This window comes from Rhipicephalus microplus, chromosome 5 (assembly GCF_043290135.1).
Source record: "Rhipicephalus microplus isolate Deutch F79 chromosome 5, USDA_Rmic, whole genome shotgun sequence".
NCBI lineage: Eukaryota > Metazoa > Arthropoda > Arachnida > Ixodida > Ixodidae > Rhipicephalus > Rhipicephalus microplus.
In genome coordinates, this window is record NC_134704.1 from 155,336,533 (window position 1) to 155,480,711 (window position 144,179).

The 144,179-nt window shown below is 44.3% G+C and overlaps 1 long non-coding RNA gene across 1 annotated transcript; it reads left to right on the plus strand.

The window, feature by feature from the left end:
* Positions 1-3,897: 3,897 nt before the first annotated feature.
* Positions 3,898-114,596, plus strand: LOC142817984 (uncharacterized). Its single transcript, XR_012895460.1, has 4 exons — positions 3,898-3,969; positions 6,547-6,624; positions 86,379-86,586; positions 114,418-114,596. It is a non-coding gene; the product is annotated as an uncharacterized LOC142817984 (long non-coding RNA).
* Positions 114,597-144,179: the final 29,583 nt, after the last annotated feature.

Here is a 144,179-nt window from a genome sequence, read left to right on the forward strand (position 1 = left end):
CTTTGTCACCTCCGTGACCTGACGGGGACAAAAGTTCCTGTGAAAGGACAAAAGGGTTTGACAAATATGCGTGGCTGGTTAGCGACATAAAAAACGTGAAAATTATGTCACGCATGTCGTCAAACCCTTCCCTCAAGACACGTGCGGCACATACATTCATACCACAGGCCGTGGTATGCGCAATGTGCTTCAGGTGTTTGATAATTTACATCTACCTGGGGACATTGAGAACACGCATTCGTAATTTAAATGCGAGGCTCTTAAAAAAAACTGACACCTGCAGCGTTCACCCGACAAACGTAAATTATAAATATCAGGATGTCAGCAGCGATCGAACCCAAACATTCGGCGTGACAATCAATTCATTGATATGTTGGGTTTAGCGTCCCAAAACCACCATATTATTATGAGAGACGCCATTGTGGAGGGCTCCGGAAATTTAGACCACCGGAGCCCTCCATTCGAAGGATTTGGAATGTCCTTCAAATGTGCTATTAGACTGATTTAGTATAGTGTGCGCATGCTGAACTTCGGAAACGTGCTGCGCGCTGCGTACACTACGTTCGGGCTGTCTACGACAGCGTTAGTTTATCGTGTGAAACATTCGAAACGTGGACGGCACCAGAGTGTCAAGAGGCTGACCTTTAATATTCGTTCATGCCATTGCCCCGCCACGGTGGTCTAGTGGCTAAGGTACTCGGCTGCTGACCCGCAGGTCGCGGGTTCAAATCCCGGCAGCGGCGGCTGCATTTCCGATGGAGGCGGAAGTGTCGTAGGCCCGTATTATCAGATTTGGATGCACGTTAAAGAACCCCAGGTGGTCAAAATTTCCGGAGTCCTCCACTACGGCGTGTCTCATAATCATATGGTGGTTTTGGGACGTTAAACGCCGCAAATCAATCATCATCCTTCATGCCATTTAGTGATAAGAGAAGCGATAAGCTGTAATAACAGATATTGGTCGACGTAGTACACATGCAAGGGTGTCAACGCAACAGGCAAGTGGAGCTTTTTTGACGACGATTAGTGGTTTGGGGTGTAGGGTCTAGGGGAACTAGCAGCACGAGGGACACAGAGATGACGAAGACGAAGCCTTACTTCATGGTTAACATTTATTGTTTCCGACAGATATATTGCAATACAAAAACAAAAAAAGATAAGAGCAGGGATTGCTAAACGCCAAGTAAAAAATACCGTCATGGGCACCAGTGCCTTCACGTGCCATTCTTTACGTTACGTGAAAGCTGCGTTCACAATGATGAGAGTGCCAACTGGTTAATCTGTGTGTGATAAAATTCACCTGAGAGCTTGGCGGAACACGGACGTGTTTGCACGTGCGCTGCGATGCACGGCGAGAACTTTCCTTGTATTTTCTGGTCATTTACATTCTTCTGCAGGCGTTCGTTGAGACATCTGCCGATTGAACAGACGTGGCCGATCTTGTGTGCAAAGGAATCTCACACACGATGCGCCGTACACCATCAAGATATCCGTCGCAGTGCTTTAAGTAATTATCGGCTTCCTGCATCTTTAAAACTTGCGCTATCCGCCTGACCTACGCTGTGCTGCAACGCACCTATTCACCGGTAGGCTTCATGTTACTTAAGCAGCAAATCAGAAGCAATGTCAAAATTAACACAAACTGCGCTTACTGCCACAACCACCATACTGCTGTCGGTCGCGGCCATCTCGTGTGTGTCTTAGAAGTGTGGCAGCTTGGGCTAGTGTGTATGACATGACGATAGTTATAGCACGAGAACACAACGACGACACAGAGACTATCCATCTGTCCTTCTTGTCTCTTGATCGTCGTTCTGTTCTCGCGCTATAACTATCGTCACATTCGTGTCGTTTGGTCTCGGCAGGTCGAGATCTCTTGACATTGCCGCTGGTAACCTAGGCAGCGGCCAAAACGTGTGCAACGTAAGCGGCAATGTCTAGCGTGCACACCCGTGCGTGCGCAAACGCTCGCATCTCTCTTAAATTTAGCGGATGCGCACTGTTGCTCCCTCTCTCGCATTGCGTGTGTTAAAGGCCATTGCGCATACTAAACTAAAATTCTGTTTTACTAGACCATCGATCGTAACTGCTAATAGCGCTTTCGATTACCAAAAGTGCACGATAAATTTGCGTATCAAAGTAACTTTCACCTATTTATCTATCTATCTATCTATCTATCTATCTATCTATCTATCTATCTATCTAACCTGACGACAGCAGGTTTGCTTGAGAAGACAGTATGTTGGGACACGCACTACTCAAGAGTCACCACATGAATACACACATTCAGATATCGCCGTTGTTATTGAACCATATGCCCTTCGTGAAAATGAACGCCCTCCTACAGGAAACATAATTTGTGATGATTATTGTAGAGTTGTAAAAGAGCATGTTACAGCTAGGATGGCACGAACAATAATAGAACGGAGGTTATCGGCTCATTGGTAAGCGCACTGAGCCACTTTCATTGATTATGCCGGCGGGAAAGAACAGTGAGTTCTGGTAGGAAGACAAGGAGAAGAGCAATGAATGTACTCACACCTACCCCCCTCCTGCCCTTGTCCCCACCAAGCTTATTTAGGGGTGTGTCACTTCGCCTTTTACGACATATTATTTTGATCTATATTTAGCAATTTAACAGATGAGCTATTCTGTTGGGTTTTAGTATAAAATATATTGTAAAAAGCGAATGGTGACAAGGTTTTGAAACACGGCGCTGGAATGAGGGATTTATTTTGCTTTCAGGTTAAGCTGTGTTGAAACTAAAGCTGGAACATCCTAATGTGGTACATAGCGCAGCAAACTTCCCAAAAGATGGCCCATGACTTACATACGTAACCGTTTCTTGATCTTACGTCTTTATTCATTTTCTGAAGACTCCAATGATGCCTAATATACCTATGTTGTGTGTCTCACTCTTCGTGATAACAGTTCGGATGCCATGTCTCCCTACAGTTCCCAGCCGGAGACTTATATGGTTAGCATGAGTGATTTTGGGTGGGGTGCAAGAAATTGCGGATGTGAAGGCAGGGGAATAATTAGTCAGAAGCTGCCACCAGGTAACAGCATCCTCTCGGTTGAGTGTTTATTGTGGTGGTGGGAAGTACATACGGCTTTGAAGGTAACGCTGTAGCGTTTCAGTGTAGCTTAGTGCTCATGTTGCCGGAAGAGCTTTCTTGAAGGCGATGACTCAGAGTCCCTCTGATTTTTATTCCATAAGTTGTTCAACATGATTGCTGTATCACGTAGCCTTGTTCCAGAAGAAACTTTCTTTACTTCATATTCATACATTTCTGCGCAGGTTACAAATGTTATACAATAAAATGGTCGAAGAACTAAGGGTTTGCCCGACGTAGCCCACCCAGATTTGATTGATTGATGTGTAGGGTTTAACGTACCAAAACCACCATATGATTATGACAGACGCCGTACTAGAGGGCTCCGGAAATTTCGACCACCTGGGTTTCTTTAACGTGCACCCAAATCTAAGCACACGGGACTACAAAATTTCAACCTCCATTGGAAATGCAGCCGCCGCAGTCGGGATTCGATCCCGCCAGCTGCGGGTCAGCAGCCGAGTACCTTAGCCACTAGACCACCATGGCGGGGTAGCCCACCCAGATTTACAGCATGCTTTCATTTATGTGTGTACCTCTGCCAGTTTCCTCCACAAACACACATACACATGCAAACACACAAACATACACCGTGCACACACACACACACACACACACACACACACACACACAAGACATTTATTGCCACTGCTATATTATTGCTTATAGCCCGCATAGTGTAGTGCGTGGGATTGTACAGCTGAGTAGTGAATACAGCATTGTGTCTGATATCTGCAGCAACACCTGTGCACTTTGTGGAGACAGGTGTACGAGCTCAAGACGTAACAAAAATGGGACATCCTTAAGCTTCGCCCTGGAGAAATGAACCCGATAGCGATATCTTCTCCCTATAGTGCGTACTTCATTCACTTTTTTCATCCTCTTTATTGTATGACGTTACTCGAGAAGTTTAAATTGGGGCTTACTATAATGTAGCCGATAAAGTTGAAAGAGACTCGTGTCGGTGAAGCTTTAAAGTATGTCTTCATTCTGCGAAACGGGTAGCGTACTTTAAACCACGAGCAATTATGCGCGTGAAATCTTTTCAAACTTGCTATGCACCCTCTGCGTGGCCTTAAGGGAACAAGTGCACTAACGTGTGTGCATCTTGCTGTGGGTGACTTGCTTTTAACCATGAAGTTTTTACGATAATCACATGTACAAACACCCGATGACAGTGTACGCTTGTACCACGCATTATTACTGATATCTTACATGCTGAATTGCGAGGCTAGTGTACATGCCACGTGTATTTGGAAAGGAGGAGTTACTTTCACTGCATCTTCAGGCAGAGAAAGCTATTTTCACTTAATTTGGAAGCAGATGCATGGCTGTGTAGCAGAACACCTACTTGACACGCAGACGACCCTGATTCGATCTCCACTTTGATCCAAACCGAAATTCTTTGTTTATTTTCTTTCCATCTTACTGGGTTTTTCGGTCAAACACATAATTGTTGGCTGACAACCAATCACGCCGGAACTTCGGCAAAACTAGCTATTTAACATTCTCGCGGCAAAACACAGTTTTGTCAATTTCAAGGCAACTATTCGCGTACCAGTAGCCATTTTTCTTTCAGTTCCAGAGCAGATCTCTTTATGTAGCAATGGCCGCCTATCAAGGTTTTAAAAAAATTTTGAACTCCGCGTCATAGAGTTTATCACGAGTGCTTTTGTTGAATTTTAAAACAGGTTTTTATTGGTGAAATGTAAAGCAAAAAAACGTTACTAAATACGTGCTTTATTTTGCGGTTTTTGTTTATTCACCGTCATATGCTTCATTTTCTTTCACTTCTGGTATTTTTCAGTGAGGTGTAAGACAATCAACGCTGTCATATCACTTCCGGCTTGATTATCATTCACACTAAATTTCAGCTGCATGATGGAGCAAACTTGTTACATTATCTGCAGAAAAGCACTAATAAAATGGAATTTTAGCATAAAGAAGACTATATATTGGCACATTATAAGTTCTTTAGACTTGATAATACTGTTAGTGCTCGTTTTACTGCTTCCCTTGCAGCCTTTTGTGACGTGCTTTGAAAAATCACAGCAGCATGAGCATAAAAAAATGTATGAACCAAAAAATTACGACTGCAACAATTTTGCTCTTTCAGGTCCTATTTTATTCTTTTTCTATTACACAATTTTCGCAGCGTTGGAATGTAGCTTGAGAACAAAACACCAAGCAATGAGCACGAGCGCTGCTTTCGAATAGACCGCCTTCTTCAGGTGAAACATTGAGCTTCTTGATTATTTACGGCATTTCGAAAAACAAAGTGAGTGTTGGAACAAATTCTGAGGCCAGGAAGTTCACCTTATTACCTAAATAATTGTTAAACCCGATGAAGGATGACTCTTTTCTTTTCGAGACATTTTCGTTCGTGTTCTTTACAGTCATACCCTCTGCTGTAGGCCATTGCAAACTTACACATGCCGCTCTAATCAGGATTAACTACTGCCAAGTGCGTCTAAGTTTCTTTTTGTTTATTATATTGGCTTGAATACATGAAAACACAGGCTGCGTTAGGACCACCATGCCTAATTTAAGAAGTACATGCTGAGTTTAACCGTAATCAAGAAAAACAAATAGAAAAATAATCAAAATCCCATTTGCACACAAATCAATGGAAGAGTACAGGGTGTCTCTGGCGTACAGGAGAAGATAGAAAGGCCTCGTTCAATCGTGTAGTATCGTTGATCTCCGAGAAGTTGGAGTTGCGCCGCCTGATGGGAGGCTTGCATGACGTCAGGGCACGGCCTCTTGTACTCTTGCTGTGGCGCGCGTATGCATAACATGCACTTGCTTCGTATGCCGTAGAGCGGCCAGCGTTAACTTTTTTGCTTGTCTCACGCTTAAAACAAACGACCAAAGCAGCATTGATTATCTTCCTGATTAAACAATGAAAAACTAAACTTTTGTTTTCAGCGAAATCGCAAACGGTGCTAGCGCTCGATGTTTCTTATGATGCCATATTGCTTACCTCGAGCATGGGTTCAAATTTTGGCTACGACAGCTGCATTCCGACGGGGGTGAACAGCAAGCCGATGCATGCGTTTACATGCAAGAGCACGTCCAAAAATGCGAGGGTACCAGAAATACTTACGAGCGTGCTTCGCAATCATGTCACACTTTCGATGTGTACGCGACAGGATAATAGCATTTGAACTTTCAATTTTCACGGGCGATTCCTTTAAAAATGTACAATTGTTTCGCTTCATCAAATGCTGTTCGTATTAGGCGCATCTGAGTAACTGCTGCATGCTAACGTTTTTTTCTTTGCCGCGAGCAAGTGATTTTTACCGAGGGTCACAAAACATTATGAATCCGTTTGCTCTCGAATAACACTGCTGGTATTGCATTACATTTTTTATGTCTAGTTTTTCATTCAACACAGTATTTAGCTTTGTGTTTTTTCTCATTATTTCAGTGCTCAATTGAAGCAACTGTGACTGCTACGAGATAGTGTCTTCGTGCAACATCGTATAGCAAATGGGCTGTCATGCTCGTGAGTACTAGTTTAGATAGCCACCTCATAAATAAATTCTTCTACAGTTTTCTGCACCTCAGCAGCATCAACCTGTATGTCGGCATGGCGTACGCGTACTAATCGTTGCTTAATTGAGGCAAGAGATCTTTCATTATCATGTGCGCAACGAAGCTGAGTGAGCCATTGAAACAGTTCATTCCGACATCCTGGCGTTTGTTTTGCAAGTGGTTGCTATTCCCAGTGCTCCCGCATAAAGTGAAAGTTACACCATATGACGTGGTGGTAGATAAAGTCAGCGCTTCGAGTAAATGAAAATATTTCGCTACATAATTCCTGGCGACTGTTGAGAAGAAATTTGTACATGAGATCTAAGTACACTGATGTCTCCGAATTTCGAAAACCATTGTGTGGGTTGCAGCATTACTTAAATTTTTCAAACCATTAAAACAGATGGCGTATGACCAACATATTCTTCTAAAGTCTCATGAATTTAAAAGCGAAATTCCGTCAAATGACCTACATTATTTGGGGAGGCAGACATAACTTGCATAATAGAATCTGGCTGATTGCAATGCTGTAAGTAAATGCAAAACATCCTAATTTAATTGACTTACTGCAACTGTGTTAGTCAATTGAACAATCATAATCTATTATACTCTGTGTGTGTGTTTGTGTGTTTGTGTCCATAAGTTGCTGAAACTTGTTAACGATGACTATCTGCATGCGTTTGATATTTTTCTTATGTACATTAAAACATTATTAAGTTAAGTTTGAACGTTCAACTAGCTTCTGTCTTTCCGTCCAGCCAGTTTTTGGTAGTATTGCAACCTTTACACTTCCAAATAAAGGTTCAAATATAATTGAATACTCGTACTTCACATAGCTCTGCTATATATGGTTTTTCCTGAGTAATGTAATGCATAACTGTGCTATGCGTTGTCTTTTCCCTTTCCTATGCGCATCCTACTCCCGCTAATACATCGGTCCTCCTCAGCCTCAATTTCTTCTCCGGTCCCCTTGATGTATATGAGTCTGTTATAGAGAACTACGATATTCTTGTTTTTATCTGCTTTACGCCGAGCGACATGACGATGAAGAGAAGAAACGACACCATATTGCAACCGGGGCTCCTAGCAGCTCTCCACTCAGAACGTCACTTGTTAGAAAACGAGTTGCAAGGCTAGACAAGCGCAACCCCGAAAGAAGTAGATGAGCATTCCTGCTTTCTGCTAAGTTTATATTGGGGCATAAACCGAAGTTATTTTCGGCACAGTTGGACCCCTATTGAGCGTTTAAGTGCTGCGACTAAATTTAATGATATCATCAAGATTTCTCAACCAATAGGGAAGCTTACGGAGGATGAAAAAATATGGAATTTCTATTTTATCACTGTAAAAAGCGTTAAATATAATTTCAAAAAAGAAGGGAATCCGAGAGAGAAAGACTGCCTATCTCATTGAGCTCGTTAATAAGGGCGCATTAGACATACCAAACATTCTGTTGAAATAAGAAAAAAATCGATGTAGACAGAACAGAAATATCCAACACAATTTCACGCGATTTGCGAATATAAAAACGACAAACCGGTAATTTCGACACAAGGAAAAATAGCCATCCTCGGGAAGAGGTCTGAAAATCTAATGCTTTTTTTTTTCTCATGAACGTGCCCGATCCAGGGCGGGTAGTAATAAGATCTTTAGCGGAACAATGAGAAGTGAAGCCGGTGTTGAGATAGCAATTTCGATCAATTTAAGCGTGTCTTATGATTGGACAGCGCACCAGTTTCTTCGATTTTGCGTGGGTTGGATGTGCTGAGGCACCAGCTTCGTGGAACACGGAGGCATCATTTCTACTGAGTCTCGATGACCACAAATATTATCGTGGTGAAGTGAAAACTGTTCGGTGACGATACTTGATTTTCTTTGACTGCATTCAAGCTTACGCTAAGGTTTGTCTTTTAGCGTCCCATTTCCCAAGTAATCAGCAAGAACACTTGACTGAATCTGTCGAAATAAATTCGTTCTCTCTATCTAGCCTTATAAAGCAACTACTAATAGTGTATTCAAGAAAAAAGTGGCAGATTGTATGCGTCTATTTTGAGTCTATCCTAATACGTCATCTGTAGACGAAAAAATTACCTTTCGTACCAAAATTACTGTACAACAATTAAACTTACAAAATAACGCCCGCTATGCTTCCTTGATAATGTTTCGTAAAAAATGACCAGTCTCTACTGATCAATTACTGTTTTTTCGTTGCTATGTACCTAATAACGAGAAGGTCACAGGAAATGTCAAGGTCACAATTTTATTGGCATACTAACTACTTTTTAAGTAACTAAATATCCATATGCTACCATAATTTGTAGGAGATGTCGTATAACAGAATAAATACCACATCAAGAGATACGAACAAACTTTAGGCATTATTTCATTTACTGCACCATATATTGCACTATGTGTAAATAGTAGTGAAATCTGTACTCTAACGAGAGTCCTTCTTTAAGTAGAGCTTACTTTTCGACCTCAGAATAATACAGCAGTCAGCGTTCATCATATGCATCCAACTGTTACCAAAAAAAGAACGTAAAATTACCTCTTTTTGCTTGGTTCAATTCTTAAAAAAGTGTGCTTTGATGCCTTTGATGTAGAAATGAGTATAGCTCTGAAAAGTAAAACATGCCTTCGCCGAAGTGGTTGAAAGTTTCTTACTCAATGATATATATTTTCTATTGTTGTTTAGTAGCTACAGCACCCTTCGACATTACTGGACCTATGTTGTCACCTGGTGGCACATTGTATCCATCTTCAGAGCCAACGACTCGCGACCAGAATGAATTTTCCGGAGGCATCGCCTCGTAGGAACTAAAGCAAAGCACGCTTCGCATCACCCATGAGGCAGAGGGTTTCCCAAACAGTGGAACTGGTTTTCTATATATTGTTTGGTAAACTCATACTCCACTGCCGCGAAGGAGATATGATTTAGGGGTTAGCGTACGTCTGTAGATTCGCTTGGTACTCGGTGTTGTGTTCATGACCAGCACCCTGCTTGCGCTGGTGGATCGCTTCGGCCGCATTTCGGTAAGGCTTTGGTGTGCTCATCGCCGCTGGTCGGGTCGTTATATGCTCAACGTAATAACCGCTGGTCATTAAAGGTGACTAACTGGATTCCCAGAGAAAGCAAGCGAGTTAGGGTGAGACATAAAGCTTGAACTTTGAACTTTATTATTGATTGATTTGATTTGCGGGGTTTAACGTCCCAAAACCACCATATGATTATGAGAGACGCCGTAGTGGAGGGCTCCGGAAATTTAGACCACCTGGGGTTCTTTAACGTGCACCCAAGTCTGAACACACGGGCCTACAACACTTCCGCCTCCATCGGAAATGCAGCCGCCGCAGCCGGGAGTCGAACCCGCGACCTGCGGGTCAGCAGCCGAGTACCTTAGTCACTAGACCACCGCGGCGGGGCTTTGAACTTTATTATGAATTAACAACATGCATAAAGAAAATATGTTAGCAACATCTGTATCCTTAGTAGAATGCTAGTATGGATCATGCAATTATAACATACATAAATTCGAGGCAGGAGACAAAGTTGCTCAATGAACGACAAACATATCACTTATACACAGATACCAAACATATTGAAGAAGAAAAATCCAACTTATACACTACACTTTAAATACGTTTTTAATTTGCATATTTAACATAATACATCTAATATTTCTGTGCATCTGGTAATTGCATTCCTGGTCAGCATACAAATATTAGTTTAGGATCATGTCACTTTGCATCATTTTACGAAACTTATCAGTAGTCTAATAGAGCTCTTTGTAAAGACGTTTGAGCATTAATGTAAAAGCATCATGTTGTTTCAATTCCACTGGTAGATTATTCCGCTTGACGTTGCAACACTATAAAGTCGTCTTCTGCCATAAACAGTTTAAATGCGAAGCATTTCTGAACAAACTTCGGTGACTTAGAGCGTATCTATCTATCTATCTATCTATCTATCTATCTATCTATCTATCTATCTATCTATCTATCTATCTATCTATCTATCTATCTATCTATCTATCTATCTGTCTATCTATCTATCTATCTATCTATTTACCTATCTATCTATCTATATATTTATCTATCTATATATTTATCTATCTATCCGTTTACGACCTTCAGCTCTCCCGGCCGCTTCAATAATGATATCGATACCAAACTTGGTATGCCATTACATGACTGTATGACGAGTATGAGACACTAGTCATACATGAAAATTATGACATGCATGTCATGAATGTCATTATTTACATTTAATGGTCTTGCTGCTGTTGCGGTTGTTTCGTTCACATGACATGTTGTAAAACAAGTATGGTATGACGTGACTGCGTGGAAAACACAAGTGACAGACCCTAACATATTGTTACGAATGTGATGGGTTTATTTACACTGGAAAGTGTCAGCGCTCTACCGTCACTGCCGAATCACCGTCGCTTGAGAGCGTCCAATCTTTTCTTCCTCGCTCTTTCAGTCCGCGTTATATTTCCTTCCGGGCCAGACGAAGCTCACCGAGCGAGTAGAAGTGATCGGTTGTTGTAGGGCTTCAATCGGGCAATGTGCACAATTTGCGTCTTGCGCGAGTGCGGGTTCTGAGCTGTCACTTTCGCAATTGCATAAGTGATGTCACTTAGGCAGTGAGTAATGTCGAATGGTCCTGAGTACTTGGAAACTTCTGGCAAAGTCCCTTCTTTCGAACAGGCGTCCACAGCCAGACCAAGTCACCTGTAGCAAACGTCACAGGTGGGTGTTTTGCGTCGTAACGGTCTTTCGCGCGAGCGTGGGCGGAAAGAGTTCGGAGCCGAGCAAGTCGACGAGCTTCTTCGGCGCGACACAAAGTCTGTGCGACACTGGCATTTTCGTTCGTCGAAAAAGTAAGTATGGTGCCAAGGAAACTTTGGGGATGACGAGCATAGAGAAGAAAAAAAGGCACATAACCCGTGACTTCGTGTTTCGCGGTATTAAAGGCTTATGTAACAAAAGGTAATACGGCATCCCTGTTCTTGTGATCCGCTACGACGTACATTTAAAGCATGTTGATGATGGTACGATTGGTGCGCTCAGTGAGGCCGTTAGTCTGAGGGTGGTATGGCGTGGAATGGCGATACTGACACCCACAAAGCCGTAGCAACTTTTCGACAATGTCAGCGGTAAACTGTCGGCCGCGATCACTTATCACCACACGAGGGGCCCCGTGACGAAGTATGATCGAGTGTAGAAGAAACCATGACGCATCAGATGATGTGGCTGAAGCAACCACCATCGTTTCAGTATACCGCGTTAGGTAATCTACGCACACAATAATCCAGCGGCGGCCGGTGGAACACTTGGGGAAAGGGCCCAGTAAATCTACGCCAACTTTTTCGAATGGTGATGTCGGTGGCTTAACCGGCTGCAGTGGGCCGGCCAATGGTGTGGTAGGTTGTTTGTGGCGTTGGCAGACATCACAACTTGCGACGTAGTGCTTGGTGGCCTTCCAGAGTCGAGACCAGTAAAAACGTTGTCGGATACGGTGAAGCGTTCGGGCAAATCCAAGGTGCCCAGACGTGATGTCATCGTGCATGACTTGGAATACCGCAAGACGCAGGCATTCTGGCACGACGAGGAGTAGTGTGGAAGCATGGCTGGACTAATTGTTGCGATATAGTAGGGCGTCATGAATCACGAATAGCGTGGCGCGTTTAGAGCTACGAGCCACATCAATCATTGGTTTCAGCGAAGGTTCACGCTGTTGCTCGTGACAGAAGACGTCAAAATTTGGGAATTTGGATGAGATTGCGGCCAGGTAGTTGTCGAAATCATCATCATCAGCATCCACAGTCGGAGATGGAAGACAAGATAAGCAGTCGGCATCTGCGTGACATCAACCGCTCTTGCAGGACACAGAATAATTATATTCTTGAAGCAGTAATGCCCAGCGAGCCAACCGACCAGCTAGATCACGTAGTTCGACAAGCCAACAAAGCGAATGATGATCTGTGACGATTTTGAACTGCCGGCCGTACAAATAAGGTCTAAACTTTGGACGGCAAAAACAACTGCAAGACATTCCAGTTCGGTGACCGTATATTTCCTCTCCGCCTTAGTCAAAGTACGACTTGCATACGCCACGGCGTGCTGGCGGCTGTCGTGATATTGAACTAGCACGGCACCAACACCGATACCACTAGCATCTATATGCAGTTCCATGAGTGCCTCCGGGTCGAAATGGCGCAAGAGGGGCCCGGAAGTAAGCGAATACTTCAGCTGCTCGAAAGCAGCCTCACACTCAACGGTCCATCGGAATGGGACGTTTTTGCGAAGCAACTCTGTCAGGGGATGAGCAAGCTGGGCGAAGTCTTTGATAAATCGACGAAAATAAGAACACAGGCCCACGAAGCTACAGAGATCCTTCACAGACGTCGGTTGCTTGAAGTCTCGAACAGCACTGATTCTGTGCGGGTCTGTCGACTAGATATCCAAGCAAAAGGGCTTCTTTGACATGACACTTCTTTGCGTTTAAAACGAAACGGAGACCAGCTTGTTTGACGCAATCTAGAACAACACTGAGCCGATGGTTGTGCTCGTGAAATGTCTTGCCAAAAATAATTACATCATCGAGATAACACATACATATCTCCCATTTGAGACCACGAAGGATGGAGCCCATGAATCGCTCGAAGGTAGCTGGGGCATTGCATAAGCCAAACGGCATAACGTTGAATTCAAATAACCCATCAGGCGTGACAAAAGCAGTCTTCTCTTTGTCAGACGGATGCATTGGTATTTGCCAGTATCCAGACCTTAGGTCGACGGACGAAAAGTATACTGCCGAGTGCAGACAATCAACAGCATCGTCGATGCGTGGTAGCGGATACACGTCTTTCTTTTTGACGGCGTTGAGACGGCGGTAGTCTACAAAAAATCGCCAAGAGTTGTCTTTCTTTTTTACCAATATAACAAGAGCTGCCCAGGGACTGCTTGACTCTTGAATAACGCCTTTCTGCAGCATGTCGTTGACCTGATCGGCGATCACTTGCTTCTCTGACGGAGATACGCGATAGGGTTTCTGGCGTATCGGTGTAGCATCTCCCGTGTTGATGCGGTGGTGCATACGGGATTCGGGCAACATGGAACAACGCTTGTTTTGAGCGAAACCAAAGACTCCCGCGCACCGTGCAAGGATATTCTGCTCCGAAGAAGGCAACAGCTTATTGATCATACGTTTAATCTCGGCTGAGTAGTTGGGCGCAGTGTGACTGATGGCTGGAGACTATGAGACCATTGTGACGTCAATTGTGGCCTGCTCCTCGAACATTCCCAGTTTGAATCCGGCTGGTAGAACAACAGGCTCTGAGGCTGCGTTGAGCGCCCGCAAGCAAGCATGTCCGTCGATGGCTGTAAGGACAGACCATGGGACCAGCACATTCTTCTTGATGGTGTTTGCACGATGAGGATCCACAAGGGCAGTGCAGGGTCCTGTGCGGACGTGAGAAGAGCATACGGGTACAAACACTGCTGTCCGACCAGTGATCGTCACATCTTCAGACAACGAAAGAACATCGATGGGCAGAGTCGGAAAATCGTCAATTATTGCAACGGACAACGTACTTTGTAGCAAAATCTATCCAGTTTCACAGTCAAGCGTAGCACCGCATTCATGAAGGAGGTCTATCCCTATAATGACGTCATGAGTTGCGCGAGCCAGTACAGTGAATTCAACTCGGAAATTTTGTCCACCAATCGTGAGTACAACTTACCAAATATTAACAGGGCATAACGCTTCACCTCCAACTCCACGAAAAGTTTCTTTACGATTCCACGCGAACATAACTTTGTGACCCAAGAAACGATGTTTGAAACGAAGGCTCATAACCGAGACAGCAGCACCAGTGTCTACAAGAGCAAGAGTATCTGCACTGTCTATACACACACACGCTTTGTTCATCAACATCACAGCAGAAGGAGGAATTGGCGAAACTGACGTCCCGGGACCGCACCTTCATCGGTCGCACCAGTTAGTTTCCCAGCTGATGCGGGGAAGGTGACCGACGACCCGGAGACGGCGACCGGCGGAACCGTGTCGTCAGGCTTCGCTCGGAGGCGGGGGACTCGCTGCGAAATTTGTTAGGCCATTGCTGTCGGGGACGGTGGTCGGCCGGGTGAGAGGTCCAGGTTTCGTGCATATGAGGCGGGTGCGTCGAAAAACGTGGCGGCACAGGCGTTTCGTACATACGATTCGGCAACGTCGAAAAACGTGGCGGTGCAGGCGGCCGTCTAGGACAGAAGCGTGAAATATGCCCTGGGCGACCACATGTGTAGCAAACGGGGACTTGTCGGCTTACATTAGCAGGATCAGAGGTGGCAGAAGTACGCGGAGACGGGTCGCGCTCCCCAGGAACATTTTGTGATGACGCATAGTAATCTTCTCTTAGAGGCCTGGTTGACGACGGTTGGAGGTCCAGAGTGGCACGTCGAGATGATGACATCCGGTGGTGGCCACGACCCGTCGGGGAAAATGGAAGCCGCGGGGTAAAATCTGCAGTTTCTGTGCGTCGTTGGTTTTCGACGTGGTGCTCTCGTATCCAGTAGGGAGGTGGTTCGGGGCACGCGGCGAACGAGCATTGGTGGTGAACGTCACATGCTTGAAGTCGTACGAGTTCTCCTCGAACTACCCGACGTACGGGGAAGGGAATGTCTTCGCAGGTGGCGACGTCCGTACTTGCGACAGTGGGAACATTGTCCAAGCGCCCGAACTTGGGTAGAATTCTCCAGGTCTTCAACGCCTCGAATGCGTGACACCGCTGCCTGAAAATCGAAGCAGTGTTCACGTTTTCTTTTGTTATCGAAACATTGTATACGTCCTCGGCGATGCCTTTTAACAACTGACCGAATTTGTCTTCGTCAGACAAATTTGCGTTAACAATCCCGCAAAGCTTCAATACTTCTTCAATGTAGGTTGTGCACGTCTCGCCGGGCAACTGAGCCCTACGTGACAACGTTTGCTTAGCTTTCTTTTTCATGGAACTCGTGTCCCCACAGCAGGCCTTCAGTTCTTTAACAAATATAACTCAAGTGAGGAGGACATGTTCATGGTTCTCAAACCCAAGCAAGGCTGTCCCGGCAAGGAAGAATACTACGTTCACAGAATTCACCGGTGCACCCCATTCGTAGTAGCGGCTCACTCTGTCGAAGTGTTTTAGCCAAGCGTCCACATCTTTGTCAGCTTTACCTGAGAAAATTCGTGGCTCAGCTGCCCAGTAGTCTGGTTGTCGAGGTCAACGGCCACCTTGTGCCGTGTCGGGGGCACTGGTGAATGCAGCAGCGTAGTACGTCAATGGGATTGCTGTGTCGTCGTTCATGCTGATGCTGTCTGGGGTTAGGCCAGCTAAGCGTCTGCTTCTTCGAAGAACTTCTGCTGCGGGGTCCAGTATGGCAAGTTTCCCAGCACTGCTCCACCAAAGCTGTTACGAATGCCACTGAAATCGCTCGAGAGCGTCCGCTCTCTTCTTCTTCCTCGCTCTTTCAGTCCACGTTACAATATTATTCACGAGATGCATGTCATGTAAAAACACGACTACATGCCGAGCTCATGATGCGCTCGCGGCCGTTTCGATATCTTCACACAAACCAAATTAGGTATTACGGGATATGAATGGATGACGAAGGTATTTGACTGGTGCAAACATTATAATCATGAGATGTGTGTCATGTAACAACAGGGCTACATGCTAGGCCATGATGCGCTCACGGCCATTTCGCTAGCTTCACATGTACCAAATTTGGTATTACTGGACGCGAACGGCCAACATTGGTAAATGACACGTCCAAACTTGATAGTCATAGCATGCGTGTCATGAAACAACATGACCACATACCACACTTATGGTGCGCTCACGGCCATTTCGCTAGCTTCACTTATGCCAAATTTGGTTTACGTCACGAAAATGGATGACGAAGGTATGTGACTGGTGTAAACATGATAATCATGAGATGCGTGTTGTGCCAGAACATGAGTACATGCCACTATCAAGGCGTCAATACACTTCGACGCGACCCGGCACGCGTGCACGCTGGCGTTCGTTTCGTCGCGTCACGCCAGCGATGCCACGCCAGGCACGAAGCCAAGCAGCGTTGCTTTAACGCATGCGAGTTTGAGCGCGCCCGGCGTCCCTCCATCACGAGGAGAAGCAGACGCAGCGCTGTCTAAGTAGAGCTAGATAACGCCATCGGCACGAAATGCAGCATGTTGCATTTCACGCTGATGGCCGCATGGCCGCTCTGACGGACGCTGGTCACGCCGGTCGCACCGGGCGCGAGACTATGGAGTGCTCGCGTTTTGCTAGCCTAGTGTCACTGCACAAAGCGTGAGCGTGCGTCAACCTTACGTCATAGCACGTTGGGCCCTTCATGATTCACTCGCTGTCGTTTCACTAGCTCTACGTATATCAAATCTGGTGTTTCGTGACGTTCATAGATGCGTAGGTATAACACTGGCGCAAGCATGACAATCATGAAACGCGTGCTATGTAAGAACATGACAACATACCACGTTTTTGATGCGCTTGCGGCCGTTTCGCTATTGCTTCACATAGACCAAACTTGGTATCGCATGATGTGAATAGGCGACGAAGACAAATGGCACGTTCACACATGACAACCATGATATGCGTGTCATATAAACCATGACTACATGCTACGCTCATAGCGTGCTCGCCACCGTATCGCTAGCTCAACATATACCAAAGTTGATATTACGTGACGTGAATAGACGACGAAGCTAAATAGCACGTCGAAACATTATAATGATGGCATGCGTGTAATGTAAATCTTGACTACATGCTGCGCCTATAGCACGCTCGCGGCCGTTTTTCTAGCTCTACATATACCAAATTTGGTATGAGGTGAAGTGAATAGGTCACGAAGATAAATGACATATGCAAGTATTATAATCATAGCATGGAAGTAATGTACGGCATAATTTACCTCCGCCTCATAACGTTGTCTGATTTTAGAACCACATATCAACCTTCCTCATTCGTGCTTTGCGTATCATCGATTCCCACTGTGCATGGGTCTGCCAATTTTTAACCAGTGGTCTCAAGCAGTTACCACTAATACGGGCTCTTGTTTGCAATTGTGAAGGGATAAAAAGGGAGCGGTGAAGAGGGATATTTTATGTTGTAGACTTTTACATCGTTATTGTTGTTTTATAATTTATGACTAGTTGTAGATCTACCTGGTACTGTCGAAAAAGTTGTTTAGATGAGGCCATATAGTTTGCGTTTGATATAAAGAGGATAGCCCGTTTTTGCAGGACTATAAGTGGATTTAGGTATTTGTCGTATGTATGGCCCCAAGATTCAATACAGTACGAGAGTTGATGATTGATATGTAGGGTTTAACGTCCCAAAACCACCATATGATTATGAGAGACGCCGTAGTGGAAGGCTCCGGAAATTTCGACCACCTGGGGTTTTTAACGTGCACCCAACTCTGACCACACGGGCCTACAGTATTTTCGCCTCAATCGGAAATGCAGCCGCTGCAGCCGGGATTCAATCCCACGACCTGCGGGTCAGCAGCCGAGTACCTTTGCCACTAGACCACCGCGGCGGGGCGCAGTACGAGAGTTAGCCGGGAAACGGGGTAAAGTATATTGTTCCTATAGTTTCCGCGTCAAAGTACTGGCGAAATTGAAAAAAGTATAGCAGACTGTCGCGAGTTTCTCGCAGAGAGTTTCTATGGACTTTCTAGCTGAAACGATGATCCAACACGGTTCCAAGGTATGTTAAACTACTTACTTTTTCGATTGTTCGGCTGTGAGCCTGAAGCACACATGAATTCAAAGCAATCACTTTGTATGGGGAATGCATTACCATATATTTTGTTTTATTAACGTTTGAAGCCACCCTATTGGCTTGAAACTAATTACAGATTTGTTTCAATTCTTTGTTTGCCATGCTTAAGGCTCCATAGATGGACTCGAGTGTAAAAATCAGAGCAATGTCACCAGCGTACATAACTAGCGTGAAGTTGTGTAATATCGAAGAGAAGTCATTCATGTACAGAAATAATAATAAAGGTCCCAATCTCGATGCCTGTGGTACTCCAGATGCAATGGGCGAAACTCCTGAGTTAGTGTTGCAAAAATGAACCGTTTAATGTCGATTGGTAAGGTAGCTTTTAAAAAACTCGACTTGCCCCTCGTGTGCCATACCGTTCTAATTTGTTGAGTAGTATATCATATTGCAAGTTAGATGAATAGATGAGAATAAGAAGTTTGTGGGTATAAAATGGCAGCAGCAAGAACAGGACCGACTTGGTTGGCGGAACATGGGAGAGGCCTTTGTCCTGCAGTGGACGATGAGGATGACGATGACGATGACTATGATGATGATAATGGCGATGATGACGATGATGCTGATGATGATTAATTTCGAAAATGCGTGAACCAAAGTTTTCGGCTTGAGCCGTGAACGCGCCACAGCCTCCTGATTTTCCATGGCGTGCACTTCACTGCACACAACTCACTCGCACGACAATCACCCGAGCTTGATGCCTTTGGTTTTGAGCGGCGTTCAATGACAAAATTCTCGTAGTCGTTGCCTTCACCCTCGTATCAATAGACGGTGGAGAAATACTGTTTGTTCATATTGGCGCTGCGCCCGTAGCATATCTCCAATTAGCGCGTCGAGATTGCAGCCTCTGCTTGTGGCCTTCAAGATTTTTTATTATTTTCAATACCGTTGACCCCAATTCTGGAGTCGTTACAGAGGGCATATTGCAGATGGTATTGATTCATGCATAGCATAGAGTAAATTTCTAAGGCAGATTCAACTACACTATTGGTAAACAACAACAAAATACAAGGAACAGTGAATTCTTCTACAGTGAAAAACAAGAAAATATTCGAGTCAATATTTGTAATACACTGTTAGAAATATGCGTATATGTAGCGCATCTGCAATATTGGCCAATCATCATTACCTATAATTGCGTCAGAAAAACTATTGCGCACTTTATTTGCACTAGGAAACAAAATCAGAACAAAAAAAATACTGAAGCGAGGGGCATCAGTTTAAAACGCACCAAATTTTTTTGTATGCATGATATCAGAAGAGCAGGAGAAATTACAGTGAATTATTATTATTATGCGCAGTTTTCTAGCACAAAACTCAGGAAACTGCTGATTCGCGCATACCATGCAAGGTATTTGAGTGATGCATTGAATTAGCAAAATAAAGTGAAAATAAACGAGAAAATCATCATCTTCATTTTACCAAATAAAGGCAAAAAAGTAGGCCTGATTTAGTACTGTGTGACCTGCTGTAGTGCACTGTGCAAGCAGGAAAGAGGGAAATCACAAAGGTATGCGAAGCATAGACGCGCAACTGTATGTTTAGCATGGTTTCCAACATTGCGCTGAATTCAGATAGAGTCTCGGCATTAGTAACGCTTCTATTCAATTTATTCCATTCGCGTATTTTAAGGGAAAAAAACGAGTTCCCGACAATGCCACTATTTGAGGAATAATTTTGCAGACTGTACTTCTGCTTATAACAAGTAGGGCGTGATTGTGAAAGTGTGACGCACTTAGACACATCTACCTTGTAGTGGCCATGTAGCAACTAGTACAGGAACCTCAGGCGCACCTCGTTTGCCCTTGTAGACTGTTTATCGATGCCAGAAGAAGCGAGAAGGTTAGTTGAAAAATCTGTACGTTTGATCTTGTTGTGTAAAAACCGTATGGCTTTGCGTTGCACTGCCTCTAATTTACCAATACTTTTTAGGGAATAAGAAAACCAAACTACGCTGGCATATTCTAATACCGGTCTTACGAACATGGTGTAAGCCAAGAGTTTTGCGTGTGCTAGTGCAATTCTCTATCGTCTTTTTAGGTAGAAAAGTTTACGAAGTGTGGCCGCAGTGACGTTAGTTATGTGTGTTTCCGATCTCAGGTCAGATGATAATGTATTATCTATGTACTTATACTGAACAACATTAGTCAGCGTTGAACCATGAATGATGTAAATGAATTGTAATGGATTCTTTTTAAGTGTTGCCATTATAGCTGCAGATTTTTTAACATGAATATACATTCGCCACTTATCGCACCAATCCACTAGCTTGGTTAGACATTCTTTGAAAGTAATGTGGTCTGTGAAGCCGCTTATCCTCTCATAAATAATACAGTCGTCTGCAAACAGATTGATATTACAGTCAATGTCTGACCATATGTCATTTATGAAAATGAAAAATAATAGTAGCCTCAAGACAGAATCTTGAAGGACCCCAGAAGCTAAGGGGGCTATGTTCGACGTATGACCCTCACACAAGACGAACTGAGAGCGATCTGCTAAACAATTGTCATCGAAGAAAACACTAACCCCTCTCCTATCGCACTTTTCAGCTTTATGAGTAATTTGCTGTGACATACGCAATCAAAAGCTTTAGATAAATCAAGTAAAATCATATCTGTTTGACCGCGATTATTTAAGGTAAATACTAGATCATGAACCACCTGGATTAGCTGTGTAACAACGGACAGGCCACTACAAAATCTGTGTTGATTAGGAGACAAAAGCATTATTTTCTCAATAAAAACAGTTATGAGTTTTAAGATGATATGCTCTAGTTGCTCGCATGAAATGCTAGTGAAAAATATGGATGGGTAATTTGAAACCAATGATTTTTTTCTGATCTATGAAAAGGTAATATTTTTGCAATTTTTCAGTCATCTGGCAGCTCTGATGAGGTGAGCGACTTTCGAAAGAGTAGCCCAACAAACTTGCTACATGATTCTGTGTGCTTTTTTAAGAAACTCATCGGGAATATCATCTGGACCACTGGCTTTTTTTAGGATTTAAGTTAAGAAGTAACTTTAGTATTCCTGCCTCTGTGACTTCTAGGTGATCGATGCTTAGCAAATTGCGAGATAATACTCGAGGAATAACGCCATTTTCAGTTGTGAACACCAACTGAAAAAAAATGTTGTATTCGTTAGCCTTTTCCTATCTTTCCTTTGTGCGGTGTGCGACTCAGTAAGCAGCGCGAAGGTATCTCTAAATATTGTTTGGATTGCTTTTAATAAAGCTTGAAAGCGTAACACTACAGTAGTATTGTCTGACACTTTTTAATTTTTGCTCTGATTTTGCGCACGGCACCTTCTGTTGGATGGATGCTTTACACTTATGGTTTTTCGCAGCCACACGCAACCTTTTCAACCTTCGCTTTGCCTGGTTAACCTCACGTGTTATCTAAGGAATATTCCCCGGAGCTTTCTTGTGTTTCTTTAGCATGAAGTTAGTAACACAGTACATAACAGTATATTTGAAATTTACCTAAAGTAGAAGAGTATCACTGGATGCGTCGGAAGCTAGCTGTAAAAAGTTATCGAACTCATGTGTGAAATGGGTTAATACGCTGTTATTGTCAGCTCTTTTGAAATCAATTACAGATGAGCGACGCTGTTCACATGCCATACTGGAGCCAAGCGGCAGCAAGCATATGACAATATAATGGTCAGATATGCCGTCACCTACGTCAGTTCGAACAAGGTCTTTCGGAAAGTGCTGATTAATCAGTATCAGATATAATATGTTCCTGGCGGTGTTGTGGAAGCGGGTTGGAAGTACTACGATTAGCTGAGGGCTAAAGCTCGGTATTAGGTTTATAAGATCATCCGAGGCAGATAATGCGTGGTTACGCGTAGTCCAGTCGTTCTCTGGTAGATTAAAATCTCCCATAAGCAGGATACGGGAGCTCTGAACGTGATGCTGCATGAAGTCATCAAATGCAGTTATGCATTCATGTCCGGATGACAGGCTTCGATAAAAGCATCCAATGCATATGGGAGTGCTATCGCAAAGAATCCGGCAGAAAATTGCTTCAGAATCTGTTACAACTGAAAGCGACACATTAGAAAGGCATTTTTTTGTGAGTAGAGCAACGCCCCTGCCACGAGAAACTCTATATACTTATGAATAACGGAATAATTTGAAGGAACAACTTCACTAACAAATATTAAGAAAGAAAGCCATGTTTCTGTGACACCTACTATCTCAGGACTGCATTCTAGCAGAAGAGTTTCGAGAGCATCTATTTTGTTTAGAACACTTATTGCGTTAATATTCTTATGGTCAGGGCTTGGATTTTGCGTGTGAACGAGCTTGGCGAGTTTGCTTCCTTGATGGCACCTCATTCTTTTTTTATATGGGAACCTTGTTCTTTTCCTCATCCCAGATAAAGGCTTGGTAAATATTAAATAATTTTTCGAATGCCAGCAATACCTTCTCCTTCTTTTCTTGATTTTCTTTAGCGCTGTTCAATACCTTTTGCGTTGTCTCGGATTCTAGGCGAAAAGTCTTCTCCAATCGAGAAGCTTGTGTTTTTAAGTTTGTATTCGTTTTTAAATGTCTGATATCTGCCTAAAATCTGCCTTCTGCCTAAAATCTAAAAACTTCAAAATGACTGGTCTATTTTTAGTTTGTTTCGCTTGTCCCAGGTGGTGTATTCGTTCAATAGAAACGCGTTCTAGTCCGAGGGTGATCTGAACAATAGCCTTATTCACTGCTTCTTCGAGAATTTCACTCATCTCTCCATCAGCTTCAGGTACTTCATAAACAATCGCCTCCTTCTGTTTTCTGGGTCGTCGACCTTTTTTTTCAGCAATTTATATGTGCGCTTCATGCTGACAAGCTCTTCCTGGCAGAGACTAACCATCTCTTTGAGTCTTGATAGAGTTTCTAGCTTTTTATCAATATTGACAGGCCGCTTTTCCTTGATACACGTATTATCCGCAGTGATTTCCTTTAATGCACTTGCGATTTTATCTTGCGTAGGTCCCTGGTTAGTTTATGTATCACTCTTAGCGGTTTTCGCAAAAACCTCCTAACTCAACATGGCATACAAGAAAACCGTGGGCACGGTAGCACAATAAAAAAAAGGATCGCCAGAGCGTATACATTTTTCGTATTTCTTCCTCACCTGCACTAGGAATACGAACGGGTTGTTTGACGTTGGCATGCCTGAAGTGCCACCGTGCCCAAGAAGCGTCGAGTGCGTTGCACGAGCTTTTGTAGATGAGCTGGTGGGTGGTGCTCGGTGCTGATCATGCGCAACCAGAATGAGGATGGGATATGGCAAATATTGAGGCAACAACTCCTACAACGTGGAGGACGGGATTTTTAGCGCATGATAGTACGTAACACTGTGAGCCTGCACCATAGTGCTCTGCCCGGATCGCAAGCTTCCCCCATCTGGAAGCGAGAAGCAGGCCGAGGAAAGTCTGCACAAGGAAGGCGAACGAGTTGTCAGACGTTCGCATGCCTGAAGTGCCACGGTGCCTCAGATTGCCTCCAGAAACGTCGGAGCTGGTGGCGGAGGCCACACTTGGCTGTTCTGAGTAGGCCTAATGTAGGTGGCTTTGCTGGGGTCACAATGTGCCGGCGTTCGTTCGAATGCTACCATTGAAGCGCCGTAGGGTTGAAACTATCTAGCGTTCTCTGTCAGTACTTGTTAGTGCCATAATGCAGTACCTCTCACCACTGCTCATAGGCTGCGGCACCGCTTCGACGAACAAAGAGTGCAGGTACAGAGAGTAAGAGTGGGAGACTTATAAGGCATCTTGGTAGAGCTCTCCTCAAATGCGTTGCTGGCTCAGTGGGTGAGGCACTGTGTATCTAATTGATTGATTTGTGGGGTTTAACGTCCCAAAACCACCATTTGATTATGAGAGACGCCGTAGTGGAGGGCTCCGGAAATTTTGACCACCTGGGGTTCTTTAACGTGCACCCAAATCTGAGTACACGGGCCTACAACATTTCCGCCTCCATCGGAAATGCAGCCGCCGCAGCCGGGAATCGAACCCGCGACCTGCGGGTCAGCAGCCGAGTACCTTAGCCACTAGACCACCGCGGCGGGGCACTGTGTATCTAGGGCTGCGGATTGAAAGGTTGCGTGTTGGATCGCAGGTACGCCCAAACTTTTACTTCTGCTGTATTTCTTTGTGTTCTGTTTGTGTATACTTTAACTACATCACATCCATGACTGCATTGCGTCGGTGAAGTTTTGGGGGACCATGCAATAAAAAAATCTTTCATGTTAAAATGACTCAAAGGCAATCACTCGCCGATTTCTTGGCATGAAAGCGGCTCCCACAAGTCGGGAGATCGGCCAGTTCTGTTTTTTTTTCACATGTGCGACAACCTGAAAGTCGCGTGAAGTTTTGAGCACCCGCACGCCTTTTTCCGTTTACTTCATAATCTTGCACTGAAATAAAAGACTGACCACTCCAGTATATTGATGTAAAATGAAGAGCAAAAGAGAAAATCTCAAGCCTGGCTTTCAACTCTACGAAATTATCGGGCTCTAGTTCGCACTTGAATCTTCCATGCGAATCACATCCCGGTAAGGTTTTCACCACTTTAACCCTTACTGAAAGCGAAAGGGCTGTGGACCAGGCTGAACGTCTTTAGCCCCGGAAACGAGGATACAATGCATTCATGAGGTCGGAAATAAAATGAATTGTTGCTTGAGCCACAGAAAATATTTCCCACTGATTTCCGGGCCTCGTACCGGAAATAATACAGAGATCCCCGAAGCCACACCAGCACTCTCTCTCCGAACTCAAAGCCAGCATGACAAGCAACTGCTGCTGTTCCGTATACTCCGTCACTGCTCAAGACAACTTGACGTCTGTGCGTGCGTTCGCATTGCGCTCCTCTTTCAGTGAAGCGACTTAATTTGCATGCAAGGTAAAATAAGAAACACACGCAAGATGAATGAGGGCGTGATTTATAGCGCTTGAAAGAGCTTGCGTAGGCAGGAAGGAAGTTTATATCCTAGCTACCTAATTCAATCAAACAAAGCTCTGCAAACTGTCATCCTATGCTTAGTTTGTTCTTTATTCTGGGCTTTTTTGATTCGTTTTATTCTGTTGCAGGGCAAGATGTATAGAAACATAAAGTTTTAGGTTTGAATATGTAAAATGTATAAGCAAGTTACCTTCAAAACACTGCTCTTTGTCGTAACAAATTGCATATTGCGTATATTTGTATCAAAAGACATATTCTTGATCATTAGTTATGTGTTTTTATTTTAGGTGAGCTTGATCAAAAGGAATAAAAGTATAAAGACACAAAATATATCACTTCATTACAACACATCGAAACTTCATTACAAGACCAGAATAATGTGTTATCTGAAAGTTATGCGCAAATAGGGAATACGCTGAAAGTAAGCATAAGAGAAGGTGTGGCGTTCCGGAAGGGTACTCAATTTTTATACTCAACAAATTTAGGCAATGTAGTTTGCAGCTGAAAGTTTTTTTATCTTTTTTACAGAACCGTCCATAACGCACGTCATTATTGTCCCTGCTTACAAACTACGTGAATTTTAAAAATTGCGTCTGAATATTATGTGTTGATAGCCATGAAAAATAATAAAATAGCGCAACAGCTGCCATAACAATTACAAAACCTGCAGTGAGAAGCATACCCTTATCGACGCACGTCAAAAGTGAGGCGTAGGCTGCAGATTATATTTACGAGTGATGTATTTTTTGATACTCCACGGCGAAATATTGATATTGCAAGCTTCACACTTACTTGAATGAGTGCGCAAAACTACAATACCTAGTAAGCGAAGACATTGTCTAGCTTCATGCGAACCTGTCATTTCGTGTGTTTTTGCAGAGCACCACAAGGATTCTAAACCAAACCAAAATTTTTAAACAAACAAACAAACAAGCACAGAAAGAGAGGCCAGGAAGATTTCATTAGTAAGCTTCTGGTCTAACCGAAACTAAAAACAATTTGCTGAATGTTTCTTTTTAATAAAGTCCGAAGCTGTTGGTTACCTAAATCAAATAATAATCAAGCAATATTCAATCAATAGTCTATTTAACGTTCCCAGGAACAACCATAAGATCTTTGTGCAGGTACACGCTAATATAAAACAATAAAAAATCAGCAAGTCAGCAAGACAACAGCGTATACAGAAAAAACACTTGAAATGAAAAGAACAAAAATGCTCAGAAAAAACGAACTAGCGCGAACAGGGAAGAATAAAAGACAAGTCGAGAATCATGGAATGGCAGTGAAATAAGAGCATACAGAACTATGTGTAAGGCTTCCTGAAAAACGGAAAAGGGAAGAATCTATACATTGTGCAAGACCACCTGAAGAGGGCGTAAAGCTGAGATAAAAATTGACGGTAGACTGTCAAAAACGTCATTATACAGACATTTCATTTCGGGAGAAGTTGAGTTGAATTAAGTTGGGAGGAACATCAAATGGTCGATTCTCTCTGGTTCACTTACGGTGCATTGAAAAATTAACACTACTGAGAAGCATAGGGCATTAAATCATGTCATGAAATATATTTTAAAGGAATAAGAGGACAGCGCGATTACTTCAGCCTTGTTGTGATGACAATGATAATAATCTGGCAGTGTTATATCGAGATCCAGAGCCATTTCTAGCAAAACGATGGTTGTAACTGCTTTTGATTTTTATTCTGAACTCGCTCAATGGCGTCACTGCCAGATTTAGTGATGCCATTCCAGATCACGGTTGCATACTCAAGTTGAGGCAGACATATTGTGGTGTACATTTTTCGGAAGGCTCTAGGATAACCTAGTTTCCGAGGAATTCTGCAAACACAGCCGAGAGAACGAGGACCATGCTTGGCAGGACATTTAATGTCAGCAGAAACATTTAGCATACTACCAAAAAGAACACCAACACCACTGAATTTATAAACCTTACATTACAAGATGGTGTTGACAGAATACAAAAATGACAATATCGCTTTTTTGCGAGATACACTAGTGAATATGGCCTTTAAGATATTCAAATAAGTTATCGTTGGGGCGTCATACGGAGAAAAAACTCAAATATCACTGCGGCAGGCGACAATCGCTAAATTAATATATTTCGTTAAATATCTTGATGCCATCAGCATACAAGGGAAAGAAGTAATAGCGAACTGCAAAAGAAACATTATTAACTTATTTGAAAATAAGAGTGGGTTTAATACCGACCCTTGAGGGACTCTACTGGTCACTTTGTAGAAGGAAGACGTTTGGCGGTTACTGCAACTTAACATGACGTATTAAGCAGATGGCTGTGAAGGAGATTCACAACAGACCAGTCAACACAAAATTTTGACACTTTAATCAAAAGCACTCAGTGGTTGCATACGTCAAAAGCCTTACTCAGGTCACAGTAGAGTACATCGACTTGTCCTCTCTGAGAAATAGGTGGGGGGGGGATTGGCGTCATGATATTAGCAAGAGTTTTGGTAGTTGAGCGGCAAGAAATAAAGCCGTGTTGATTAGAGATCACTTTTTATTCGCGCTAACATACAATATGTTGTGAAGTGCTAGCTCAAAGGTCTTTGATGTGGCACAGAGTAGATAAATCGGGCGATAACTAAGAGCCTCGGTTTCGCAGCCCAACTTAACTACTAGAATAAAGCGTAGTTTTTCACGTGCGGGGAATCGTGGGGGAGTTCAGGCAGTCGTTATATCTATTGAGTCAGTACTAGGGAAAGTATACTATCAGAATCCTTTCGTATGGTGGGTGGGGTGCCATTTGGTTCACACGATAAAGACAATTTTAAGTGTGTAATGCGTGAGAGGAAGAGCTTTGCATTTATTGATAGACCACTAGTTGTGCCAACTGCGTAGTGCTGTTTTCCTACGTGAGTCCTATACTCTGAATTGTTATAAACGATTCTCGGAGAACTGAATTCTCGAGAGATTGCGCAAACACCGGCGAGAGAACGTATGCCTCGCGTGCCAATACGTTTATTGTGAGAAAAAAAAACATTTTGCACGCTACCAAAAAGAACACCAAGATCACTAAACTCATGGAACTTACATAACAACACGGTATTGACAAGTCTGCAAATAGACCGATGCATGTTCTGCGAGATATACTCATGAACCTGATTTTTGAGGTATTCAAGAAAAGGTTTTAGGTTTCATATCATTCCGACAAAAATAAAAATTCTGACAACTGCAAGTGATAGTACTTAACCGAATAAGTTTGCTTAAATGCCTTGATGTTATGGGCATACAAAAAAGAAGAAGAATAACGAATTGCAAAAGAAATGCTACTAACGTAAATCAAAAATGGGATTTGGCCTAATACAGACCGTTGAGAGACTCGAATAGTATACTTGTACAAGGAAGATGTTTGGCTGTTTACGGCAAAAAAACAGGATCTGTTAATCGGATGGCTGTGCAAAATGTTCACAAAATACGAGTCAGTATCAAAGTTTGCAAGTTTAATCAAAAACAGGATGTGTCTGACAACGTCAAAAGCGTTGCTCAGGCCACAGTAGTTTATGTCAACCTGTTCTCTCTGAGAAATATGGGGAGCGATTTGTGTCGTAAAATTATAGGAAGATTTGGAGTAGTTTTGCTGCGAAACTTATTTTGATTAGGAATTGATAATTTTTTCACGTGAACAAGCATTGTGCTGTAACGAGTCAGCTCAAAGACCTTTGACGTGGCACGCAGTAGAAAAATTGCACAATAATTAGAAAGATCAGTTTTGCGGCATGACATAAATACTGGAAAACACGCGCACTCTTCCACATGCTGTCAAATGTGAAATTATTCAGACAGTTTTAAATATTGCGGCCAGTACTGTGGTAACTATATTATCATAACCCTTCAGTATGACGGAAGCGGTGCCATCTGTGCCACATGATAAGTACGGTGTGAAACACCAAACGCATGCAGCGTACAAGCTCTTCATCTTGTGAATGACCACTAAATGTGCTAATCACCTTACGCTGTTGTCTTATGCAAGGACTATAACCTGAGGTCTTAAGAATGGATGCAAAATGAGTGGCGAGACATTCAGTGACGGCATTCACTTTTACACCATCCGAGTCCGATAGCCTGAAGTCGTGTAGCCTCACTCTCACTTCAGCATTTGCGTACATAATTGCGAAACTCAGAGGGACTGTGACACGCGTTTGGTCTAATAATGCAATATATGAACAGTGATCCCAGTTATATAGGCGTTCAAAGAAATTTCGAAAGAAACTGAACTCTACCTTCCACTTGCTGAATGGAGAACTTTTAGCCTTCTTGTGTAAGCAATCTTTATGCTTCAGTGCCCCTATAAGTTCAGGGGGGAACCAGTGGGGATATTTACGACATTTAGGCCCATATTTTGGTATAAGCTTACGCATGGTACTTAGCACAAGCCCCGTAAACTGCTCAACTTGTTCATTGATATTTGGTTTGCCAACAACCTTTGAACAATCAATGGCTGACCAGTAAAGATAAAAGTCCGTGTAGTTTTACCACTCTTGAAATCAAATATTGGAGATTGGTTAATTTTACTACTCCAGCTCGTTGTTTCCGCACATACACATAATCTTACTTTAAGTGGTGGGTGGAATTTGTCAGAATAAAGAAGAGAGATGTCGGAGCTTGATACTACGACGGGTTGATCGCTTGGCAAACATAAGTCTAAGAGATTATCTTTGAAATTCACGAATGTGTTCAGTCTCGGTAGTGGAATAAACGCCCCAACATCCAAAGGCAAGCTAAACTTTTTCACAATGAAGTGATTGTCATGATAAAAGCTAAACCTGTCCCAGTCAACTGCAATCACACTAAAGTTACAAAGAAGAATGATTCTGTGCCTACTATGAGACGATATCACATGTTCCAATCGACAACATTACATCATAAAACAAAGCAGATAAACTGCTGGTTGGCAATAGCAACATCCAATTAACAAATTTTCATGGCCCTCAAGCCTGATGTCTAACCAGATTGATTCTTCCAAAAATTCTAGGTCTTTTTGTTTATTGAATTTCAGTGAACTGTCAATGGCAACCAGTATGCAACTGCCTTTCTCTTTGGTTGTACTTAAGTCTCGCTCGCTGGGGAAGGTGGTGAAGGCGGGGGGGGGGGGAGTCAAACAAGAAAATTTCAAGAAGCAGCCAGGTTTCCGTAATAGCAACAACAAAAAAAGAAGAATAACTTAAGCTGAAAACTCGTTTGCCTTAGTACGCAGATCACGAGCATTCTGAAAAAAAAAATGTCAGCACTACCCGGCACTTTTGACACCGGGCACTAGCTAAAACGGATCAAGCGTGTCGTATCAGCGTGTCGTGTCGTGTCGTAAAACGGATCAAGCTAAGACGAATCAAGCGTGAAACACTCCACGAAAAGGCTTGAAGAGGCATCCGAGAAACCACATCTAAGGGTCATTCAGGTGCTGTAGTGTCTCCTCGACGACCTAATGTAGAATGAAAAATACGTATGAAATTTAATTAAAGCACCGGCAAGAGACGGGAGACAGATCAATACAAGTAATCTTTTCGTGAAATCAGCAGCAGTGGTGTCCGGGCTCTGCTTCTCAACAAAAAGAAAAACAACCTGGTTTAACTCTTTGTCTTTGGGATCGGTAAAACTTGAAAGTAAGATGTGTCAAGAAAGTTTAATGTACATTGATGTGAGAGAGCTCACACAATGCCCATTGGTGTTTGATAGTTACAGCATCGCTTAACGATGGTGCATCTATGCTGACGCTTACTCATGCATCTACATCCTGATATATAACGTTCATAATTACAGATAAAACAAAGCCTAGAGGTAGTAATTTGTAGTAGTAGTTTATTAGCAGTTCACGGTGAGAGCGTGACTAATCGAAAGCCGAACATGAGCTAACGTCACCTACTCGCGGAATGTTGAAATTATCGAACACCACTTCCCGACCAGTGGTAAACGCAACGCGCGTAATGTCTTTCCTTTGGACTGCCGCGATTATTCATGGGGCGCTCGTAAGTGGGTATGCGTGGCTACATCCAGGCAAAAGAGGCCTGTTACAGAGGGTGCAGAGCTATGCTTGGCATGGATGACGCTACATCAGCGACACCACGCTTGTGGTAAGGTAGCTTCTGGGGCTGTACTAATTCGTTGACTAATTGCGCTTCTACTATTTAGAATGTACCGAGTTGAACGGATGCTTAGAAAGGACGCGTTAATGGGGCCCTTCCACACTATTTGATCATGGTCAGAAATCGATGCTGATTGGTAGTAGAGGCTTTCTACAACACACGAGCCAAATAATATAGCGCAGCAGGCGGCCTAGAATTCACAATAGGTTACAAAATTCAGCTACAATTTGCTTTGTCTTCTGTCAACAAGTGACAGAAGACGCTCAACAATCACTTGAAGCAAGTCCATCTTGCACTGAGACAAATTCCTAAAAATTTTGCAGCTTTGAATTCGTAAGACAATACGCTCTTCCAGTGAATTCATTCCATGGTTACTTGAAGAAGTGTTTCAGGGCCACTTTAAAAGAACTAATGACGATTGAGATGTTCATTATGCAATACTGTCGTTTATCGAGATCGCTGTGAGAAGACAGTGGCAAATACAGGGTGCCCCAGCTAGTTTTAGCCACAGTTTAAAAATATGCCGGCGCACGCAATAACGACGCAACCAAATGCATGTTGCTGACCGTTGCCTGGAGTTAGTCAGACTATTTTTTGTATTCTAAAGTTTTGTTTAGTTAGATATTTGCTTTCTAACGTTCGGCGCACAGCGCAATCGGGCACATGCTATAGTCATTTGTACGCCGAACGTTGGGGAGCACTAGAATCATCGTGCGCACTGGCGCGCGATCGTGTCTGTCAAGTATTTTTTTTTATTTCTCGGGCACTTGCAGTTAGCAGAAAAACACTAATAATTACTAGATATAAAGTTTGAAATATTCATATCAGACACCTTTCAAACCGATCTACAACTTTCTCATTGAAAGTTTCCATCCATCTTCGTTCGTCATATATACACAGAGGTCTCCCCTCTGTGTCCCGACTGTGGGGCGGTTAGCGACTTTAAGCACATGTCCTGGGCGTGCCCCTCTTTGCAGCACCACAAAATCCACGGCTTGACGGAGGAAGCCTTCTCTGCTTTCCTCACGAGCCCCGACTGGTTTGACCAACTCCGGGCTGTCCAGAAGGCCCACGATGCGGCGGTGAGGTTGGTTTCCCTGTCCCAACGTGGGAGCGGCCCGCAGTCTTGCCCCTATAAAAAAGGGTGAAGATTCTTCCGGACCCAAATAAAGTTAACTCTCTATCTATCTTCGTTCCTTCAAAATTTAGTTAATTAAACAGATTTAAAACAATATTTCAGAACACAGAACATTAGCCTGAACAACTCCAGACAATGGTCAGCAACATACATTTGGTCGCGTCGTGATTGCGTATACCGGTATGCTTTTAAACTCTGGTTAAAGGTAGCTGGGATAACTTGTATAAAATCGCATTCTTTAAATCATTCGGAATACGTAACTGTGGCACAGGGGGTGACGGGCCCGGCATGTGTTGTTCAGGTCCAAGAGAACATGAGCTTAGCTTCCATTCATGAGGCGTGTTTTCTGTCTTCTGATAATGGCATTTTTGACGTAACTGCAGTGACGGAAATACGTCCCTGAAATCTTGGTGGACCCCGGCATAAAACTCCTTCATGTTAAATTGACCTTTCGCCAATTTGGCCATGGAGCTACAGATATGACCGGTGTTGTCGTAGCTAGCCTGCTTTTTTGTACCAATGTTGTGGCTTGTACGCGCTGCGGGAGATTGGCCATTAAACCAGCGGCTTATGTGCTGGGGAAAAATTAAGAGCGTTGTCGCAAAGGCTAAGCAATGAACGCGATAGCAACAACTTGGAAAGTCACGCGAAGAATGGCTAGCAGATTGAAACATGGCCCACGTTTCTCATGGAGAAATGACACACTAAACGTACCCACATGCACAGATGAAGGCAAATAAATGTCTCAGCTGTTAATTCGCTCAGTTCAAAAAGAAAGCCTTTTTCGCAAATAGAGACTGTGCAACCAGCGCAACGATCTTTGTGCGCCCGATAACTACAACATAATTGTTCCGGTGAAAATCAAGGCCTAAGATGCTCTTCAACACGAGATCAGCGCGAGATAAGCGAGTGCGCACGTGACCGTTAGCACCCCCCCCCCCCATTCCCCGCAAGTCAATGTACGCGTGGGAGATGAAAGCACGCGCCACCGCGTCATGACGATCTGGCAACGCGCACTCTTTGCGCCATCTCGCAATTAATGCTGAAAACACGATGGTTCCCCCATCATGCCCATCGCCAGCGGTAAGTAGTAGATATAAATAACCTGGCGTTCCAACCTTCAAGGAGGCGTCTCTTTTTGGCTCTGTGGCTCACGCCTCGCACCCACAAACAAGAGGTGGCCAGTTCGAATTCCGCGCATTGGAGTCATTTTCCGTATTATTTTTTGTTCTTGCGTTTACATATATATATAGACACGTATACATATACGGTGAATGACGCCGACGCAGGTGGCAAAGTCCGGCCGAGAGTCTCCGTATATTGCTATTGCAAGATTAAGAATCTTTAATTTTGACGAAGAAATAATTATTCAGTCTTTACCAAACGAGGCAGCTTTGCTCTTTCTTCCACTTTCTGGTGGAAGAAGAACTGCTGGAAAGGCGTCGCCTGGATTCGAATTCAGCTGCCCGCGAATCTGACGGAGAAATCGTATTAGAAAGAGGTCGTTCAGAGTGCGCAGCCGGCTTTGGAAAAGCCGGCCAATCACCATTCTCACGCGTTGGGAGGGCCACAGCTGCCTTCACTGGCACAGTGACCGTGTGGTTCGTCAGCATCTCATGCAGGAAGTTGACTTCTCCCCGAAGGGAGGCAATGAGACAGACTTGCTGTTTAGCACCAGGGAACTGAACATTGGGAATGCGCTCGTTTTCACCGCATATTTGGGATACCTCGTCGCTGACGAACGAGGTTCCCTCCAACGCGTCGTGGAGAAGTCTGCGAAGACTGGCGACATCGCCGACCGCAGCGGCACACGTGGAGAGGGAACCGATTTGAGAGCTAATTTGCTCACCCCAGCAAGCCACCGATTTGACTTTGCTAGGCTTAGAATCAGCATGGCTTCGGTGACACCAATTTCAACAAAACGAATGTTATCCAGATTTCAGAGTTTGCAGATATTTATCAGGCCACTTCGCGTGAACACGATTACAGCAACTTTCACAGCAGAAAACAGCTGCTTACCGAAGAACGGGAGGAATCTACACAGCAATCATGCATGCCGGCTGAGACCCATGGTGCGGGATATGCCACTCATGCCCAGGTTTGGGCATGAGTGACTTCATCGCATTGAGCTGATGTGAGAGTATGCCAGCTCATAAATGAAAGTTATTTTTGAAAATGGCGTTGAATGTCATGTAGTTTTATAATAAAACGTCGACGTGCCTACAGAGTCTCCAAGGGTGAGCAAATACTTAGAAATTTCAGATGTATATTTGCTGTTCAAAACACGTTTTAGAGACGTTGCACCACGCGCACTAGAAGAAGGCTAGACATCATGAGTATAAATACCAGTTGTTCTAAGAATGGTTGTCCGTAGCGCGAGAGGTATGTGTTTGGTGTTGCTGTTTGCTGTGTTGCGTACTGTGTAAATGTGTGTGCCGATGTACGTCCTCTATATGTGACGAAAGCTTGAAATAATCGATGCACTTCACAGTTTTAGAAAATACTTGACATAATATTTTTTGAGACATTTGTTCTAGCGCAGCATGAGTGATTCTACTCTTGCAGGCACGTGATGCACTCCAGCCCAATCAGATTGTAAAACTCTATGAGAGAGTAGCGCAACTCGCGCAGAGGGTGCATGAACTCTATTTCAGAAACGTGACTGTACTCTGGCGAGGGAGCTTGTTCACTTTCGTTCAGCCAGGGTACCGGCACTTTGTCGGGTGATTGTGCCTACTCTGTGCAGCAGAGAGTTTCCAGCACTCGAGAAAAGTGAGGGAAACATGGAACAAGCCTTTAGTACCGCAGACATAGTTGCCAGCACTCTCTGGGGGCATTGAGTGCTTTTCATCCATTCTGACGCAGCACATGATTACAAACCGGACGCTCATCTGGGTGACCGCTCTCCTTTTCAGTATCTTTATGTTTTTCTTATCTATTTCAGCCGTCACAATGAATCCGCGTAAAAAAACAAGCGCTCTACTCGTATAATTCGAGCAAAAAGGCAACTTTGCCATGCGTAAACGGAAAATGTGTTGGCTTGAATCAAGAGTTTAAAATTCGCCGAGCTTTCGCCGAGTTGATAACTCATTGAGACAGTGCGCCGCGTAAGACATTGCTCTATACGAAGATATACGAACACATGGCTCTCTTTTATTCGCCTATTTACTGAATGATGCACTTTCCTCTGTATCACGCTGTGCTGATTGTCGTGTAGAATAATACCAGCTGTCACGGTAACAAGTGTTTGCGGAGCACCAGCGTCAGAGCATAAACTCTGTTCTTGAGGATACAGCTTGAGGTTATGAGCGCAACCTGTACACCTACATACAAATATGTACACATCTAGCGGGATAATGTATAGGCTCCGAGAAAAGTGTCGTTGTGGCAATCGGTGAGCTCAGTATTCAACAGTCCACGCAATCTGTATTCTATGGAAAACACAGATGAAAATTTAAGGATTCCCACAAACAACATTAGGCGGCTGGCTATGCTTTAAAGAAATGAAGAATTAAGAAAAGTCATAAATAACAGCTTTGACAGTTCAAGACCTCTACTAGATGCCCAATTCATTAAAAGCTGGTCATTATTACAGGTGCAATTATTATCATAGTAAAATCCTGATTTCACTCTCCTTTTTTTTTAAATTAGCTCGACGATGCTCAAGGCCCATTCACTCAAATTTGGGTGCAGGTTAAAGAAACCCAGGTGGTAAAAATTTCCACAGCCCTCCATTATGGCGTCTCTCATAATGAATCATCATATCAATAAATTATCAATAATATATAAACTGTGAACCAGTTTAATTCATAGCCTGTTAAGGGAACTTGTCAGAGAGCATGCAATCACATATGACATCAGCATAGTTGTAGGTACTCGGCCCTCCATACACATACAAAAAATATAGCATACTGTTAGGTTCCCCACGGACGGAGCGATCGCGCTACACAGCCTCAAACCTGCCATCTAGTATACATAGCCATATCTTACGCCACCATTTAGCTCTGGTGGGAATATTTATTCCGTTTCTAAACATTAACCCACTAACATAGAACACTCGTAGAATAGGCGTCAAGTAATGATGCGCTTGTAGATAGCATTAAAAGGGCAAGCGTGTTAAAATAAGCTCGCCTCATATCCAACAACTCTTTTATCAGTGAGTCCCAGTTATCATTAGGCATGGTGTCGTAAGGTCCTGAGAGGTCCTATAACACTTCTGACACCTAAAGGATTTTCTAGTTGAAACAGTACCCTTGAACGTTATTCGGGTATGGAAAACACCCTTGAACCTTATTTCTTCAAGTGCTGGTGAGGTCAAAAGGTCTTTTTGTGCTTAAAAACCACGTTAACAAAACAGATCATTTACACTGCGAACGTTGATTCGAATAGCACCACGTGAATGTAGGCAAGCATACTCCGCGAGCATGAAAAAGCGGTGGAAGTGGTGGAGACGGTTGCCCTTATCAATCCCACGTGAACGACGGTCCCCGGTGACTCGAACCAAGTGCTAATGAACTTAATCACACGAGGTATCTGGTAACTAGTGACTTGAGTTATGTAGAATAGCTTAGTCCAATGGGTGGCAGAAATTTAGACTATAATCTCGTGGTCCCTGGCTCAGATGGAAGAGTATTAGATAGTCATCACAACGTAAAGGAGGCGCCACGTGCTCTAAAGTGTGACAGCTCGAGAACCACTCCAGTCACCGTCATTTATGGAACACTAAAGAACACGACGAGCAGCGAGAAAATTACCCAGCTACAACAACTACCTGGCCCGTCGTACTTTTTTCTGCCAAGCGACAAGGTGAGCAGGACACAAGAAGCAGCCCATAGACAACTGTAGATGACCACGTTGCCCACCTGGCGCAGCATCACTGACTCTAACAGATGCATGCCCGGTAAACCCATGCGTAGTCTCCAACACTGATGTAGCAGCTTCATCTTACATGCTCTGGGACTAACGGAGACCCTAAAAGGAGCTAACTCTGTAACCCTTCCGCCCGGTGGGCGACTGCCTTGTGCAGCCCCAGCACAGCCGAACAACTTTGCGCCGTTCAGCATGCCTGCAAGGTGGCGCTAAGGAAGGTCTCGAGGTGCCTACGTGAGAGGTCACAGGCCCGCTCTCGCAGGACTACAAATAAAGTTCTCACCAACCAAATTCTTTCATAAAGGTAAACACAAACAAAACAAAACATCACGACGCAATTTTATGAACCCACCCCCTTTTGCCACAGTCGGCTTCCGCAGAAGTTCTGAATGACATAACGGGTGCCGAATATAAAAACATACACATTAAAAAAGTAGACTTCAACAATAGGCAGAGGAAGAAGATGATCTGTACGGGAGGTCTGATACACCAGAGCAGATGATCCCAACGAGTGAAAGAAAGTCGGCCCTACGTGGTGGCATTTTTTTTCAGAACTCTGGCAATGAATCAGCGAGCACACAGGACTGCCCTTCCACCCAGATGAGACCCAGAATGGAGATGATTATTCTGGCTACCTTCGCTTGCGTTCATATTTCCTTCCTTCCTTTCTTTTTTGCTTCTTCCTTGTGCACCAATGTGCAGCCCTGCTTATGGTGCACGGCTGCTTAAACGAAGGTCACAGGTACGACGCCAACGACAGTGGTCTCATTTTGATGGTAGCAAAATGTTTGAGGCTCGTGCAATGTACGATATGAGTTTACGTTAAAGAGCAACAGATGGTCAAAATTTCCGGAGCCCCCAACGGTAACGGTTGCCTATCTCATATTCATATCGTGGATTCGGAACTTCATTTTATATTATATTAGTATTATTGTTAGCATAAATAATATTCCTTTGTTTTAGGTGATTTTATTTTAACAGCTTTCTTTTAACTGATTAGGCCTGGAATTTGCCGAAGCTGAATAACGGAGCACCACGTTTACTCATTTGTCAGTGCTTGTTTCAGCCACATCCGCACCTACTCTCCGAAAGCATGCATGATTGAGCAATAATAATAATGATGATGATGTCTCAGATATGGCTGATACACACTTACGGGTCTGGCAACAGTTGATTACTTCAGTTAGTGGGACATTTCAGTATTGAATAGCAATCAGAAAAAATTACAACATATTCATGGTGTGAACTATGAGGGGGACGAAGCTACGGAGGGTTTTATCGGTAAACTGTGAATCCTCCGTCTATCCGCCCACCCATCTGTCCGTCTGTGTGTTCCTTTGTCTATCTGTAGGTCAGTCCATCCATCTGTGCGCTCATCCATCTGTCTCTCGGTATGTCTGTTCATCCATACATCCGTCTGTCTGTCTGTACGTCTGTCTCTTCGTGTGCATGTCCGTCCATGCGTCTGTCTTTCTGTCTGCCTGTCGGTCTGTCCGTTCGTCTGTCTCTCCATTCATCCATCCGCAGCTGCTGAGTTATTCATAGAACTAGGCGATCAGGTACCAAGAGAAACATGCATGTACAGACCTGCAGCTATGAAGCTTCGCCCCTAAAATAACGTATGTAACACAAAAGGAGTGCAGTAATTGTTTTCCTCCATTTAGACTAGACAGAGTGTTCGTTTCATTATTGCTTTCATTAATACATTTCTTTATTGCTATAGTAATCATCCATGCTACCACCTCGCTTCTGTGGATAAGGAACGCTACGTGCGGTTGTTATCTTCTGTCAGCCAAGACTGAATAGCAATGAACGTGCACATTTCGTAGCACTGTAAAGGCCTTACGTGTCCTCCGACCATCACTGAGCCCTACTGCAGCCAGTTTAGCACTCTCTAATTTCTTGAATACCATGACTTGACCAGCCTCACTAGATAATGCTCAAGCGTTAAATGTTGCGAAGTTCAGGTTCCACTGGAGGCCTGTCCGAACTCAGAGTACTCTCTGCTGCGTTGCAGATCTGACCGCCATCGTGCACCAGGTGCCAATGCTGAATTAAAAACAACAACTTGAAAGCACCGCTTTTGCCGATAGTGCATTAAAGGCATAAGATCGCATTTCCTAATTTGTATGACAGTCTAATTTGAACGCTCAACCACAAGTATAGCATGCCTATAGTCTTTAACGGGACATTGGTATAACCTTGAACAGCAGTTGCGAGCATTATATTCCTAAGTTAGGACGAGCTAAGAAAGGGCCAGGTAGAAGCTCCCCCCCCCCCCAAAAAAATAATAAAACAATAAACATAGCACAGGCACTTGAAATTATGAACTGGGCACCTAAACCCGTAGCGAGAACGAATTTATGTACTTGTACGCAATGCTCGGGTGAATTCAAAAAGCATTTCAGTTTAACGTGATACCGTGGAAAAACAGACTCACCCGCGTTACCCGTTCTGTAGCTGCATCAGTGATCACAAGACTTTCAGTGGCACGAAAGCTATGAAATGAACAAAACGTCTGTGTGAGGGGCTGTGGTTCCTGCCATCACTCACGTATTTTGTTATTCACTACGGCGAATGTTGGGTCCCAAGCAACAGACACGAAGACACTGCCGTAATTATAAACTGAAAGTAACAGGCGCACACGGAATGAAATACATTGCGCACGTGGAAACGTTCGGCAGCTAACAAAACGCGGTCAGCTGTTCGTTCTGAAGCCGAGGTGCGACTGTTGCCAGACTTGAAGCGGGGGTTTCGCTTACTCTGTCACCTCAAGACTTACAAAAACTACGCTACCAATCTAAACGAATGCATCTTGCCGTAATGTCAATTGATAAAGAAAGACAATTAAGGAAAAGTATTATTTGATGTGCAGAGGCAGGTATTTGTTAAACCTTCTTGGCACATGGAGCCCTTCTTGGCACATGCGCTTCACTAAAGTGAAGGCAGATGTTCTAAAGCCTTAGCGAAGGAAATTGAAGGAGTGTACAGGAAACTCAGTGGCTCTTTGAGTGGAGGATGACGCTTCGCCTTGACTTGGCAAAGTCGGAGAGAAGCCTGAGTGAAGGCCCGTTTGTGAATATGAGGGTTAGCTTTCCCTAATAATAAAGAAGATACATGTGGTAGCCAGAGAGGCTAATACATTTCCGCCGATATTTGGCAATGCCGTGCAATGTTGTAGGCCCGTGTTCTCAGATTTGGGTGCACGTTAAAGAACCCTAGGTGGTCAAATTTTCCGGAGCCCTCCACTAGGGCGTCTCTCATAATCATATGCTGGTTTTGGGACGTTAAAATCCCACATACCGATGCCGTGCTGTGTACCATTGAGCCAGAAAACGCATTTGCAAGTAGTACTGCATCAGAATGGGCCCTGAAACGCACCACGGTACTTCAACACACATCAGCACCTTCTGCGCCAGCTGCGCTCTGTTTGTTTTGAACGTGCAGTGCTACAATAGAGGCCTCGCCGTGACTGTGGCAGCGTACAACGCAGATTTTTTACAACCTGTAACCAATGTTCCTTAGGATGTCTCAATAAAATCATTGCTCCGGCACCCCAAAATTTAGTGATACCTGCTCATTGTTTTCCCCAATCGCTCATCACCACCAAAGAAACACTGCAAAATTTGAAGATGATCGTTTAATGTCTTTTTTGCTCACCACAACTTTACGTGTTGAATTGGAAATCCAACTGCACCTGAAAAAGTTCGTTTGCAGTCATTTTACGTTGAGTATAGTTTCACGTGATTTCTGAAGATAATTTTGATGTGGCACAGGATACCAATCGAGCATGCTTAGACTATAATATTTCAACGGCTGCTCCTCTCAGTTCAAGAAATCATGAGTATTAGCATTAGCAGAACACAGTGACAAAAAAAATGTCCTCATACATAGTGAACACAGTGGAATGCTGCTTTGAACTACTTTCTCAGTCATCTCGGAGCATTTTCTCACTTCTAAAAATGGCCTTTTTTTAATTGTTTCTTCTTAATGTGAAACTGGAATAGTCTATAAAGCATTTATATTGTGTAACTCTAAACATTCATGCAATTAGCCGATATAACACACGTGTAGAGTCAGCATGAAAGTTTTTACACCTGTACACCTGAAAACATAATTATCCAATACTTTGTGATGTATTTGCTTCAACAACAAGCGTATGTTAATTGCGTGTTTGAGAACAGGCCAAAAATGATATTTCAAGGCTGTCTTGCAAAAGAGTGCAAATATTCGCCTTTTTTTAGTGGCCTACACACGTTAAAACTGGCTGTATGATCCATTGAGCATGAATAAATTGTGTGATTGACAGAACATTCCGGCGTTTACAGACTATATGTGGGATAAACTCTTTAAAAAATTTGAATATTTTTGCTGTTTCTCTGTTCGTTAAAAATGCAGTGCCACACAAAACCAATGCTCGGTAAGAAAGATGATATCCATACTCCAAGAGTGCGATTCAAACTGATAAGATAATTTAAAAATTAGCGGAACAGCAAATATTCTGCTCGAGAAGAAAAAGAATTGCTTTAGGTGGACTTTATATCAAAATGAAGAGAAAATGTCGGCAATCTACTGTGGCCTAATGTAATTATAGGACTAATTAAGCAAAGTTTGGGGAGGTAGTAAAATGGTACATTGCATGAGTCTTAAGGACATTCGGGGACCACATAAAAGTTTGATCGTGAAATCTGTATTATACTGTACTTTACGACGCCAACTGGATAAAGAAGTTAAGACTCTGCCCCGACTCCATTTGCCTTCGTTTACCGCCACCTTAAGGAACCAGCGCTTGTTTAATTATATCTGGGCCTTTCATGCGTAATTTATGACTGCGCAGTGTTGCTACTACTCAAGAAGTGAGCTTGCTATTTGCCACTGTTGTCATCGCACTTTCCAGCAGCTTGCGACAAAATACATGTATACAGCGCTTACGTGCACTTATGTGCACGTAGGAAAAAAGAACGTTCTTGTAGGCATGATCTGTTCTAACAGAGTTAGAGCCGAATGCACCTGCGATAAATCAAGTCCTGGCATAAACCCAGGATGTATTAAAATCGTTATGTTTCAAAGCGCTTTCACATTATGTTCCAATTTTTCATTACGTAAACTATACCACCGTTTCTTCTAGAGTATTTTGACTATTATCCAATGCTACATAATATCCAGCACAATTGCGTTTGTGAAAAACGAAATAAAATTGGTTTATTTCGGTGGTTTTGAGCGAAGACCACGGTGATAACGGCTTTTGGCGCTACCATGCTTAAGCATATAGCCATGGGCTATAGCCTGCGATTCGTATTGACGACGAACATCGCGAAAAATGAGAAGAAATGCGAAAGAAAAGCACTTATTACACAATTAAGAAGCGTCTTTTATGAGTATCTTAAAACTTCACATCATGACCACTATACTCATTTAGGACTTGTGAACACCGGGCTCGTTACGTCACCCGGCGTATGCCGTCTTGTACGGCTGCTTAATTAGGGACCGCATACTAGCATTGAGCGGATGCTACTTTCAAGCAACAATAACAAAGTATTTACCCTGAAATTTCAATGTTTTTATCGCAACTGCGACACACCGAAAAGAAAAAAAATAATTTCGATGTGTCTGTTTTAGAGAACATTTTTTGTTGTTCTGACATTCTAAACAAATATTGCAGCATGTTTGTCTCATCAAATGAATAGGAGAAATGTTGATTGCATATATGAACTTTCTATTCAAGATAGGGCGTACACTTTTGAAAGTACTCCAGAGGACATATATTCATCACGCACGGAAAATAGGTCGCTTACACCAGTCAGGCACAGCGTCTCTCAAAAAACGAACGATGCCGAGTTCAGAATTTCTGCGAAACTAGCTTGTTAGCAATATCGCTTTAAAAAATATTGGTCTTACAAGCTGAAAGAGGCGCTAGTGCTCGCTCGTATTCACGCACAAAGACACCAAATAAAGTGTACGCCAGGACAACCACCGCCGTAGATAAATTTGTAGAGTATCAAACGAGTTTTGAGGGTTTTAAGTTCTGTCCCTACCAGTAGACAGTGAACTTTGCGTCCAGTTCTATCTCTTCACACTTGTAACTACTGCGAATAACATCATCTGTACTTCCCTGCTTTGAATATTTGTTGGGGGTCAATCAGGTTGCAGGCATACATATGAATTCTTTCTTGCAAACGTGTGACCCTTGAGTTGACGATTTGCAATTGTGTTGGCTGCTCCCTAACTCTAGTTTCTGTGCTCCCTGGCATAGCTTTTCCGACGAGGAGTCTGCTGCTTTACGCTCAATCAATGTGCTTGAATGGGAATTCGACGCTAGCTGCGAAATGCTACGTTTGGTAGATTAACGCTATTTCTGTTGGTGACATTGCCAGCTTTCCCAAGTTCATGATGTGCAGTTCAAGTAAACATTAGTCATTAATGTGCTGAGTAAATTTATGGCCAGAATGAGTCATTACTGGCTGTTCAGCGGAGGAAATGGCCGTAAAACTTCCAGCGGTTGCACTTGGCACTTGCGTCCTCATAACGTACGCGCTTCATTTCTTGTATCAATAATTGTATGAGCAGTGGCTGTCACCGGCGTCTTCGTTTGCAGTGAACAAAGAACGTACATTACAGCCACTCGCTGGCTAATGCGACATACGATGACGGGAAGCTGGCGATGAATTTTGCGAGCCCGAAAAATCTGTCGATTGCCGAAAATCCTCACTGTGTTAAGACTTTGCTAAGACCCATAATCGAATATGCTAAAATAGTGTGGGATCCCTATACGCAAACTAACTGTTTGAAACTTGACAAGATACAGCGACTTAGTTCTATGTTTATATTTAATAAATACCGTCGTTTCCATTCACCTACCGAATTATGCAAAATTGCAGAGCTCTTTCCTCTACAAAAACGCACCTAATATGAAAGGCTGAAATTCCTTTTCATAATAGTTCAGAATCACGTTAAAATAAGCTACGACAGGTACTTTGAAATCAAAACACAAGAATCGTCAAGACACAGACACAGTATGTACATACCGCCCCCCAAAGTTCATAATAACTGTTTCATGTACAGCTTCTTCCCCAGGGCAATTCAGCAGTGGAATTCGTTACCAGATTCTGTTGTGAAATCCAAATCGCTTACTGACTTTTTAGAAGCAATAAAACATATAGTGCACGCTGATGCCATGCGCTTAGATTGTGAATATATGCGATTTACGTGCTTTGTTACTAGGCTATGATATTTATTACGTGTTTTGTTATGCGCAAAGCATGATGTGTATTTCGGCAGTGATTCTCTCTTTTCTTATTCTTCACTAACTTCTCTGTTTAAACTATATGCTTGCCCCGCCGCGGTGGTCTAGTGGCTAAGGTACTCGGCTGCTGACCCGCAGGTCGCGGGTTCGAATCCCGGCTGCGGCGGCTGCATTTCCGATGGAGGCGGAAATGTTGTAGGCCCGTGTGCTCAGATTTGGGTGCACGTTAAAGAACCCCAGGTGGTCTAAATTTCCGGAGCCCTCCACCACGGCGTCTCTCATACTCATATAGTGGTTTTGGGACGTCAAACCCCACATATCAATCAATCAAACTATATGCTTAGCCATTATTATATATTTGTTGTATGTGCTCTGAAATGATGTGTTCCAGTAGGGAAGGTTCTTTTTTTATGTTTCTCTTATGCCCATTTCTGTTTTACATGAGTCAACTCTACTCCTGTAGTAGCCCTCAAAGGGCTGACAGTATCAATAAATGAAATGAAATGAAATGAAGTGTCTGTTGGATTTGACGTCTTTCTCGAGTGACAATTAACTCTGCTTAACAAGGGCCTCATATTTCTGTCGCATGTGATCATTTACTCTCTGGTTCGCCGGAACTACAAATAGAGCCTTTCCTAGGTATAGAGCCATGTCAGACCATGGTGCCTGCTGCTTCAAACAATACTTGGGCTCTTGTACAAACAGGTGAGCCAGCATATATGGCGAGGGAAATTTATTACACGAGCCAGAAACTAACTACAGGCTTGAGAGGGCTATTCCTAATACGAAATGTAGGCTAATAAAACTACCAAGCCTTCATCCGTAAAACAAGCAACTCGCTGGTTTGGCGCGGGCTCGGCTGGTCTAGCGAGCATGCACTCAGGATTACATCTTTGCTCTAGCAGAATCTGCTCAGAAAATTTCCTTTTATTGTTTGTCGGTACACTGGTTACAGATGGCCTCATTTTGGCGAGCAGCTGTATGTTTATGTAACAAAGGCTCGAGTAAATAGGTCTGCTTGGATGACTAGCACTCACCATACTCAATCATGATGCTTCAATATATGGCAGCGAATAAATTACGAGGAGTAATCCACGGTGGTCTCATCGTCCTCATTTATTGCAATATGGACCATTCTTCTCATCATTTATCACACATGAAAAAAGCTTAAACGGTAACGAAAAAAAGCTGAACCTCCGGATTTGCGGAGCTAAGCAACCTGGAAATATTCATTGATTTCTCGAACGAAAATCTTCAGAGTTGCCTAAAAAATTTCTCTAGTCACGGGTTGAAGTCGGAACAAACGCTTCTCTGAATCGGTCGCTCCACTAATTTAGTCAACTCGGAAGCTATTAGTTTAGAGGTCAAAGGCCAATCGATCCGTAACTTGATGCGCCTCCTTGTGAGCTCAATTGGTAGAGCAACCGATTGTTCGACACCCACACAGGGAAGGATATTGAGCCGAGGGCGGAGCTTTCTGAGAAATTCCTATTTATTTTCTTGCAGCTTATTGCTACTAAGCGTAATTTGCCAGTTTTCTTCTCTTATCACCTTCATCACCTCGCAGGACTCACAATTTGACTGATACCACGTACAGTTCGAATCGATGATATGCGAAGCATGACAGAGGAAGGTTGATATATCACTTTGAAATCAGCACAAAAATCAGGCGAGATTTATACCGTGCATTACTTCCATGTCATGATTCTCATGTTTGGATGCATCATTTACCTTCATCGTCTATTTACGTCACGTGATTCCTAATTTGGTATATGTGGAGCTAGCGAAACGGCTACGAGCACGCCATGAGCGCAGCATGCAGCCATGTTTCATATGATACACGTGTCATCATTATCATGTTTGGCCATGTTCTTTACTTTTGTCGTCTTTCGCATCACGTGATACCAAATTTGGTATGTGCGGAGTTAGCGAAATGGCCGCGTAAGCTATACCGTGGTGGTCATGTGGCTAAGGTACTCGGCTGCTGACCCGCAAGTCACGGCATCGAGGCCCGGCTGCTGCACCTGCTGCATCTATCTATGCTGCACCTGCTGCATCTATCTATCTATCTATCTATAGATAGATAGATAGATAGATAGATAGATAGATAGATAGATAGATAGATAGATAGATAGATAGATAGATAGATAGATAGATAGATAGATAGATAGATAGATAGATAGATATGTTCAAAGTCGCCAAGTTCGTGAAGCAATACTTCGCCTTTAAAAGCGCAATGATTTGTTCATGATGCATTGAGATTAACTTTTTTCTAACCTCCTTGATATCATCGCCTCACACGTATAGTTGACAAAGAAAATAAGTCTTTTTGTTTAAGCCTCTCATTTTTTAAGTCTTTGCCACTCGCGATGGAGGTATCATCTGCGCAAACTATCTTATCGAACATATACTCTGCCACTTCGGCGATTAGTTGTTGACTGTTCAGGGTTTTTGATACATCTGCGTCATGGCACCGTTTCTTGTTTGTAAGGATTACTCACCCCCGAGCATCGGTAGGTATCAACGTACAATGAGGTGTGCCTACTGCTGCTTTACTTGTTTGGTGGTGGCTTCAGCAACGGGCTCTTAACCGCAAGGAAATACCAGGAGATGTACGCAAAAAAATGGAAAGGGGTGTGGTGATGCGGGGTTGCGTCATCCGTCACGGACGGCCCTCGTACCGTTTCACGCTTTCCCCAGCCTTCGCTGCGTATCGCGCCGACGAAATGATGAGAATGTTCTGGAATCTCGCGCGGAAGTTATTTAACCGAGCAGCAGAGATGTGAAATCAGGAGAAGAAGGAAGTTAGTACCAGTGTGCGTAGGGTATTCCGCCGCGTCTGTCGGTGAAGGTTTTGTCCTTAGTGACCAAGCAGGAGAAAAAGAAAGTATGCGCCAGAGTGCGTAGGGTGTTCCGCCTTGTGGGCGAAGCCTTTTTCTTCCGTGACAAAGGAAGAGAAGAAGAGGATTTCCACCTGAGGGGTGAAGACTCGAGCTACAGGCAAGAGTGTGTGTCTACCGCTATCGAGCGAAGACGCGTGGCAACAGCTGCGTGCGTGAAGCCGACGTGTTTCCGGCGAAGAAGTTTGGAGGTTTCCTGGAAGAGAAACTTCGGGGGCAGCGGAACGACAACAACGCTGGACTTTGAGTGAGTGATTCTCGGAAGAGTATCATCCAGACTTTTGTTCCAAGAACTTTGGACTGAATAAGTGTTCTAACTCTTTAGTCTTTAAGTGTCTTGGTTGTTCGATGCATGCGACTGCATTGTAGTGCGTATTGTTGTCTGTGTCCGTTGTTTCGAGTGTGGCTGATTGTACTGCGTGGTACATTGTTTGAATGGCGACATATTGTATTCGACTACTGTCGAGTGTGCATACTTGTGTATCGTTTTGATCTGCCATAATTGAGAATATAATTTTGTTTTGTTTATGAACTATCGGCTCTGACTTGCTCTTTGGGCCGCAGCCGGCGTCCGCTGGCGCGCCAAATAGGACCACTTCTAAATTGTCCACGCTTTCGTGGTGCGGTTTGGGGGGCCGATACTTCTGCCCTTGGAATTAGCCCGGCGATCGCCTCCCAAATTAACGGGACCTGTGGCAACATTCCTTGACATTACTTTCTGTTAGATCTCATTATTATTGTGTCAAAACACGGAAAAACGAGCCCTTAGGTATACACTTCTTTCCCTTATATATATATATATATATATATATATATATATATATATATATATATATATACATATATATATATATATACATATATATATATATATATATATATATATATATATATATATATATATATATATATATATATATATATATATATATATATATACATATATATATATATATATATATATATATATATATATATATATATATATATATGTGTGTGTGTGTGTGTGTGTGTGTGTGTGTGTGTGTGTGTGTGTGTGTACGGTGAGTGACGGTGAAAATCCCGCAGAGATCGTTCATATATTTGCTATTGCAATAATACCCGTGGCGCCCATGCGTGCGGAAAGCACGATAATGAACTGCCAGCCTCAGCGTGCTATACGCTCGCCACGTTGACGAGTCAATGGTATTGACCTCCACGGTGAAGCAGTCCTGTGACACCCGCGCGAATGAGATGGCGTAAGCGTTACCTCTATGTAATTTTTTATTTCATTTGCGAGTTATAGGAGCGCTAAGTAATTTTAACAAATGAAGTCAAAGCTATACGTTACCTAATGCTCCTTGAGCAGTAAAAAACTTCCTCAAGCTGTTTTACTGAAAAAAAGTTGCGGCTGAACAATATTTTTACTTCTATTGAGTCGAAGCTGTCGCCACTTGACAGGCGCTAAATTGCTCTTTCTTTTAAAAAAAAACTGCATTAAAATGGAGCGTTCTAAAGGAGGCGAGCACTACTAATGTTCAATAGTTGAATTCTTATGCTCTAAATTGCTCTTTCTTTTCAAAGAAAACTGCATTAAAATGGAGCGTTCTAAAGAAGGCGAGCACTACTAATGTTCAATAGTTTAATTCTTGCGCTCTCATTTCACTCCTCTACAGTTTTCATGGTATAGGCGTGATTTCCAATTTTCCGAAAGCGGTTTCTTGCTGGGGGCTTCATCAAAAAGAGGAAGCGCAGATGTCTGCCTGTCAGCTACCGAAACTTCCAATTCCGGCACTTGTCAAAAAGTTTTGGTCCACCGTATATCTAGTTTTTTGAATAAATGAAACGTCCTTACCCGCCGACTCAACTCTTGAGTTGGAATGCTATATTTGGGTCACGTTTTGATTGGGTCCATCGATTTCATGGAGTAAGCGATGTACTTCAACGCATTGTGTCAACGGAGCTTTCTATATCAGAAACATATTCTTAGCGGAAATATGACGGCGTGGTCTTGTGACGTACGCACTTGTCTCCAGGCACACATTTACGTTATGGAAATGAAGCCCTTAATAAGTAATGTTGTATCCTATTCACACTTTGATTACACATAAAATCGATACCAATTTAGACTAGCCCTATCCTTCACATTCTTATCCTTCTACTAAGTAAAGATAGTCATGATGAACTTTCTGCGGACGACCGCAGACTGGTACGTACAGGTTATCAACACATACCACTCTAAAGGCGGTATTGCCTGAACATACTCCCGAATGCATAGATGCTTCAAGCACTTTAGTGGAAATTGTTTGAACATGGTAAATGAATATATATATGATAAAAAGAAGAATCATTCGTAGGGCAGGAAGCAAAAATGCCACGGCTGAGGAATGTCTGGATTTAGTGTATGTAGTAAGAGCAGGGGCATTATGACATTTGCTTATTATTAAATTTATTAAAATAAACAGACAGCATAATTGTTAAGATTTTTAGGTGTGTACAAAGTACTTGTTCAAGGTACGTGGTATTCCAAGACTTTGAACCCCCATGTAAAATAAAAATAATGAGCTGTCACACCAAGACACTAAAGTACCACGCTACATCATTTCTCGATAGCTGCTAACCAGATATTCTTTCCAATTGCAGTTTCTATGCCCTTTTTGATAATTACCAGTGCTTGCTTTCGCCTTTTCGTTTTTATCTAATTTACTATCCGGGATCCTCTTTGAATGTGAGGCGTTTCTTAGCGAAGAAAAGGCACATTAACCGCGCCTATCTATCTATCTATCTATCTATCTATCTATCTATCTATCTATCTATCTATCTATTTATCTATCTATCTATCTATGTATCTATCTATCTATCTATCTATCTACAATATTATGGAAAAACATTATGACACGGGGCGCTGTTTTTTTTTTCTTTAATACGCCCATATTGCGAGTGCCACGCGCACTCCATTCTCCAAAGTAGGGGTGGCTAGCAGAAAGAACTCCAACAACAGCGTTTCTTCGACAACTGCGATGAAGATACAGTTTCTGGCACTATTATGGAAAAAAGAAAAAGAAACAAAATCTTGTCATTTGACACATTTATCGATAAGCAATAAACAAGCGCACCATTAAAATATGACAATTCAGGTGGGTCACAAACATGACCACCTGGTTTCCGCCAATCCACCACCTACCTCCGTTTTGAAAAATCAAACGCACTTGACAATCTCTCGGTCTGCGTGCACGCTCGTGAACAACATCACCGCGTGTCGCAGTGTTGGCTCTAGTCACGGGAAACTTGTGACCATCTTAAATGCGAAGCATTTCTTCAGCAACTTTAGGCAACTTCAGCAACTTAAGCAACTTTGAGGGTATCTATCTATCTATCTATCTATCTATCTATCCATCTAGCCGCTTACGTTTGGGTGCTCTCGTGGTCACCCCCTTAACTTGGCGTGAACCAAAACTAGCATAGGAGGGTAAGATGGTTTGACAAACGTGACGTGCTGGTCAAGAAAAGAATAATCTCACAATTCAGTCGCGTACGTCGTCAAACACTTCCCGTCAGACAGCGGCACATACCCACGGGCAGGTATGTGCCGCTGGTATGCGGGTATGTGCCGCAGGTGATTGACACCTATTATCTACCCAGGAGCGACGAGAACACACATGGGCAATTTTAAGGCGTGAGCGTTAAGCAATACCCGACATCGGTAGCGTCGACCCAATGAAGGCATAGAATAAATGTCAGTGTTAAGAAAAACCCGACATAGGCAACGTTGACCAGCCGATGAGCGCAAATAATAAATTTCAGGGTGCCAGCAAGAGTCGAACCCAGGAATTCTGCGTGATAGTCAAGCATTCTACCACAGAGCCACGCCGGGTCTCGGAACCACTTTGATAGATTGATATGTGGGGTTTAACGTCCCAAAACCACTATATGATTATGAGAGACGCCGTAGTGGAGGGCTCCGGAAATTTAGACCACCTGGGGTTCTTTAACGTGCCTCGGAACCACTTTTCAAATAGACGCTAATCTCCGTGAAACACCAATAGTGGTTGCAGTGCTGCGTACCCAACTTTATAAAAATTACTTATGCACTCCTTTAATACAGCCATCACTTCGGGTTAACGCCAATTGTGGTTAGGTGTCGTGTGCTGAAGTTGATTTATGCAGCATTGTCCAGTGCCAGTATCTTCGCGAGCATCAGCGCTTCATATCAGCTACTGGTGTTGCTAATACGCGTGTTACAGTTGACATAGTTGCGCAAGTGCGAACAACTGGTTATAGAAACATCTGCAATTCTTAAACATATGTCTGTGCGTGCAACCTTTGTACATATACTTACTACCATCCATGACGTGTCGCTCAATAAAAAAACTGCAACTAGGTCACCTTCCCTTCGCATGCTTCGCATAACGTCGATTCCTACATACGTGGATTCTGCCTAATTTTTCCTTTAAGACTGCACGTTTGGGCACTGTTTCGGTAGTCTACTTATATTGGTATGCACAAAATTTGACATAAGAAGATGCCAGTGTATGATCAGCACCATTCGGGGGTGAAGTCATAAATAGCATTACTTTCATGCTGTGTACGCTATAACTTAGCCTGAGCATGCATTTCTAACAAAGCACGTGCGAATAGAAATAATTTATTGGGTGTAAGACAGAAAGCACTGCCTATTTAAGCTTTTGACAAGCACTGGGAGAAATATTTTCTCCTAACTATGCAAATAGGTGGCAGCTGCTGGTTTTTGAATTTGTGCCTTGAACACAGCCTATGCAAGTTTTTTTATGCAGTACCAACGGGAAAAAGAGTATGCCCAGGCTCATAGAATTCATCGCCAAGAAATATTCATGTTTTGGTCCTATATTTTCCGACTGGTCTTGCGGTCCACGTGGTTCGTCATGTGCTTTTAAGCTAGAATCCACTGATGTGTTATTGTCCTATAATCTTGAGCTGTTATTGTGAACACATCGCCTGAAATGTAAGTTATGAATGTAGTCTTTATTTACACGAATTGGTGACGCCATGGACGATGCGTAATCCTAACAAATTTGAAAGTGTCCCATAATCGCATGAGCATCACCAACGCCACTCGAGAACAATAGTGAGTGACCTGAGACGTTGGTTACTTGATTTTTATGGTGTTGTGTTTAATGGGCCACCTTTTTGCCGCGGCCGCCAGAAAGGAAGAAACGAAGCCGCCTCGTCATTTCGCGGAGATAGGGAGCACCGCCAAGACACACTGCTGTTTCTATGTGGGGGGCACCATGTGGCTTTAATTACTCTATGTAGCACCGTTGTCCTTCGGGTCCCCACAAAGTGGCGACACGTGGCGTCTTAGTGCTCCGGTAAAAGCCACAATGCCGAGCTGCCACCGATTACGGACATCAGACCATCACGCTGTGCGTCTCTGAGTGAAGAGCCACCGACGCTCAAATCAGCACCAGATGTCCCGACATGGCTCCTCGGAGGCGCCTAGACCGCGACAGCAGGTCGACAAAGCATGGGTGGTTGGCCCGAGCGGCGAGATGACAGACTCGTTTCATCCCGCTTAAGCAAGATTCGCCAAAGGAGGCAACATCGCCGGGACCATACACGTGTTTCGTTTGTGTACGTGTGTTTGTTTGGGGCGGTGCCGGCATAATGACACTCATGTGTGCTGTGAGACATGTCATTGGACAGTGCCGTATGGACCCGTTCCCCGATCTAGGGATTTGGGGAGATGAGATGATGTTTAATCAGCCCTCGCGGTCTGCTTAGGATGATTCATGGCGCTTGTTAAATAGACAGCCTTTTTCAATGTAGAGCTTTCAATGTTCCATATAAATAATGTAAATAAACCCTCTTTATGAAGTTCAACCTCCTCCTGCCTAGACATCTTGATCCCGGATCTCCGGTGCCGCAAACCCCGGTCGCAACAACTGGATGGCAGCGGTGAGATGAGACTCAGCGACGGAGAGCGACATGGACCGGAGGTCAGCCGAAAGCCCTAGCCCTAGAATTCGGCAGGATAGACGCAGCGTACCATGACCGCACGTATTCGAGTGAGTGCCTGGCTTTGCGCTTGAGATATAAATTAGCAGTGTGGCAGCTTGGGCTAGTTGGTATGGCATGACGATAGTTATAGCGCGAGAACAAAACGACCACACAGAGACAAGAAGGAGAACATGAGTAAAAAAAACAAAGACAAAAAAAACTAAAGTATAGAAAAACGGCAAAAAAATTATAAGAAAACGACACAGAAAAGCAAAGATAATGTATCTACTTGCGCGCACCGAAACTTTCGAGGAACCTGAGTTCCTTCTCGGACAGAGCCACGGAGGGCTTGCTAATACAAGACACCTGTTCGCGTGCCATCTGTGCGGCTTCGACAATAACTCGGGTGCGCTCATCTCTGTGCTTGTACAGCGTCGCTGTGTCCTTCAAAAGGGGCGCACAATTGCACTCAGTGCAGTGCTGAGCAAGAAAAGCATCTTTCCCGTTTCTAACATTGTTAGCGTGTTCTCTCAGCCGATCGTTCAGACACCTTCCGGTCGTTCCGACCGAAGTCTTTCATGTCCTTCTCGTCTCTGTGTTGTCGTTTTGTTCTCGCGCTCTAACTATCGTCCGGCTTGAGATGTATCGAGTCTTCTAGCCTAGACCCGTTAAAATATAGATAAACCAACACCTGCCTAGACACTGTGGTTCTTATCTTCGCACAGAGCAGCACTGAATGATTATCTGAGCAAGAAGATTAAGCAGTAAAGCTTGGGTAATTCAGTAGGTACAGGAGTTTTGCGGGAGTTGTAAGGGTACGTTGCGGGGGAAGTTTTGGGATGTTGATGAGCAGAGGAGGGAAAAAGAAATAGAAAAAGTGTAGAGAGAGAGGTTGGCCACGTAGTGCTACTCATGTGCTTATGCTTTCGGTCTCCGCTGTGGGATTTTCCAGGCCTCAATTTCTCCAGACCCAGAACTGAAACGCTGGTGGGTTTGTGTGGTTTTTTTTTTCATCACTGAGCCAAAGCAAAGTAGTCGCCATGGACCTGATGAGATTGACGAGAGATAACCTGCTAAACCTGTGTTGGAATCTTGACCAAGAATTTGAGGATGATATGCCTGCATCTAAACTCTGTGAAGTAATTCTCTAAAGCAAAAATAGCAAGCCCGATATTGAGCACTTCGGTAATATTTATTTATATGAACAGGAATACATAGAAAAAACTGAGAATAAGGGAGGAATACAGGAAGGCGATGCAAGAATTTTCTGAGGAGGAAGAAAGGTTCAAACGCGAATGTGAAAGACTAGAACGCAGATTATATGTGAAGCGGAGGAGTGGTCAATCAGTACAGGTAGCACACGAGAAGTTCGAGGAACACTTTGGTGTGGTGCAAGTTGGAGCTGCAGAAAAAGCTAGCACCTACGAGGGTAGCGGTAGGTTCACGAATGAACCGAGGTTGACAGCTGCAAAAGAAGCTGCACTTAGAGGAGAGATTGCCGAAGACGAGAGTAAATGCGGCGAGGTGCTGTGCCAGGGGAATTCTAGTGAAACAGCTAAGATAGTTGTAGACGACCTGGCACAGACACAAAGTGAGAATGTGCCTATGTCGGATCTTGCCAGCGGAGTCCAAGAAGATTTCGAACCGCTAGGCAAGAACACCAGCATTAGGTCAGCTGAGTGTGAGGAAGTCCCGCAGGATAGCGTATTTATGGACAGCTCCCAAATAGTCAAGCTTTGTTTACGTGAGTGTGTCGCCATGGTGGATCCTGCGTGCGGTGTGAAAAAGGATTTCGACCCGCTAACCAGGAAAACCGGGGTGAAATCAGGAGGTGAAACGAAAGTACAAGTTAGTAAGCGCAATGCAGTTGTGGGCAGCTCCCTGTAACGTGAGCTAGCTTTGTCGGAAGAAAACAGCTGAAGTGTTACGAGATGAGTTTAGCTGTGCGCCAGTTGGGAGAGTGAGGGAGAAGATGGTTTGTGCGTGATTCATTCAGACTGTGAGGGCAAGACAGCTAACAAAATGAGCCACAGTACTGGCGAGAAAGAGATACGAGTGGAAGGGTTCGAAATTCGCACCAAGAGGCGTAGACGGAAGCGGCGTCGTAAAGGCTGGAGTGCGACAAAGAACACAACCCCCTTGAAGCACGCCGGTAAACGTTTCAGCGTAGTTAGCCGAAAGAAACATTTGTCATCCACGCCGAAGTTGGATTGCATGCCTCCGAGCCACCGGACAAGGAGAAAAAGAAGGGTGCGTCGGGTGGAAATGCAGACAAAAGGAACGGGACGGTCGGCCTCCCATCATCCTATCCACGGCACGTTTGATGGGACACGGGAGTGCAAGCTCGCTGCAAAAAGTGGCCCAGCGAGGGCAACAATGCAGGTCGCCAGCGAGAAGCTTAGCGGGGCTCGTAAGTGAAGCAATGGGTTTGGCCATTGTTCTGTTCCCCGTTTGCCAAGAAAGGCTCCCAAAGCTCGACCACCACGCGTTCCTCTCAAAATTGTGTAAAAACCATGAGCATATTTAAAAAGTAGCTAGAGGACTTGTTTATTTTGTTTTGAAGTTTTGACTGTTTTCTTAGTTTGGTCTTGTAGCAGTTAAATACCTCGGCTACTAGATGGCGTTTAGGCAACGAGTTCTAGGTTTTGTTTATTTCTTAAGCAGTGTGTGTTTTGGTTTTAAAGGTAAGCGCAGTACAGTTGCAAAATGACACATCTAGGAGCATTTTTCGAATAAGAGTGACGTTAGAAGCAGATTTTGAGTGAGTGCAAAGACGCACGAATATTCTTTGTGAGTTTACAGGATTCGTACGTTGGTTTTTTGTTATTAGTTTTGTTTTCTTCGCATATTTCCGGTGTGAACGTAAAGAAAGTAGTGAGTTTGTTGGTTCAATAAATTCATGTGTCGCTTCTACGACGACAGTAACCGCAAGTCATAATTAGTCATTAATCCACGCAAGATCACTATAACGTGTGTTTGCGGGCGTGTAGTGTGGATGTTCCTGATACAGCTGCAGCATGCCTGTCATCTCTTTGTCGGCTCAAAGAAAACTGACGACTAGCTTTGGCGGAAAAAATTTTCGGGACTAAAAGACAGCGTGAAGCAAAAGGCTCTATTTTAGGAGTATGAGGCTGGTGAGTTATAGCGGATTACTAACACTGGTACACAAGTATGCCACGGAGAGCGCATCGATTGATTGTTTATTTCCTTAAAAACAATTTAGGCTAATATTATTCCCGAGTTGGAATTTGGAGCTTCGGTGAAAGCTCAAACAAATGATCAGATTTCTGCTTTGTGTTTGATTAAAATACTTAAGGAAGGTCGATTTTTGAATATTTTCAGACTCGTTGTGTATCAAGTGCGGGCAGGGTGCTCTCTCGTGTCGGTGGTTGTGTTTATGTCTGTGTAAACCCACGGAGGAAAGGCCCATGAGTGTTTGAAGATTGTCGTATTGCATCATCGGCAGTGGTGAGAATGATGCCACCAAACAGCGACGCTTCGGGCAACCTGTACAGCTGGTCACCCTCAGGTCGCTAGTTTCCTGCCGGTGGACGAGCTGTTGTGTTTGGCGGGCCACCAGTTTTCCGCGGCCGCCAGAAAGGAAAAAAGGCAGTTGCCTCGTCATTTTGTGGAGATAAGGGGCAGCGCCTAGACGCCCTGCAGTTTCCATGTGCTGGGCGCGGTGCGGCTGAAATTACTCTACAGAGCACCGTTGTCCTTCGGGTCCGCGCAAAGGTGCGACACATGGCATCTTCGTGCCCTGGTAAAAGCCACATTGCCGAGCTTCCACCGATTACGGACGTCGGACCATCACGCTGCAAGTCTCTGACCGATGAGCCGCCAACGCTCACATCAGCACCAGATGTGCCGACATGACCCCTCGGAGACGCCTAGACCGTAACTACCGTTGAACAAAGCATGAGTGGTCGGCCCAAGCGGCGAGATGACAGACTCGTGTCACGCTTCTTAAGCAATATTCGCCGAAAAAGGCAGCATCACCGGGACCATACACGTGTTTCGTTTGTGTATTTGTGTTTGTTGGGGGCGGTGCCGGCATAATACTTTCGTGTGTGCTGCGGGACATGTTATTGGACAGGGCTGTATGAACCTGTTTCCCGATCTAGACATCTGGGGAGATGAGACGGTGTTTATTGTCCTCGCGGGCTGCTTAGGGTGATTCACGGCGCTTGTTCAATTGACAGCGTTTTTCAATGTAGAGCTTTCAACGTAGAGCTTCGGGCCAGAGATCCCGTGTCGTGTAAATAATGTAAATGAACTCTCTCTACGAAGTTCAACCTCCTCCTGCCTGGACCGCTATTTCAACAATCAACGTCGATTAATAGTTGTCTTTAGTGTCTCTTTAAATGCAGTGTTTCTCTTATCCGTGGAAGTTCAAGGCTTTCTTTTTAGTTTTCATTAGGACATGTTTGTAAGTATTTTTATAAAGGCTCTCAAAATAAAACACCAACCTATTCACATATGCAATATAGCTCATTTATTACATATATCAAACCCGCTACTTGATGTGTCAATTATGGACACTTCATTGGCCATGCTTGAGGCACGGTAGCTTGTGCATTCATACTGATGTTTTGGAATTGTGTGGTAAGGCATATTATTACGCCTTTGTGATCGAAAACACTAATATTGACTTGAATAGTAAAGCTGTTTGTAAAAGGTAACGCACTCAGAAAAACGCAGTCTAAGATAGCACTGTCCCTTGAAGCATTAGTCTCAACTTGTTTCAGCCTTAAGTTTAATAAAAAATAACTAAATTCCTACAAAGTGAGAAATCAATACCCAGGATGGACAGTAATTGAAATGAGATGCCCCCTGCGTTGAAGTCAGCCATGTAAATTTAGTTACGTGAAGAAAACAGTTTTTAGTTTTTCAAATTGCTGAGTACTGTTAACTGATCTGGTGATGAGCCGGTGAGGGGGGGGATAATAAAATTATCCCAAATAGGAGAGGTATTCGCAATACACTGAACAGTTTCCATATCTGGGGGTGACATTAGTACAGAAAACAACAAATCAGACCTCAAGAAGATGGTAACGCCACCACCATGGTCATGTTGTCTATCAGCAAGAACAACATTGAACCCTGGTGGAGTAACTTCCGAGTCATAAATGTCAGCGTGGAGCCAAGTTTCCGTGACAACAATAATGTGAGGACAGATAGCTGTAAACAAGTGTATAAAATCAGAAAGTTTATTATTGAGACTTCTAGAAGTAATATTTAGTAGGCAGATGTTATCTTGTGCCTCAAGATGTGTAATTAGGCTGAACATTAGAACGCCTAATAGACTGTTTCTAGAACTTCAGTAGTGAATTGCAAATGCAATCCCAGTCATACCGTTCACTATCAACATTTACATGGTCAAACGTTATGTTTGCAATGGAACTGCTGTTCGTAAAAGATGCAGTGGCGTACCATAAATTTTGGCGAATAATGCTTACATGCTCCGAAAAGTCCTGAGTTATGAGCTGTTTAGAGCAATTTAGCTGAAAGCCATACCGCAACACCTTGGTCTTTTCGCGGAAGTCAAGAAGCTTTAGAATGACAGGGTGGGATTTCCTATCGTGTTATGTACCAATCCTGTGGAACCGTTCATTATGCGGGAAATCAACCTTAAGGGTGTCTGAGAAAAATTTCTTGAGACTGGCTTGCAAAGAATCGTTGCTTTTCTTTTCCGATTCCTTCACACATTGTGTAATCATTTTGTTTATTCGCGGTCATTTTTCTAAATCAACATTTCTTGAAGTGGGCTTGACGACTATAGAAGTCAAGTTCTCAATTTGACAGAATATACCCCAACACAGTTGATGTGCGTTGCTCGAGTTGTGGCTTAATGGCCCCACTTATTCACATCTTCTGGGCCTGCAGGGAACATTCCCCCTCTATCGATCTCCTAGCCAATCCTTGGCCAGACGGCTGCGAGGCAGTTCTCACCTCCACTAGCCTGGCCGTTCAGCTCCAGGTCGTACAAAGGGCAGACGAGGTGGCCACTAGGTTCAGCCTGGCGGAGCACCTACGTCCTTAAGTCTCATGACAATGAAGTTGCGTTCTCTCTCTACGTATATCTCTCTGAATTTGACAGCGTAAGTTGTCGTAAGGAGGAGGAAAGTTTAAGCGGAAGGACAGGGAGGTTAGCCAGTTCTCAGACCACCTGGCTACCCTGTGCTGGGGAAAGGAGTAAGGGAAAAGATGATAAAAGAAATGTTGCGAAGAGGAAGAGAAATCACAAAAAAGAATGAGTGACAAAGGAAAGGCAGCCTCAAATAGTATAAGACTCTAAAGTCTGTCTCTGAGGCCAGCTGTCCGCAAAAAGCGTAGCAAAGTTTTCAAAGCCTTCTGGGCTGAAGATGGGGGCTTGGCCTATGACCCAGAATCCTTTGTTCCAACAAAGGCCGATCATCCAGTCTGTCCAGAGCTTCAGTTAGTTCTTGTCTTGAGGCGTTGAAATGGATGCACTCACATAGAAGGTGCGCAATGGTTTCTTCGCAGCTGCAGTAACTACATGTAGAAAAGCTAGCCATTCCAATAAGATAGGAGTGTGCTTTCGTGAAGGCAACTCCAGGCCACAAGCGGTATAGAAGAGTCTTTTCAGCTCGAGATATTCCTGAGGAAAGACGAAGCTGCAGATCGGGATCCAAGTTATGCAGGTACGCGTTTGTGAATTCTGTTGAGTTCCACTGGACAAGTGTGAGGTCACGTACGTGCAAGCGAACGAAGTCTTGTAGCTGCATTGGTTCTTGAGAACGGAATGGCTGTGTATTGGGTATCGTCATGTGCAGATCTAGCGGCCTCATCTGCGTGGTCATTGCCATATATACCGCATTGATCTGGTATCCACTGATACAATATAATGTGCTGTTTCTCGATTGTTCAGTGATGAAGAAGCCTTATTTCAGCTACTAACTGTTCTTTAGGTTCATGGCGAAAGGGTGACATAAGACATTGAAGAGCGGCTTTCAAATCCGAGAAGATAGACCAAGTTCTCTAAGGTTCTTCAACTATAAACTCCAGCGCTGCACGTATGGCGGCGAGTTCTGCAGCTGTCGACGACGTCAAATGCAATGCCATCAATTTAATTGTGAAGTGCCTCGCGGGAATAACCACCGCACCTGCTGAGCCTAATGAAGACACCGATCCATCCAATTCACAACATAACGACGCCTTCACATTTACAAGTTGTAAAGTGTAGCATTATGCAAAGGTGGTGTTTCCTCGAGAACTTCCAAGTGCGATTGCATGCCCTCGAACCGAAAGTTGACAGAGTTACGCAATTTCGCGACATCTTGTTCTGCCATCTTTTGACCAAATAAAATTCGCGCAAACAATTCTGAAACAAAGCATTCATTATCTGGATCGGTGCATGATGATGACTACCATCCACTCGATTGCTATCAGGGAAAACTGTTCTTTACGAAAAGCTTGAAATAGTCGTAATCACGCGAGTCGACCATTCAGTAGGCCCCAGGTTCAAATCAATATCACCTCGCAATAGGAGCCCATACAAAGAATGAATAATATTGCATATAAAAAAGCAAACACAAATCAACACGTATGGGAGCAAGGCACCAGCAGCAAACATATATCGTTTGATAGCAGTAAGCATTGATGAGATAACATACCTGCACAAGGAACAGACAGCGATAAAGCATGGTGCTAGTGATGCTGCGACTTTTCCACTGAAGCGATGAAGTCTCTGTGATGCTTTTATATCCTTTTATGTTGACGTCACGACGGTAGGCGTGTCGAAAAGTCCACTGTCATAGGTTTTGTCATGGATAAAGCTTGTTTGCAGAATGGCCGTCATGTTGACAAATAACAATAATGTTTTTTTTTCTATTTTTGTCTCTACTTTTTGTTCTGCATACATTAGAACAATGTTATAATGCTTTGTAGTGCTATTTTTTGTTTTACTGGTTTTCTTTACTTTTTTTCTTTTTTCTCTCTTTTGCGTCACGAAACATCTTATGGTGTCCTTTATTGCATTGTTGCTATTGCATGATCGAATGTCAGGCTAAGGGATGCTACTTGTACTAGTATCAGTTTCTTTGTATTGCACCGTCGTACAAGCATGTCTTTACTTTTTATAATAACACGAAAAAAAGTGTATGCATTCATGTGGCTTTAGATATATATATATATATATATATAAGTTCTGAGGTCCGCTGTCATTCGGCTCTGTCCTTCAAGCCCAATGAGGCTTTGGCTGGCTCATTTTGTATCTCTGTGCTGCTTTTTCAAAATTCTAATAAAAGAATAATAAAGATTTAAAAGATACTGTATTACTTGTTGTAGTGCGAAGCTTGTTAACAGAACGTGCCTGTTTCTAAAGCATTAGCGTTATTTTAAAACTTCCAAGGCTGTCCGCTGATGTGTTGCAAGACAACTGCTTGCCACGCTGACGTCACGGTTCGATCCTAACTCAAACCAGGAAATATGTATTGTTTATTTTGTTTGCGTCTCTCTCAATTTTTCTGTCATGCGCATGCTAATTTCTCGCTCATAATCAACGACGCCGACGCCGACACAGAAAATTCTGAAATACAAGCTTTTTAACGCAGTCGCATCAAAACATAAATGTAACCTTTCTATGTCATTTGCCTTACTCTTATCTATATATTTTTTTTGCTTTCTCGCAAATTGCTTGTCACCGCGACCAGACGCCGCACTCTATTTGCCCCAGTACTTTTCACCGTGATTTAATAATGCTTTACTGAGTGATTGCGAAATAGCGAATAATGAATACTATGACGAGAGAACCACGACAAGGGATCATCAATCCCTGTCTGATTTGGGGTAGTTTACAAACATTGTCATCGTAATGACTCAAAACAATTTTTTTCGCGTTGCCAGCAGCTAAACGTGTCTCGTATCGCTCCACTCAGTCACATTCTCGGTATATACAAGTGCAAGATAACCGAAAATGAAACGACGATGAGGCGTGGCTATTTTATTCATGACCCAATATTAGTGTTCTCATTGTCGTGCTGAAGATAGTGCGATACCTTTGTCTGCACATGCTTCGTTTTTGTAAAAGATCAGTAAATACGCGGACAGAAAAACTTGCGCTGTGAACGTCGAAAATAGCTCGAAGGCCGTGCGGCCCTGATCAATCATTGTCCTTTTCTCTTTTCGTATGTTGCTACTGATTATTGTTTATGACTGAAAATGCCAGCGGGAATGACCACTCTCCGAGTCATATATAATTATCAACCTATACAGAGCCTCCGAAGTATGAAGATAGCTTATTTGAAGAGAGGTCTTTTTATCTCCACCATGTAGCACACTGATGTCGCAAAGGTGTCAGTGAAATAAAGCGACCGTCATGACGCTGTCTAAGTATTACCGACATTGCAGCAATTCTATATCATTCACCCAGTCCTGTTGCTAGGAAGTGAGCCATATTTGATGAAGCAGCGCGCAAAAGGACCCAAGAACGCACACACAAAATAAATTCGTATTTATGCGCACGCATAGAACGCTGGTTGCGATCGCTTGCTTTCGTGGGCGGCTTCATGAAATATTGTCGTTCACCAACTGGCCCATCGGCATAGGCTAAGCGAATCGAGGTTCCTTTGCTTGCTTATATTTTTATTCCAGAGCAGTTTTATTGTTATTCTTCAAATTTGTTGAGTTGCTAGTCAAGCGCCCTTATGACAAACTGCTCCCTGGAGATGCGTCCCGGTTCTATTGCAACACCCACTCACCATCCCGTCCTTTTTTTTTAGCAAATAATTGTTAGTGTCACAACTTCGTACATAATCAACAATGCGGGAACTGGTTTCGAAAATAGGTCACCGCATTGCATTATTCGTTACAGATGCATCGTGATAATGTATCTCATTGCATCCCTAAACAAAAGAAGGGCTGTTTTTTTTTTCCAAACGGTTAGTTCCGCTGCGTGACAATATCAAATAAATCATCGCCATTCAATGCATACAGTGTACCCAACATGACATTATTTCGAAAAAATGAAAGTGAAAGAAATATTAAGCACAAGTTCTACTGAAAAAACTCTACGTTTTCATTGATAAAAATCTCTGTTGGATTCATTTGAAAGTTATAGCGAATGAAAATCCTATTAAACAAGAGTAGGTTGAGTGAACCCACGAGGAAGTCCAATGACAAATACAACGTGAAGGCGAGGGAAAAACACTAAAAAGTGCGAAATTGTGAAAAATCCTGAAGCATCTTACCCATTAACAATAAAAATGAGCACACTATATTGTAGCAATGTAGACAACTGGGCTACTTAGTATGGTTGCATGTTATTTAAAACGCCGAAACCTACAAGGCAAAAAGTACAGCATCTACAGGAAGCGTTGTGGCAAATTCCGCACTGTAGTTTGCGCTGCTTTGAATATCAGGTAAACTTATTGCTACAGGGTCACGTGATGTGGGAAAATAAAAAGACAACAACTTGAAAGCCATTATGCTTTGTCATCTGCACAGCAATACAAAAATATTTACTTTAAAAGAAGATTGTTTGCATTAACGAAAAAATATTCACTCATTTTTTTCGTTGACTTTCTTTGCATATAATATTACATTGGAGAGCGAGATTATCTTTCTGTGGATTTTTATGTCCTGGCCACACTGCACGGGAGTATTTTAATTGGCGAGGTTGTGTTACGCTAAATTGTGGGATTTGGCTTGTTGGTATTCCAATTATTATTGCACTCTGCGCACGTAGCATGCGATTTGAGACGTTAACTATACTCTTGCACTTTTCAGAAAATTTGTAGCGCTTTGTTCTCTCAGAGTGATGACGTATGTCGGATTACTGGGAAACAATGATTTTTCTACATTAAAAAAGCACCTCTCTGCATCTCTAAATACATTATATGCACTTGCCAAAATCATGGCATGTGCGCACGTGCCTCAATATGTCATAGCTGTTAGCGAAAGAAATAAGGATCAAACGTGGGAACAAATGTAACACAATTAGTGATCTTTCGCGATATTCTTTTGTCAAGAGTGTGCATTACTGCACGTACTTACTGTGGTGTCCGCCACTGAGTGCAGAGTTGGCCCAACCACAGCTGTCATAGATAATGTGGAGTGCCCTTATTATAGTGAAACTGTAGGCTGAATATATGTAACATTGTAACTAATGAAATGGCAATGAACATAGGTACTTCTCTATTTTTAGTCATTCTTATTTACTGGATGTGGCCTCCTATTTGTACTGTTATTAGGTTCTTGGCTCCTATTCTGCTGGCCTTTCCATAAATTTTAATTTTAGAAGTCCCAGCTATAAGAGTGTGTTCTTAGAACTTCTGACCTTATTTGTTTATTTAGGGGAAAAGCTGGACAGTTTCATACTTAGCGAGAAGAGCCTAAGCAGAAATTATCCCCAAGCGAAGATATTAGTCGTGATCATATACGCAAGAAGAACTAATGCAGCTGTTTTCTTTGCCGTGGTGTTATAACAAGCAAGCAGGTAAGGCCGTAACAAATAAAACAAAGCAACTGATCATGTTTCCTCTGCGATTAGTTGATGCAGCGTGCTGTCTGAGCTGATCGTGAAGGTCACGGGCTCTGAAATACGCATAGTACGACTTTCGTCGAGACGTTAGACCTGCGTAAATTCAGAAGTGTCACATCCCATTTTAGCAATCTTCAAGCTACACATTTTCGCAATATTCAAGCTCATCTTATCTGTTAAAAATGGACGACCATCTATGTTGGGTACCTTTCTTGCCTTCAATACTTTATGACACACCATTTACCAAGGATGCACGCTTAACAGAGTTGAAGGCTCAAGAAGCATTAGTACAGAAGGTGAATGTTTGTTGTGGTAGGAAGCTTTTTGAGAATATTATGGACCTAAAGAACTCAGCTCAAATGATGCAGCGACTGAAGCTTGAGGATCTTCGTCTCGAAAGGCAAGCTGGGGAGGAACGGAACATAAAGTTGACAGATTTTAAGCCATTCAACTAACGGTAGTGCTCCATGTTACACCAGATATCTGTTTCGTGTATTCCTTGAGTTCATCCGTGAAATGCCACTGAAGCACTAAATAAAACGGCAACGCTTAGTTAAAACAGCAATATACAATAATGACGTGTGTGTCAGTTGTGTGCAAATAGTGATAATTGCACAGTATGGGATAACGAGCCCTCTGTATTTATGTAAAATATACTGCAATTAAGGCTAACCTCTATGCAGTAACTTTAGTTTAAAAAGTAATGTGGGCGATCCCCAATAATAAATTGTGCCAGTGCCTTCCACGCAGGCGTTCCCATCCCAACAGAGCTCTAGTTCGTCAGATGGATTAAAGTCACAGACTAGAAACAGCCAGCTCCGCGTTCAGTTTTATGTGTCACACCCACCTCTAAATCATTTTTTCCAGTTTCGCTACATCCTCTATGGTGTTGCAAAGCCACGCTTCCTCACGGGCGGTAAATGATAACAATAGGCTCTGCGCAAAGCAAGCCTGTGACTAATAATCTGGTGCGTAAATTATCAACCCGAATATGTACAAGGGCGAGGGATAATACACCTGGAGACCCAGAATTGCAGTTTTTGCACACTTGTTCGTGCGGACATCGGTCGGGGTCTTCAGACCTGCATCGTCAATGTCATTGAGTATCCTTGGAAGCATTACTAAGATTTCTGTCTGTATTAAAATTTAGCGTAGGTCAGTGAACGTTATGTTATTTTCTTTTGATTTTTCTAAGCCTTGTGTAACGCATACCCAAGGAGGCTAGGATGCTCGATTTTTGGCTTATTTACAACTTTTCTGCCTGCTCCTTTTCAACCTTTTATGGTCTCTCAGGCCAGTGTGATTGATATATTTACAGTTATGTTTTCACTCGAATCATCTTACGTAGCATAATAAAATGCTTGTTTAGTGCGTTATATCACTTCACAATAGATTTGATCGCCAAAGGGCAACAAACAAAAGGGAAGAAGAGTGCACAATTGCCCGTGTAGCCGTCTTCTGTTCTAGTTTTTTTTTGTCCTTTCGCGTTCAAATCTATGCTTCTTATACAGAGTGAAGGACATGGCCGGTCACTCATCCTTTTTTTCGCTTTATACAACCCAGCATAACAATGACACCCTTTTTTCTGCCAATGCATTCTGTAGAGGTGTCCCAGTTTGTTAGAAAACGCACTGTGGCCTTGTCATGGTGTTCATTACCTACTGCACTTTATTTATTTATTCATTTTTACCACATGTAGCTTTACCTTCCGCAGCCGCGATAAAGAACAGCCATTGCAGGCAGAAACCGGGGAGACGGATGGCGCATGCAATAATAAAAGGCCACGGGACGTACAGGATGCCAGCCTAGAAACAAACAACAAGAAAAGTCGCTCTGTGCTCTTCGAGCACCACTTTTCTGCAACAACACTGCGTATTTTCTTGATTGTTTTATAAGTACCGCCTGTTGTACCCTTTCTGTCGTTCGTAAAAGCTTTATAAGGAAGTGGTGCAGCTGCTCTGTTGTATGTGCACTTTACTGTCCGTCGATGCCTACTACACTCCTCCTGGCGATCATCTAGCAGGGCAGCGGGCATCAAGTTCTAACAAATAATTTACTGCACCTTCTAAGTGAATAGAAAAGCATAGCTTGCTCAGTATGTCCTACTTTCGTGAGACTTTCATTCAGCAGGCGTGGCTCCGATAACCTTACCGCCGCACACATTAGGGTGCTTGAATTTCTGTTTGAACAGCGAATTCTTGCTCTACTCTGTGCCATCTATGGCAGTAGTCGTAGTAAGAGTAATAATAGCAGTAGAGCCTCAAATGTAGTAGCACTATCAGTAATAACAGGACTTATAGCAGTAGTACAAGTAGTATTATAGTAGTAGTAGTAGGAGGAGGAGTACACTATAGTTATAAATGGTAAGGTTCACGAAAAGTTACAACAGCAAGTAATTTATTATAGTAGCATTCCATTTCTAGAGATGAAACACAGAGAAGGGGATTGTAAAATTCAGCGTGCAACTTATAAAACCGCTGACTCATCCGCCAGGTGGCCTACACTATGGAGCAAAAATTTCTGGATTAGTGCGTCAAACTGCGCTCTTTCTTTTTAAAGGTTAGCTTTAGTATTTGAACAGTGGATAATGCATGAACATAACGCGTCTTGAGAGGGCTAAGGCAACCCACCGTTGCAGAGATTTTAAATTTGGAGATACTGTGGCAAGTGGTCGTCGGGCATGAATTCAAACGACTGTTCAATAAAGCTAGCCCGCTTCCAAAGCGCATAAGTGAAGATGTGGCATAAATCTCACAGAGACATGGACTTCTGCATATTATCACAAGATCAAAGTACCTTTTATGTTGGTCAAATACACGTGATGAATAACTTTCTAGGCGTCAATTTCGCTTTCAGGCCGCGGTACTAATGTATTTGCTCCCGTAAAGCTAAGCTAACAGCGGAGACGATACAGCACATGTTCAATGGCGACACACCACGGAGCTTAGATCCCACAACCAACATAAATAAATGAATGATGTAATCGAAGAACCATTTCATTGTGCAAGAAAACTTCAAAGACACACAACATGATTTATCCTAATTTTCTTGTTGCCTTGTCTAGATTTTTTTCGCGTGATTATTCGCTGGCCCTAAAGTACAACAAACATCGCGCCACAGTATTGCATCACAAACGCCTAAACGCTATCAATTCGCCAACATAAAAAAATAGTTGCCGCTAAGTTCCCAAAACAACGGGTGACTACTCCAGTGAATGCGCATACATATGCGCGAGCTCGCAGTGAGTAAAAAATGTCGCATATTCCAGCACCAGTTCGACGTTGTCGAAGAAAGGGATGACGTCAACTTTCGAAGTATTTACACAGGTTGAGGTGTATGCCGGAAAGAGAAATCAAATTTGAGGCAGTTGATGTGTTGTTGGAAGATGCGCTTGGGTGCTGCTCTTTGTTTCATCGATTTAGGCATACTTTACGCTACGTACTTTGATGGATGGTGTGGTGTAATTGTGCTTTGTACGTGAGTGGAGTGCAGTTGGTGATACAGTAAACAAAGACATCCGTAAAAGTGCGCGATGCGCCTAAAATGAGCAACGGAGACGTGATCCAGTGCGTTGCGTGGTCTATTCAACAAGCTGCATGCCTTGCTGATTCTTCACCTGTTTGAGACTCACATTCATTGAGCGTGTTGCATTGATTGTTATCCTGGCCGATGACAGCAGTAATTGTGATCTACAGGCAAGCAATATACTCCCTTCTGTATGTGATTTGCTTGTGTACATGCGTTCCTGTCACATGTTTTGGCCAATTCATGTCCATGCTTGTGTACTGTGAGAAAATGTTCATGTCAGAAAAATGACTCATTCTATGTTTTAATGTAGTGCATTGTTATTGGCAGTATTCCCTCAGCGCTTGACCTCACAAAAAGCATGTTTGGGCGCATATTATCAAACATATGACTTGAATCGTTTGCTATCATACTCGTTTATAGGAGAACAGATGAAGGAAAGAAGTTCCGTCTTTCTTGCTGTCACAGTCTTGGTAGCTTGAAATTGCTCGATGTGTGTGTGGGGGGGGGGGGGTACAGCGTGCGCCAGCATGTGTGTTGTTAAGCCTGCATGTGTGTGAGTGAAGGTGATGGGCGTGTTTGCGTGTGCGCGAGTGTTTTATGTGTGCCCACGTGTTTCGGATTGTGGGTCTATGTGCACGTTTGTTAAGCTGTTTGTGTGTGTGTGTGTGTGTGTGTGTGTGTGTGTGTGTGTGTGTGTGTGTGTGTGTGTGTGTGTGCACGCGTGTTTTTGTGCATGTGCGTGTGTATCTGTGTATGTATATGTGTGTGCACGTGTGTAAATTTGTGTACAACAGTGTGTGCATGCGCGTAAGCCCGATTACGCTATAGCGATCTGCTCCTGAAGGGGAAGCTGAAACGTCCTTCCATTATACTGTGGCGCATACTCCTTTGGAAGGTTTGCGCCAACGCCTCATGGACCAACCTAAAGCTTAACCAGCTCCACCATTAAAAAGAAGAGAGTTGCGAACCAAGCGGAAGAAAAAACGTATCGAGCTCCGATTTTTTAACAAACACAAAATTGAGAAAACTGCGCAATATTTCGAGTGAAGAAGGCGAGCGAAACAATAATCGGTAACAGGACTTCTTTCCAGAGAGTTTCGCAGGCATGGTATTTTTTTACTAAACTTATTTGTTTTGTGTTTATAGATTTATTAACGTGCGTACACGCATGCAAGTTTTTTCACTAGTATATTTATTTCAGTGACAAAAAGCGAACGTGTTTTGACACCACCCTAGACTAGTGTTAACAGATACGAGCCAAACATCAATGGAATGTTAGTTGGTTGGTTTCTCAACATCTTGGCGCAACCGATTACGTTTTGGGGGATGTGCCATAAAGAGACGGTGTCTTGCTTAGTAAAGTAATGTACTTACTGAGGGGAAGGATTTGAAAAGAATTGTTCAGCCATTACATGTTATCAATATCAACTCGCAAGCTCTGAGACCGAAAATTGAGAGAACTAACATCAAGCACACCAAAAATATATATAGAGAGAGACGATTGCAACTGACACAACTGAATCAAGTTTCACTTAACACTCAGTTCATTGCGACTCCCATAAGTATTTAAACACAGCATATAAAAGGCTCCTGTGGCTAAAGCCAGATATATCTTGATATATATGGTCAAATATATCTGAAGGAATATATATCAGAGAATATATCGTCAAAGAAAAGTTATCTTGCTGCCGGCAGGGACCGTGCCTGCGGCGTTCAACCAGTCGCCTCTCAGAACCCTTCCTTACACTTATTTTCTGCATGCATTTGTGTGCAGACTGATAGAAGGCTCGCTAACTCACACCGTCCGCTTCTCTTTGATTAGAAAATCTTTAATTATAAAGCGCGTTTGCGGCTTTTTCTAAGAATTCGGCCTCAGAAAATAATGTATCAATCATCAATGCTCACATGATCTTGTATGCGTGTTCCTTCCTTCTTAATTTATTTATATATTTATTTATTCACAATACTTTACAGGCTCTTCAACGGAGCATTGTGTAAGGGGAGCGATACATGGTAAATTATAACAAGTGATCAACACAGAAAAAGATGAAATCCAAACTCTACAATCTGAAACGTGCACTGCGATATAAACGACTGCCAAAAAGGAAAAATAACGTCCTAGTAGAAAAACTAAACAAAGAAAGAGAGTGCGCAAGACACGGAGCTAATTAACGTGGACAGTCAGTAATTGAAAAATAAAGCAAATATGGCAGCGTTTACAATACTATGATGTGACATAATACAGCGTTAGACAATTTAAAACATACAAAATAACACATCTAGAACTAAATGGAAAAAAACTACGTAAGCAAGAAGTGTTCGAGTAGGTGGTCGTGAAAGGCTTTACGATTTGTGTTCAAAGTGATATCGCCAGGGGGATCATTCCAAAGTTGGATGGCGTGTGGCATCGCAGAACAACTAAACACCTTTGTATTGCCGAAGGTGAACTCAAAAATGCCCTCAATATGCAGCCACCTAGACATGCGCACTGGGGTTTTCAAAAGTAGGCAATGTAGCCTGGTGTTTTGAACATATCCATGAAGCAGGCATGAAAGGGAAACATACAGGCGAACCTGAATAGAGTGCAGCGAAAGTTCGAGATTTATTTAGTGATACTAGATTTTCGTCGCTAACTTCCGGTAGTAAAATGGGCGGTGCGGTTTTGAACATGCTCTAAGTTAGTAATTAAAGAGTCTTGATAATGGGGCCAAATAAGTGACGCGGATTCTATGACTGCGGGCGAATGAAGGTAAGTACGCTAACTTGTGAATGTTAGGAGGCGGTTTACGCAGATGACGAGTGTACCCAAGCGTTTGTGATGGTTTAGCACAGATAGCAGCATTGTCGGGGCACCATGATAGATTGCGAGTTAAGTTTATTCCTAGGTACTTGAATGATTGAACATGAGATATGACAGAGTTGTCATTAACATAGGGAAAATCGGAGCTTGTTTGTTCGCGGATTAAAGAAACGAGTTTACATTTTCCAGAGTTGTATACCATCAGCCGTTTTTCACACCACATATTTATAAAGTTCATGTAATTTAGAGAATGTGGTGATTATCAGGAGATGTTCTTTTTCTATAAGTTATACAGTCATCGGCGAATAATCTAATACTTGAGGTGATCTTGTAGGACAGGTCAATAATGTAAATAAGCAAGAGCAAAGGGCCTAGAGCACTACCTTAAGGGACCTTGAATGTTACATCTGCTAGGGGATAAGCACGATCATTATTCACGGTGAATTGTTGGTGAGATGATAAGAAATTTCTAATCCAAGATAAGCTAGCAGAGCCCAGTCCCACAAAATTTCATTTGGAAAACAATCGACAATGGACTACAAGGCCAAAGATTTGGAAAAGTCGAGAAAAATGCTATCGGTTTGTAAATTGTTATCCATGTTAAAGTGCAAGTCTGTAGTAAGTTCACACTACTGCGTATCATACGATATATTTTTACGAAACCCTTGTTCGATAATGAGAAATATATTAATAGTATCCAGGGGGTGGTATATGTGCGATGCAATTATGTGCTCAAGCATTTTACAGGGAATGCAAGTTAGGGAAGTGGGGTGGTAGTTCTCTGGTTAAGTTTTCTTTCCAGCTTTAAATACCGGAATTATCCTCGGAACCTTCCAGTCTTTAGGTAATGGTCGGGTCGACAATGATTGATTTGTAGGGTTTAACGTCCCAAAACCACCATATGATTATGAGAGACGCTGTAGTGGAGGGCTCCGGAAATTTCGACCACCTGGGGTTCTTTAACGTGCACAAAAATCTGAGCACACGGGCCTACGACATTTCCACCTCCATCGGAAATGCAGCCGCCGCAGCCGGGATTTGAACCCGCGACCTGCGGTTCAGCAGCCGAGCACCTTAGCCACTAGACCACCGCGGCGGGGCGGTCGACATTGATTGAATAAATATTCTGCACAGATTGTCACTACAAAGAGGTAGAGTATCTTTTATATCTTAACATTTATATTATCTACACTTGCCGATGTTGATACTTTAAGGTTGCTTACGAGACACGCAACTCCATCCGCAGTGGCCGTTATTGGTCTCATATATGGACAACCAAAATCCGGAATATGGGGCATGCTTAGGTAATCTTCTTTAGTAAATACCGACAAGATAAGTTTGTTGAACTCATGTGAGCACTTCTCGTTCATTAGTGGTGGGTTGGAGTGCAAAAAGGGAGGGTAGGTCATGTGAAGAGTACTTGTCTTCGGAGGAACTTACAGCTGAATAATAATCTTTCAGGCATGTCTTGTGCCTTTCCCAGGAAAACGCACTGGATGAATGCTTGGTTGCTGTAAATAACCGCTTCTTTTTATTTCGGAATTTGCACCATGAAGAACTGAACCAGGGACTTTTGTTATCGTGAGCAATAAAGATAAGAAGCACATACTTATGCATTGATTCTGACATCTTGTTCCTGAATACGAGCCGATTTTCAGCCACAGTCTGCAGAGAGAAAGATTGTAAAAAATACTGATGGAAGAAGATTGCTAATTCCTTGTTCATGCTTCCGTAGTTAGCTTTATTGTAGTTACGTATGAACTTGGTAGCCATGGAAGCTTGCCCCGCCGCGGTGGTTTATTGGCTAAGGTACTGAGCTGCTGACCCGCAGGTCGCGGGATCGAATCCCGACTGCGAAGGCTGCATTTACGATAAAGGCGGAAGTGTTGTAGGCCCGTGTGCTTCGATTTCGCTGCACGTTAAAAAAACCCAAGTGGTCAAAATTTCTGGAGCCCTTCACCAAGGCGTCTCTCATAATCATATGGTGGTTTTGGCACGTTACACTCCGCGTATCAATTAATCAAATCAAGCTGTGATTGATTTGTGGGGTTTAACGTCCCAAAACCACCATATGATCATGAGAGACGCGATCGAATCAAGCTGTGAAACCTATAATTGGTACCGGTTTGTGAATGGCGAGTTGTAGGAGGTTGTGGTCACTAAAACTATCGCGGTATTCGATTGTGCCTATCATAACAGGAGCCTTGGTTAGCACCAAATCTAGAATATTAGTGCCACGTCTAGTTACGTATGGACTTGGTAGCCATGAAACCTATATTTGGTATCGGTTTGTGGATGGCGAGTTGTAGGAAGTTGTGGTCACTAAAACCATCGCGGTATTTGATTGTGCCTATTCTATCAGGAGCCTTTCTTAGCACCAAATCTAGAATATTAGTGCCACGTATAGTTCCGTATGAACTTGCAGCCATACAACCTATATTTGGTGTCGGTTTGTGGATGGCGAGTTGTAGGATGTTGTGGTCACTGAAACCATCGCGGTATTCGATTGTGCTATTGTATAAGGAGCCTTGGTTAGCACCAAATCTAGAATATTAGTGCTACGCATAGTTCCGTATGAACGTGGCAGCTATACAACCTATATTTGGTATCGGTTTGTGGATGGCGAGTTGTAGGATGTTGTGGTCACTAAAAACATCGCGGTATTCGATCGTGCCTATTGTATCAGGAGCCTTGGTTAGCACCAAATCTAGGATATTAGTGCCACGTATAGTTCCGTATGAACTTGCAGCCATACAACCTATATTTGGTCTCGGTTTGTGGATGGCGAGTTGTAGGATGTTGTGGTCACTGAAACCATCGCGGTATTCGATTGTGCTATTGTATGAGGAGCCTTGGTTAGCACCAAATCTAGAATATTAGTGCTACGCATAGTTCCGTATGAACGTGGCAGCTATACAACCTATATTTGGTATCGGTTTGTGGATGGCGAGTTGTAGGATGTTGTGGTCACTAAAACCATCGCGGTATTCGATCGTGCCTATTGTATCAGGAGCCTTTCTTAGCACCAAATCTAGAATATTAGTGACACGTATAGTTCCGTATGAACTTGCAGCCATACAACCTATATTTGGTGTCGGTTTGTGGATGGCGAGTTGTAGGATGTTGTGGTCACTGAAACCATCGCGGTATTCGATTGTGCTATTGTATGAGGAGCCTTGGTTAGCACCAAATCTAGAATATTAGTGCTACGCATAGTTCCGTATGAACGTGGCAGCTATACAACCTATATTTGGTATCGGTTTGTGGATGGCGAGTTGTAGGATGTTGTGGTCACTAAAACCATCGCGGTATTCGATCGTGCCTATTGTATCAGGAGCCTTGGTCAGCACCAAATCTAGGATATTAGTGCCACGTGTCGTTACGTATGAACTTGGTAGCCATGAAACCTATATTTGGTATCGGTTTGTGGATGGCGAGCTGTAGGAAGTTGTGGTCACTGAAACTATCGTGGTATTCGATTGTGCCTATCATAACAGGAGCCTTGGTTAGCACCAAATCTCGAATATTAGTGTCACGTGTAGTTACGTATGAAGTTGGTAGCCATGCAACCTATATTTGGTATCGGTTTGTGGATGGGGAGTTGTTGGATGTTGTGGTCCCTAAAACCATCGCGGTATTCTATTGTGCTTATTGTATCAGGAGCCTTGGTTAGCACCAAATCTAGAGTATTTGTGCCACGTATAGTTCCGTATGAACTTGGCAGCCATACAACCTATATTTGGTATCGGTTTGTGGATGGCGAGTTGTAGGATGTTGGGGTCACTAAAACTATCGCGGTATTCGATAGTGCCTATCATATCAGGAGCCTTGGTTCGACAAGACGACGACGAAGTGATTGCTTAGCAGATTGCAGTTTCAGTACGTGCTCTCTTTTTTCACCTAATTTTAAGTGAACTTAGCGAATATCACATCCGTGTCCGTCGGTGATGGACGTGGACCGCCACGGACGTCCGCCAGTTACGGCGGCGTCGGCGGTGGCCGCATCCAGGAAGCGTACGGGACTCTACCGCGACTACGACAGCGAGGGCACTCTTGTTTACTCAATGAGCAGCGAAGAGCCTTCTGACGACGACGCTTTTAAGCTGGTGCTGAGCCGTAAAGCGAAGAGGCGGAACGTCAGAACATCTTCGTCATCGAGTACGTTGAACGACAGAGTGCCAAGGAGACCCGTGACAAACACTATCCTTTTTGTCCTTGAGGTACCGGACGGTAACATGAAGCGCCTCAACAGGCAATCTGTTTCGGTGATGCTGGAATGACTCGTGCCAAACGAGATCACAGACATCAGAGTGAACACGCGTAAGAACGTATTGGCCATCGACGTTTTGCGTGCTGCGGCACTTAATGTACTGCGCAACGTCAACGAGTTGGGGGCAATGAAAGTTCGCTCCTACATTCCTGTGAGCTCTAACGTCGTCACTGGAGTCATCTACGATGTGGATACTGCCATTCCCAGCTCCGAATTTGATGTTCTGGTCAAAGCGGCAAATGAAGCCAGCGTCATCGCAAAAGTTGTCCGTTTGGGAAACTCACGCTGCTTGAAGATCATGTTCAAGGGCGACTCTCTTCCTTCACACGTAAAGGTGGGCCATTTTCGGCATTCAGTGCGACCTTTCATACCGAAGCCCTTACAGTATTTTAAGTGCATGAAGATGGGCCACGTGAGAAGCGTATGCGAAAATAGGACGGTGTGTCTTCGTTGCGCGGAAGTTCATTCTGCGGATGACCGCGAAGCAACTACCCTCAAATGCTCGAATTGTCATGGGTTACATGCAGCTTCGTCAAAAGAAGCCCCCAAAATCCAAAGAGAAATAGCGGTATTGAAACAAATGGTCAGAGACAATTCGTCGCATCGAGAGGCTGCCAGGACCGTCCGAAAGAGGCGTCATCGTCGCCGCAGTTCATCAAAGAATGCCGCAGACGCTGCATCGAAAGCACCACTCCACCACCCTTCTCTTCCACCGCCCTTGTCTCCCAGACAGAAGGCGGCCAGCGCGGTCAACAAACCAACGAGCAGCACTGTTGCAGATGAATCAGTTTGGCCTTCATTGCCGAAATCACAGCCACATGCAAATCCCAAGCGCACATCGACAGTCACATCACTCTAGCCAGCCGCTGACAACCTGCCTGAGGAGGACACAGAAGTCATCAGAATGTTCCGAACACTGCTGGATGCCATGCGAAAGCTGTGCAGCAGCCTGAAGTCTCCACTCGCTCAGAGTGCACTACAAGTACTGGATGCTCTAAGTCCAGTATTTGCAAGTCTCCAGTAGCAACCATGGCTCGACCAATTTTCTCCTTCCGCAACGAGGTCCGACAAGCGTCGATAATGCAGTGGAACGCGAGAGGCCTGAGATCCCGCGTCTCTTCGTCCGTCAATATATATTCATGAATCGTATTCCTATGATAGTTATATGTGAACCAAACGTGCAACAACCTCCTTAACTATCAGGGTATGAATCTTTCGTTTCTTCATCGTGCGAGGAACGCAACAAAGTGGTTGTTAACATTCGCACAGATTTCACATATGTGCATCATGCAGTTCAACCGCACGATGACAATCAATATGTCTGCTTACGTGTTAAAAAGGAAAAAGTGTCATTCACACATATTGGTGTCTACATATCACCATCCGGACGATTTGAACAAGACCGACTACGAGACATACTGACAACAACCACGGGCCCGTGGGTTATAACTGGAGACTTCAACGCACATCACTTAATCTGGGGTAGTTCGACGACCAACGCTAAAGGAAGAAACCTCGTGTCATTCGCTTCCAAGCATCACCTACGTTTCTTAAATGATGGCAGTCCTACATACCTGCGGGGCCTTACGTACAGCAGTTGCCTCGATTTGACTCTGGTATCCAGAAACTTTCGGTCACAAGTGCACTGGTTTTCAGACATCGAAACGCATGGGAGTGACCACATTCCAACTTATATGCGAATAAGGGATCTTACTAACTCCTTTCCTAAGACCACAATACGAAGAATTGATTGGTCCAAATTTCAGCGACTCATGGAAAATACATGCCGTGAAGACCCTGACCAGAACTTGGAGGATGTAATCAAAGAGGCAATGACGGAAGCTTCCTGTCTCCTCCCGTTCACCGGCAAGCGTTCAGATTTCGACGTTGAACTGGAAAAACTGCGCGCGCTTCGCCGAAGGGCCGATAGAAGATACAGACGGACGAAAGCAATACGCGACTTGAGGCTGGCACGACACATACAGAAAAAAGTCCAACGACGTTTAGACAAACTTGATCAGGAACGCTGGAAATCATTCTGCGAATCATTGGATCCCCGAAAGCCGTTGTCACGCATCTGGAGCACTATTCGTGGCCTGCGCTCGATTCCCCAACAAAGACATCCTTTCATGGCTTTAGCCCTACATTCAGGCCACACCCAACTTGAAGTGGCAAATGAGTTTTGTACGCGAATTGCTGGTGCGTCCGCCTTGTCCGCTGGCACCATTAGGAGTGCGATCCCTGAACCCCGCATCTACGAAATGGACAATCTTTTCACTATAGAAGAACTTGACGCATGTTTGGCGGCTTCCCGACAATCATCTTCACCAGGACCCGATTGCATCACCTACGCCACTCTAGCCAACCTTCAACAGGAGGCAAGGGGACAGTTGTTAAGCTATTACAACCACTCATGGCTTGCAGGCAATGTTCCCCAGGATTGGAAGATACGTCGACTTGTGCCACTACTCAAAGCAGGAAAGTCACCATTCGACTTGACATCATTTCGCCCTGTTTCCCTCGCAAGTTTCGTAGGAAAAGTCATGGAAAGGATGATACTTACACGCCTAGAATGGTACCTCGAGCGCTACAACATATACCCAAACTGCATGACGGGTTTTCGGCGAGGTAGGTCATCTCTTGACAACGTGATTGATCTCACAACATTTATCCAGCAACAGAAGAGCCTCAAGCGCATACCAGTGACACTCTTCCTCGACGTCAAAGGGGCTTATGATAACGTAACACATAAAGCCATCCTAGACTCGTTGGAAGCTGTTGCAATCGGTGGTCGAATGTTCTAATGGATCCAGGATTATTTGACGAGAAGGTCCTTTTTTGTAAAAACCTCAGATGGACCTACCACCAATTGCTATACCTCCCGTGGCGTCCTTCAGGGCGCCGTATTAAGTCCCAGTTTATTTAACCTCGTGATGGTAGGACGTCGTGAAATTTTGCCAAGTACCATCCTCATATCCATATATGCTGACGATATTTGTCTAAGGACTTCGGCTGTAACTCGTTTACAAGTACGTGCAAAGTCCAGCAGGCTGCCACCTTGACATTTTATTTTTTTTATTTTTTTATTTAATATATACTGCGAACCACACTTCGGTCCAAGCAGAAGGGCATGGTGTAATGCAAAGAGAAATACAATACACGCAAAGCAAAAAAAAATAGTGCACAGTTGCTCAGTATCGCAAGTACTACATTCGATTGTCTGGTTCCAGTCTGAACTGGTGCGTGGAAAAAATGAAAATTTGAACGTGTCCGTTCTCGCGAAGTACGGAGTTAGTGCATTTGGTTGGCGATTTCTTGTCGGTCTTGTGTTTAATGGAGAAAGAAAAGGGGTTGGATCAAGGGAAAGTTTGCGATTATATAAAAGAGACAAAATCAAGGCGGGACTTCTTTCTACGATCCTGAAGGGAAGGAATATTATTAGCTAGCATTAGGTCTGTGGGGGAGTCCGTTCGCAGAAACTTAGAATAAACAAACCGAATGGCCTTCCGCTGAATCCTTTCAAGTTTTTTAACGTTTGGTTTAATTATGGGGGTCCCACACGATACTCGCATACTCCAGCTTCGGCCTAACGAAAGTGAAATAACTAAGAAGCTTTACGTTTGGAGGGGAATTTCTGAGCTTATATCTTAGAAAGCATAATTTCCGAAAGGCAGACGAGCAAATATTATCTATGTGCATGTTCCATGATAAGTTGTTTGTTAACGTGACGCCGAGGTACTTATAACTGTCAACCTGTGTGAGAGAAGGCGATCCTAATTTATACACGTGTTCACTGGGGTTTTTCTTTCTCGTTACACAGAGATATACACTTTTTCCAAATTTAATTCCATTCCCCATTCTACACACCACTCCCGCACGTTTTCAATGTTTTTCTCGAGTTCGTTTTGATCATTAGTACATGTGACTTCCCGAAACAAAACACAGTCGTCAGCGAACAATCGAATTTGAACAGTAGGGTCAACAACAGTTACTAAATCGTTAATATACAACAAAAAAAGCAATGGTCCCAAAACACTACCTTGTGGAACGTCAGAGGTGACAGGAAGACACCGAGATTCTTCGTTAATTTTTACAAGCTGTTGGCGGTTGGATAGGCAGGCTGCAAGCCAGGAAACAAAAATATCCGGAATGTGAATGTTTTTAAGTTTTGCTATTAATTTGTCATGTGGTACCTTGTCGAAAGGTTTTTTGAAATCTAAAAATATAGCATCAATTTGGCCGTTATTGTCAAGACACGCTGCTAACGAATGAATTATTGTCACCAATTGGGTTGCCGTGGAATAACCTTTTCTAAAACCATGTTGAAAATTTGTTAGTACGGCATTTTCGTCTAGAAATTCAAAAATCTGTTTGGAAATAATATTTTCAATGGTCTTGCAGCATTGAGACGTTAAAGATATCGGACGGTAATTTTGAAAGCTGGACCGGTCACCTTTTTTAAAAACGGGAACAATCAGAGCCATCCTCCAGTCACTCGGCAGCTTCCCAGCGGACAAAGAAGTACGAAATATTACTACAAGAAACTTAGCAAGTATTTCGGCATATCTGCGTAAAAAGGCGTTTGGAATCTGGTCAGCACCACATGAAGACTTGGTTTTCAAATTTAACAGCATAGATAGTACACCAGAGTAAGATACAAAGTCAGCGTCATAAATGCTAGGATCTGATAATAACAGTGCATACGTTTGCGCAGGAGAAAACACACTGTGAAAATAATAATTAAAATATTTAGCAATGATTCCAGGGTCAGAAACGAGGTCACCATCGATTTTCATTTCCCTTACAGGCTGCTTTTTGTCAGTAATGTAATGCCAAAACTTATCAGGATCATTTTTATGAAGTTTGGTAGGAGGGTTTGAAAGTAGTGGTCCTTTGAGAAACGCAATGTGTTTTGCAAAAAGTTTTTAATCTCACTGATAACGTCAGGCTGTGCCTTCTTCTTCTTTAATCTTTTAAGTTTGAGTTTCAAGTGAATAATTTTGCGTGTTATCCAGGGTGTACACTTGTGAATTTTTTTGCGCTTGCTCGGTATAAAGCTATCAAGGCAGTAATGACACATGTCCTTGAACCGGTCCCATAGGTTGCAAACGTCATCACCATCAAAATTAGCAAGACATATTTCTAGTTGGTCAAGTACAGATTTGTGATTAGCTAGTGAGTAATCTTTGAAGCGCCGTGTCGTCGACCTATCTTGGGAGCTTAACTTGAGAAGGGGTAAAGTAACGCATATTAAGTGGTGGTCAGATATCCCTGGCTCTATTGCAACAGAGTATCGGTCAAAATTGCGGCGAATAAATACAAGATCCAGAAGAGAACTACAAGGGCCCTGTACACGAATTGGTTTGTTCACAACTTGTATTAGGTTATGTGTAAGCATGATATCAAACACTATGTTTGTGTGTTTCAAAAATTCTGAACCAGCCATCAATTGTTTCCAGTCAATCTCTGGAAGGTTAAAGTCCCCAATCAGAAAAACTTTGCTGTTCACATATTTCGACATGTGCTCTCGAAGTCTAGTTAGATATTCCGATGGGGAATCAGGAGGCCTGTAAAGCGCGTAAAAAATGAAAGAGTACCCCCAGCAAAAAACCTTCATGCACAGGCATTCAAGTTCGTCGATATCAGGCAACAAAACGACCCGTGTATTGTTCTTCAAAAGAACAGCCACGCCCCGCCTCTGGAAGCCCTGTCTTTACGTAAGATATGATAGGATGCGGGAAAGACGCTGTCATCTGATGTGTTGCTTCGGAGCCAAGTTTCTGTCACTACGACAATGTGCGGGTCATTTTGAAGCAAAATAATTTCAAGCTGGTCAGTTTTATTTATTAGACTACGAGCATTCAGGTTCAGCAGGCGCAGTTGCTTTTCTTTAGTTGGGTTCGCATTACTGTTAGGGGTGTTCCTGGTTTTTCGGTTGATTGGCCTTTTGGAAGTATTTTTGATCATGATGCGTTGTTTAATGCCTGAGCCTGTTGCCTCGTCTGTGGACGATTTGGCTTTCGTTCGTCGTTTTTTCGTAGGAGTAGGCGTTCATCTTTTTCGGTATCCCAAGTGTAAACGTTGCTATTGATGAATAGTTTGTTGAAAACTAGCGACACTTTTCCTTTTTGTCGTGGTTCAGTTTCGAACTTGCCCACAGTTTACGTCTGACATCTCGCACTCTACGGGAGAAATCTTCACCAATGGAGAAATCTGAACCTTTTAGCTTAGATCTTTGCTTAAGAATTGAGATCTTGTCGTGTTCGTCTTGCAGCTTAAAAATAACTGGTCTAACTTTGTTTGGTGCAGGCCTACCTATTCGATGGATGCGCTCAATCCTAATTGGTTCAAGCTGCAATAAGTATTGAATTACTTCTTTGTTGACAACGTGTTCAAGTATATATGATAATGCTCATATCTCGGCAAGCAAGGTCTTTCCGTCTCACTGAAGAAATGTGCATTGGTTGCGTTTACTCGCAGAGCCATGACACAATACCCCGTTACCATCAATGGACAAAATATTCCATACCAGAAAAACCATCGCTTCCTAGGTGTGATTATTGACAGGGATCTTTCGTGGAGTGCCTACTGCAATTACCTGAAGAGAAGGCTAACTTCCATCGTCCATATAATGCGGTTCGTCTGCGGAAAATCCTGGGGCGCATCGATAAGGTCAATGATGCAACTATACAGGGCACTGTTTCTGGAATTTTTTCGCTACAGCTTGCCGTCACTGGCAAGTACGTGCAAGACGAACATCCGCACTCTCGAAAGTCTGCAAGGACAAGCACTACGCGTGTGCTTAGGATTGCCGCGATGCACCTCAACCTACGAAGCAATTATGATCGCAAGAGAGCATACAATTCGAGCATACATCACCACTGACAATTTGAGAGCCCACATAAGACACCTCTGCCGAGTTCCTGGTCACCATGTTGCAGTGTTGCCACTTCAAAGACCACACGCGATGTTTTCAAAGATTATTTCTGCCCGTAGAGAATGCCTTCCTTTTGGCTTCACTCCAGCAACAAGACCAGCGTCACCCCCGTGGTGCCTACAACAACCACAGGTGTGCCTCACTATTCCGGGAATAACGAACAAGAGCCATCATTCAACAGTGGTCCCACGACAGGTGACATTGTCGCTATTCAACGAAAAATACGGCCAGAGGACCCACATTTACACCGATGGGTTGGTCTCGGCTGACAGCTCCACAGGTGCTGTTGTCATCCCGGCGTACCAGGTCACTATAAAGTTCAAACTGTCGCATAGGACAACATCCACAGCAGCGGAGCTTGCCGCCTTACGTGCTGCTATACTTTATATCGCGGAAGCCCGACCTCAAAAATGGGCTGTGTTCTGCGACTCCGAGGCATCCCTTCAGAGCTTGCAATCAGCTTTACGACAGAGGGAGCATCAACAACTATTGAATGAAATAAGAGAAGTGATTCGCGAAGTTTTATCAAATGGACATGACTTGGTGTTTCAGTGGTTACCGAGACATTGTGGTATTGTCGGTAATGACCTTGCGGATAATGCTGCCCGATCCGCCCACGCGGACGCCCAGACAACTCAATTCCATTGTCGAGAACCAACGCTGCAAGGGGCCTTCACTCGTTCGCTAACACCATGTCGGAAACTTGGCTGAGTGACCCCAGTGCCAGGAACCGCCGCCTACACAAATTGGACCCATCGAGAAAGCTTAAAGTTCTATCGGACCTCTCCCACCAGGATGCAACTTTACTGTGCCGCCTGTGGTTAGGAGTAGCTTTTACAAAGGCGTACTCTTTTCGCCTAGGAATGGCGGATAGCTCCCGATGTGAATCGTGCGTCACTGACGAGACAATAGAACATCTACTGTGTTCATGTGAACGTTTTGCGAGCGAACGCAACTTGCTACGCGAAACGTTAGAGACAATAGACAGTAGACCTTTTTCCGAAGAGAAGATACTTGGCTCATGGCTCTATGCGTTGTTGGCCAGCAAAGCGACGCGGGCATTGCTATGTTTTCTAAAGACGACCGGACTACGCGACCGCTTATAAGCGTGCAATGGACAAGGTCACACCTACACACACTTTGCCCTTCACTTCTCTCTCTCTCTTCTCCTTTAATCCCCTTACTCCTTCCCCCAGTGCAGGGTAGCAAACCGGACGTGCGTCTGGTTGACCTCCCTGCCTTTCATTTCTTCCCTTCCTCCTCCTTGGTTCGACAGCAGTACACTGGTTGTCTCGGTCGTGGTTCACTTTTACAAATCTATGCTGGAATATGAGAACTGTACTTAATATTCAAAAGAGTGAGCAAATGTCGGTCACATAGCTTTCCTGCTGACTTCTGCACGTGACTACTGACTTCTGCACTCTATGTTCATCATCAAATTACGCAACCACTAATCAAACATAAACCTATCAATTTTCAATTTTAATCTTTCTCTGTCTCGCTGCCTTTGCTTTGTTCTTTTTTGTCATGCTTTCCTAAAATCATCAGTGCAACCTGTTTCGTAGAACACGAGCTTATGTTTCAGTAAGCCGTCGCGCATGCACTAGTACTTTTTATTTAGTGCATGACACAATGTTATACCTTGAAAACTGATAAACGGAAAGTTGTTTGTACTCTTTTATTGAAATCAAAAGAGTAACACTGCACACTGAATATCCCAGTGTTTGCCCGAATGCCGGGAGCTGTATGATATCTTGAACAAAGTGTGCCGTAATGCACTGGAAAATGTTTCCGTCTCAGACTATCTTGTAGAAAACAACCCTCACAAGACAGCGGGACGACACGGCGATGCACATATGCCACGGCATGCAGGCCACGATGAACGTGATGCCGGTGCCGGGCGCCGAGCTGCGGTGCGGTGGCCGGGGAGGGGGTATTTTTTTTCTTTTGCCGTGCTCGCGCTGGTCCCTAAACGGTTCTGCGTAAGTTTATGCCGGCTCCTGGCGCCAGGCTGGCCTGACCTAAACGGCGGCTCTTCCTTTTTTCCTTTTTTTCCATCTTGCGCATGTTCTTATCAGCTATAAGCATTACATCTGCGCCGCGTGGCTGTCATGGGTATTTTTTATTGCTGGGCTCCCTAAAGACAGGATTTTAGTCAGTACGCAGGAGCGCGCGCCTATATGCCATTCGTTATCCGGCACCTGAATGATGATGTACTTCTGTAATCTCTGTGGTTGGATATATATATCTCAGATAACCTGCCAATATCGATACCCATATTTACACAGATAAGAATATCCAAATCCAAGGAGACCACTGGGGGCGCTGGGACGTGCCAAACGGCTGAAAATTTGATATAGCGCTCCACCCTATAGTCCTACATAATGGCGCGGAGTTTTTTCAAGGCATTGGGGTTTAGGAACAGTCAAGGCAAGATAGACTTTAAGCGGGTACAAATAACAAGGAGGAGGGTAACAGATTGCTGGCTACAAGGCGCGAATGAAATTCGATTTTTAAACACATAGTGGTAGTACTTGACTTTATAGCTAGGTCGCGTGAGGCACCACCCGATTTATAGGGCACAGCCTGATACATATCCATCCATCCATCCTTCCATCCATCCATCCATCCATCCATCCATCCATCCATCCATCCATCCATCCATCCATCCATCCATCCATCCATCCATCCATCCATTCATCCACACATCTATCCATCCATCAAGCTATAAAATAAGCTCGCTTATGGCTTTCTATCTCATGGTCATGGAGTCATGCAGTTACGATTGAAGACACGACGGCTCGCAGCGCGGCAACGTAGTCCAAATTTTCGGGTTGGCAGAGTGACTGCAGCAAGGAAACGCAGGCAAGCGGATCCCGTCTTGCGGACTCGCGAGCGTGCAGCGAAACGGCAGCGCCGGCAAGTCGATCCGGAGCTGCCGTAGCTCGATCCTCCGGAGCTTCGCCCACTCGTTATCATTGACCTCGTCGATATGGTGTGATGTTTTGACTCTTCTTGAACACCTTGCCTCATGAGGAACTCATCAGGAGACTGGGCTTCATTTATTTACATAATTATCAAACTAGTGTTAAGAGAACTGTTAATTACTTCACTTTGTCAACGTTTCTTACATAAAATGTAGGCAACTAACTAGTGTAATACGTGAAAATGTAAATCGCTTCCCGGGTATCTTATAATAACAGTTTCTGTCATAAACATTGTTTTGTTTTATTTATTTATTTATTTATTCACTTTTCTCTTTTGTATAATGACCAGCGTGGCTACTGTTACTATCACTGATAGTACTGCCAGTAAAACTATTACTGCCATAACTAAAGGACGACATTGACGGTGCAGGCTTGACTATGGCAGCTTGGCTAGAATAACTCCAGGTGCTCGCTCCATGAAAAATGCTCGATCGACACGGCTTGCTCGTGCTGCACTCTTGATACAGCAATACCTTATAAACCTAGAAAAAAAAGCAGAGAAAAATGGAACGCATGGACCCATTCAATTTTATTCGACGTTTCCAGACGCTGAGTGTGATGCACAACAAACTTGCACGGTGCTTTTAAGGACCTTTTTGTCTTGAATTGCTTGACTCTGTTTTTCGGAGGTGGCTGCCATGTGTTGTGTTTTTATACTCTTTCTTTTTCAGGGTCTCTTCCTTGCATCTAAGAAGTCTGCCCATTGAGGCGCGTGTTTACATCGCTCGGAGCACAAATGGCTGCACGGCAGACAGAAGCGAATTGCTTTATCTGGTGGAGATTTCGGTTTCCTTTCATGTTCGCCAGAGCGAATTTCTTTCTGCTGAATCCGTTAGAAGCGTGGTAGAGAGCGCGCGACAAGAAACTACGTTGCTCTTGGTAAGTACGTCTTTGAAACTTGCAACAGGAATTGCGGAAAAGCATCTGCTCAGTGCTATTCTATTTTTTTAAATACCTTTAGCCTAACAGTAATCTTTTATTCAGCATAGAAAGTATACAAACTAAGACACGGACTGGCACATACACTGATGAAAGCAGCATAAACCAGGCACCGCAGCACACAAACTTTTTTTCGGGACACACACACACGCATTAACGCACACGCACGCACGCGTGCACAGGCATCAGCTTTTTACTGTGATGTGACGATTGGCAGTAGTTTGAGCCGATTTTGTACATGAATATCAAAGTCATGAGACTGCCGTCCCCCTCCCCTTGCGTATGCTTGTGAAAAGAGTAAGTAAAACTAAACGCTGTCAAATAGACCAAACGACAGGTAGAGTGACTGTTTGGTGCCACGGCCTCTCGTCGCACCATTGAATGGAGTAGGTTTCGAAAACGCATCATTGCGATGACCAGCCTGATCGGAAAAGACATCGTTATTCGTTAATATCTGTTCAAAGTATATCGCGTAGTCCTCATCGGGGCGAAGTGCGTTTCACAGGTCAAGAACAGTTCCGCTTACAATGAGAAATGAGATGCAAGCGCCGCCTGTTTTTGTACATTCATTACCTATTGGTTTCGCTTACTTTGCTGAGCGAGTAATTTCTCACTGTACACTCTAAATACGGTTACCTATATTGTAACTTTTGGGCGTTAGTAACTTATGAAATAAAGGTTACAAAAGAGTTTATTTTCATGTTTTCGTTATTTTGCGGTGCTTAAAAGTTACAAAACCCACATTTCGAGCAATGCATACGTTACCAGCGCGGAAAGCGCAGTGTAACCTGTCCGTAGTAACCCATGAACAACGCTGTAACTTATGTGTACACAGCCTCACGGTGTCCCTCGCCAAAAAAAGAAAGGGTAAAAGCATGGTGAAAGTATACCGCAGCGGCAAGCGCGGGTTCTCCTCCGCTTGGCGGTCGGCTGCATTCGGCGCCATTAAGTCTGGACCGCGGGAAGGCGCCGCTACGACACGCGCAGCGCATATGCATCACGTGCATAGCATGCAGCGTGCAGCGCCGAATCGCCCGCGCAGCACGCGTGAGGCACGCCATTTTTTGGTGGCGCTAGCAAACTTTGTTTCCAATTCGCTTCCTTGGGATTGTGCGCGTTGCGTGAAACCGGTGATGCCACTGAGCAGCAAAGACATGTGGGGTGTGCTGCGTGGCAGCTGCAACGAAACTTCTTGTGATTGTCGGCGTTACGTCGTTTTTTGTTCACCGGACGACTCCACAGCAAACGCCATTCGTTGCGACTACTGCAACCACTTCCCAACGGCTCATGGCCGAATAACTGAATTGGGTAAATGGTTTTTGTTTCATATACACTTTGACGGCATGTGAGGTCTTCCTGATTTTTATACTTGTCAAATCGGAACCTTTCTCAGAAGGTAAGAGCGGCCTCATTTGTGGCTTTTGTTGTTAGAGTGCTTGTCTTAGCTGTATATATATATATATATATATATATATATATATATATATATATATATATATATATATATATATATATATAAGAGTTTTAGTCAGTTTATCATTGCGCATGACGGACCTATTGCTCGCGACACAGTGTAGAGAGATATTTTTGTCGATTTATCTGTTAGCTGTGTTCCTTTTTATAGCAGAGTACCAGCGCAGCTGCGTCACGTTGTCATGTGCTATCTTTGAAAAGTAGTGTGAATATCCTTCTCCAAATAAATATCTCCTTTTCATGTGTGCTCGTGCGCAGCGGTGATTACGGGTTTTCGTGCAGTCAGAAATGCGCAAGCTTCCAGTGCATGGCTGCGGCATCAATATTTTAAACCAGAGTTCTAGAACTCTGTGCGTGCTTCCTGTACTTGTGAAGTGAGTTCTGCGCCGTAAGCTTTTGACGAAACGCTTGGGGGCACGAGTGAATATACTTATTGTGTGGTGCCACAGAATTATGCTTTATGCAACACATAAACGAAACAGGTTATCCGAAGGTTCAGCGCACCATATTGTGCAGACGGCGTCGATAGCGTGACAGAATTTTACGTTTTGTTACAACAAGATTCTGTTTCTTATTTCATTGTGTATTCTAAGTAGGTGGTACAGAACAAGGCAGTGGAGTTGGTAAAGTGCCTACGCGGACTGCGCAGCCTGAGCACTCGAAAGGTTAGTGGGCGCAGCACACGCGGATTTTTCTTTCTGTCGGACGTGGCGGTTCTGTGGGTGCTCGGCTGCCTACACGAAGGTCGCGGGTGCGACCCCGGCCACGGCTGTCGCATCGGTGGAAGCGAAATGGTAGAAGCCCGTGTACGTTGTCAGTGCATGTTAGAAAACACCGGGTGGTCAAAATATCCGTAGCCCTTCACTGCGGTGTCCATAGTAATCATATCTGGTTTTGGGACGTAAAACTTTAGATATGATGATTATTAGATTGTTCGTTTGTCCGAAAAAAGTTCCTATTTTGCTGCTCCTCCCTCTTCCTATGGCTTGTTTTTGTATGCTTTTGCAAGTTCACGAATGCGCACGCTTCGTTTTACGGCACCGGAGTTTATTTGACTAGATTTCTCGAAATCTCTGCGCATCTCGCTCCTTGCGCATTGAGTTATGTGTCACAACCTTTCAGAGGCCTTTAAGAGGCTTGTTTTTGTGCGCTGTTTTGCTGGTTGTTTATTATATTGTATACAAGTCACATTGCAGCATATATGAGAGTTGCATTTTGAGTCCTTGAGAAAGCACGAAGGACATTTTAATAAAGGACGTTATGAAAGTAACCTATGTCTCTTCGTTGGCTGTATACCTTTAGAAAGGTTACATTTCGAAAGAAAAGGATGTAGCCTATATAAACAAGATTTAACCTTCAATTTTGTAACCATTAAAAAGGTTACAAATGTAAAGGTTACATTTATGTAACTTTTAGGCTATAGGTGCACGAAAATGTGAAAAAGTTCACCTTTGCATAGTTTACCACATTTAGGGTGTATACATGCTTAAGACTGATGCCTATAAGAATAATGCTTATGTTAAGTTATATATGTCAAGTAGCCCTGAGGAGGTGATCACTTTTATTGAACTTTTTTCTTTTACTGTGCGCATCCAAGCAAGATTGCGATACGCAATGAGTACTTTTTTGTAAGTGATGCTGCAATTTGGAAACACGATTTCACACGCGTTACTTTTTCCTTTTTCGGCAGACTTTCTCACAACCTTGGTTGAAATTTTCGTTGCACTGTGACTTTTGATAACAATGAAGTACTTCAATTTTTGAAAAATGTTTGTTCATCTCAATCGAAAATGCACGTGGGGGCACACTATACCTACTCATATATATATATATATATATATATATATATATATATATATATATATATATATATATATATATATATATATATTTATATATTTATATATATATATATATATATATATATATATATATATATATATATATATATAACCTTTAAGAGGAAGGCACACAGTAAATAAAAATTTTTACACCCAGAAGGGTGTAAATGAGCTTGTCCCGTGGACGACACCTTAAGGGTGTTAATTCAGCACCTTCCAAAAAGGGTGCTTTTTCATGCACCCTTAAAATAGGGTGTACATGTAAAAAACTGTGGGGTGTTACAAAAACACCCTTAAGGAATGGTGCCTTCGATGTCCTTGACTTTTTAGCACCCTCTGAGGAGGGTGCAAAAAGGGTGCACAAGGGTGTTGAGTGCCCATAGCAGGGGTGCCAGTATTCTTTTAGACTACACTAATAGATATCAGCATGCACTGATTACACACTACTTGAAGAAAGTGGTCCTGATTATCAATGGTGCGCCACGTGTCAAGCTCCTTTCATTGCGTGTGGGCAAAAATATACACACGTACAATCGTGTATGAACTTGTGCTGGATCTATATATACTTCACAGTATATGCATACTGCGCGTTACAGAAAACGAAGCCTCGCTGCCCTAGCATACTGCATTTATTTATTAGGCAAATAAAACTTATAAACTTTTCTTCTGCCACACAACTTTTTCACTAGATGTGTAACATGTTCACATATACGTACACTACACATGCAACACCTCAAATGTTTATTATATTTTTTCAGTTTCACTTTATTGACAATTATTCGCAACATACAATTTCACTGGTTTCAGTTTAGTATACTCCTTCAAGTACATAGAGACTACAAATGAAATACACGCTAATATATCCCTATAATTCTTTCAAGTATCTACAATCCCAGTGGTTTCCAGCTTAATACTCCTTCATGTACACAATTGGTTAGTAGGAATGAAATACAGGCAAATATATACTTATAATTCTTTCAAATTTATACAATCACCATGATTTCACTATATACGCCTTCATGTACACAATCGTTCCCAAGAAGTGATGCACAAAAATATATATACGGATAGTGTTTTCAAATGTATACAATCACAGTGGTTTAAGCTTTGTAGTCCTGAATGTATAATAATTGGTTATGAGAAATGATGTACATGCAAACATATACGGGTTTTCGCAATTGTAACTTTAGCGAATACTTAAAAAACCAATACAATGATCAGAAACAGAATAAGCTAAAAACGAACACAAAACGGATTCAGGACACACAAAAAACAAAAGAGGTAATGCATAATTATGGCTAATGACACAGCTGGGTCACTTTATGCCAAATGTCCCAGCCATTTTGGCAACCATCTCAAATGTATTCGAAAACCTCGTGCTGCATTGAAAATAGTGAACTTCTGGAATATTTAGGAGAGGAAAAATATTTGGTCACATGGCTACCTTCTGAACTTCCTGGAATGCCGTCTAGGTGTTCTATGTGAAAAAGTTTATTTTAAAAGCACCGCTCCTTCTTTCAATACGAAACTCGGTCTACGTGTTACGTAACAAGACCTTAATTTGGGCGAGTTGTTTCATCGTGGTTGTGTGCTAGTCACAGCGCGACAACTTCAGAAAGAGACAGAAAGAACAGGAAAGAGCACCGACTGTCAGCTGAATTTATTGAATGTGCTAAGAGCGCTTTTGCACGGAGTACAAGAACCGTGTTCATGCGCGATGACACGTGTGAGCACTACAAAATAATCCTAACTGTGAAAAGAATACTCCCTCTCGGAAAGGATAAGTGAACGTGTAGTGATGCACTGATCATTGGTTTACCTGATAAAAAATACTTCTACAAACGTTAAATTGGCATTAGATAAACCTATTCTCGTGACGAATGGCGCAAGATTGACTATTCCTGTTGCTGTTCAGTACACACACTTTTGAAAGCTTGCAAGGGGTGGAGAACAACATGTTAATATCATATCTCCTGGCTAATTTTTTAATTGTGAGACACGTGATCTGGTATAACATGCAAAGGTTTTGGTCACTGTTTTTTGTAGGTCCTGTGTTCTTTAACTTTACTTTCTGCAGGAGGGTTTTGCAAACGGGTGGGATGATTCTGTTGGGTTATCTAGCATCTTTTAGTCTTTTAATCTAATTTTTAAGCCTGACCTTACCCTTGTGCTGAGTGGACTTCTGAAGGGTAGCCTGAACACATGTGGTATCAATTCCTCTTTCTACTAATTTTGAATGCCCACTATCAAAAGGCAGAACATTCTTAGCACTCCTGGGCTGATAGCAGCAGCTAATACCCCAACAGCATCATCACACTTGTTTGCGAAACCCTCCTGCAGAAAGTAAAGTTAAAGGAAACAGGACCAAAATAAAAAGAGAATGACCAATAACCTTTGCATGTTACACGGTACTACGTACTTAAGGTGTCTCACAATTTTAGGAAAAGAGCCAGCAGATATGACATTGTTGTTTTCCACCTCATGCAAGCTTTCAAAAGTGCATGTACTTACAGCAACAGGAATAGTCAATCTTGCACCATTCGTCACTAGAATAGGTTTACTGAATGCCAATTTAATGTGTATGAGATACCGCTAACTTGTGGAAAAGTAAACATAGGACAAACTGGGCAATGCTTCAATGATCAAGCGAGACAGCATGCTTTAAATGTTAAGAAGGGCTATAGTATTCTCATGGCCGAACACCGTAAAGAATGTAAGTGTAGTCCTAGGTTTCATAAAACACGGTTTTTGAAAAAGAAAGCAAGCAGGACAAATGAGAGATTATAGAACTCTTTATCAGGAAGGCCAAGAATCAATGCATCAGTACACCTTCACTTATCTTTTCCGAAAAAGAGTATTCTTTTCTCGATTAAAATTATTTTGTCATAGTCACACATGTGTTGTTACAGATGAGCCCTGTTATTGTGCTCAGTATAAAAACGCTCGTAGCACCTTCAATAAAATTCAGTTGACAGCGCTCTTTCCTGTCCTTTTTGCGATTAGATTTTTATTATAGAAAGAATTTCATTTTCTTACAATTTAGGTATAATGATGAGTTTTTATTGTATCACAAGATGGAGCAAATTATATCTCAATACGTGCAAAAATCACGATTTTGTGAAATTCGTGATATTTTCTCGTATATTTCAGCAGCTTGAGAGGTCTAAAGATATTTTTTCCTCAAAATATACCTTCGGTGGAGTTCACTGCTCAGATATTCATACAAAGTGCAATATTGCAATGCAAACATAACACATTTTGGCTTTATTCTTGGAAGCGAATGTGGCAAAAATTGCACTAATATTATTGAGCTTCAAGTACCTTACAGAAGCACATTTACTTAACAGGTAGACCGAATTTGCTTTAGAAATAATGAGCGATAGTTTTGAAACAAAATTTTCCACAAACAGCACACAGACGGCAATATGCCAGGAAGATATAAGCCAGCCACATGAACAAAACTTTTTTTCTCGCTGAAATATTCTGGCAGTTCACTGTTTTCAACGCAATAAGTCAGCACATTTTTTTTTTCAAATACATTTCAGATGGTTGCCAAAGTGGCTGGGACGTTTGGCATGGAATGGTCCAGCTATGATTAGGCAAAATCACTTACAAAAATAACAATATTTGTTCATCTACCATGACCACACTAGAAAAAGTTGTTCAGGCATTGTGACACTAAAATTTTCAGCGTCGTACTGGCTGAACAACTTTGATAAACTCCAAACTCACGCCGAGAAAAAGCCGCTCAATCACGGTGGTTGTTAAAAGCCTTGCGGCCGTAGACAATGTTGAAAATTAAAAAAATCAACTCATCAGTGCTGTCACTCCTTCTTTGTCATTACTGACACGGAAGATTTTTCGGTCATCCTCGTGGAGGTTCAGGAACTAGGCTTGCTCTAGGCTGGGGCCGGGGTAGACTACGCAGGACGTCAGCGGCACCCTCTCATTTTGTAATAAGAGCAAATATGACTTCTCATAAAAGGATGTCCTTGCTGTTCTGGCAGCACCATATATGAAGAATGTGTAGTGTGTATCCTTTGAAATGGCGTGTACTTGACATTACACTGAACTCGAAGCATACAACCCATACAATCCAATAATTTCGTATAATAAAGATAAGAGTTTTCCAGCATACAGCAAATTCCCGAATCGAGGTGACGTGTAAGACTACAGCTCAAAAATGGCACTTACGAAAGCCTGAACTCACCAATGAATCAAATTTCTTCTAGGGTAGTGAGCCAGTGTGAAAAACAATTCTTAAAGTACAACGTTCAGAACATGTAGCTTTAATCATAACGCACAAGAAACTTACCTCTTCATGTACAAAAAGTGAAGGCATCTCTGCTTTCTCTTTTACATGACAAACAAATGATCTTGGGCGTGGCACTAGCGAAGAGGTCTGCAAAAAAGAAGTAAAAGATTTACTGACTTTAATCACGCCTCTAACAATCTGAGGAATTGTGACAATTCAGCAATCAGTGCAATTCTGACTGCCTCTATAAGGGCATCAAAAATGAACAATTTTCTAGTTCTTTCTACCCTCACAAGAAGCTCCGTCAATGACATCTAATCTAAATTTGACGCTGTGCTTCCTATTTGCCTGCTTTCTAGACGTAGGGCTGCGAACATGTATTTTGTGCACCTAATCTAGTACAGAAACTTGTCAACTATAATTCAATCATCTTAATTATTTGTAATTTCATAAAAGATGTGATAGCTCGTCCAGTTTTTAAAGAGTTGCGGGCCTGCAATAGGCACTGCCTAGCACGTATGAAACTATTTCTTTTTTAAGAAAAATTCTTCAAAGCTTGCTTTTAGATTAAGCGTCTGGCATATTTCAACAACCAAGCCCATCCTCTGATGGCAATCAGGTGCACGCTATTAGCGATTATTGACCACGGGATTTACAAGCGTAACCCGTGCCTAAATACTCAGTTAAACACAATCAAGCAAGCAGGAGCGCTCGAACGACACAAACGCGCGCGGACGCCGTCTACGTTGCAGCAGCCATGGCTTGTGCTAGAGCTACCACACATAGCTCCCACAGTCACGTATACTCTCCCGATTCTGTTATAACGCCGAACATTATCGCAGATGAAAGCAAAGTTACGAAAACAGCAAACAGAAACGAGGGAAAACAACGCACGGCGATGGCCACAACAACGCGCCTTTGGAAGTCTACTAGATCTTTCCCTGTTGCTGGTGGCACGTGTCCTAAATATTTTAAAAGACCGACGCGCCCGTGCTGAGAGCATCGCGGCATATCAGCACCTCAAACTATACCGTCTTTAAACTAAAAAATGCCATTTCGTACGGTGCGCCTCTGTACATAAATTTTTCTTTTTCTTTCTTTTGTTACGCTTACACCTACAGAAGCACGCTGCACATTTGATGATTTTGATTGATATGTGGAGTTTAACGTCCCTAAACCACCATATGATTATGAGAGACGCCGTAGTGGAGGGCTCCGGAAATTTCGACCACCTGGGGTTCTTTAACGTGCACCCAAATCTGAGCACACGGGCCTACATTTCCGCCTCGATCGGAAATGCAGCCGCCACAGCCGGGATTCGAACCCGCGACCTGCGGGTCAGCAGCCGAGTACCTTAGCCACTAGACCACCGCGCGGGGTCACTGCACATTTGAGTATTAATAGAAATGTTATTACGATGTAGCATAAAGCGCATCTTGAAGCAATATTAATCACTTTGAGCAGTGTAGAGACAATGTGCGATCAGCAACGAATCGCGTTCTTGTAAAGTGATCACATCACTCACTGTATGAGTGATGCAGGCACTTACACAACATCGCGCATAGCAGTGTGAACTCGTTAAGTCACACGTTTAATCGGGCATCTGCCACAGGCCCGCGAACGCATGCTGTTGTAAATGGCTGGCAGCCTACTTCGGCAGTGCTGCTGCAGGCGCCCAGCTAGCGCTGTATGATTACTTCCTACGAAAACAGTACACTCACCGTTAACAGGCCCACGTTGTCCGTGTCCGCCGCTCCATGAATATTCCTTAATCCGAGCGTCACTTCGAACAAGGTGTCATGCGTGACCACCATTGAAGATGCGCCTGTTCGCTAGACCTCACACAGCGACCAAGACCCCAGACCAATGCAACGCATTTGAAAGGAGGATGAGACAGAGAGGGCAACGTTGAGAGAGAGAAGGAGGAGCCACTGGCAGCGGCGCCGCAGCTGTCGACGCAGGTGTTCGGTGACGCAACTGTTCGCTTATCTACACCGCCGTTGTGGGGGCAACGCAGGCCGGGGTGAGCGGGGGGGGGGGGAGCGGGAAACCCGCCAAGACGGCGCCAAAAGGCAAACGCTATGGCACATATTGCGGATGGAGGTTCAACGCGGAAGGCAATCGAATTGCGCTTCAAGAATGACTCCTTGTAAATGGCAACTCTCCTTCCAGCCAGCCGCACAGCGACGCAGGTTATTTACCAGCCTTGGGTTCTTTGAGTATATTGACGAAATGCGATTGCAGTGGGCGAAAAATAGTGAAGCAAAACTTGTGGAAAACACAGTGCACCATGGAATGGCCAGAAACAATAATTATTTCGTCCTCGGTGGCATTAGCGGGATAGCATCGCTACACCTTTTTCCAGAGGAATTTCTTTTCGCATTGTCTGTGTCTGGCAATTCCGCGAATGGTGCCGCAAACACTGAATGCGTAGTCGAAGCTGGAACAAATTAATCCACAGTCGCGGATGTTTAGAAGGCTTGTCACGCACCACGAAACGTGCCGTGGTTGTTATAACAAACTTTTTGCTGACCACATGATCAGCACATAATTCTATATGGTTGCCCAATGAGCTAGCTAAGCACCTGTAGCAAAGGCAGGGCACGTTCTTGTTAAACGTTGTTAATATAAACGATGGTTGTGCATAAGTGCAGTGATAGCTTTCCGTGTGAATTGGTCATAACCCACGTTTTTGAGCGTAGAAGCGCCTCAGCGGACATAATCAGCTACCACAGCAAGTTCGTAAGCAACGATGAGGTACGAAAATGTGCAGCTGTTTTCCATGTACTGAATAGTCCGTGTACAGTGCGTTGACCACCTCCATACCTTAAGCCACCTCCCATATAGACTCCCAGTCTGAACAGGTGTGGGACCTTAAACACTAAGAAGCAGTGCCCCCCCCCCGCACACACACACACGAAATTCGAGGGCGCAGAGGCTGATACACACGCATACTTATTCACAGGCGCACACACATACACATATACACACATACGGCCACACACACACGCGACCGTAAACGCACGCATTCATGTGTGTACACATGTGCACAGGCACGCTTAACACAAGCATAGACTCGCACATACACGCGCACGCACACATGCATGGGTGTACACACAATCGCGCTTACACGTGAACACATGCGCAGGCTCACGCTTACACACCCATACTCGGGCGAACATTATGTTCCTGTATATAATCCATAGCAAACATGTAGCTTATAACCAACGCTAAAGTGAGCTTTCGTAATGTGGATTGCAGTTAATTGCCATTATAGATGAAACGCGATTTGCTTCTGCTGGCATTCTGCTGTATTCGGAGAGCACCTTCACACATGCTAAGTCTAGGCCGTCATTTAACGCAAGGTCCACATATTCGTGCAGTAGCTACGCTGCTCGGCCGCCAATCCGAAGGTCGTGGGTTCGATGCCGGCCGTGGCAGTCGAATATAGACGGAGGTGAAAAGGTAGAAGCCTGTGCACTGTGCGATATCAGCGCCAAATAAAGAACACCAAATGGTCAAAATCTCTGGGGCTTTCCACTACGACGACCCTCATAATCATATCGAGGTTTTTGAGAGTAAAATCCCGAATATTATAATTATGTGTTCTTCTAATGCTGCATATCTCATCTGATGAATCGTCCCCTACACCCTTCTCAGGCACAAAAGCACCCTTAGAGCCTATTTTAGGGTGCTATCGAGGCAAGCAACGAAACAAAGGGGTGCTTTTTTTTCAATCGACCATTTATGGGTGTTGAAGGGTGTTGCAAAAGGTGCTTTCGCGTAAAAGCACCCTTTTACACCCTTTTGGGAGTAAACATTTTATATATAACAGCTGTATCTTGCCGGTACTTAGCCACGGAGCAGAAACCTGGAGACTTACAAAGAGGGTTCAGCTTAAATTGAGGACGACGCAGCGAGCAACGAAAAGAAAAATGGTAGGTGTAACCTTAAGAGACAAGAAGAGAGCAGAGTGGATTAGGGAACAAACGGGGGTTAAGGATGTCATAGCTGAAATCAAGAAGAAGAAATGGACATGGGCCAGGCATGTAGCGCGTAGACAGGATAACCGCTGGTCGTTAAGGGTAACTAACTGCATTCTCAGAGAAGGGAAGTGGGTTAGGGGAAGACAGAAGGTTAGGTGGGCAGATGAGATTAAGAATTTTGCGGGTATAAATTGGCAGCAGCAAGCACAGGACCGGGTTAACTGGCGGAACATGGGAGAGGCCTTTGTCCTGTGGTGGACGTAGTCAGGCTGATGATATATATATATATATATATATATATATATATTTATATATATATATATCTATATATATATATATATATATATATATATATATATATATATATATATATATATATATATATATATATATATATATATATATATATATATATATATATATATATAGTGGGAGTAATAATTCAATGGGCCAGTTAGTCTTCGTGAAGGTATGGGATATGGCACAACGGGAGCGTTGTCAACAAGGATAAATATATTTATTTCCCAACAGTTTCGGGAGGGGACCTCCCTTCATCAGGGGATGAGTTATACTGACATGAACTTCCTTGCTGCAGCGTCCCTCTCGCCTTGAAAGACGTTTGCGAGAGTGAGAGGGAACTGGAAGAAGGAAAAAAAAAAGAGAGAAAAAAGACGAAAAAAGAAAGAAAAGAAAGAAAGTAAAAAAAGTAAAAAACAGGAAGAACCACTGTCAACGCTGAAAACGAAGCCAACTGTCCGTCTACATCCACCTACGGTTCATATCACGTGCTGTTCAGTTCTTGGCGTGTGTCGGGCCACCCAAGATTGTCGCCGCGGTGCCGGGAGGGTCCGGGACGGCGTGCCTAAAGAAAGGGGTTTCCCCGTAATTGGTCGTTTGGTCGTTCGGCGGGCGGCGGGCGGTGTGTGTAAAGGAAAGGTTTCTCGTTAATGGGTCGGTCGGCTATTTACCTTTAATCTTCGTCCGTTTCCCTTCAACGGTCATGAAGTGGTAGGCGAACGTAAACACTTTGTATGTGCATGTGAAAAAAAAAAAAGAAGAGGACAGTGTACACGTACGAGTCAGTCAGAAAAAAGCATGGTCTCCAGCTATCAATCTTTGTCACCAATTTTCTCCTGGCTTACCTCTCGGAGGCAGTTGAGTTTTCCGGGGTCCTCATTGATACCGGCTACTAATGTACGAAATTTGAAAATAAAATATGCCTCACGCTGTTCGCGCTCGCGTCTGTTTGAAAAACCGGACTGCAAAAGAGTTACGCTAATATTTTTAAAACTGTGGTTTGGCAGGCGCAGATGTCTAGATAAAGGTAGCTTCGGCAGTGAAGTGGCGTGGTACCGGTGATTATTGAACCGCAGCCGAAATGGCGTGTCTGTTTGGCCGATATATTCTTGTCCGCAGATGTTGCAATGTAGCATGTATATTACGTTACTGGAGTCACAATTAAGGCTTTCAGTTATGCAGAATTTGAAATCCGAGAAGTTCGCTTTGGATTCACGTGTTGTGAGCATCTGTGGGCATACCTTGCATCGAGATTTTCCGCAGGGATGGCACCCTGATTGAATTTTGGGGGTGTTTGTTTTTGCCCTGACAAGAATGTCCTTCAGATTTTTATCCCGGCGGTACACCACGTGAGGTGGCTTCGCGAAAATAGAAGTTAGTCGTTCGCTTTGCCTGATTATGTTGAAATGGCGGGAAAGTATGTTGTTGATTCGTGGCGCTGATGAGGAGTAAGTTAGTACAAGGTTCGTTTGGGAAGTCGTTTTAGGTACTTTGTTTGGTCCCTTAATTATATCATTCCTGTTCAGGTGTCGAGCACGTAGTATGGTATCGTCAATAATGTCTTCCGGATAATTTTGTTTCAATAAGGAATGCTTTAGGTGTTCCGCGTGTCTGTAAAATTCCCGCATATCGGTGCATATTCTTCGGTACCGGTAGGCCTGAGAATATGGAATACCCGTTTTGCAATGCTTTGGGTGGCTGCTGTTGAAATGTAGGTACATTTGACGGTCTGTAGGCTTTTTGTAAAGGTTTGTTGACAAGCGGTCATTTTCGACCGTGACAGTAACGTCCAAAAAGTTAATGCTAGTTTTGGAAATTTTGTGCGTGAATTTTATTGACGGGTGGCATTTGTTAAAATCCTCTATGAAGCGGAAAAGACTTCCCTCATCATGGTTCCATATCATAAAAATATCGTCTAAGTATCTTCTGTAGTAGAAAGGTTTCAAGGTGCGTCCCTCAATGAATGGGATTTCAAGTGAAGCCATAAAGGTGCTCGCGAAGTTTGGGGCCATTTTCGTGCCCATTGCAGTGCCACTGACCTGAAGGAAATGCTTGCCGTTGAACTCAAAATGGTTATAATTTAGTACAAGTTCAAGAAGTGTAAACAGTACCTCGCCACTTACACTAGTTGATGAGTCAGATTTTACATATTCAGAAACCATAGCCGCTATTCCGTCATGGTGGGGTATGTTGGTGTACAGTGAGCAGACGTCCATGGTCACCAGAAAACTGCCGCCTGGGATGTCGAGACTTGAAGTTTCGCAGATGAAGTGGTTTGTGTCCTTTAGGTAATAGGGAAAATTTGGGGGGATGTTTTTTATTAAGGAATTGATGAATTCTGATATATTTTCTGTTGATGTGCTGTTACTGGATACTATCGGACGTCCCGGATTACCTGCCTTGTGTATTTTGGGGAGTAAATAGAATCGACCGGGAACAGAGTGGGCCGGTAACATTGCTTTTAACATTTTGCCGGTAATTTTCTCGTCCCGGCGGAGATTGTTTAGGGTTACTTTTATCTCCCTTTCAAATTCGGGAGTCGGGTCCGTTGGAAGTTCTTTGTAGAATTTTGTGTCTGATAGCTGTCGTTCCCCTTCCTTTAAGTAGTCCGACGTATTTAGAATTACTATGCAGCCTCCTTTATCAGCCGGTTTGATAGTAATTCCAGTGTTTTTTCGTAGTTCATCGAGTGCCCTTCGTTCTGACTTTGATATGTTGTTTCGAAATGGCCGATTTTTTCCATACGCTCTGATGATATCTTTTTGAACTGCTGATATATACATATCGAGGTGTTTGTCCCTCTGCTCACCCGGACACCATGATCTGTCACCACCAATCACTCTATTCTCGTTCGTACAGTCCTTGCGATCATGAAAGTATTCACGGAGGCGGAGATTACGCGCAAAGTTATCGAGGTCTTGGTACAGTTCAAATTCATTGAATTTACCGGATGATGGACAAAAGGTCAAGCCTCTCGACAAAAGTTGAAGCTGAGCGGGTGTGAGTGTTGTGTTTGACAGATTGAGTACATTTTCCTCATAAGTTTTCGGCTGCTCTTGGCTATCACGTGGCACGGGAGTGTCAGCGTCATATTCGAGAGTAAGGATGTTTTGATTAGGATTGCACTGTGGTTCTGAGTTCCCATTTCTCTCCTCAAAGTTAGGTTGAGGTACGGGTGGTCCCTGGTGTTCTTGTACGGCCTCATTCCTATTTTCCTGTTGCAGAGCAGTGGAGCTACTGCAATCCCGCTTGAATTTTCTATCTTTTACTACTGAAATTTCGCCTCTCTTCTTTAGTTCATATCTTTCCAGTTCTCTTGCCTCATGCTCTCCGAGATTAGATACCAATTTCTGCGTGGCCTCTGTGACACTGTGTTCGGCGGCCTTACACTCACAATGGTCCGCAATGACCCGAGTCAGTTGCAAGGACGCTTCTAGTAATATTTTTTCCCACTTCCCCCTTTCTGCTTCACTTAGTGTAGACATTGAGGGGTTGCAGGCTAGGCGGAGACCCTTAGGTGCAATTTCGTGAGATAGATATTTGTTTAGTTGTTCTGCGTGTTTTTCGTATTGCACCCGCTTTTCAATGATTTTTCTAATCGATAGAAATGAGTGGGACCATGCGTGTTTAAGACTGCCCGTACCTTTTGTTTCCCCGTGTCATTTGGAAGCCGCCGCCTTGGTCTTCGCCGCATTCGTCCGCCTGGTGTTGTAAGGCCTCGCTGGTGGGAGTGGCGACGTCGTCACTGCTGGGACCCTGGATGGCTCTTTGTGTCCCTCGGCTCCCTGTTGTTGAGTGGGTTTGGCACTGGAGTTTGCCGTGCAAGCCGTTGCCGCCGATCTCTGACTCACTGGTGGGACCCGCTGGCTCGCTGGCCTCGCTGGTGGTAGTGGAGACATCGTCACTGCTGGTGCCCTGGATGGCTCTGTGTGTCGCTCGGCTTCTTGTTGTTGAGGGGGCTTGGCACTGGAGTTGTCCGTGCAAGCGATTGCCGCCGATCTCCATGCCGCCGACGTCCATCGCAGCTGCACCCTCGTGTGCTGTGCCAGTAGCGCGACCCCCTCGAAGCTTGCATGTAAGCCGTCAGCAGCCAGGAAGCGGCGCAGCGGGAGTGTTGAGAAACCATGTTCGACGTAATAGACGCCTGCTCCCAACAACCCGTAGTGGCAGAGACGGCGGGCCTCTCTGCTGAATCGCTGTACCTCCATATTAAACCGATTCATTGATCGCCAGTTCGAGTCCCGCCGTCGGCGATTGGGTGCGCGAGGTAGTGGCAGACTAAGATGCAGTGTCTTGATGTTCGGGCGCATCTGCCTCATTCGCTTCAATGCCTCCCTCAACGAATCCAGTGATCTTGAAGAGCTCGTCTTCAGGATGTCCGTGGTGCCCACATGCAGAAACAACGTGTCCACCCGGTGAGGTAGGTACTCAAGTAGCGCCGGGATGTCCGAAAACATAGCACCACCATAGGAGATGAAGCACGGCGTCGACGAGTCGTTCGGGCTGAAGTGCGTGTGGACGTACCGCATGATTGAGTCCCCGATGACGGCACACTTCGTAGGGTAATTTGGATATCTCCGCGACAAACGCTCCGTTGATGATGTACTGGCAGCCATGGTTCAGGTCAGTGGGAGTAATAATTCAATGGGCCAGTTAGTCTTCGTGAAGGTATGGGATATGGCACAACGGGAGCGTTGTCAACAAGGATAAATATATTTATTTCCCAACAGTTTCGGGAGGGGACCTCCCTTCATCAGGGGATGAGTTATACTGACATGAACTTCCTTGCTGCCGCGTCCCTCTCGCCTTGAAAGACGTTTGCGAGAGTGAGAGGGAACTGGAAGAAGGAAAAAAAAGAGAGAAAAAAGACGAAAAAAGAAAGAAAAGAAAGAAAGTAAAAAAAGTAAAAAACAGGAAGAACCACTGTCAACGCTGAAAACGAAGCCAACTGTCCGTCTACATCCACCTACGGTTCATATCACGTGCTGTTCAGTTCTTGGCGTGTGTCGGGCCACCCAAGATTGTCGCCGCGGTGCCGGGAGGGTCCGGGACGGCGTGCCTAAAGAAAGGGGTTTCCCCGTAATTGGTCGTTTGGTCGTTCGGCGGGCGGCGGGTGGTGTGTGTAAAGGAAAGGTTTCTCGTTAATGGGTCGGTCGGCTATTTACCTTTAATCTTCGTCCGTTTCCCTTCAACGGTCATGAAGTGGTAGGCGAACGTAAACACTTTGTATGTGCATGTGAAAAAAAAAAGAAGAGGACAGTGTACACGTACGAGTCAGTCAGAAAAAAGCATGGTCTCCAGCTATCAATCTTTGTCACCAATTTTCTCCTGGCTTACCTCTCGGAGGCAGTTGAGTTTTCCGGGGTCCTCATTGATACCGGCTACTAATGTACGAAATTTGAAAATAAAATATGCCTCACGCTGTTCGCGCTCGCGTCTGTTTGAAAAACCGGACTGCAAAAGAGTTACGCTAATATTTTTAAAACTGTGGTTTGGCAGGCGCAGATGTCTAGATAAAGGTAGCTTCGGCAGTGAAGTGGCGTGGTACCGGTGATTATTGAACCGCAGCCGAAATGGCGTGTCTGTTTGGCCGATATATTCTTGTCCGCAGATGTTGCAATGTAGCATGTATATTACGTTACTCGAGTCACAATTAAGGCTTTCAGTTATGCAGAATTTGAAATCCGAGAAGTTCGCTTTGGATTCACGTGTTGTGAGCATCTGTGGGCATACCTTGCATCGAGATTTTCCGCAGGGATGGCACCCTGATTGAATTTTGGGGGTGTTTGTTTTTGCCCTGACAAGAATGTCCTTCAGATTTTTATCCCGGCGGTACACCACGTGAGGTGGCTTCGCGAAAATAGAAGTTAGTCGTTCGCTTTGCCTGATTATGTTGAAATGGCGGGAAAGTATGTTGTTGATTCGTGGCGCTGATGAGGAGTAAGTTAGTACAAGGTTCGTTTGGGAAGTCGTTTTAGGTACTTTGTTTGGTCCCTTAATTATATCATTCCTGTTCAGGTGTCGAGCACGTAGTATGGCATCGTCAATAATGTCTTCCGGATAATTTTGTTTCAATAAGGAATGCTTTAGGTGTTCCGCGTGTCTGTAAAATTCCCGCATATCGGTGCATATTCTTCGGTACCGGTAGGCCTGAGAATATGGAATACCCGTTTTGCAATGCTTTGGGTGGCTGCTGTTGAAATGTAGGTACATTTGACGGTCTGTAGGCTTTTTGTAAAGGTTTGTTGACAAGCGGTCATTTTCGACCGTGACAGTAACGTCCAAAAAGTTAATGCTAGTTTTGGAAATTTTGTGCGTGAATTTTATTGACGGGTGGCATTTGTTAAAATCCTCTATGAAGCGGAAAAGACTTCCCTCATCATGGTTCCATATCATAAAAATATCGTCTAAGTATCTTCTGTAGTAGAAAGGTTTCAAGGTGCGTCCCTCAATGAATGGGATTTCAAGTGAAGCCATAAAGGTGCTCGCGAAGTTTGGGGCCATTTTCGTGCCCATTGCAGTGCCACTGACCTGAAGGAAATGCTTGCCGTTGAACTCAAAATGGTTATAATTTAGTACAAGTTCAAGAAGTGTAAACAGTACCTCGCCACTTACACTAGTTGATGAGTCAGATTTTACATATTCAGAAACCATAGCCGCTATTCCGTCATGGTGGGGTATGTTGGTGTACAGTGAGCAGACGTCCATGGTCACCAGAAAACTGCCGCCTGGGATGTCGAGACTTGAAGTTTCGCAGATGAAGTGGTTTGTGTCCTTTAGGTAATAGGGAAAATTTGGGGGGATGTTTTTTATTAAGGAATTGATGAATTCTGATATATTTTCTGTTGATGTGCTGTTACTGGATACTATCGGACGTCCCGGATTACCTGCCTTGTGTATTTTGGGGAGTAAATAGAATCGACCGGGAACAGAGTGGGCCGGTAACATTGCTTTTAACATTTTGCCGGTAATTTTCTCGTCCCGGCGGAGATTGTTTAGGGTTACTTTTATCTCCCTTTCAAATTCGGGAGTCGGGTCCGTTGGAAGTTCTTTGTAGAATTTTGTGTCTGATAGCTGTCGTTCCCCTTCCTTTAAGTAGTCCGACGTATTTAGAATTACTATGCAGCCTCCTTTATCAGCCGGTTTGATAGTAATTCCAGTGTTTTTTCGTAGTTCATCGAGTGCCCTTCGTTCTGACTTTGATATGTTGTTTCGAAATGGCCGATTTTTTCCATACGCTCTGATGATATCTTTTTGAACTGCTGATATATACATATCGAGGTGTTTGTCCCTCTGCTCACCCGGACACCATGATCTGTCACCACCAATCACTCTATTCTCGTTCGTACAGTCCTTGCGATCATGAAAGTATTCACGGAGGCGGAGATTACGCGCAAAGTTATCGAGGTCTTGGTACAGTTCAAATTCATTGAATTTACCGGATGATGGACAAAAGGTCAAGCCTCTCGACAAAAGTTGAAGCTGAGCGGGTGTGAGTGTTGTGTTTGACAGATTGAGTACATTTTCCTCATAAGTTTTCGGCTGCTCTTGGCTATCACGTGGCACGGGAGTGTCAGCGTCATATTCGAGAGTAAGGATGTTTTGATTAGGATTGCACTGTGGTTCTGAGTTCCCATTTCTCTCCTCAAAGTTAGGTTGAGGTACGGGTGGTCCCTGGTGTTCTTGTACGGCCTCATTCCTATTTTCCTGTTGCAGAGCAGTGGAGCTACTGCAATCCCGCTTGAATTTTCTATCTTTTACTACTGAAATTTCGCCTCTCTTCTTTAGTTCATATCTTTCCAGTTCTCTTGCCTCATGCTCTCCGAGATTAGATACCAATTTCTGCGTGGCCTCTGTGACACTGTGTTCGGCGGCCTTACACTCACAATGGTCCGCAATGACCCGAGTCAGTTGCAAGGACGCTTCTAGTAATATTTTTTCCCACTTCCCCCTTTCTGCTTCACTTAGTGTAGACATTGAGGGGTTGCAGGCTAGGCGGAGACCCTTAGGTGCAATTTCGTGAGATAGATATTTGTTTAGTTGTTCTGCGTGTTTTTCGTATTGCATCCGCTTTTCAATGATTTTTCTAATCGATAGAAATGAGTGGGACCATGCGTGTTTAAGACTGCCCGTACCTTTTGTTTCCCCGTGTCATTTGGAAGCCGCCGCCTTGGTCTTCGCCGCATTCGTCCGCCTGGTGTTGTAAGGCCTCGCTGGTGGGAGTGGCGACGTCGTCACTGCTGGGACCCTGGATGGCTCTTTGTGTCCCTCGGCTCCCTGTTGTTGAGTGGGTTTGGCACTGGAGTTTGCCGTGCAAGCCGTTGCCGCCGATCTCTGACTCACTGGTGGGACCCGCTGGCTCGCTGGCCTCGCTGGTGGTAGTGGAGACATCGTCACTGCTGGTGCCCTGGATGGCTCTGTGTGTCGCTCGGCTTCTTGTTGTTGAGGGGGCTTGGCACTGGAGTTGTCCGTGCAAGCGATTGCCGCCGATCTCCATGCCGCCGACGTCCATCGCAGCTGCACCCTCGTGTGCTGTGCCAGTAGCGCGACCCCCTCGAAGCTTGCATGTAAGCCGTCAGCAGCCAGGAAGCGGCGCAGCGGGAGTGTTGAGAAACCATGTTCGACGTAATAGACGCCTGCTCCCAACAACCCGTAGTGGCAGAGACGGCGGGCCTCTCTGCTGAATCGCTGTACCTCCATATTAAACCGATTCATTGATCGCCAGTTCGAGTCCCGCCGTCGGCGATTGGGTGCGCGAGGTAGTGGCAGACTAAGATGCAGTGTCTTGATGTTCGGGCGCATCTGCCTCATTCGCTTCAATGCCTCCCTCAACGAATCCAGTGATCTTGAAGAGCTCGTCTTCAGGATGTCCGTGGTGCCCACATGCAGAAACAACGTGTCCACCCGGTGAGGTAGGTACTCAAGTAGCGCCGGGATGTCCGAAAACATAGCACCACCATAGGAGATGAAGCACGGCGTTGACGAGTCGTTCGGGCTGAAGTGCGTGTGGACGTACCGCATGATTGAGTCCCCGATGACGGCACACTTCGTAGGGTAATTTGGATATCTCCGCGACAAACGCTCCGTTGATGATGTACTGGCAGCCATGGTTCAGGTCAGTGGGAGTAATAATTCAATGGGCCAGTTAGTCTTCGTGAAGGTATGGGATATGGCACAACGGGAGCGTTGTCAACAAGGATAAATATATTTATTTCCCAACAGTTTCGGGAGGGGACCTCCCTTCATCAGGGGATGAGTTATACTGACATGAACTTCCTTGCTGCCGCGTCCCTCTCGCCTTGAAAGACGTTTGCGAGAGTGAGAGGGAACTGGAAGAAGGAAAAAAAGAGAGAAAAAAGACGAAAAAAGAAAGAAAAGAAAGAAAGTAAAAAAAGTAAAAAACAGGAAGAACCACTGTCAACGCTGAAAACGAAGCCAACTGTCCGTCTACATCCACCTACGGTTCATATCACGTGCTGTTCAGTTCTTGGCGTGTGTCGGGCCACCCAAGATTGTCGCCGCGGTGCCGGGAGGGTCCGGGACGGCGTGCCTAAAGAAAGGGGTTTCCCCGTAATTGGTCGTTTGGTCGTTCGGCGGGCGGCGGGCGGTGTGTGTAAAGGAAAGGTTTCTCGTTAATGGGTCGGTCGGCTATTTACCTTTAATCTTCGTCCGTTTCCCTTCAACGGTCATGAAGTGGTAGGCGAACGTAAACACTTTGTATGTGCATGTGAAAAAAAAAAAGAAGAGGACAGTGTACACGTACGAGTCAGTCAGAAAAAAGCATGGTCTCCAGCTATCAATCTTTGTCACCAATTTTCTCCTGGCTTACCTCTCGGAGGCAGTTGAGTTTTCCGGGGTCCTCATTGATACCGGCTACTAATGTACGAAATTTGAAAATAAAATATGCCTCACGCTGTTCGCGCTCGCGTCTGTTTGAAAAACCGGACTGCAAAAGAGTTACGCTAATATTTTTAAAACTGTGGTTTGGCAGGCGCAGATGTCTAGATAAAGGTAGCTTCGGCAGTGAAGTGGCGTGGTACCGGTGATTATTGAACCGCAGCCGAAATGGCGTGTCTGTTTAGCCGATATATTCTTGTCCGCAGATGTTGCAATGTAGCATGTATATTACGTTACTGGAGTCACAATTAAGGCTTTCAGTTATGCAGAATTTGAAATCCGAGAAGTTCGCTTTGGATTCACGTGTTGTGAGCATCTGTGGGCATACCTTGCATCGAGATTTTCCGCAGGGATGGCACCCTGATTGAATTTTGGGGGTGTTTGTTTTTGCCCTGACAAGAATGTCCTTCAGAGTTTTATCCCGGCGGTACACCACGTGAGGTGGCTTCGCGAAAATAGAAGTTAGTCGTTCGCTTTGCCTGATTATGTTGAAATGGCGGGAAAGTATGTTGTTGATTCGTGGCGCTGATGAGGAGTAAGTTAGTACAAGGTTCGTTTGGGAAGTCGTTTTAGGTACTTTGTTTGGTCCCTTAATTATATCATTCCTGTTCAGGTGTCGAGCACGTAGTATGGCATCGTCAATAATGTCTTCCGGATAATTTTGTTTCAATAAGGAATGCTTTAGGTGTTCCGCGTGTCTGTAAAATTCCCGCATATCGGTGCATATTCTTCGGTACCGGTAGGCCTGAGAATATGGAATACCCGTTTTGCAATGCTTTGGGTGGCTGCTGTTGAAATGTAGGTACATTTGACGGTCTGTAGGCTTTTTGTAAAGGTTTGTTGATAAGCGGTCATTTTCGACCGTGACAGTAACGTCCAAAAAGTTAATGCTAGTTTTGGAAATTTTGTGCGTGAATTTTATTGACGGGTGGCATTTGTTAAAATCCTCTATGAAGCGGAAAAGACTTCCCTCATCATGGTTCCATATCATAAAAATATCGTCTAAGTATCTTCTGTAGTAGAAAGGTTTCAAGGTGCGTCCCTCAATGAATGGGATTTCAAGTGAAGCCATAAAGGTGCTCGCGAAGTTTGGGGCCATTTTCGTGCCCATTGCAGTGCCACTGACCTGAAGGAAATGCTTGCCGTTGAACTCAAAATGGTTATAATTTAGTACAAGTTCAAGAAGTGTAAACAGTACCTCGCCACTTACACTAGTTGATGAGTCAGATTTTACATATTCAGAAACCATAACCGCTATATATATATATATATATATATATATATATATATATATATATATATATATATATATATATATATATATATATATATATATATATATATATATATATATATATATATATATATATAGCTTCTTAGCTGCGTATATGCGCTAGAAAACCTAAATACGCGCAAAAACGCGTATTGTTCTAGTTTTTTTTTTCTCGTTGATTTTGTCGCTCCACAGCCAGACGCCATAGCGTTCTGTCAAGGTATCTTCTGTTGTTTGCGAGCGAGCAGCCGTTACGGCAACAGATCCAGAACTGTACAGAATATTTCACGGCGCAGCATACATATGCCATTTATACACTGTTCTAACTAGTACGCGTATTCATGTTTGCAGCACTTACGTCGGCGCAAACAGCAGCAGCCTACGTACCACACAAAATATTTAGTGATCGGTTCAGTGGTGGTGAAGGTATAAATACCGGTCTTGTTCAAACGTAGTGCACCATAATCAAATTCTCAGTACGCGTGTACTTTGATGCGAACTGCCAGCGAATGTAGCACTGTTGCTCACGTTGTACCGAGCACCACCCGTGTCTGTCGGTTGTCTGTTTCTGGCATTCTGATGCGAGTCGCTGGAATTTTCTTGCTGGCATCAACTCTTTCCTGCTTATTCACGTTAGTAGTATGACATCAGAAGGCAACAATAACAACCAGCGTCCTGCAGTGGCACATTCCTAAACGCGAGATGTTTCAAGCGCACAGTAAGATACTGAGCGAGCGCTACCTTACCGGAGAAAAATTATACCGCAAATTTTTCTGTCAAGGGAGAAACAAGCGCTATTGTTTAAGGCGCAACTTTACTAGCCGACATGTATCGTCGCTAGAGTTCTTGTGTCTCGTACTGAATGTCGCTGCCCGCATTTTACTGAGCGCGTTGCTTCCTAACAATGCGACGCCACTCCCTTGAAGTACACTTTCTACACGTGTTGGTGGGTAGTTCGTGTTCTGCGTCAATCAGCGCCCTGCAATGAGGCTCGATGGCCGGTCAGAAACGCCATGATGTAACACTTGATGATTATTTCTCTAATTTTGACGCTGCTCTCTGTGTACACTCGAGCACTGACGAAAAAGCTACAGCAGCCGAAGAAATTGTTCCCAGCTGTAGTTCTGAACTGCCTGAATACTAGTGAGCCGAAAGAACCTATGAAAACCGATCAGAGCATGTACAATGTTCCGCCATAGATGCCGAGCATGCTGCATGTTGCATGTTTGGAACGCCAGTTTGTTCTTGCCCTGCTACACAAGCGTTTCCAAAAGGAAGGCAACTGACCGATGCGCAACATTTACATGTTTCATGTGCAGTGCAAGTGCACATTTTTTTCCTACTACAGATAAGGAATACTAATTGATGATGATAAGATGAAAAAGAAATATAAAAACGTATTTAATTGATTAGGAGATAGAAACGGTCCAATTGGACGCTTTGGACATGATCCTGCTGCTTTATAGTGAGTACCTTCTAAATATGCATTTTTGGAAATTATGATAAATCTTGCGATATTTGATAATTAGGCTGAAGAGAAAAAAATGTATGACTTATTCTAGATCACAGCCAACAACATTTATTAGATTTCGTCATCATAAAATATATTGGCGTAATTTAAACTCTGGGTATACCAGTATAGTTCAGGTTTATTTAGCATAGTTTTGGCGTAATGCATATTTATCTCGGCAAACTCCAGTTTATGCCTCTTCGTAGACAAACGAAACAATAATATTGTTAGGCCGTTTTCATATCTAGCATGCTTGAAGTGCATACTACGTCGCTACCACAAAATAAGTAGACGGCAGTTTGCAGAAATGTCTGCCTTCATTAGAGGTAATTAGAGTAGCACTCACTAAATATTTCTGCCTGTAATCTGCACACTGTAGGACTACCATCCACGGAAGCGGAACGTAACCGAGCAAAGGGGTAATGGGCGAGCTTATCAATGTGCGTGCCTCATCTACCGCGCGATCCCTTACCAAACAGACCGTTTCTATCCCGATATACTACTTCATAAAAAAAAGCCCCACCCACAGCCCGTTGTTGAAAGCTAATCCATCAAGCTCGCGTGGTTAGGCATGCGGCAGCGCTGTTCCATTGCGAAGTTATGCCTTGCTGCTTTCGAGACTGAAACAAAATTGAAAGATGTGGAGGATCTGTTCAGAATACAGCAGTGTGAAGCGTACAGCTTGCCTAATCGATGGTTCTATCTCTGAGAAATTACCGACTTCTTGATCATAAACCCCAGCCCTGCGCGGAAGGCGCAACACAGTCACAGCGAAAGCTAAAAGAGTGCCCTTTCAGAACCTTTTCAAAACACTCACTGGCTACCTGCTACAGGTACACTTGCTTGGTACTCACTACCGCATTGATAATATTTTTTGAGTAGCAGACCAGTATTCACTATGTTATTTTTCGTCATTCTTCTGATAAGCGTGGTATCCGCTAAACACTTGGAAAACATTTTGCGCCAATTGTTCAAGCAGTGGCTGACGAGGATGATGAATTATGGATAAAGTGGGTATGCCCCACAGTTAAAAGGGGAACAAGAACAAGCTTTTGTAATGGGTTTGATCATCGGAAGGCCCACTCGTTACGCTATTCGCATTGTGCGACGACTGGTTCATCTTTCGTTGTTTTAAAACGCTTTATAAGTCGTATTGACGTGATTGCTTTCGTGACATGAAGCCTGCCTAAGGCAAGTTTTCCAACATATCACAGAAACCGGCGTAGCTCAGTGGTAGAATACTGGACTGGCACCCAGCGGACCCAGGTTCTAGCCCCACTGTGTCATTGGAGCTAGTTTTCCCCTATTTAGTGCGATGTGATTACGGATACCGGTGGCGGCGAAGACGACGGCGGACAACTGTGAACGACCTGAGGTGTATCTCATGACAGCTTTCACTGTAAAAAGGTTCCATAAAACGTTTTCCGCGGTCTCTGCCTTGCCACAAGGAAAGAACTCTAAAATATATTTTGGTTGAAGCAGTGACTTGTCTGTGAATCAAGAGGCAACACCTCAACTCTCGCTAGTGTAAATCACCAGAAAGCGAGAAACGTGCTACAACAGTTTTAGTGCTCGAATGAACTTTTATTATGACACTCCTACGTTTGATTGCGGTAGCAATTATTCACACTTTAGGCTAGATTTTGTCACCAGTGTCATAAACGCCGTCATTCACCGTACTTGTATGCGTATATATATATATATATATATATATATATATATATATATATATATATATATATATATGAAAACGCAAGAACGAAAAAAAGATAATCTGGAAAAAAGACTCTGTTGCGTGGCACGAACGCCCGACCTCGCAAGTGTGAGGCGTGGCGTTAGCCACTGAGCCATGAAGGAGCCCCTTTTTCACCGTTCAAAGGCAAACTGTACCTACCATAGAGTTTCCTAAATATACATTTGAGGTAACTCTTGCGCTAGTGGCTACGGGAGCAGCAACGCACGGTGCTTCAGCGAGCATGGGAACGATGGGTAATGCACAGATTTGTCTTATCTTCGGGCTTCTGGTTTCGTGTGTGTTTGTGTGGTTTCGTGTGTGTTCGTGTGAGCTGTTTTCTCACGAAACACATATCAGCAAATGTTGAGTGTTTGTGCTTCACCACCTTAAACTTTTAGACTTAACATTTCAAATCGGGTGACGAAGTTCATAAGGGCTCGTTCTTTCCTTCGAAACAAAAACCGAAACACAGGAACAAATGAAGCCACAAGTGCGATTCGCCATCCGCATGTACATAGACTAGGCAATGTTGTGCACTACCCATCATTCCCGCGTTCGTTGAACGATCGCAGCGCTAGAGTCCCCTCTAGTTAACTTTAGGAAACTATGATATCTATCACTTACAGATGGCGATGGGCATCTCGGGGGAACTACTATCGTTTTTCAGCATTACCAGCGAAATGGCGCAATGAGCGCGCGTCGCCAGATCGTCACGACGCGGTAGAGCGCTCTCATGTCCCACAAATACTTTGCCCCGCGAAGAGAGGACACTCACGTGTGCGCTCTCTTATCTCCCAGTGGGGACAATCGCACGCCTTGGGCTTTCAGAACGATTCTGTTGTCGTTACCGGGCGCCTAATGGTCACTTCACTCATTGCACAGTCTTCATTTGGGAAAAGGGCGCACTTTTCAGACAGCAAAATAACAATTGACACGCTTATTCACGTTCATCCGTACCTGTGATTGCATTTCGTGCGTCATTTGTGCGTGAGAAACGCGGACCTGTTTCGATCTGCTTGCTATTCACGCGTCACCTTCCGATTTGTTGCTATCGCGTTCATTGCTTTGCCTTTGTGGCAAAGCTGTGACTTTTTTATCGTTTATTTTTGCCCTAGTGCGTACTTCTCTAAACCATTTCCCGTTAACTCTTCTGTCTAGCCTAAACGCTTTCCTCAGTATAGGGCAATGGGTTATACTCCCTTGCTTTCACATCTCCATTATTCATTTCCTCTACGAATTAACAGCTTTAGCCCGCTGTCACATTTCCGTAACTATACAGCGAAATACCGGCTAACGATGACTACCCAGTGATGCATTCGCAATAGATTACATGATGACAATTCATGCAAGCTTACTTCATTTCTATAGTTCGGAATTTTCTCGCTCGGAATTTTCTGTTATACTATCAATTGAAAACCACAATTATAAGTTCAATCTGCGTTTAGCCGTTAAGAATTTCAGTTAGGCAAGGAATGTCACGCTTACGGCTACATTTGAATTACAGATGAACAATGGCAAACACGTGAATGAATAAAAAGAAGAGTTCTGCCAGTCTTCCCGATCACCATGTTCAGTCACAGAGAGAGGAGAGAGGAGCAGGGCAGCAGACACTTCGAGCTTGCTATTCTACATCAGAAGAAGATGCCAATGAAAATAAGTATGTAATAAAAAATGTTGAGAAAAGCAGGTGAGCGAAAAAATGGCCAGAAGAAGTGTAATCTGGCATGATCATCACAATGCTCAAAGACGCATCATGATGGTCCATTGATCGAGAGGAGGATGAACTGCACAGGTAGAAGTACGAAATACTGCAAAAGAGGCATGAAAAAAAGTCTTAAAATATTTTTGGTGATCCAGGTAAGATAACGTGAAAGCGCACATTAGACCTCTCACGACTGCGAGTGGTCCTTTGGTGACCTTGATTATAAAACAGGATTCCTTGACTCAATCCGGGCTCCAAAATTTCTTTTCTCACAAATAGCACCACACTATGGTCAACAAAGACCCCTCATTTTTTATAGTTTCTTCGGGCTTACGTGAAGAGAATGTATTTGGTCTCGTATCGTTTCTCATAAACATCAACAACTTGCCCAATACCATATCATCCTGTATGCCCATATTCACTGGTGACAGCATTATATGTCGCCTAATGCACAGTTCCACCAACCACATGGCCCCTCAAGAATATTTTAACCTAAAAGTCGACTGCTGTCACACACGGCTAATGCGCTTGAACTCGCCGTAATGCAAAGAAATGTCTTTTAGTGGGTAGATTTCCAAATCCATCTTTTGTAACAGTATAAATAGCAGAGAATTATCTCAGGAATCTACTTGTAAATACCTAGACATCACTCGAAACCTTTCATGAACTACATATATATAGCGTAAGTGCCAGCGCTGCCAGATCTTTAGTGTACTTACGTCGTATCCTTATAGAATTTCGTCTTCCTTCATTTGCAAGCTTGCTTTACAAATATTCGCCTTTTCACAACTTGAGTTTTCCTCTACTATCTGGACTCCCGTCAAAAGTATTTCATTACTTCATGATACTCAATCCAGAACGAAGCTGTTTTTTTCTGCGCTCATAATCAAAGCTATCACTCAAGTGTGACACAAGCAAAGCTCTCTATGTTATCGCGCTATTAAGAGACCATCGTATACTGCACTTTTCTCATTATTCTATAAATATGTGCACCAGTTCAACCTTTATATATTAGGACACGCAACATCACCGCGCGCATCGCGACGAATAGACGCTATGATCTGAGTTTCACGGGACTTCATGGGACTTCATGGTTACAGTGATATCTTCAACTATTCGGCGCATGCGCTTGCCATACGCCAATGAAAGAGCCTACCTGATGCATGGTGATAGAAACTAACTCATTAAAACTTCCGCAGTCACTTAACGCGCATATCACCAGCATACCATCAACCACTTAACTTATTGAATGCAATAACTAGTGTTTTCAGGGGTCAACAGTTGATAGCGCAATTACATGTGCGATTACTTTCTTGTCATCATCTTCCCCTGTTTTCTTTTCTTCTTTTAATTATTTCATGGTATTCATCGCGTCACTTGTATTCATCTACGCATTTAGTAGGCACTATCGTATTTTTTGTCCCCTCTAATTCATTTTTTGATGTTACCTTTTGTGCCTGGTTCTTGTGTCAATCACCTTTTCTAGCGTTTTATTGACTATGTCCTTGTTTCATATGTTAAGTTCTTACATATCGTTTTGCATGCTTTATATGAACTGGTTTATACGTTCGGTGACTACTTTTTCTGCTGCGCCCCCGTTACTCAACGCCTATGTGGCCATTTAAGGCACTTTCAATTGAAAAAAAAAAGTAACACTAAATGTGTAAGGCTAATGTTTCAATATTCCCACCCAAAAGTGCTTCGAGATTGATGTTTCGAAAATCCCTCTTTGCCTAACTGCGCGTTGCGCGGCTCCTGGCTTTCACTGCGATGTTCTTCATTCTGAGTATTTATTGACACACCAATGGTTCAACCATGTGGGTTTTACTTGAGATACTCTATCGAGTAACAGAATAAAGCCTGGACTAACTATTTAAGCCATTATCTTTTTTCGGAGGAGTCACTCGGCATATGATCTCTTCACTTTTTGATGCATGAAATCTTGTATTCAGTTGATAATAAAAAAACAAAAAACCATCAAATAATTTTCAGGCTCAGCATTCACCTCCTCTTGCTTCTTTTCTCTATTTCTTTCTTTTTTTTTCACCGTATTTTTTAACCGCTGTTTGTGTTACACTGACCCCGGCACTGCTCTGAATCTATAGAAAATTCATCGTTGTTAAACGAATCAGTGCCCTAAGGAAGGTGTGTTTCATTCTATTAATTTTGTTTTAAAACAACTAGCCACACAATAATTGTTTATTGTTTTTAATGAACGTGACAGCACCTTAGTACAAAATGACTACACGTTACTGTGATTCATTTGGATGATACGTAAGGTTTAACATCCCAAAACCACCATATGACTATGAGAGACACCGTAGTAGAGAACTCTAGAAGTTCCGACCACATGGGTTTGTTTAACGTACACGAAAATGTGAGCACACGGTTCTGAGGCACTTTTGCCTTCATCGAAAATGCAGCCGCCGCAACCAGGATTTGATCCCGTGACCTGCTAGTCAGCAGCCGGGAACCTTAGCCACTAGACCACAGCTGCGGGAATACACTATTCTGTGAACCATTTGTGCTATGTAGATGTACTTACAGAAGAACTGACGTCATAACTAGTAGTTCAAGGCGTTGCGACATTATTTAAAAAGCTGCCTTATTCACACCGAATTCGTATCTTTTGTATGGGAGCAGGAATACTCGTGTGAAATTTGAAAAGCCGTCATAGGAAAGCAACAGTACCTATTCGTTTATACCTAACTTTGTGCACCATCCTGGGATTTGGGAAGAAAACAAGAACGTATTGCAAAGAATAGAATCAAGCATTTGTTTAATTTTTCTGAACCACGGAAGTACACACTGGAGAGACGCAAAGGCTCATAAAATTTTACGTTTGGTCCAAACAGACGCATTCTGGTTGGAGTTTGAGGTTTAACACGGGAACGAGTAAACGTTATTGTAAACAACGCTGACTGAAGTATGTATTCATTGAAGTCACGCCAACCGCTTTCAATTACAATACGACAAAGAGGCGCACACAGAAACCCAGAAATATAGAATATAAAGCGCCCACTCATCTATTACACATGACTCGTTCTAACGCTAAACTAGCCCTTGTGCGCTTAACGCTACAGTCTTTCATCCAGACGTAAGTTTCGCACTGCCGCGCTAAACAAGTTAGCGGTCGTCACTGTGTACAGGAGAGCGAGCGCACTTTTTGGAGTGTAGCTTCACCGCGCAGGTGAGTTCATGGCTTACGGGTTATGTGCGAACCGAACCAGAAAGAAGTGAGAAAGTAAAAGGGCGCCAACGCAGCGCGCTAACAGAGCGCTGTCCACCGCTGTGCGGATTGCCGGAAGCATCACCCATACCGCAGAATAAGAAGCGTGTTACGGCGACGGCTGTTGGGGAAAATGAGACGCTGATAACACTTCTGTTCCTTTTTTGTGTGTGGCACGATTAGGAAGGCCGTCTTCTCAAGGGCGCCATGGTTCGATGCAATTTGCCCAGTTGGGTCCGAGTTCGGCCATGCTTCTCCTTCTTGCACCACCAACATGCTGGCCCTTCTTCTTTCTGTCATTCGTTCTATTGTTTCGTAATCACCAGTGTGGCCACCAGCGGTGATAGCAGTAGCAGAGATAGCAGATCATCACGTCCTCGAGTGCGTGGTGCTGCCGGGAAACCGTTGCAAACATTAGCATCACATCGCTTAATTGAGTACGCTGGTGTTGTGTACAGGAAGAAGCGCCGCCTGGCGATAAACATGCCCCCAGTCTCGAAAAAAACGGAAAAGCACATCACTTCCGTAATCTCCTTGTGGGCATATAGTTTCCTTTTTTTATTGTCTGAGCCTCACTGAGCTTTTTGCTGCTGTGCTTCTTGATGCTTTGTTGAACAAGTCGAGCGGGTACAAGCCAGGAAAAAGTGAGTGAAGCGCTTTGAAGATCGAGTTATTACTGTTTGAATTGGAATTCCTGCCACAGGAAAGTTTGTGTGCACATCACGTTTGATCTTTGGCAGCTCAATAAACACGGCAGTCTATGCCCATCTTCCCGTTTGTGCTTCATCTTGTTCTCTGCACTCCTGCCTGTCATTTACGAACATCGAAACAACAACATGGGGTTAGGTGAACTTCAAAGCAAGATATGGTGCCCTTAAGCAAACAAAACTGACGTTGCCTCTGCATGATTAAAGTACACATATATTTGTTGTAAAGAACCCTTTTAGCCAAATTTTCTTTCCAATCATCGCAGTCATACGTCGTCTCGAGCGTATGCAATGAGACAAACCACCACAAACATTCACATCTGGTCCTGTACTTATTAACGCTGGCCCTGGCTTTTAATACATCATTTCCCTAGTTGTCATTGCACCCGTGGCTCTGTTGAATCCACAGTCACCTTCACTGGGATGCTGTCAACCCTATTCATATCGACTTTGTTCACCTTCCACTGACCATTAGATGTCGCTGTCAGAGTTCTTATTCCAATTACTTTAGCATAGCAGCTACACTCACTAGTAACAGTTAGAGAGCGTCTCAAGAACTTTATTGAACGGTTATGAGGAGTTTATGTCGTGGGAAGTCTACGAAGGACGCCCTCGCAGCCACTACCGTCGGCGACGCCCGAGTTGTTGCTCTAGTTTTTGGGCCCTCTGTGTAGTCCCTATAATGGTGACGGAGCGTGAAGCTCCCGAGGGCACTTTCAAACTGGATTCACTGGTGAGAGGTTCGTGAGCTAACGCGGGACATTGCGAGAGCTCGTGCAACTGGGCGTTGGCGAGTGATGCCTGAGTTGGAATGGCTTATTCGGTCCCGTCATGGGTACGATCTCATTTGTGGCATGCCAGAGACTACCGCCAGCGTGCGTGAGAGATTCGTGTGCGCTTTTTGCTTATAGAGCGATGCCCCGCTGTGGTGGTCTAGTGGCTAAGGTACTCGACTGCTGACCCGCAGGTCGCGGGTTCGATTCCCGGCTGTGGTGGCTGCATTTCCGATGGAAGCGGAAATGTTGTAGGCCCGTGTGCTCTGATTTAGGTGCACGTTAAAGAACCCCAGGTGGTAGAAATTTCCGGAGCCCTCCACTACGGCGTCTCTCATAATCATATGGTGGTTTTGGTACGTTAAACCCCACATATCTATCAATCTTATAGAGTGATGATATAATGAGAGGTGGGCCAGGTGGTCTTTAAATTGTATGTCTGTGTCTATTTGATTGTCGTGGCGGGTGACTTCTTGCCCTCTGTATGAGCCGTTTCGTTTAGGTTCGGTTGTTTTGAGCGAAAGCTTTAACCTATGTGGGCAACCAACTAAGCGATACAGTGCCGGTGTGTGCTTGCGCGTTTGTAAAATGTTGGCTGCGCATGCATATTCCTTTTCAGAGTATTTCTGCAAAATAATTTACTGTCACCACGGTTGTAATGTTCAGCTTCGGTCTGCAAAACACAAGCTATTTCAGTTTATACTAGAACCGTACAATCTCGCAGGAAAGTCGAATGATTCAGGTAGCTAATTGAGTCTCTCATCTCTAAAGACTAGCTTGTGTTGTCATGCGAATTGAAGTGAGATTTTTTAGTTCATTTATATGAACCTTCGTTTACATGTAATATCCGGAGGTATTAATTATAGATGCTCGGCTTAGTTTTTGACGAAGCCACGGTACGAACATGAGAGAAATATGATACGCATAATTCACTGTAGAATACTTTCCAGCACCTGGCGTTCTTCATTATCGAAGGACAGAGTCAGTTTCAGGTATCGATTGTCAGTGGACAGGTATAGAATGCAGATTCAGCTACACAAATGCTCAATTTTTCTGGCCTGCATTTGTTAGAAACTCGAAGGGAGAAAAATCCACTGAAGCTAATAATTCAAATGCTAAATGGACAACTTAATATTACCAAAGGAGCAAAATTTCTACATCGCCACATCTAAGATGCAGACTCACAACCAACGTATGCGCATGCGTGCGCAATGACATGCAGTAAAATTACAGCAACGTTAATCTGGAATAAACATTTCTTGTTCTAGCACTTATTGAGTGTGTTACTGCTACGGTGCAATAGTGAAGAGGCAACGAGGATTAGATCTACCTGAAACACCACCTGCTAGTGTGATTGGCAGCGGCACGCATGAGACGATGGCATCACGCCCCCCCCCCCCCCCTGGAGTTCAACGAAACGGTGAGCAGCTGGGCACGTACAGGACACACCAGGAAGCTCATTTTGAGGGAAGTGAAGTAAGCAACAGTGCAAAGCACCGAGCTCTTCTAGTGTCTTCGTTAAGATATAATGTTGTCCGCCTTTTGTGAGGTCGCCTTTGAATTATGTCGGTAAATAACCGAACCTTTGAGCAAATTCTTGATTACCTGGAGGAATAGTACAACCCCAAGTTATCGAAACTGCAGCAAGTTTCTCCTTCTTCATGTGCAAACAACAGGAAGGTGAGGGCGTTCGGGAATACATCTCCGACCTCCGACGATTGGGGAAAAATTGCAACTTCCGCAGCTCCCTGAATCGGATGCTTCGAGACCCCCTCGAATGCGGCATTAAGAGGACAATGCTCGTCGTTGCCTGTTCTTGCACAAGAAGCAACCTGTCATGGATATGGAAGAATTCGTCATAACATCATAAAAACTACTGAAGGACTTGCAAGAAATGCGCGAATAGTTCCCGGAGACGACAGTGAGCAGCATCACCGCCTTGCAGCCACAGCGAAGGCAGTGGCACTTGATACAGCGGGGGGGGGGGGGGCAATAATGAAGCAGGTACGCAGGCGTGCGATCAATGTGGTCACCTTTACGCTACGCGCACGTGCCGTCAACGCAATGCATGGGCGACGGGCGCGTACACAGTAAAGCGAACAGAAGGTTAGAGCGAAGAAGAGATGCTGTTTGCTCTCGCTGCTCACAGCTCAGGCTCGGGCACCGGGGATACATTGAAAGACGCGAGGAAAATTCAACATGGAATAGTTGGACTCTGCGGATGACCATAGACACAGTTCTTCAGCTCAGTGTCATCTCAGTGAGAATACTTGAGAAACATCGCAAGTAGTGGCCCACTCTGGAGAAGACGTCGCTCCAGTTAACATGCTTCTTGGGGCTGTTACATGTTGTCGGTCGGATAACTATAAATGTGCAGTTGAGTTCAATAGTGGAAGAGAGCACGCTAATTGTTGTGCGCTGTTAGGGAGTGCTTTTTTGTGATTGTAACAATATAGAAACATTTCGCAGGTACGGGTGTTCATTTGGGACGTCGGTAATTCTTCGATTGTAAATGAGGTGCGTGAATCCTCTGCTCAAAGAATTTGCAGATATTTTTGAAGAAAAGTTTAGTTGTTGCAAAGGGCCACCTGTGAAACTGCACCCTCAAAGTGGGAGCCCGCTCACGTTTCTGTGGCATACGCAAAATGCAGTACGCTATGCGTGCAAAAGCCTCAACCAAGATTGACCCTCGTGTTCGCCGGTAAGTGTTTTGAATGTTTAACTCACGTGGTCCTAATTGCAAAGAAGATTGGCCACACACGGTGGTGCGGCGACTTCAAGTTGACCATTAACCTAGTGTCGCACTTGGAACAATACTCCTTGCCGAAGGTTCAAGACATTTTTGCAGCTTTTTCTGAAGAAGAAGTCTTCGCAACGCTGGACTTGCAGAACGCCTACAATCAGTTGCCGCTGGACACTAGGTCTTTATATGGCCTACCGGCAAAAGAAGTGCAATGGAACAGGGGGCAGCACTTGACAGGACGTGCGAGGAAGTAAAGATTGTCTTAAGTAAGGCCGAATTTCTTGACCGCTATGACCCGCAAAAGCCTCTATGACTAGAGAGCGACACGTTGGCGGTTTCCTTGGGCACTTTGTTGTCACATCGAATTAATGGCAAATTCTATATAATAGGTTTTCCCTCGAGAACCTTAACGCTGGCGTGGCGCGAAACTCGCAACTGGAAAAGGAAGCGCTAGCGCTAGGAGTGACAAGGTTTTGAGACTATCTTCTCGGGAATAAATTTTGTTTGGTGACTGATCGTAAGCCATTGACAGGGCTGTTCCATCGCGACAAACCTATTCTTCAATTGATGGCGGCAAGAATCCAGAGATGGGCACTACTATTATCCGCATATGAGTACAAAGGGGCCATTGAATGCGAATGCGCCTTGAGCCGTTTGCCTCTGCCAGAACTAGTGCACCACAGTGAATATGACTCCGTAGAATATGTGCTGCATACGCAAACATTGACAGATTTATTATTTGCACGGAGCAGTCGGCGACATGGATTCAGCGTGGCTGTCATACACAACTTGGGCAGGAGCAACAGGCCTTCCTACCGTACTTCGCCAGCAGACACTAAGTGTAAGGGACTAATCTATTTGGGTGGTTCTGTTCGAAGCAGTGCGGTCAAATATACTTCAACTGCTACGCGATACCTATCCCGACATGCCGGCTATGAAGCGTCTGGTGCGCACATTGTTTTGGTAACCCGTATGAGACCACGGTCATGAAGATTTGGTGCACAGCTGCCCGCCATGTGTCCGGAATGGACCTATGTCAGCAAAGCAGGCCCCTGTCAGCTGGCCTAAAACCAAGAAACTTTGATCTCGCCTGCACATTGACTACGCTGGGCCGGTGGAAGGGCAGATGATCTCTGTCGAAGGGGATGGAGAAACTAAATGTTCAGGAGCAGTACCTCTCAAAACAGCTAGTGCAGAAACCGCAATTGAAGCACTACGTGGTATGTTCGCTTGTTCTCGCCTGCCTCACACAATCGTCTCCGACAATAGGCCACAATTTAACTATTCAGTGACTAAACATTTTTTAGGACAATCAGAGGCACTATGTCAACTCCGCCCTATACTACCATCATTCAAATGAATCAGCAGAGAGCCCTGTGCTCACCATTAAAGAAGGAATGAATAAAAAACAAAGAGAGGAGTTTTCTTGGTCCATTTAACAAATTATTACTACGTTACAGGACAACACCGACTCAAAGCGGTCAATTGCCCGACGAGGTAAGGCTTGGTTTTCAGCTAAAACCCGCCTAAGCGCACATTTTCTAGAAAAATATACCGGGACCCCACGGTGAGTACAACCCCCGCGCCAGTGTTGTGTTTTCCTCGGGGGGGGGGGGGGGGGGAGGGCAGTGTGGGCACTCCAGTACAAACAAGGCGGCCACAGACGGTTACCCGCTACGGTGCCAGGCACTTGGTCATGGTGAACACCACCGGAGTAATGCAGTGTCATCACGTAGACCAACTGTTGCCAGGCACCGCAGAATGGTGACAAACCAGGAGCTCTGCGCAACCCGATCTTTTGAGCAACAACCCTCACCACGTGATCCACCTTCACCGGACCGACCTCCGGCGCGCGACAACATCAAGTCAACAGACTTATCGTTGGGCACATCAAAGTCTTCCAGTGAACCAGGTTCAAGAACACAGACAAAACGTTCTACGCGCATAAGAAGGCAGCCTGACAGACTAGACTTCGTTTAAGGGAAAGGAAATGCCATATCGCGGCATTTTAGGTGTAGACTCGGTACCAACGTGTGCGCATGCGTACATACAGCATAATTACAGCAACGTTATCTGAAATAAAAGATTCTTGTTCTGGCACTCACTGAGTGTGTTACTGCTACGGCGCTATAGTACAATGCTTGATTGATTGATATGTGTGGTTTAACATCTCAAAACCACCATATCATTATGAGGGACGCCGTAGTGGAGGGCTCCGAAAATTTCGACCACCTGGGGTTCTTTAACACGCACCCAAATCTAAGCACATGGGCCTACAACATTTCTACCTCCATCAGAAATTCAGCCGCCGCAGCCGGGATTCGATCCCGCGACCTGCGGGTCAGCAACCGAGTACCTAAGCCATTAGACCACCGCGGCGGGGCAGAGTGCAATGCTTACTGCCGCCAGGTAATTCGAGCTCAAGAAGCAACAGCAATAGGGCCATTCAAGCATACAGGACTTATTCCGATAGGTTCAAATACTACTTTCTTTCTAATGCACTCAAAATGTGTAATGAATACCCTGGTGCGTGTTTTTAACAGAACGATTTGTCGAATTTTGAACAGCCCTTGGATGACTATTTGTACAAATGTACCACTTGATCGTAATCTAACCTCGATTTGTGTATTTGCTAAAGATTTTTTAAAATTTATTACTCTATTATTTTGGCCTCTTCGTAAGTGATGTCGCAAGAGAGTTGACATCAATGGGAAATAAAATAAAGTGTGCACGTGCAGGTAAGCACACAGTATCGTTCTCATTTCATCGGGGATTGAACCCGAGCACTTGATCTTAAGCAAGACCACATGTTACTCGCCAAACTACCACGGCAAGAAAGTCAGCTAGTTCATGTGTTGCTTAGTTAGCCGAAACTTGTCGCTAATTAGACATCCCTGGCTTGCCGAAGTTCTGAAATATCCATCTGTGAATGCACCCCGTGGTCGCAAGAAATGTTTTAGTGTTTTTAAGCAGCTATTGTTGAAAACACCCAAAAATGAAACTTTAACAGCAAGATATGGGCTAACGTAACCAAAGCTGACAGAAGGTTAAGGTGTTTTTCTGAAAAAAAAATGATGTCACATCCTCTACACTGAGCATGTCGCACTACCAGTATACCTCCCTGGATGTCCGCCCTCCACTATTCAATACATAATGCATACCCCAAGAAGTGGAACTCTCACGTTACCTGATGGGTCAACACCTCTCACTTAAAAGAACGTTGTATACATTCTTACCAAACGCTATTCTCAACTACGAAGTTGCGCAGAAACTTATAATTCAATGTCTAGTGAGAAGATAATCCGTGAGCACTACTATCATCGTAATGGTAATCAGCCAACCTTTAGGTTCACTGCAGGACGAAGGTCTTGCCTGGAATTTTCAGTCCAGCCTTTCGTGATCAAATGTTTTTTATATCATGTCTTCGAGTTTCTTCAAATCGTAGCCCCAATCAATTCTTCGGTCTTCTTGGCAGCAATTCCGATCTCTATCCTGGCCTCCGAGATGGTTGGTGCGCAGCGGGTTTCTCTCCGGTCGTGCCAATCGCACAGAGAAGGCTTGTTTTCAGAGGTGGGCGTTGCCGACTCTTTTCTCTGCACCACGCCACTCTTCGCATGGTCGACAAGGCTGCCGTGCTGTTGGGGAAGCTTGCATGCGGCAAGAAAAAAACGGTTCGGCGCTTTTATATAAATTTACGCTCCTTTGGAAATGGGCCAAGGTGTACGAGAGGCGAAGTCAATGCATGGGCGTATCTATTCTCAAATGAGCTTTTTTGCTATAGATTTGCGACCCCCGTATTAGAGCCTTATAATTGCAGTGCCCCTGCAAGAGATCCGAATGTGCTGTAAACTTTCTATACTTCGAAGCTTGCAGGCTGTACAATATGGAGGGCGCTTGTGAAGAAAAAAAAAAGTCAGCCCAATCAACGAGCGAAGTCAGAAGAGTGCCGCGTTCTACGCTGACGGCTTACACTCGATTAAAAGGGTTGCTTTCTTTCCTTTCATGGTGCTTTTCATCGTAACGCAGTTTCGAAAATCCTCCCGTTGAGTCACAGAAAGCAGGATACAGAGAGGAGGGTGCAGGTGGTCGTCATGCATCAAGGCTATGTCTACACTGAATGTCACCGGCTGTGCGATGACCCCGGGCTGGATACAGGCACCTTTTGGTCACTTATTTCCGCCCGTTCGCACTGTGAACTTATGGCATTCAGTGGATGCGTTCGAGATGTTTTTCTTGTTTAAGAAGTATGCAACACGCGTTCAGAGTTTGACGTACCTGGTGTTAAACACGAAGTTGTTACATAGCAACGACAATTCGCACTTTTTCTTGCTTTAGGAGCTGACCTCCGCGAATGCTTAGTTTTCACTAGAAGACGCCATTATGCTGTTTGTATTATCCTTTGATTTAGATGCAGTCGAGAGTACAGTAAATGAACACGACGCAGATATTACCATTGTGCTACCAAAACTTATTTGAAATTCAGATGATGAAAAGAAAGACGATGACAACATGGGCACTTTCACAGTGAAAATACGTTAGGAGTGAAAGTACGCCGTCTAATCGAGACGTTCAATAATTCGGCAAAATTACTTCCCACGTACCTAACTTCAATGACATGACCAGGGCACTCAGTTATTTAGAGCGTAACTGCGCTTCTGTTGCCCACCTTCTAAAAATCCGTAGGCGATATAATAGGAAAATTATGATCTAGGATAGAAGAGCAATATGATTGAATGACAATAATTCGCCCAGTTTTCTCCCACACAAGTCTACGGGTAGGAGGAATGCTAGAATGCCTCTGTATATGCTCGTACGCAAAAAAAAAAATAACATGTGCACGCTGGAATCTCGTGTGCTCAGCTGTCTTCTGCAGTCTCCACCACCGCCTGAATCTGCACTCTCTCGCGGTAGCCGGACCGCGAAGTGATACTCGTCCGTTCCGCTAGGGAGGGCGGCGATTGGAACGGCAGAAAAAAAAATTGGCTAGAATATACATGATACAGTGTAGATGTCGTCTAAAGACAATAGTCTTGCGCCTAGAGAGAGTGAACAAAACGTTTAGTTGATGTTCTGCCCAAGAAAATTGGTGAATGGTATTCTGCAGGCGCTGCGTTAGAAGGCCTCGAGCGTGTGGCGGAGGCGAACGAGCGCTTCTAGGCACGTTAGACACAAGTGCCATCTGGTACTTATCTTCGAAAGCAAAGGCATGCAGCCCGCGGAGAAAGATGCGCACCAGTCTTGGAGGTGATAAGGTGTAGAACGCAAAGCGACGGGCAGGTGCGACCACCGTGACGTCGTAGCAAAGCGTTGGAAACACCTTTTTGAGCATCACGTTGCACTGTCAGCGCAGCCTGATTAAACGCTACATTCCTTAGAGTTACTAGTGAGTGCCTCGTCTAGTGTAAAGGCAGACATAGAAAACATCGAAGCGTTGTTGTAGCGCCTCAGATATGCGCAATAATCGCTGTTTAATTGACAATCGCACAGCCGTGAACGCTAAACCTTGAGCAATATTGGTGGGCACTGCGAATGGGGTTGGCCATTTGGTGCCGTTTTAGGTATCGTTAGGGCAAACAAACAGACAATTGTACAGACAGACAGACAGACAGACCAAAATTTTTCTGTCGAGGGTCCCCAAGAAAGACTATTGTCTTTAAAAAACATACCATGCGCGGGCCATATCGGAGGACGTGCTCTTGCTATCCATTCCGAATATCTATCTAACTGACCACCTGTTAACTGGCCACATGAGAACACGTAACTATAAGCACTTTTTTTCGTAATGATTACGGCTATAAAAGTGTTTTGAAGAAGTGTGTCCAATATAAACAAAAAAAATTCGCGGCACATCCACGGAGTAAATGTTGATGAGCAGTGCTAAGCGTCCATTCGTCCGTCCAACCATCCATCTGTCTGTCCGTGATGAACAAACTGGTGGACATGCTTCACCCCACTTATCATCATTCACTCCGTGGATAGACTGAGAATTTTATAGACCCTTTAACACCCTTTTTTTTATAGATCTTATTAACAGCATAAAGTCTCACTGCCCTCAATGCGATGAGGGTCGATGCTACTTATCCCACACGGTGTGACAATTCAGTTTGGCACCAGCTCCAGAAAACAATAATTCCCTCTCCTACCCGAAGGAAATCGTGAGGATATGCAAATGCATTCCGTTGTGTCCACAACGGTGTTTCGAACGTGAGAACCCAGTATTAGAAGGATGATTTCTTTTTTTTTCTTTTACATCGCACAGCCGATAGCACTGTTCGCCGCACGGGACGTTTTTTTTTTTTTTTGTAGCGAGAAACGCGGTATGCGTTTCCAGCTCTAGTGCCTAGCGGATTGACCAACCGAAGGACCGACGAACTGTGACTGACTGACTGGCAAGTGAGCGTCAATAAGCGGTGATGCAGCAGGAAAACCTTGTCACGAAAGTGATGATCTAAGTTGAGGGTTAATAACGGTGAGAAGATTGGGGTCGTCATGGAGAGCCTTTTTAAAGTGAATGATAGATGCGTTGTTTCGTGCGTCAGTTTCACTATCGCCTGCTAAATTAGCAAGATGTGATTGCTCCGAGATGATTACAAGTGACCGCTTTTCAGAAATTTTGAAGTGCCTAAAGACTATTCGCAGGATGGACTTCGATTCAGTCATTTTAAATGACCTCTTATTATTTCCACTAATTGAAATTTAATTGTTTTGATTTGTATTTTTACCAGAGCAATAAATGTGTGTACGCATGGGAGGGTGCCTTCTGACACAGTAGAGGGAACGCTGCTGGTATGAAGTGTACAGAAACCTTTACGAAGACACCTCTTTTCTGCGTTTTTTTTTCAATAGTAGAGAGTTTGAGAATTGGGGTGTGAAGGAGCTTGGGGACCCAAGAAGCCACCGACGCGCCATGGCGCATGAGCAGAACCCAAGCCAATCTTGCGCTCTTGCTTTCGTGTTGACCAGAAGGCCAAAAATGTAAACCTAGCGTGGGCCGCCAAGGTGTCTTGAGTCGCCATTGAGACCAAGCGGAAGCAGCCCGAACCACGTTGCCGTATGGCCCGCGTCTCTTATAAATATCAATTTGGCCATGAATGGCGCCCCAAGCATATGACCCAGGGTCTCGGGCCCCCAATTCTCAAACTCTCCACTATCGATGACATTTCTTGAAACGTAAGTATAGGATGTCGGCTATGTATGTTTTTTTTCTCTATTCTACTCTGCTATCACTGCGTCTAAGTTCCAAATGAATTGAGCCGATAGGGTTCCGAAAGTTACTAAAGCAGGGTCTTCGAAAGTCGCAACAACACTGCCACCTCGGGCGAAAAATATTGGCCTCCACTGTATAAACCGTTCCGCCCGACGGAGGTGCCGCCCACGCACTACCTAAAGAGCTTCGAAGAGTAAAAGGAAGGGCCCTGAATATCTCCTGAACTCGCGCCACGTTTTTCGCAGATCTGCTGCTACAGCCTCTTAAACAGCACCCGTAATGAGCGGAGTAAAAAAGAGGGCCGTTACGTAGTGCTTCTATTTGTTTTCGTTTTTCACTTGAATTACAGTGGTTGCTTCTAAGGCGATTATGTGCAGCACGAGGCAGGAGGCAAAAGTGGAGAGATGGCTTCATGTGAGTGTCGTAAAAAAGTAGGAAAGACGAGAGCCCGGTTAAATGAAGTTGATTCTCTGCTTTGGCTTTCGCATTTGTTTGGAGGTCGTAAAATGTGGGGAGTGGAAAATGCGCAGCGTTAAGTGGCATGGTGAGTCGCATCGTCAAAGGAAGTGAGCCTACAGAAAAGAGAAGTGTAGAGATGAGAAAGGAATCTGCAACCTTCAGGCGCCTTTTTTGAAGCAACCTTATTCTTGCATTATTCAGATTTGCAAGGAATCCCCTATCAAGACTGAACGCTACAGTGAGCCATTGCAAAACTATGATTTGATTGAAAGATGCCACATCATTAAGAGAAAGCATCACAGTACAGTGGCTACGAACAAGCTTATTGGCCCCGACCCAAACAAAAAAAAATGGCAGGATATCCACGGAATGAATGATGAAGAGTGGGGTGAAGCATCCGTCCGTCCATTCGTTCTTGCTTCCGTCCGTCCACGCAACCGTCTGTGTGACCGTCCATGTGCCCATCCACCCGTCCATGTGCGCATCTGTTCGTGCATCCGCACGTCGATCCTTGTGTCTGTCCCTACGTTCGTCCATGCATCCGCCCCTGCGTCTATTCGTCCGTGCAGCCATTTGTGCGTATGTTCGTCCATATTGTAACGCACTCTTCAATAAACTCTTTTAATAGGCTAACGTAGGCTGGGCGAACTTGTGCCCGAGAATAATAGCACAGCTAGATTGTCTCGAGGATTCCCTTCTGCCTTTTCTTCTACGTTCTTCTTTTTTCCCAACACGGTTCACGCGCAGCTGGATCCCGTAGGCTCGTGCGTCGCAAATCATCTAGAAGCCACAAGTATTTGCTAGCGCGGGTAATTTGAAGTCACATTGTGTCATTGCCCCCCTTTCCAGAGTGCATGGTCCCGATGCTTGTGTCAAACTGGTTGCATGGCAGTCATTCACAAACCCTCGTCGGGGATGTCGTTAACGTCAAAGAACGTTGTATCTTCAGCGTTTCATTGCCTGTCGTGATATGGTTTCATCCTGACGACATGCATAGTTTCCGTGCGATGCCGCCGTCGGGATGGAATATCCTGTCCCTCTGGCATAACTTCGTAGTTGAGCGAGCCGACGCAGCGGAGCACTCTGTACGGACCGAAATAGCGGCGAAGCAGTTTTTCTGACAGGCCACGTATTCGTACAGGAATCCACACCCATACTCTGTCTCTTGGTGCGTACTGGACGTCTCTTCTTCGCAGATTGTATCGATGCGTGTCGGTTTTCTGCTGTTGGAGAATGCGATATCGTGCCAGCTGTCTGGCTTCTTCTGCTCTTTGTATGTAGTCGTGAACGTCATAGTAATTCTCGGGCATCTCGTCAATAGGTAACATTGCATATAGAGGTGTAGTTACCGTCCGGCCAAAAACAAGTTGGAATGGCGTCATCCGTGTTGTCTCTTGCATCGCAGTATTATAGGCGAATGTTTCATAGGGTAATATTTTATCCCAAGTACGGTGTTATATATCAACGTACATTGACAACATATCAGCCAGCATTCTGTTCAGTCGTTCCGTAAGACCATTTGCTTGAGGATGATATGCCGTTGTTTTTCTATGACTGGTGTGCGTCGATTTCATGATACATTTCATCAGGTTGGCCGTAAATGCAGTCCCTCGGTCCGTGATCAACGCTTTTGGAGCTCCGTGTCGCAGTATTATGTTGGAGACGAAGAATTCGGCTACTTCAACGGCTGATCCTTTAACAAGAGTAGCTGTCTACTATTATCCACCGTTTTCCCAATGACGACGTAGGAAATGGGCCCAGTAAGTTCATTCCCACTTGTGTGAATGGGGCTTCTGCTGGTTCTATCAGTTGAAGGAGACCTGCTGGTTTTAGCGGTGGCGTTTTACGTCTTTGGCAATCCCGGCAGGTTCTGAGATAGTGTCGTACAGAGCTAAGCAACTTCGGCCAGTAGTATGTAGTGCGGATGCGTGCAAACGTTCTGCTTACTCCTAAGTGTCCAGCTGATGAATCGTCGTGGCAAGCCTCCGAAATCTCTGGTCGCAGAGGTGAAGGGACGACAAGCAGGAATGTCGCTGTATTGTTGTCAAAGTTCCTTTTATACAGGATGTTTTTCCGTAGGACAAACGCTGACAAGCCAAGGACAAAAGGTCGTTGAACATCGACAGACTGTCTTTGTAGGTACTTGATCAAGAGCAGTATCTCAGGGTTGGATCGCTGCTGATGTGCCATCTCTGATGGTGTCACAGCTCCCAAGAAAATAAAATCTTCACCATCCTCGGTGGAAGCAGAAGCGGCAGGTTGAATCGGAGCACGTGACAAGCAGTCCGCATCACTGTGCTTGCGACCTGACTTGTACACAAGCGTGATATCATACTCCTGTAATCGCAAGCTCCATCGTGCAAGCCGTCCAAATGGGTCCTTGAGATTAGCCAGCCAATAGCGAATGATGGTCGCTTATAGCCCGAAAAGGCCTACCTTATAAATATGGTCGAAACTTGCTGATAGCCCATACCACGGCAAGGCATTCTTTCTCGGTCGCTGAGTAGTTCACCTCAGCTTTCGAAAGAGTGTGACTGGCATACGCAATGACTCGTTCTTGTCCGTTTTGCCATTGGATGAGCACGGCCCCAAGACCTAAATTGCTTGCATCCGTGTGGATATCGGTTTCCGCTTCCTCGACCAAATGTACCAAAACAGGATGGCTTTGAAGGCACTTTCGTAGTTCATTGAAGGCATCCTCTTGTTCGGCAAGCCATACGAAAGGCATTTCCTCTTTTGTCAGCCGTGTCAGTGGTTCAGCAAATCGTGAAAATTTTTTAACGAACCGTCGATAATGGGCGCAGAGACCTAAAAATCGCCTAACAGCCTTTTTGTCTGTTGGCTTCGGAAATCTTGCTACGGCCTCAGTTTTTGCAGGGTCTGGGTGGACGCCTTCTGCACTGATGACATGGTCGAGAAAAAGGAGCTCACGGAAGCCGAAATGACATTTCTGTGGTTTTATTGTCAAGTCTACTGATTTGATCGCAGTGAGCACGGCCCGAAGCCCTTACAAATGTTGCTCAAAGGTATCAGAGAAAACTACAACATCGTCGAAATAAACCAGACATGACTGCCATTTAAGACCACAAAGCACTGTGTCCATCATCCGTTGGAATGTGGCGGGTGCTGAACAAAGGCCAAAAGGGAATACCTCGAACTCGTATAAACCGTCTGGTGTCACAAACGCTGTCTTTTCGCGATCTCTTTCGTCAACTTCTATCTGCCAATACCCACTTTTAAGATCCAATGAGGAAAAATACCTGGCATTTCGCAACTATCCAGAGTGTCATCAATTCTTGGCAGAGGATAAACGTCCCGTTTGGTGACGGCATTCAGCTTCCGATAATCAACGCAGAAACGTAAGGTTTGTCTTTTTTCTTCACAAGAACAACAGGTGACACCCATGGACTTGATGAAGGCTGGACTACATCGTCTTTGAGCATGCCTTTAACCTGATTACCAATAGCTTCTCTTTCTCTTGGTGACACTCGGTAGGGATGCTGGTGTATTGGCTTCACTGACTCATCGACATTGATGCGTTGTTTGGCGACAGGAGTGCGTCGAACCTTAGATGACACGAGAAACATTCGGCGAATCCCCTAAAAGACCCTCTATTCGCTCTTTTTCGCTTGGTAGTAGGCCTGGCTCGATGTCGATGGCTGCAAGGACAGACTTCACGTCTTCGAAATCAGAATCATTGGTTTCAAAAGTTCGCAGCTCCGTAACCTGGACGAAATCATTCAGACTGGCGATGACGGTTCTTTTTGCAACGTGCTGCACCTCATTTCCAAAGTTTGTGAGTAGAACATATGCACATCCGTCACGTAACTTAACAAGGCCTCGTGCCATGCAGATCCCTTTTTGGAGTAGTAAGGCAGTGTTGTTGTCAGCAAATCCTTCGAGTTCACTGAATGCTTCGTTGTTTACTGCGACAGATATGCTCGATCTTGGCGGCACCATGACGCCATCATCTGCAATACAAAGGTCATATACGTTTTCTTCCGTTTCAAAGGTAGCAATCACGTGCCTAGTCGAGAATGAGATGGAAGATTCTCGCAAGTTAATTATAGCGCCATTAGCTCGTAAGAAATCCATGCCGATGATGAAGTCTCTTGAGCATTCCGACAGCACAATAAAACTGGCGACGTACGTGAAACCCCGTATTGTGATTCTTGCTGTGCATATTCCAGTAGGGTTGACGAGGTGCCCTCCTGCTGTGCGAACTTGTGGTCCCTTCCAAGGAGTCAGCACTTTCTTTAGTATTTTAGAAAGTCCGCTATTCATCAGTGAATAATCTGCGCCGGTATCCATCAGTCCGATGACTTCGTAGCCGTCAACGAACACACGTAAATCGGAAGCAACGTCACTATCGAAGCACCGCTTTCTGAATCAGTCGTCGTTCAGAGTCAGCAATGGAGGTCTTTCTGCATTAGCGTCGACAGCGGCCTTGCCTCCACAGGTCGCTGACTCTAGTTTTCCCGACGCGGGCTTGAGGAACGAGACCTTGGGGAGCTTGCTGAAGGTCGGGGGCTAGGCGACCTATACCTCCCCGTTGTCGTTGCCCGAGGTTGGTGTCGTTGGAAGCCACTTGAGGTTTGACGACCTGACAGGTATTCTTCAATTTCGAAGGGACGTTCACCATTTCGTGGTCGAGGTGCATTAACAGGAAAACCACGTAGTCCTGCCTGGCGGTAGTGGCACGTTCGGTAGAGATGACCAGGCTCCCCACAGTGGTAACACAGCGGTATCCTGTCGGGAGTGTGCCAGACATCGCTCTTCCTTAGTCTCCTCTCTGGCGTTGGCTGCAGGGTGATCGGTGGCATCGGGTACTGCATAGGTGTAGCCGCCGCGACGTCCGCACGTCCTGGAGGTCCTCGTTCAGCATACGTCATTCTCGTCTTTTGTTGTAGTGGCAGTCCTGGCTGTGCGTTGTTCGAAGGTTTGCGTACCACCTGCCTGACCTCCTAACAGATCACATCGGCCAGAGACGAAAGCATTGGAGCGTTCTGTTCAAGACGCCGCCTCTGCAGCTTTTCTCGCACAACAGACCACACCAGCTCGCGTAGTGCTTCCATGCCGTTACCGAAGGCTGCTGGCAACATGTCCAAGGAAGTGACGATCACATCCCGGTTGTATAACCTTGCTCGCTGATGTAGCGTCGTTTTCATTGTAGTAACTTCGGAACGAAACTCGGCGACGGTGCGCGGCGGGCTTCGAATTAGTCCAGCAAAGAGTTCAGGCTTCACGCCTCGCGTCAGATGGCGCAGCTTCCTGCCTTCGCTCATATTTGAATCCGCTCGGCGGAATAAGCGAGACATGTCTTCCAGATACATGGCGACAGTTTCGTTATTGCGCTGATTTCTTGTCTGGAGCGCGGCTTCAGCTCTCTCTTTGCGGTCTGTGTTCGGGAAAGCAGCGAGCAGCTCCCGTTGAAAATCATTCCATGACCGGAAGGTGGCTTCGTGGTTTTCATACCACGTTCGTGCGCTATCTTCCAGTGCGAAGTAAACAATTCCAAGTTTGCGCTCTTCCCCATATCCGTTAGCCTTTTCGACGCGTTCAAATTGCTCAAGCCAGTCCTCTGCGTCCTCGTAGCTTTCGCCGTGGAAATGCTTTGGTAGCATTGGCTGGTTTACGACAATGTTGGCTCGAGTGACCTGAGCTGTCATGTCGGTTGCGTACCCGTTCACAGCCGTTGATGTTCCAAGCGAAGTCGATAAAGGTGAAAATTCAGGACCCTCACCACGTAGGCGTCGACTGCAGCGCTGATGAACAGGTGTCAGCTCGTTGGGTCGAAATCGCTGTGGTTCTTGACTGTGCTTCGTCACTCGAGAGGGGCTTGGCATCACACCCAGCACTTCCACCAGATTTGTAACGCACTCTTCAATAAACTCTTTTAATAGGCTAACGGAGGCTGGGTGAACTTGTGCCCGAGAATAATAGCACAGCTAGATTGTCTCGAGGATTCCCTTCTGCCTCTTCTTCTACGTTCTTCATTTTTCCCAACACGGTTCACGCGCAGCTGGATCCCGTAGGCTTGTGCGTCGCAAATCATCTAGAAGGCACAAGTATTTGCTAGCGCGCGTAATTTGAAGTCACATTGTGTCAATATAGTCAACACTCCAAGCACCACTATCTCGCATCTTTTGATCATATATTGGATGGATGGATGGATGGATGGATGGATATGGCTGTACCCTTTAGATCGGGCGGTGGCTAGCGCCACCAAGCCGTAATAATTAATGAACTGAAACCTATATTTATTTATTTTTTCCTTAAAAAGAGAGTTTGAGGATTCGTACTTTGCAGTGAAGAGTTTAATTTTCACTCGTGGCTTGACTTTAGCCACCAATCAGATAACCTCCTTCTAGTTAAGTCTACTTGCTTAAAGTCTATTTTGCCCTCCCGGTCCCTAAACCCCAGTGCTTTGAAAAACTCTGCGCCATCATCCTGAATTATAGGGTGAAGCCCTTTACAGAACATTATCAAGTGTTCGGCAGTTTCTTCTTCCTCTCCACACGCACTGCATACTGTGTCTACCCCTTCGTATTTGGCCCGATATGTCTTGGTTCGCAATACTCCCGTCCTTGCCTCAAACAGTAGAGAACTACCCCGAGTATTATCATAGATCCTTTCCTTGGCAATTTCCTGCTTAAAAGTTCGATAGATCTCTAGTGCGGACTTCTTAATCATGCCCATTTTCCACATGCCAGTCTCCGTTTCCTTCACTTTCTTCTTAACCGATATTTCTTTTTGGTTTTGCCCACCTGCTGTTTTATAAGTATTTACCAGTCAACTTACTGGTTCGCTTCCTCCATTTTGTATCGACATTCTTCATGTACAAAGCTGAAACCTTCCTAGCCCAACGCTCCTCCTTCATTTCTCTCAATCGATTCTCAAGTTTTATCTTGCTGCTAGCTTCCCTGCCCTCAAATGATGTACATCCCATATCACCTTGTACTTCCTGATTTGGTGTATTCCCGTGAGCTCCTAAAGCAAGCCTACCTATTCCACGTTGCATAATTTCTAATCTTGTTTGAACTTCTGATCTCATGCACAAGACCACATTGCTGAACGTCAGCCCAGGAACCATGACCCCTTTCCATATTCCTGTCACAACATCATACCTATTGTAATTCCACAGTGCCCTATTTTTCATCACTGCTGCATTCCTGTTACCTTTAGTCATCACGTATATTTCGTGTTCCCTCAGGTACTCGGTCCCATTGCTTATCCATACGCCCAGATATTTTTATTTATCTGTTATCTCTAGCGTGACGTCCTGTATCCTAAGCTCACTACCTTCGTTGTCATTGAAAATCATGACTGCTGATTTTTTCTTACTGAATCTAAAATCTAACCCATCTCCCTCATTACCGCAGATGTCCATCAATCTCTGCAAATCTTCCTTGTTGTTGGCCATTAGCATATATCATCTGCGTACATTAATGCTGGTAGTGCCTGATCAATAAGTTTCACTTGTTTGACTAAAGAGAGGTTGAAGCCCAGCCCATTTCCCTCTAATTTTGCCTCTAATCCTTGTAGGTACATCATGAATAATAAGGGTGACAGGGGCACCCCTGCCTAAGCCCCCGTTTTACCTCTGCAGGCTTGGATACCTGTTTTTCCCACTTTATAACTACCTTGTTACCTTTATAGATACCCTTTAAAAGATTAGTGACTACATGTTCCACGCCTAGTGTGTCCAGTATTCCCCACAATTCCTCTTGAACCACGCTATCGTACGCTCCCTTGATATCCAAGAATGATAGCCACAGGGGCCTGTGTTCCTTTTCTGCTATTTCGATGCACTGCGTCAGTGAGAACAGATTGTCTTCCAACCTCCTGTGTTTCCGAAACCCATTCTGCAGTTCCCCCAGCACCCCCTCATCTTCTATCCATGCCTGCAGTCTTTCGTTTATAATCTGCATCGCCAACCTGTAGACCATTGATGTCACTGTTATAGGACGGTAGTTGTTTATGTCAGCTTTGTCCCCCTTTCCTTTATAGATCATGCTCATCCTGCTAAGTTTGCAACCATCGAAACTTCACCATCGATTATTATTTTGCTCACTGCCTCTCTCAAAGCCTGCTTAGACTTCGGACCTAATGTCTTTATCAGCTTAATTGGAATGCCATCTGGGCCTGTTGATGTACTACTAGGAACCCTTTCCTCAGCCCTTCCCACTCTCATTGTGAAAATGGAGCCATTGCACCACTAGATTCGTCCTTGTCTATTGTGATGCATAAAGTACTTCTTTGTTGAAATTTTTCTGTCACCCTTGCTCTTATATATTCAATCGCTTCGTCCCCTTCTAGCCTGGCACCTTGGGCTGTAGTTATAAAACTCTGCTCTTGGCTCGTCTCACTTCTTAGGGAGTTTAGATGGTTCTAAAATTTCGCAGCTGCCTTTCTATAATTTTCGTGTACTTCTGCCAGCCACTGAGCTCCCTTTCTTCTAATCTTTTCATTGATCAGAAGGGATGCAGCCCTTCTACAGCTTAGAAAGGTTTCCCATTTTCTTTCAACATCATCTGTCGGTTCACCCCGCTGCTTAGCATGTCTGTGTTCCCTAGAGGCTTCCTGACGTTTTGCTATGGCTCTCTTAACTTCCTCATCCCACCAACTTTTGGGTTTGTGTCTCCTTTTCCGGGTTGACTTGTTACGCGTCTTAGCAAGCTCTAGCTCAAACAGTCTATTTAGATTCATGTAGGTCCACACTGTCTTATTATCCTCCGTGATAACTTTCTCAATTTGTCTAGTGGCTATTTCAATTTGCCTTTCTGAATAAAAATGTTTCTGTAGTTGCTCATCTTGTCTCCTTCCCACTTTCACTGCTCTTCCGAAACTTAGCTTGATACGTTTGTGATCACTACCCAGACTTCTGGAGCCACCTTCATCTATGTGCATTCCCCTGAGCTTATCATACATCCTATGTGACATCAGTGCATAATCTATCGTCGACTGGAGCCTTCTTACCTCCCATGTTATTTGCCCTTCACACTTCTCGGTACTGTTGCAAATGATCAAATCAAGCCTTTCACACATATTCATGATCAATTTGCCTGTCGGGACGGTATACCCATGTATATCTTCTATGTGCGCATTCATGTCTCCTAGTATCATTATCTCGCACTCTCTTCCTAACTCCTGAATGTCCTTTGATATACACTCTGCCATTGCCTGGTTTTCCTCTCTGGCCTTTGCTCCCGTCCACAAGTACACGAAACCAAGGAGTGTCATTTGACCTGCCACTTTCCCTTTTAGCCATAAATGTTCCTTGCACTCCTGCTTGACCCTTTGCCAGTCTGTACTTTTATGAATGAATGTCCCAATACCACCCGCCTTTCTGCTGCCTTCTGTTCTATTACAATATTTCCACGCGTAGTCCGGATTGTTCGGAGGTTGTTCCACGTCCCTGAGATGTGTTTCTACAAAACCGTATACTATCGGCCTCTCTTCCCTCAGCTGTTCTTCTATCTCTTCCCACTTCAGCCTGTTCCTACCACCCTGCATGTTAATATACCCTATGTCTGAATGGGCTCGGCGCTCGTGGCTACGTCTATTTATGCCCCGGACTCTACCTATCTTAGACATTGGTGCCACTTTGGAATCGTATCTGTCCATAACACCTGTCGAAGAGTCTCCCTGGTTGTTTTCCTCGTTACTAGCTATCATGCACCCCGAAGGGCTCGCATGCCCCCCAAAAAAGCTACTGTGCGTCCTGCAAGTCGCCAACCCACCTCATGACCTAGTTGTGGGAAAACCACGCTTCGGAGTTTAAAGGCACCAAATGAAGGAGACGCAAACGCCAGCATCCATGGTAAAAGAGCGTGTTCTATTTCGGCTGGTCTCTTCCTCTTCCTCGTCGTTCTCCGTCTCTCGGTGCGCGCGCTATTCGCGCGGGAGGTTCAAACAATTTCCAACATCCTCCGCGCCCGAAAGTTCAATCGCCCAGCTCCAACGGGCATAAAAGTTGTACTGGCCTCGTAACTTCCGTACCTCCTGCCAAGACAATCTTGCAGGCTCTAACGTGATTATCACTTGATAAGTACACGTCAGTAACTCTACCAACTTTCCAAAAAGTTATGGGCACCTTGTCTTCCTTAATGACGACTACATCGTTAACCTTAAGCTGGTTGCAAGGCTGTACTCGCCTAATGTGTGCACTCCTCAAGCACAAGAGGTAGTCTTTATACCAACGCTTCCAAAAATCAGCCACTATTTGCTGCCTGTACTTCCAATGCTTTAAAGTATCGGAGCGAGTTCCCGACGTTTCAGCAGTATTAGCACTAGGCAGTGTAGTAGACTTCCTACCGGTTAGAAAGTGCGAAGGTGTAAGTACAGCTGGATCGGTAGCGTCAGCGGAGAGGTACGTTAATGGCCTAGAATTCACTACATTTTCTACTTCGGCAAGAATGGTCACAAGCTGCTCGAAATCAAAGCAACCTTTCCCTAGAATTTTCCGTAGGCAGCTTTTAACAGTGCGAATCATCCTCTCCCAAAATCCACCCCACCAAGGACTACGTTCTGCAATGAATTTCCAGGTAATGTGGTTATTAGAGCAAAAGTCCTGTACTTGGAAGTCTCTCAAAGCTCTGTACATCACTTTTAAGTCGCGACTGGCAGCATGAAAAGCTAGAGCATTGTCGGAATAAATAACACTAGGCAAGCCGCGTCGCGACACAAACCGACGGAAAGCCATTAAAAATGACCCCGCCGTCATATCGGAGCACAACTCCAAATGGATCGCCCGAACGACGGCACACGTAAAAATAACGATATAGGCCTTCACGGGACTGGTTCCTTTCACAAAAACGGGACCAGCAAAGTCAACACCCACAACTTGAAAAGGGTGTGATCTCTTAACCCTGTCGGTCGGCAGTGATGCGGTAGGGGCTGTTGCAGGTTGGAGCTTGAATCTAGCACACACTTTGCACCTAGAGAGCACTTTTTTCACACACTGGCGGCCCTTAATCACCCAAAAACACTCGCGTAGCTCTGAAAGGGTATCGTTTACACCACTGTGCAGCAGGCGCCGGTGCGTGCGGTCGATGATGAGGTATGTGCAGCGGTGGTCAGCTGGTAGTAGAATCGGGCACCTCACGTATTCTGATGTTTTTACGTTGTCAAGCCGGGTCTTGATTCTTAAAATCCCATCATTGTCCAGGAATGGATGCAGATTACGAATTCGGGATGCCTTAGCTAATGGTTGGTTTTTTAACAATGAGGCGAGTTCTATACTAAAGGCTTCCGCTTGTGCATTCTTCATCCATGTAAACTCGCCTTCTTTTATCTCAGGGGCAGTGAGTGGGCCCATCAGACGACGACTGGTGTGCACTCGACAATTGTGAATAAATCTTCGAATCCAAGCTGTGATTCTAACAACTCGTATCCAGCTGCTGTACTTGTCGAGCTCGAAAAGTGGCTCTGCTTGCGAGCATTGACAAGCCAAAACTGTTGTGTCTTCGTCGTTTGATCTACATAGTTCATCCGTTGACTCATGAGGACCAGCTTCACTTGCCGGCCACGTTTCTTGGGTACCAGATAGCCAGTCAGGCCCATGCCACCATAAATCGCTAGTACAAAGGTGATGCGCTGATATCCCTCTTGTAACTAAGTCGGCTGGGTTTGTCTTTCCAGAGCAATGTCTCCAGCGACTCGGGTCTGTGAGCCCTTGGATCTCAATTACCCTGTTACAAACGAAGGGCTTCTACTTGGTGGCTGTAGACTTGATCCAACTCAAGCAAACTTGGGAGTCGGTCCAGCAGAAGTATTCTATATTTGTGTGTGGCAAAGTATCCACAAGTAGCTTAAGAAGTCGAGCTCCAAGAACCGCAGCGACGAGTTCCAGGCGTGGTAAAGTGAGACCCTTGATTGGAGCGACCCGAGACTTAGCGAGCAGCTGCTGGAGTCGAACCGCTCCGGTACTGTCTTCCACTCGTATGTATGCCACTACTCCGTAGGCACACGGGCTAGCGTCCGTGAATATATGCAGCTGGTGAGTGCTTTTATCAGGGCTGCTGTTGTCTAGTTGATACCTCTTGGTTCTAAAGTCTTTGAGGTCTTGAAGTTCGACAGTCCACTTGTCCCACTCGATCTTCAATGTCTCGGGGAGAACGCTTTCCCAATCGAGTCCTTGCATCCATATCTTCTGAAAAAGTATTTTAACTCGAATGGTGAACGGTGCTAGCAGTCCCAAGGGGTCGAAAATTCGTGATGAAGCCTGAAGCACAGTTCGCTTGTTACAAAGTCCCGCTTTTAAGACTTTCGTCACAGAGTCAATTTTCACCGAAATGGTGTCGTCGGTGTAGTTCCAGGATAGCCCAAGAACCTTAGATTGTGTGACCTGCTCAGCTGACGTCTCTCCTGCTTGCTTGAGCTTCTCTCTTAACAGGTCGCAGTTTGTTGACCACTTCTGCATTTTCATTCCGGCCAGCTCCATTATGGCCTTCGTCTCTTCGTAGAGTTGTAGCGCTTCTTTTGTCGTTGAAGCTCCGAAAACTAGGTCATCGACGTAGAAGCTTGCCTTCAGTTTTGCGGCCGTTACTTGGTAAATTTGTTCAACGTGATCGAAATGGTATTTCAACGTTGCAGATAATAGGAAAGGGCTTGCGGAGGTGCCGAATGGAACTCTGGTCATTCGCATTTCTTGTATTTTTGGCAGTGGTCTGCCTGACATTGGTAGCCCTTCAAACCACAAGAAACGAAGAGCATCTCTGTCTTCTTCTCGAATGCTGATTTGTAGAAACGCCTTCTGCACGTCTGCTGTAATTCCGATGGCGAAAAGGCGAAACCGGATCAAAACCTTGAAAAGGTCAGCATTCAGATTAGGACCTTTTTCGAGTTGTTCGTTGAGAGAACAAGCTCCTGATGCATGCGATGATGCGTCGAAGACTACGCGAAGTCTCGTCGTCGTAGATGTTTCGCGGATTACCTCTCGATGCGGCATGTAGTATAGGTGCTGTGTACAATAAGGGGCATCTTCAACTTTTTCAGCATGACCGTCCACCTCATACTGCCTGATAGCCTTATCGTAGGCTCTCATGGCTTCGTCGTTTGGTGACAGCCGCTTGACGAGTCCATGGAGCCTCGAAAGGGCTACTTTGCGATTGTCGGCCATGTCGACGAGAGGTGATTTCCATGGCAACGCAACTTCATAGCGTCCTTTCCGAAGCCTGGTAGTGTTGTTGAATTCTTCCAAAATATCTGCGTTGCACTGAGACGTCGGCGTGTCGGCAATTCCGATAGCATCGAGGTCCCAAAATCTTTGTAATGGGAAGGCGATCTGGTCGTCTTCGTGGGAACCTGTTCGAAGAACACATACTTGGGTGCTTGCTTTGTTACTCGTGCTTCCACCACCAGATAAGGGGCCTTGGAGAGTCCAGCCCATCTTTGTGTTAATGGCGAGTAAGGCAGGGTTTTCTTCATCCCACCTCACTTCACTCGTGTTGGGCATCAACTTCCAAAGCTGGTCCGATCCAATGAGGACACTCACACCTGGCTCACAATCTACACTCGGGTAAACGACTGCGTCAGCCAGATGTTTCCCCTCCGCTGCGATGGCTTGAAGAAGACGACTCTGCCTTGGTGCTTCAATCATCTCCTCGCAAATAAAGGGCACCACTATGGCCTCAATGTCAATGGTTAGGTCGTCGTGCTGACTGCGGAGCGTGATCTTGACCATTTTGAATCGTCGGGTTGGGTCGCTCGCTCTACCAAACGCACTGATGGCGAGTTCGGTCTCGGCAACAGCAGGTAGACTTAGCTTGGAAGCGACGCTCTCAGTGACGAACGTTCGCTGGCTTCCGTTGTCGAGAACACCGCGTATATAGCAACAATGAGATGAAGTCGTTACCCAAGCTCGAAAAGTCTGGAGAAGAACATCATTGATGAGTCGGGGAACTGAAGCTCTCTGAGTGGAAACTTGCACCGTAGCATTCGGTTTCTTCTGAGCATTAGTCACTGATAGTGTTTCAGAACTACTAGCATTGCACATCGAGGAGGCGTGTCTGCGCTTGCATGCTTGGCAGTGCACTCTCCGCCGGCAATTGCGGACCAGATGTCCTTTTGACGTGCACCGGAAGCATCGACCGTCTGTTACAAGTTTGTTGCGCTTCTCGGCCAGAGTCATGTCACTCGTGCAGTCCTCTGTCTTGTGATCGGTAGCAGCGCAGAAAAAACAGGACGAGGGGGAAGATAGTGTCTTGTTTTGAAGAACGGATGCTGTAGGAGTCGCGGACTGCTTCTTGAATGATCTATTTAATACAGGTACGCTGTTGTTCGATGTCGTTGGCAAATTGTTCACTAAAGAACTCTTTTCTCGACATTCAACTTCGATGCGGAGAAATTTCATCAGCTGCTCAAGTTCCTGATCAGATGAAGCCTGGCTCGTTTCCGTCGTGTTCTCCATACTTTCTTTTTTGAAGTATTCTACGACAATGTC